Source organism: Thermobia domestica, chromosome 2 (assembly GCF_964235325.1).
Source record: "Thermobia domestica chromosome 2, izTheDome1.hap1.1, whole genome shotgun sequence".
In the NCBI taxonomy this organism is placed as follows: Eukaryota; Metazoa; Arthropoda; class Insecta; order Zygentoma; family Lepismatidae; genus Thermobia; species Thermobia domestica.
In genome coordinates this window covers 145669520-145813698 of record NC_137455.1, presented here as the reverse complement: position 1 = coordinate 145813698, position 144179 = coordinate 145669520, and the positions used below count along the sequence as shown (strand labels likewise).

General features: G+C 35.6%; 1 protein-coding gene and 1 non-coding gene across 2 annotated transcripts; one reads left to right on the top strand and one right to left on the bottom strand.

The window, feature by feature from the left end:
* Positions 1-35876: 35876 nt before the first annotated feature.
* LOC145676008 (F-box only protein 33) lies at positions 35877-118370 on the bottom strand. The gene is made up of 7 exons (XM_081746847.1): positions 117919-118370; positions 105345-105579; positions 101314-101474; positions 100461-100581; positions 93965-94157; positions 88233-88357; positions 35877-57161 (listed from the first exon to the last, which is right to left on the bottom strand). Exons 1-7 carry the CDS (start codon positions 118323-118325, stop codon positions 57036-57038), a joined length of 1368 nt encoding a protein of 455 aa, XP_081602973.1. The 5' UTR covers positions 118326-118370; the 3' UTR covers positions 35877-57035.
* Positions 75425-75496, top strand: TRNAR-CCG (transfer RNA arginine (anticodon CCG)). The gene has a single exon. It is a non-coding gene; the product is annotated as a tRNA-Arg (tRNA).
* Positions 118371-144179: the final 25809 nt, after the last annotated feature.

The window sequence follows — 144179 nt, the reverse complement described above, 5'->3', positions numbered from 1 at the left end:
GCGATGATATTGACTTGTAGGTTTCATGGTAGTACAATGAATTTAAGGTCAGTGACAGCATATTATTCAAGTTCATGTCTTCATTTATGAGTAGCATTGTTTCCCATTTTGACACTGAAAGTGGGCCTTGAAGTGTCCTGTTAAGAAGCTCCAATCTGCTGGTAATACCTCTAGCTATTATGAGCCCAAGAAATAGATCCTTCTTGAAAAAGCCGAAAAGCCCAGTTCCCGATCCTGACAATTCCTTCAGTCTTCATTTGAGTGTGTACTGATTCGCCTAGTGGGACACAAGTATTTAATGTTTATAATGTTTGAGACGGGACCACCAGCATTAGCTTCGATCGGAGCATAAAACCTTAACCTCACTTTAAGTGACTGCGAAAACAGTACTCCTAGTTCATGCACCCACTGCAAATTTCTCGCTATTTCTGATGCAGTATAGGCATCCTTAATCACAAGATTAGAACTGTGAGCTCGACAATGTATGTTCACAAGGCGAGAGATGTTTGCACCACTCATATTTCGAGCGCCATCATAAGCTTGTCCTCTGAGTTGTGCAATAGGAAGCTGAGTCTCACTATCGCATCCACATTAACTGAGGCTATAAAATCACCAGTAATTTTTGATAGTAGTAGACTAGAGCTTAAGAAAACTTTCATGAGGTCAGAGACCTTCATCAACCCACCTGACACAAATACTTATTGTTCTTCAACACTCACATCACGGGAACCATCAGATATGATAGAGAACAGAGAAGGGTTTTTGAGATTTCATTTTGTCACATATATGAAAAACAATTGCTTGGGCCATGATTTCCAGAATTTCGTTCTGGATTTTACCATCGATGAAATTACATCTCTTCATGTTTGCCTCTACCCAGCTCTTCAATTGTGCAAAATCTTCAGAGCGAAGGTTCATCAACTGTAAGAAATTCCCGGACTTTGCGTCATGTTCTCTAAGTGTGAGTCCCCGTCTTACAACATAGCGTAATTTGAAATTATTTTTTCCAGGCATTTCCTGGCTTTCAATTGTTAATTTCAAATTTGTCTGTTTAGTTAGTTTTCTATTGGATTTCTTTCTCTGTCGTAGCGCAGTACATCCAGTTTATGGCATTCTGAAGTATCGTGTATACGGCATTCCTCTTTAGCCTTCTTCCTGTTGCAAAATCCTACAGTAGTTAAAGTGTCTTCCATGTTTTTGGTAAGAACTTTTTCTTTATTGTTATCAAAGAAGTCCATACATTAAAAAAGCAGAAAATGACGTTACTTTTGTTTGGATCGACATGCAGCCAGGGAAATATCTGGAACCATGTTGACACAAATATCAATATTTGACCTTTGTCAATAGAAGCAACAGATGAAAAACTTCACATCAACACTATATTCTCAGTCACATACACGGGCACAGCTGTACGTTACAACGTTACTGTTGGACAAACACGCGTGCGCAGCCCAGTTGCCGAAGTTGAAGAGTACGTTAGAAAAAACACGCAAAGAGATCTACACACCCGCACACGTAGAAAAAGGTCTCTCTACGCAGGTTTTCACTCATATTTCCGAAATTAAACACTGTGTTGTAATGTAAGTCTTCCATCGATTGTCGAGGTTAGCGCAACAATGCTGTATTTTTACCGAAACTGATACAGAAAGAGTCGGTATATTGTAAAAGGTTACATTCCGCATTTTCTCCTTTCTCTTTGTAGTGCTATAGTTGTAGAGGGAAAGGAACATCTTTAGATACTTAGAAAGCGACATCTTATGTCTTGTAGCTACCACTTTCTCCGAATACTAAAGATAGAAGCTCAAGACAGAAATATTTGAAACTGAGCATGAAAATTTTGATAAGCAGGGTCTAGTAAGCGAGATTCGAAATACTTTTGCCTTGAAGCAAATTGTAAGTCTTTCACAAAGCGGTAGCTGTACAAAATGAAAAGACGCATTAAGAACAGCGTAATTTCAATTAGATTCTACTATTTTCATAAAGGCATATTTCAAAACTTTCTTTTTGCTGCAAATGAACATGTGCACGCTTTATGGTAGTTTTCGATGTAGCTAATACAATCTCGCTACATTTTGTACTTCATTTTTATATCCTGGTAATTGCTGCTGATTTTTTTTTCAATGAAATTGTAATTCTTTTCCCATTCCAGGAATCATTAACTAACAATCGACATTCCCATTCCAATACTTTTTTGGCAAGATATTTGAGGGAAGAATCTCTACTATACAATTTACTGAGGGGAATAATCCTCTCCTGGAAAATCTAAGGGGGGGCGTTTTTGAGATATCAAATTGATGTAATTGGTATTATGGCCTTTATGTCTATTCAAAACTGTGTAAATAATTCGATTTGATATTTATATAAACATTTCTTCGAAATAAAGTTCTCTGAAAAAAAGAATTCAAATTTTCAATTTCTATTTGTTCGAAATACGCAATATGATAACCATAGTATTCAACATTATAGTACTTTGGATGTACCATCTGTATCACTTGCATTATTAGTGTTCCAGAACTCTCCCAAAACTTAATTGTTTTCCATTGTTTGTGATACTGCAGCGTTTCTAATTTGCAACATTACATGACACGTGTGGTATTATATATTTTCATTTTACATATATACTTGAAATATGTAATAACTTGACGTAGTGCTATTTTTTAAAAATACATAATACCAACTTTATGTTGAGTTGGCGACACTGTTAGCCTTGTGATATCACAGAGTATGCCAAACAAGGTCTCCTTGCTGATATTAGCATGATCCAGAACTTCAGCGTTAGTTTTTTGTCCATTACTTTAAAATTTACTAAGACGTATCAAGATAAATGGTACACCCTGTATCTCTCTCTCTCTCTCTCTCTCTCTATATATATATATATATATATATATATATATATATATATATATATATATATATATACCGGATGATTCAATAAGAACGTACCAGGCCTATATCGCAGCTAATTCTGCACGTAGAGCCTTCAAACAAAAAATCGCAGTACAAATCGTATGTGTAGAATGCAATAAAAATAGTAGCGAGACCAGTGGTGTCTCATGTATACCTCCAACGGGGGCAACTTCAAAATCTGCAATGGAAAGTGATATAACTGTTGGAATCGTTCGAAAGGACATTAAATGTCATGCAACTTTTAGAGGACAAACTTTGTCATATCCTTTCCCATTTAGCCGCTAGAGTCGTTGTCGCAGACTTGTATCTGACTACCCGTAGCAGGCCTTTATCTCAGCTAATAATCCACATAGAGCCGTCAAACAAACAATTGAACTACCAAATCGTATGTGTAGAATGCAATAAAAATATTAGAGACACCAGTGGCGTATCGTGAATATCTCCAACTGGGGTCATCTGCAAAATTTGACATGGAAACAGGGGTTGGTTGTGCCTCCATTGAAACAAGCGCACAATGGGAGAAACGTCGAGAGGAAACAACCTCGCACCATCTGACTTTCACCTAGTAATGCGATCGTGTTGCTGCCAAATAGGAAGAAATATGACAACGTGTTTCCTCAGTGATGGATGGTTGTGATTCTTCAGACTTTTCCTCAGGATCAGAATATTTACAACATATAACGGTTTTAAGCAATTCCACCGAAATCCAGAATAACGTTACCTTCTGCTGTTTTCAAAACTGTGGCCCTGTAGTGGCCAAACGGTCAGTGATTGGTGGTTGTGCCTGTTGAGACTTTTTCTCAGGATCAGAACATCTGTAACATATCACAGTTTCAGTCATTTTCATCGAAATTCAGAATATCACTATCTTCGGCTTCTTTCAATAAAGTGGCCCTGTAGTGGCCAAGCGATCAGTGATTATTCTCATTAAGACTTCTTATCAGGATCACAATATCTACAATATATAAAAGTTTTAATCATTTTTACAAAAATCCAGAATATTATCTTCGGCTGTTTAAAAAAAATGGCCTCGTAGTGGCCAAACGATCAGTGATTGGTGGTTATCCCCATTAAGACTTTTTCTCATCATGACAATATCTATAACATATCACGAGTTTAGTCATTTTTTACCGAGACCCAGAATATCGTTATCTTCGCCTTTTTTCAAAAAAGTGGTTCTGTAGTTGCCAAACGGTCAGTGATTTGTGGTTGTTCTCATTGAGACTTTTTCTCAAGAACACCATATCTACAACATAACATGGTTTGAAGCAATTCCACCGAAATCTAATTTCCATAAGGATTGGGCGGGGTCCTTTGTTATTTCGAAGGGGGCTATAGCCCCTGCAACCCTTTTCTCGCAAAAACCACAAAACTCGTATTTCCTACTTTGAAGTCATCTTTGCATCGGCAGAGTTTCGTTTCTTTAAATTGGCCCTTTTAATCAAGGGCCATTTGCCCCCCTTAAATTGGCTCTTTTTGAAAATGGGGCCTTTGCCCCTTTTAACCTATTTTCCGAAAGAAACAAAAAATAGGTGTCGATTCATTTTCGGTCTACTATATATGTGCCAAGTTTGAATAAAATCGGACGACGAGAAACCCTTGTGACGCTACCTACTTTACATTTTCATTTTTTGGACAACCTGTTTTTGCCCCAAAGTCTTCAATTTATATTTTTTCCTTTATTCGATAGCATTTTCAGTATAATTTTTAAGCTAAAATTCCGTAACTACTTACTCTAGTACAAGAAGTGAAAGTTAAACACATAAAAGTATGCCTCTCTTTTAATTTTGATAGTTCTGCAAAACTTTTGGAGAGGCTGCCTAAGTCTTTCAAGAGATTTAGTTTTTGTTTATCTTTTCTCAATTTAGCGTAGATGTAATTTTTCTTGCTAAATGCTAAATTCGTATTTCTTTTAGGATAATGTTTCTGACTCAGGTGACGCAACATTCATACATGGGAGGGTGTGTCGTAATTGGCGCAATATTTGGGACCTGTTAAACACAACAAATCAGAGTTCGGAGTAAGAGACGCCAGCCATCTCTTCTTACACTACCTTTTCACATTCTTTATACATCCCTTGTGGGGCTTCATTTGTGTTAACTATGTATAGAATGAGGTGGAAAATTTTAGTAGTAACTGGGAAAAGATAGGTAATAATTGACTCTGATCAAATGAGTAGGAAACCTGACTTCATATATAGCCTGAGATTGGTGTCCAAGATTTTCGTTCGTAAAATTTGGCAACCCTACCTGAGAGCAAAACAAACAAAAAAGTTCCAGTAAACATAGGGCGAAAAACGCATCGATTACGTGTTACAGGCTGCCAAAAGCGTGGGAAAGCAAACTTTAAAGTTAAATATTGCACAAACTACTGATCGTAGGCATGATGCGGCATGATGTCGTCAAAGGATCCTAACCTGCTCTATCCAAATTTGTAGTTTTCAGATTTGTGCAATGGCGGCGCAAGGGATTCCCCAAAGGACGTTAGGGATTCCTGACCTTTTTATGACTTAAATTAAGTGGACAAGAGCATGTAAAGGACGTCTCACTGCCTGGAAATAATACTACGTGGCAGGTTAGTACTCATATACGCAGATTAAAAGATGGCGGATAAGGTAATAATCAGTGTGCGTGGTTGCATACCTCCTCAAAAAGTACTAGTAAAGACGTTCTAGGTACAAGAATTAATTGGAAACGTCACGTCGCTACAATGTAAAAATACGTACACACAAGCTGATAGGTAATAGAAAATAAAGAAATTCCGATTGCTGATCTGATCATGTTAATGACACCGCAGCGCTTTTGAGAACGCCTTTACTTTTACTACTACAGGAATTGAACAAGAACTACTATTAAAAGACAAATGATGAACGCATAATAATAATAATAATAATAATAATAATAATAATAATAATAATGCACATAACTGTCGGAGCACATTCATTTCGATCAGTACATCACACAAATGCGACTATGGTTTGTTCTTTACCTCAATCAATCTTCTAAATTGACGGACCTGAAAAAAAATTCGTTCCATTTCCGACATCTGTACGTGCTGCAACAGGGGCCGACATTTCTGATCCCAAATCGTAATCGTATAACGGGACTGCATATCGAAGAGAGTTGTAGGGAGTAAGGTACAGAAGAGGGTCTTCGTTTAAATGAGATGATAATGGTTGTCAGAATGATTACTACATATACTGTGTTCAAAGTTTTGACCGCGACTTCAATGCAAAGGTTACAGTGGTGGCGAAGGGACATGCGGATGCGTTGAAACACTCCTGGCGTTTCTGGAATGCCCCATGCTGCAGCAACAATTCGGTCAACCAAATCCTCATCTGATTGTACCTGTACCGGTCCTTCTCTGCCGATCCATTTGTTCGGAAAGGATGCGTGAGACAATTTCGGACCTCCGCAGCGAAATGTGGTGGAGCACTGTTGTGCATAAACCACATGTTTCGACGAACCGGCAGTGGCACAGTCTCTAATAGTTCTGGCAGAACATATTCCAAAAATATGCGATACTTCCACCCAGTAAGACATTGTGATAGTAGGTACACTCCGATGAGATAATTATGCACACCGTATGGCAATGAAATGAAGCGAAATGAAAGTCAGAACTGGTAGATGTCCCCTTCGCCGTTGTAGTCACTGTCCAGAATCGAAGATAGCAAGATTGTAACCTAGTGCAACTGTTCGGTCAGAGAAAGATATTTGGTGTACCGATTAGCAAATCTATAAGAACTACATCGTGACGGAGAAGATACCACACCGCAAAACAGAAAAGTGCACACACCACTAGTACGACAGACTTAATACCTTAATATCTTAAGGAACACATTCACAAATATCATATCTCCCTTCTCTAAGGCACACCTAATGTCACAAACAAGATTCCGGTCATTAAAAAAAAAAAATCCAAATTAGAGGTGCAATGCATTCTAACGCACTCAAATAAACGAAAGTAGCTTTTAACAGAAATGGGATATGTAATTTTTGGTTTATGAATTAGTTGATGAGAAACACACGAGCAGAACTAGCCTCAAAGGAGGATTCATTTAACTGTCCACAGTGTTGATCACCGATCTTCCGTACCGATGAACAAATCAGCTCATTTACTCATGTGCAATGACTCCAGTGCGCGCCAGGGGCGGACTGGCCCACCCTGCTACCCTGCCCCCCCCCCACTGGCCCCCTCCACCAATTTTAAAAAGATGTGCTCAATTAAACCTACAAACCTACAAAATAAATAAATAAATAAATCTGACAAGGTGGTGGAGTAACGATCGAGCTCTAAAGAGTATCTTTGATGATTTTTCGACACCTTTGCAAGATCGGAAGAGGTTCATGACGCTGCTTCAATGTCTACTCACTATTGCAAGTATGAGTGATTTTCAAGCAGAAGTCACATTTAAAGCCAAGAGTTTGGTTCAGAACTGGTGTAAATTTGAAAACATTCTTGTGGCTTTTGTTTTCAGCCAACTTTTCACCTATGTACACCTACTTCGCAGTATTTGCACAAATTTGGTTTGGATGATCTAACGGCTACAAAAATGATTTGTACGCTACAATCAGACTTAAAGCAAAAACGGAACGTGTTTTGTTCTATTGAAACTAAAGCTATGGAGTTTGCAAAGGACTTGAAAAGACAATTGAAGGATGCAGGATACGATGTTGCAGTTGAAACTTCTCTCCTTGCAAAGTGAATACCAGTAGCAACTCTTCAAGCAGACGAGCTTTCCCATGATGAGGCAAGAATTTTAGATTCTCCATCAAAAGTGTTTCAGATAAACGTTTTCAATGTTATTATCGATACTGCAATTGAACAATTATATTCTGGGTTTATCTGCAATGACAGTCTCATGAAGGACGGATCCTACCCGTTTCCATGAGATAAGTACTTTAGAAGAACTACCTGATTCAGCTCTCAATACTCTACCACATTATTGCAAAGTGGAAAGAGAACAAATTCAAGAGGAACTGCTCCAATTTGCTTGTCATTATAGGGACTATAATCCACCAATATGTAAAAAGCAGGATATTTTAAGAAATGAGCATGGCAGCGAGCAATATGCTCATATCAGTGAAAAAGAGGAAAATGAAGAAGAGGAAGATAATAAAACTGAGATTGAGGAGGAAGATGAATGGAAATGCAAACCTGTAAGACAATGTAAAGTGTGTCTAGTTTGTGCACTGCACCTGCTTCACGAATTAAATCTTTATGGTCCATTATATCCAAAGTTGTATAAAGCGTATAAGTATGTTCTAACTCTATCGTGTACCCAAGTACCATGTGAAAGAATTTTCTCGATTATGAAAGTGATCAAAAATCGGTTGCGTTCATTGCTTGGACAAGATTTGTTGGAAGACTTTATTCTTTTATACATAGAAAGATCATATACGTTTGATTAGGACAAAGTGATTGACGATCTTGTATCTAGGCCCAAAGAATTAGGTAGATATTTGAAATTGTGAGTGTAACTGGGGCATAATGAAGATATTTATATTAGGATACATTTCTGGCATTCATATTAATATTATATTATATTTGGTTACAGTATGCAATTCAGTAGAAAATTTCAACCAATTTGATATTAGAACTGATTTATGAGGAAAGAAATTACATTATTTCTGTCAGTACTTTAATTATTTAGTGTTTCAAAGTTGACTTGAGATTAGTTTTTACTTATTGCACATGTATATATTTTGGGTTTTCTAAAACATGACATTCATTTGTTTAAATAAATGGTTTAAATTCATTACATAAAAAACAATAGCACTATATAAATAACTGAAAGCACCAATTCCGGTATTGTTGTTGTTTACAATAAAAAGTGATAGTGCCAGTTACACACTATGAGTTACTATTAAAATGTTCCTACTTCAGATTTTTTTGTAATTAATGTTTTGCTTTTGTGAATATATGGGATACTATTTATGGGTTCGAAGATGGACTTTTATATGTAATACATATGAAGAATGCCAAGTACATTCTTTACATTTTTATACAGTGGGCCCTCATTTCAGTTTAGCAGGGTGGGCCCTATGGTTGCCAGTCCGCCCCTGGTGCGCGCACAGTGAACAGATAAATGAAAGGGCATAGCAAAGGAACCAAACAAATATCAAGTTGTCGTTGTTTCCTGCAAAGATACTGGAGAGAATGACAGACGAGTATGTGCATTACAAAACACAAAGACGTATTTACTAGTATTTTTTGAGGAAGTATGCAATCACGCACAGTGATTATTACCTTATCCGCCATCTTTTATCTGCGTGTATGAGTATAGACCTGCCACGTAATATTATTTTCAGGTAGTGAGACGTCCTTTACATGCTCTTGTCCACTTAATTTAGTCATAAAATAGTCGGAAATCCCTAATGTCCTTTGGGGAATCCCTTGCGCCGCCAATGCACAAATCTGAAAACTACAAATTTGGATAGAGCAAGTTAGGATCCTTTGACGACATCATGCCGCATCACGTCTATGATCAATAATTTGTGCAATATTTAATTTAAAAGTTTGCTTTCCCACGCTTTCGGCAGCCTATAACACGTAATCGATGTGTTTTGGCCCTATGTTTATTGGAACTTTTTTTGTTTGTTTTGCTCTCAGGAATCACCCCTCTGCTTTTGTACAACGAATTTAGCGCCATACTATATATATATATATATATATATATATATATATATATATATATATATATATATATATATAATTACAGGGTTTCCAAAGTCCCCTGACATAGGGCAACTCTATTATCAAAGTTACAACAAAATGTAAGAGGGGAAATCGTCTCCAAATATGGTGTTTTCAGTCTAAAGTGGATTTTTTTTTTAAGTGGGACGAGTCGTTTGGGCTGTAAACTCTTTATACGCCCAATGTTAAATGAAAATGCAATGTTGCCATCTACCTGGACCCACAACATAAGTTAATATAATTATTGTTTTACATGGAGGCTGGCCATCGACACGTTAGTGTAAAAGTCAGTAACTTCATTCATTTATGTTGATGGTCCAGGTAAATGGCAACGTTGCATTTTCATTAACATTAGGCGTATAAAGAGTTTACAGCACAAATGGCTCTTCCGATTTAAAATATTCCTTCACTTCAGATTGAAAACATCATATTTGAAGACGGTTTCCCCTCTAATATTTTGTTATAACTGATAATTACAGTTACCCTATGTCTGGGGACTTTTGAGACACCCTGTATATATATATATATATATATATATATATGACTTCTGACCTGATGTTGAAGATAAAAGTTTCATCAATGTGATTTAGTTGTTATAGTGCTCTTGATATTTTGACAAAATTCTCGTTCTTCAACTTCAGAAGAGCTGCATGACTGATGACCTATGTATGTATTAAGCTGGTTGTTTCATTCATTACATAGTGTTCACATTTTCGAAAGTTTTTTTGAGAATAATAATGACAATATAGGAAAATCAGGGAGAGAGGGCCAAAGAATTAAGCATCAGCTAGAAACATACATAGTACACATTTCGGACTTCAAAAATTCCTCCTTGATTTGTTTTCTTCAATAGCTGTAATAGGTTTTCATTAAAAAAAAAAAAACGGAAAACACAAAAACACTTTAAAAGAACACTTTGTTAATGCCAATTGCGTTGTTAATTCTTCCTCTCCGTTCTTATTCGCCTAAACTTATATAGAATCAGATTGACTGATGCAAGTAGAAAATAGTTTCCAGGTTTTCACGAATTTGACTCGGTTACAATTATTACAGTTTCCTTGACACGCCTCACTTGTGATCTGGATCAGTGACAACATACATTGTTCTTACCTAGTACCGTCGCGTCACTGGTTGGAGCAATTTCTAGTACCATCGGAACTGTTAAAACTCATCAATTAGTTCATACTTGTTGCCGCTAAGTGCCGCTAGCGTCTCTAAGGTCTTTTAGTACGCGCGATAACTGTGAAGCAACTCTGCGTAACGGGAACTGATATTTCTACTACAGTACACTAGATGTCTCATCAGTCACTATATAAAACCTTTTTTGACTCTCAGATGTTAATGGACCAGTAGCGTAACTAGATTTTTCCAGGGGGAAGACAGTAAGGGGATCATTCGTAAAAAGAAATATATCTAATGGCTGTGGGTTCAGTGAGTACCACGGTTGTTGGAATTTTCCCAGTTCAAAACTCCCCAGTGTTTCTCTCTCTCTTTTTAACTTTTTTTTGTAAAACCCACAATAAAACAAACAAACAAACAAAAAAAAAATACACCTCCAAAAATATGCTTCAAACCTTGGGTTGAAGTTTAACTTTAATGTAATTATAATTACTTCCTTCAATTGTGTTTCTTAGTAAATGCCTAGTTTCAAAATTGACTTAAAATATATTTATCAAGAGAGCATCACCAGAACATAATACCAGTATATACATATATAGGGTCGGATTTAGGGGGTGCAAAGGTGCACGTGCACCCCCGTTCGTTGCAAATGTACACTACCTAAAGTTAGAAGCTAGCAGTGAAAATTATATATATATATATATATATATATATATATATATATATATATATATATATATATATATATATATATATATATATATATATATATATATATATATATATATATATATATATATATATTTGCCATCAACACAACAGTTAGTGTATTACATAATACATTTACAATAGTTTTCTTAAACATAGAGTTCACATTCCAGATGTCAATTTCTTTGTGTTTGATACATATTTTGTTATAAGTAGAACACATTCTCCAAATTGGTGATTTCAATAATACGTTGGTCCTTGCTTTTTTGCAATAACACAGACCAGAGTTATTAGCACGAGTTTTAAGTGTCGGGACATGAAAATTTAATGTTGATATGAGATCCGTACAATTAAATTCGTTTTGTACTATTTTATGGAGAAAAATCATATCTGTCACATTTCGCCTTTGTTCAAGTGTAGGGATACAGAAGCTGTCAAATAATGTTAGATAATTTTCATAATGTGGATAGATTCCAGTTGTCTTATACGTCAAGTATTTGATAAATTTAGATTGGACGTTTTCCAGTTGGTGTCTGTTTTGCTGTTGTAATGGGTTCCAGATCACAGCAGCATATTCCAGTTTTGATCGGACGTAGGCATAATACATTTTTGTTAGTGTAGTACTATTGTTAAATTCCTTTCAAGTTCTAATTATGAACCCTAACATCTTGAGAGATTCATTAACTATGTTATCTATATGGTTATTAAATGTCAGTTTCGTATCAAATATAACTCCAAGATCTTTGACTGAATTTAATCTATTTAGTAAAATCTGATTCATTGAGTAATCAAACTCTATTTGACTTTTGTTTCTGGTAAAATATAAAATGTTACATTTGTTTATGTTTACATTAAGTTTGTTAAGAGAACACCAATTAGCAATATTTTCCATGTCACGTTGTAAATCGAGACAGTCATGAATGGTGTTTATCCTACCTATATTTTGAGGTCATTAACAAAAAGCAATTTGTTACTTAATAATACATGATCAGGGAGGTCATTAATGAATAAAAGGAACAATAACGGACCTAGATTAGAGCCCTGGGGAATTTTAGAATATGCAATATAATCAGATGATTTATATTCTTTGTAGATAACAGTTTGTTTTCGATTATTTAAATATGATGAAAAGAACTTGATCAAGGGAGAAGAGAAATTATATTCACCTAGCTTATGTAATAGTACTTTGTGATTGACTCTGTCAAATGCCTTTTCAAAATCTATATATATTACATGAACCTGACATCCTACATCTAACGAATTTGCTATAAAGTCTGTGATAAGTGCAAGGTTTGTTGTTGTTGATGTGTGTGGGATAAAGCAATGTTGATATGGTGAGATTACGGCCTGGATGTGGTCAATTATCCGTCGGTATAGGATTTGTTGAAATATCTTTGAAAAAGTAGGTAAAATTGATATGGGCCGGTAGTTATTTATTTCGTGTTTATCATTGGTTTTTGGTATTGGGCAAACTATAGATGATTTCCATTTATCCGGAAAAACGCATGTTTTTGAAGCGAGATTGAATGCAATCTTTAGCGGATATGTAAACGCATCTATACATCCCTTTATGATATATGGAAGTATTTCATCAGGGTCAACAGCAGTTCTGGGTTTTAATTTTTTGATTGCCATTTCTACTTCCGATTGAGTGATTTCCCCAATGGTAAGTGACTCTAGTTTGTCACTTACATAGGTAATAAATTGTTCGTAGGAATGTCAGTGACACCTGTATCTGGCACATATACTGACGAGAAATACTGTGCAAAAGCATTGGCTATTTCATCATTATGATAAAGTTCGCGTCCCTCATAATTTAATTTCCCCCCAAGAAGATGCTTAGTCTTATTTTTTATAAAGTTCCACAATTCATTATTATTGTTATTAATGTTATTTTCAGGATCTTGTATGAACTTTCTGTATGCCAACTTAATTTCTTTCTTTATTTCCCTACGCAATTCGTTGTATTTATTGAGATAGTTTACTTCTTTATTACATTTGTATTTTTTTATGATACCTTGCTTTATTAATTTTTTTTTATAATTTCATTTGTAAACCAGCACGGATAAGCTGTTCTCGAGTTTTTTTAAGTACACGCACTTATCAAATACACTATAAATAATATAATAGAGATTATCAACTAGGTCATTGGTGTTTTCATCTTTCTTAAGGCAGTTCCAGTCAATAGATGAGAATTCAAGATACAACCCTAAGAAATTAGCTTTCCTAAAATTATATCCTGATATATTAGTTTTCTTTTTAATCTTCGCGGTTCCCTGCTGCATCACGTTTATTACTAAGGACGAATGGTGTGTATCCAATATCTATCTATCTATCTATCTATCTATCTATCTATCTATCTATATATATATATATATATATATATATATATATATATATATATATATATATGTGTGTGTGTGTGTGTGTGTGTGTGTGTGTGTGTGTGTGTGTGTGTGTGTGTGTTGGAGAATCGTGCAAAAAGAATTTTATTTTTGCGCTCGATCAAATTCTCGAGTGTTCAACTGTAATCTATTATATATACATAAAAATGATCTTGTTTGTGGCATATCATGGAAAAAGGGCTAAAGTGTTTAAAATGAATATTTGGATGTAGTTATCACATACCTCAAAGTGGGTTTTATCGTTTTATATACTTTGATTGAAATATGTATTATAAGGGGGCAAATAGAGAGTAAAAATCTATATAAAAAATTGCGTATCTCACGACCCTAAGTTAGAAAAAGGAAACTTAGTGTACAATAGGGTGTATTGAAGAAAACTTTTTTCGAAATCTTACGGTGGGTAGTGCGGAAAAGCAGCCATTTGTGACTAAAAATATATATCTGACTTTTTGAGATTTTTTGGAGGTCGTTTACGTGGCGAGCATCGACCTTGAAGTTTTGATCGTGATTTGGTTAAAAAAAAAACACGCACAATAATTTCACAAAAATGTCATAATTTGGTTGTTCTATGTATTTTTCTGCTTTATGGTTGTTTTTGACAAATATATTAAATTCATGCCTCAGTGCTACTTTTCTACGCTATTTACTTATGTTTTGGTCATAAATCGTCAATTTTAGGCTAAAATGCCTTTTTACTATTGATATTTTCCAATTGATTTTGACTGAGTTTTATTGAAAAGTTTTCCGATATAAAATATTAAATTTGGATTTCTAATTGCTAACAGTTCCTGAATTACTGCCCAGCGCTTTGCTTATTTTCATAGATTATTATGCTTTGAAATACTCGGGGCTCACCACGACGAGATAGCTGGACTGCAAGGTCCACCCTCCCACCCCAAATTATGTTAGCAAACATAATTTTATAAAGGTGGCCCTGCGTAGCGTAGTCGCTGACGCTCTAGCCTTCGTTACGAGCGGTCCCGGGTTCGATTCCCGGTAAGGGCACTCGGTCGAGAAAGTGTAAAAGCTTTTTCAGGGTAGCCACCGAGAATGAGGTTTTCCTGGGTTTTGCCGAGGCGGTACCTAACTTAAAAGTCTCAGGCCCCCTCCTTCTTTCCCCAGTCTTTTCTTTCTTCCCTTTCCTTGGATATTGTGAGCGCCGAGGGACATCATCCCTCAAACTTGACGGGCTAAATGGCCTTAGATACCGAAAGCCCAGAAATCAAAATCCTAATCCTAATAATTTTACTAAATGGTAGGTCGGCCAAGATTTTCTCCTAGTTTTCTCCTTGAAATTTATGGTCACATTTTTGTTCAAAATGTCAGCATATGTCCTCTAGATTGCAATTTCGATTTCGTGAAGTAATCACATGTGCTGACACCGAAAACGGCAGAAGGAACCTATATGATGATTTTCACAAGTCGTTCCACTCATTGGGTGCGGCAGGGAAAGTCTTGAATTTCCGCTATTTTTAATATAGCAATTTACTTGTTTATTTATGATACTATTGGTCAACGGAGGTTCGTGGAGCGCCAATCATTCAAGTCATAGCATTGTTCTGCATTAAAATTGATGCTTGGTAAAACCAGGGCAGGTTCTAGACATTTCTTAAGTGTAAGCAAACAATATTTCGGCGCCCCTAACTGGTAATAAAATAATAGAAAGTTTTAATAGACAAAAACTCTTCAAATAATTGTTACAATTGTAAATTTCTTCCGTATTTGTAGTCTCCCTGTGAATATTAACGAATAATGGCGAAATTATAACTAACTGACTCTGGATGAATACTGAACAAAGTTCCAATTTTAATAATTAATAGCAATTTTTATTAAATAAGTACAAGACACAAGTAAGATATATACCTAAGATGTATTTTAACAAGTATAATTGAAACATAAAAGTCGCAACAGAATAAAACTCATAAGTTTCAAGTGTAACATTGACACAGGTTTGATTTTGACAAAGCGGTATGCTTCAGTAAAAGCACAATTACATAGTACTTTCTAATGATATGATTATGGTTACTAGCTTAATTTCTCGTTTTCTTTGTTACTGATACGTTCGTTATAAAGCCACTTTTCTGGCTTTCAATTTAGCAAAATCTTGAAAATGAAAATGAAATGAAATCTTTGTTTTACGTCCCACGGTTATGCCGGTTAGGCTAAAGGAGACGGTGATGATGAGTAATGAATGAAATGGTGGAATGAAGAAAGTGGGAGGAAACGGGAAAACCCCGAGAAAACCCACGCACACGGTGTTTGTCCACCACAAAGTTCACTTGGCGAGGGTTGAGATCGAACCCAGGACCTCAAGCACCAGAGGTGAACGCTCTACCACTAAGCCATCGCGGCCCTTAGCAAAATCTTATAACATCCGTATCCATTTCATTGTCTGTCATTTTCAATGGCGATCAAAGCTAGTACATTTAATCATTCTTGAGATACAGTTGATCTCAAATAATTCTTTATTAATTTTAGCTGAACTTGTTTAATACACAACAAATGACAAAAGTGTGTACCTTAATCGATATTTAATTTGTGTTCGATCCAGTGGCGGACCTTCAAAATAAGACACCTCACCCACAAAAATTCTTAAATTGGTCCCGCAAAAATTCTTTTCAGGACCCCTTAGTCCTTAAAACTATTCAGTTCTTTCATGACTCTTTCCAACAGACATTCGAAATAAGGCAATAAGCAACACAATGTAAACACAAGCAGTGGCACACCCAAGATTTCTCTTTTGGGTCCGAAGATTTTTTTTGGAGTAGTCTACAAAATCCAAATAATTGTGTGTATTTACTCCCTGAAAGTGTGCAATTTTCTTAAAAATTAAAAGTTCTGGGGGAGCCAGACTCTCGGACCCCCTTCATCGGCGCATCCCTGAATATAAGTGACTAATAATCAAAACTCGTCTTTGCTTTAGAACTACTACCAAATGTTTAAAAATATCGCTGCATCTGCATTTAATACGAGAGAATGGATTGATAATGATTGTTACACTGTTATAATTAGGGCCCGGATAATTATTTAATTACATATTTTTGTAGGGGTTATATTTTTATACCAAATCAGGGTAATAATGTCATTTATGACCCATAGTGCCTAAAAACACCCATTTGAAAGTACATATATTTACATATTTTACATTTATGCACATATAATTACATATTTTACTCATGAGCACATAATTTTACATATTTCTTGGTATGTTCATGTTTTATAGGGATTTTTAGTACAAAAACTGTTCAACAATAGACTTTGAAAAGAAGAAAACACTCACCTCTCCTTGAATTTAAAGTGCTTGCTTTATTTTTACTTTTTAATTTTTATTTATTTATTCATTTATTGTTTCACTGGGTTTCATCCCTTTAAAATAGTATTGAAGCGTAGTTTGGCGGATTGGTAGAGAGAGTTGGACACAACATGATTTGATTAGCAATCGTACACTCTCGGTCGCAGTAGTAGCGCTCACATCCTTACGTGAGATTAATAATTCAATCGAATTTACTATCGCGACGCGGCTTTACAATTGCCTATCGTGTTTTTGTCGCAAACTCGCCCCACTAATATTTTCCTTCAGCGAAAAATATTAAATAAGATGGGGAAGTTTGCATTCACGCAATTGATAACACTGAACTCTTGATTTACAAAAGTGAAGCGCCTGCCGCCACAACGCATGACGTAGGGAAAGTGTGAGCTATTTTATTGAATATTTAATCTCCTGTGCTGTCAGCAAATCCTGTTTCCAAGATGCCAAAGGACAAAACCCCGTTTTCAATAAGACTTAAGCATTTCACGGAAGAGTTTGAGCATTTTTCCACAGATGTAAAAGTGCTTTATTGCCAGGTTTGTGAGAAGGGTGTCTCATGCGCTCAACATTCCCAAGTTGTGCAACACATATCCACATCACGCCATCAGACCCGAGCTTCAAAACCTAAACCACAAAAGTAGTTGCTAGTAACTGAATCTCAAGCTCAAAGTAGTCCAGGGCCACGGAAGTTTCAGTATTCAAGTGATCTGTGCCGTGCTAAGATATATACTGATACCCCTATTTTGAAATTAAACAATACAGTACTTCGTGAATTTCTGCAACAATACACACACGAAACAGTTCCAGATGAATCTACAATCAGAAAGCATTACGTGCCTGATTTATATGTGGAAACAATGAACTCGATTCGTGGGGAAAGCGATGATGGTCCTATTTGGGTGTCAATTGACGAAACAACTGATGAAGAGGGGCGACATGTTGGTAATGTTGTAATAGGTTTGTTGAAAGATAATGAAGTCAGCTAGCCTATCCTGTTAACTAGTGGTTTGTTGCTGCGATGCAACCATCATGCCATTGCAAAACTCTTTAGTGATGCTATGGGACTTTTGTGGCCTGATGGTATCAAGCATAACAATGTCTTCCTTCTAGTGACTGATGCAGCACCGTACATGTGCAAATCTGCAGAAGCTTTGCAAGTATTGTATCCGAAGCTGTTACATCTAACTTGTCTTGCCCACGCATTTTATCGTGTTGCAAAATTTGTTCGTTCTATATTTTCACAAGTAGATGTATTAATTTCAAATACAAAGAAGGTATTTTTGAAGGCTCCCAGTAGAGTTGAGAAATTTAAAGAACTGTTCCCTGAACTACCTCTTCCTCCTCAGCCGCTACTAACGAGGTGGGGAAGCTGGATTGATGCTGTGTGTTACTATGTTACGAACTTTGATGCAGTGAAACAAGTGTTACATTTTGATTCTGAAGATGCATCTTCCATAGAAATAGCGAAACTAATGTTTGATGCCGGGAAGTTGAAGCATGATATTTCCTACATTCAGAGCAATTTTTTTATGTCTCAGTAGTACTATTGAATCCTTGGAGAAATCATCATCTAGCCTTTCAGACAATCTTGAAATTGTTCGCTCAACAGTTGCTTCTCTGGTAGCTGTGAAAGGACCGGTTGGGGATGCTGTGAATAAGAAGATGACTTTCGTTTTGAAGAAAAATCCAGGCTATAAGACAATCTATGCTATTAGAGGAGTGTTAAGTGAACCTAAATCTATGTCGTGGCTATTGAATACGCACCTTCTGATTTGTGCAAGTTTAAGTATGCACCAATTAATTTGTGAAATGTTGAATGATCGTTCAGTCAATACAAAGCTCTGTTGCGTGATAACAGGGAGGTTTTGTGTTTGAAAATTTGAAACACATTTTCGTTCTTTACTGTTACGGAGATCGACTGTTGAAATAGTGAAAAGATTAATTGAGAATGTTTTGTTCTTCACGATATTTTTTACTAAAATGTTTTGAGTGTGTAATGTACGGGAAGGTTCTATAACGCTGGACACCCATTAGATGTACGATGGCATAAACAAAGTTTTCGTAAACATTCCTCCCTAAATATTGTTAATTAAGATTAATTAGAGATAGAGAGGTTAGGCTATGTTAGGGTTGGTTAGTATCTGTTGTACAGGTAGGCGGACCAGTGTTCTAGAATTCTCCCGTAATGTACAGTTGAACGACCTTTGGATGATTTCTGAAAGTATAAATATGCAGCAAGACTTTGTGTGAAGTGAAACGACCATTTAGTGCATAGAAACTCTTTTATACGCGATAACAAGATAAGTTTTCTGACTGAAAATTTGACACTTATTCTGTTTCTTAATGTTGCGGAGATCATGCTGGAAAGGTAACAGGTAGTAAACATTGTAATTGAATAAATATTGTATTTACCACATCAAATGTAGAAAACGTAATAGAAAATGCTGGTATTTTCATTTTACATATTTTGGTCTTTTGGAAGGGTTTTATTACATATTATTGAGATTTTATGTACATATATATGTACATATTTTCATTGTTTTTAGTACATAATTATCCGGGCCCTAGTTATAATACAACAAGCATATGTATACGCTGCTCTGATTGACAGTGAGAGTTCTGAAAAAGAAATGTATTACTTATAATCCTAATTACTTTTCAATTACAATTTCGGTTTCGATTCCAGTTACCCTTTCGAGTTAAGTACGCATATACTGCATTACAGCGACGGATCCACGATATGATGAAGGGAGGGGCTAAACTATAGTTTACCGTTTTATCCAGTGTAAAGCAGGCTCGAAGCTCATTTTATCCAGTGTATACCTGAGCGTCAAGGGGGCTATAGCTTGGATCTGCCACTGCTGCATTAAAAAAAAACTGAATTCAAACAAATTCTGAAATACATTAAATTTAACTCAGAGCGCGTAACCGAAGAGGTCGTATCCATCCCATTTCAATTTAACAAATAAATTACTGCAATCAAATAGAATAAACTTACAGTTTCAAAAATTTGTCGACTTGCAGATGCTTCGTTAACAGTGACTGCCATTGACAACTCCCCCACCTCAGCATTTGTATGATTATCATATTTGAAATTTTGTACAAAAGCCGAAAGAAACTTTTTTAGAGACTTCGCTTGCCTCACACCTTCTTTCGTAGCTTTCTTCTCCGATAAAATGCTTGACTTGTTCTTTTTTTTTCAGTCGTCGGCAATTATTATTACATTTAAAACAAACTAAAAGTGGCAACACACAATTATAAATAATAATAATAAAAAAAAAGATTCAGAATAGAAACGAAAATGTTGACGAATGACAAATGAACTAATAGACATTAAGAAAGTGAGCATTAAGCAGTGGGCAGCGATTGTGAGTTACTGATATTAGAAACTTAAGTTAAACTTCCCCAGAAATGATCAAAAATTCCATTTGTACCGCCGGTCTTTTCTTAGGATTCGCCCATCTCTCTGAATCAATGGGCAACAAAAGCCAAGTTGATTGAACTTCCATAATGTATATTTGATTTAGGCTGATCATTCTCAACCCTTAACTGGCCATTGAATAGAAACATTATGCAGGGACATTGTTTATGATAAGGCGGAGCACTGTTGAAGAAGACATTTCTTTCTACTGTGATAATGACACCCAATCCATAAACAACACGTACAATTGACTTCCTTTCGTTTGTTGATCCTTTCTCATTTCAAAGAAATATTTGGCAATGACATTCTCTAGCAAGGTCGCGGAAGGGCTGTAGGGAGAGAAATGAAAAGTCTGTTGTACATGTGTATAAGGTGCATATTGTGGATCGTGGAAAGAGTACTGCCGTAGTGCTTAATATAACATCTAATGGAAAGCTAAATTTCCCTTCATTTTATCTTATATTCGTAAAATGTCCCTTTTTCTCCTCTTTAAAAAAAAATTTCCTAAATCTCCTTAATTCGCGGGAAATTTTCCTTAACTAGCACCATTGTGAGTGTGGCATTGGCACGAGTTAATGTATAGCTCGCGACAAAACATAACCAATTTTTTCCTCGAAGGTCAAGAACTAAGGGTTTACTTGTCCCTACCATAAATCCTTCATTGTAACTAGATTCCGGCGTTGCCGCTCCAACTCAGGTAGAACTGTATAAAGCTCTCAGTATGGCTAACCCCATTACGGTTATCATAGTAGCCCGAGCCCGTGCAGACCTTTAAACACATTACCCCACAGAAACGAGTGCTATAAGTCCAGGCCTTCTAAAGGCTGTTGCGCCAGGAATTTAGTTATCATTATTATTATTGCTAATAATAATATGTAATATTAAAGTCTTGACTGGTAGACCCATAGGAAAACGACCATTAGGAAGACCTAGGCGCAGATGGGAGGATAATATTAAGATGGATCTCGCAGAGATAGGAATACAAAGTAGAAACTGGATCCAATTAGCTAAGGATAGAAGTCAGTGGAGAGCTTTTGTGAACGCGGCACTGAACCTCCGGGTTCCATAGGCCATAGAGTTAGTTAGTTAGTTATAATATGTAATATTAGTAACAGGCTTAATAAAGATTCTGCTTGTTTATCTGCTCTGATTGTAGGTATATTATTTCTAACTTTTAGTTATACAGGTCAATATATAATTGATCAGTTTCTTTCTAATATGATTCGTCACGTGTATAAAAACTGGACAAACTACAAATTAGGATACTATACACAGGAAATTAATAATGATAGCTTTATTACTCAGATATTCAAAATAGCCTAATATTCAATCAGGTCTGATATAGTAGTTTATGTGAGAATGATTCTAAGTTGCATGAAGGGTATAAACAAATAATAATAATAATAATAATAATAATAATAATAATAATAATAATAATAATAATAATAATAATAATAATAATAACATTTATAAAAGACTAACATTAGTGCATCACGCTAACTCCTAATAGTAAATCACGTTGATGCTCATTGCAATAATATAATGCAATAATTTAGATTTGAGAATTTATATTTATGTATCCGCAAGTTCGTTGGTCGACTACCTAAAAAAAGAATGAAAAAAGAAAAAAGTGAATGAAAACAATTAGAGCTCTTAAGTATTGACTTTAACCTATAATTAGTGTTTGAACTTTTCGGGTAAACTGTACCCGCCCGATACCCATTGCGTTGGGTATACTCGATCCTTAGACCTGATAAACCCGTTTGACCCGTGTTTGGCCTGTTTGGACCGTTTGTACCGATAGACTCGTTATGAGTTCGTACATGATAATTAGAACAATTTGTGTTATGATAAAAAGTGAAACAACACATCATTTACAATAATGACAGACTAAGCTTGTTTTCATAAAAACGGGATTATCAGGTCATCCCTATCCATACGGTTCAATCGGGCAAACCCGATTCATACGGGTAAGAATACAATATCGGTCCAACGTGCGGTCCAGTTTCTATTCTATTTTCCGAGCATTACCGCAAATGCAAAGTAGCCCGAAATGGCTCGGACGTAAAAACTATCATATTATTATTATTATTATTATTATTATTATTATTATTATTATTATTATTATTATTATTATTATTATTATTATTATTATTATTATTATATTAATAGGAGAGAAAATTACTTGTTGAATGACCTCTAGGTATTTTATCCCTATTTTAAATGGTTATTCTGGTTTTATGTATCTGCTTATTGGTTTGCAACACTCAGAAAGAATAGTTCGAGACTTCATTGTTTACCCTGGTGACAGGGAGAGCGGCTAAGCTTTTGTAATACCGGCAACATCCAACTGGTTGACAAACCGCACGTGGCTGCTAACAACCATATGACAGTTTTACTGCTGATAAGAAAACTTGGTTTAGCTTTGAAAACCACTATATGAGTCCATTTCAGAGGTCTTATACAGCCAACTACACGTAAAGATTCGACTTTATTGTCCTTTGGATACATTTTATCTGATCTCAGTTTGTATATACGTTGCAGTAAGCTGAAGTTGTTCAAAGGAGTGGAGTGTGCTTACATACAGTCGCAGACTGGACATGCAGTCGTTAGCCACCACGACTGGATTTCTTATAACAGATTTAAGCACAGGCCAACAATATTTTTGGATATCTGTTCAGGTGTCTCGAGTAATATTTGTCTGCGGATTCTAGCGAGGAAAAACCCGAACCACTTGTCCAGTATATATAGTACAATTATCGAATATTACAAACGCCCCTTAATCGTAAAATCTATTTAAGATACCAACAGGCCCGTAGCCAGCCCAAAAATGTAGGGGGGAAGGCCCGGTTGAAGTTAGGGGGGGCCGATCCAACCATATGATAGTTCATCACCATATTTTAGATCTTTTGCAAGCCTACTGTAAAACTTTTAGGGGGCCAGCAAAAATTTAGGAGGGGCCCGACCCCCCTTGGGGCCTGGATACCAAACTGTCAACTAGAAATAAAAAAATCAATTTTCAACATTTCAATTCCCCATCCTCAAGTAAACTTATTTATATTTAAAAAAAACATCCATTTAATAAAGCAGTTTTTTTATCTGTGGTTCCTAAAATTGAGATATTATGTCAGTACTTGCCTAACGTGTTCTGAGGGAAACAAAAGGAATCTTCAGTCAGGACAACTGGCTAAGGAATTTGAATCCTGAGTGTAACAGAGGAGTTTATTTCTATTCTATATTTTATAAAATTTCCCACCTCTTCGTTACTCTACAAAACTGACATTATCTTTTTTTCTAGAAATGGAAATATAAGCGAGTGTTAATGGTGCAAACTGTGATCCACGAAACGAATGAATCTTCACGGATTAACTTATAAGACATTATTTTCTTTTTTGCTATTTTTAATTTAGTTCAACGTCTCATGATTATTCACCAAGGATAAAGAAGATAGTGATTATGAGATAGATAATAATGGTGACATGACGAAAGTTGGAGGAAACGAGAAAACCTCGAAAAAAAGCCATGCACACTGTGTTTGTAAGATGTAAACAACGAATCCCAGTTGGCGGGATCTAGGATCATATTAGTATTAATGTGAGGTGGAAAATTTTCCGCGGAAAATATCCCATTTCAGAAAATTTTCCGCTATACTTTTCCGGAAAAATTTTCCGATCTAAACAAATATCAGTGATCAAGTAAAAATTCCTTATTAACCATAAAATTGATTAAATTCATATTCTCTATTTCAAATATAACGATTATTATACACTTCATTTTCATAAACTTGTTCTTATACCAACATTACCGATTTCCTAATTAAATTCAATTTATTAATAATTGTGTCTTATATACTGCTAATACTCATGCTGTAAAATATAAAACAAGTAAACATTCGATGTAAATAAAAGAAACGTAAGATATTACAGATTACTGGAATTGCGATTTGATTCCATTTTATGCAGTATGTATTTTCTATATGGTTGTTCCACTCACTTTATAAAAATCCAGATTATGAATTACACTATTTTAATGAAAAATTCCATGTGGTTTCGGGTTGGTATTCATCTGTTCTCATGTAAACAGTGTTAACGTTCCTCATTTTAGCGTCTTCGTATATAAATGATGGCCATGGTAAATAAATATGACCAGGGTGCGAAATCATTTGAAAATGGTGGGGGGGAAGAAGCTCAGCGATCCACACGAATGCTTCGTGGAGCCTCCAAAAAATTGAAATATTAAAGGATTATTATTATTATTATTATTATTATTATTATTATTAATAATAATAATAATAATAATAATAATAATAATAATAATAATAAATGTTCAAACTAGTCGTAATTGTTATTTAAAAATACTTTAATGTTATTTATTCATTTAACCAAAATTGGTAACTTATCTACTGCATTTAATATACACTTCGGTGCGTATGGTCCAGGGTTAGACTCTAGTGGGAGCACAGTACCCTTGTGTTTACCATTATATTGAAGATTACATTCGCGAAAATAGCAGTAGAGATATATAAGTCAGAAATAATAGTCCCTGAGAACCGATGTCCTAACCAAGGATTAGAACTACTAACTTGAAGCGCTCCACCTGGCAAGCCATAGATCCTCATGAGCTGTAGAGTCAGAGTATAGTTTTTATTATTATTTATGAAATACTCGTTTCTTTGCTACGTACGTAGTGTTTCAGTTTGGTCGTTCAGAATACGGTCACCTTTGTAAGTCTAAATAATACTATGTATCTATATTGTATTATTAGAAAGAATATATTATTATAAATAATGATTTCAATACAAATACTTGATAGACAACAAAAAGCCGTGTTGCCTCAGTGGTAGAGCGCTCTCCTCAGGTGCGTGGAATCATCGGCTGGATCCTAGCTCGCGCCAAATTCTGCTTGCGGTATACAAACAATTATGTGGGGGTTTTCTCGGGGTCCTCTCGCTTCCTTCCATTATCCTAATCAACCATTATAATTCATCTCATCATGACCGTCTTCCTTAGCCGTGGTGAATATTCATAGGACGTTAAACTTTAGAAAATAAAAGCCCAAACACTATAATACGATTGATTTGCTGATTTAAGTTTAATGACCCTTTTCAGCAGCGAGGCTATGAAATGTGGACTTACAGTTTAAGGTGAAATCCGAACCCTGTAATCGTTCAAATTTTTGTCCTGCGGCATCTGTGACTGTCGCGATACTTTTAAGTGTTGCAGATGTAGATGACTTTCTGAACACCTGGTAAAGTTCGCCTGATCAATTCGATGTGCCATGCAGTGTACGCTAATTAGGCACGGGTTGACATTTCTTCTAATTTGAGCAGCAACACCTTCGTTTCTCCCCGTAAACACTGCATCCCCGTCCGAACTAAATCCAACCAGTTTTTCTTTAAGATTAAAAATATCTATGCCATCTTCGGAAAATGCTTGAATAATTTTCTCTTTAAGGGATTTTTCATCGGCATTTTCTACAGGCACTAATTTATAAAAACGACAACAAGGTTTATTTTCTTCGTCCACATATGTTCATATAACAGCAAGTGCTTATCCGCAAACCTGTTTCTAGGTTCGTCCACTGAAATTGAAGAACAATCTGTTTGTTTGAGAAATTTTACCAATTTTGCATGCAACTGGTACGCTAGAGAATAAAGGTCTTCATCTCGTCAACAACCGAAAAAGTTAAACACCTGATCCTTTTACAAATAAACTACGTTTTTTAAAACAACATGCATTTAAAATTATTGTTTGTCTGAAAATTTTCTTTATAGACCTACTTCAATTTTCCCGGTGTCCCCCCTTACAGATTTTGGTGAGGGGGAAAAGCAAGTGTAAAATTTTTGGTGGGGGGCAAATCCCTCCCGTCCCCCCCGGGATTTCGCACCCTGAATATGACTCAGAAACGTGATAGGTAATCTGTTTTATCAAGCACCAAAACAAAACTTTATATTTAAAAAAAAAAAAAAAAAAAATTCTCTACATTGAAAACAAAGAACCTACCAGTTAGGTTCAAACTGCTGCCCTTTGATTCTTGAATTTCAACAGCATTGCTATCAACCAACACCCTCTTATAATATTATAAGAGGGTGTTGTATCAACCCACTTGACAAAAGGGGCAACTTACAAGAGAATGCGTTCTAATATTGCTAAGAGAAAAGCTCCAAGCACAGGTTCACTCTTTTAATAGACATTTTCTCTCTCATTCAGTTATTTCAACTGAAGATGAAGTTTGATTTTGCATATTGGAACTGTGCATGAAATGTGAATTGTATGCTCATCACAGAAATACGTAGTTTTCTCCTTTAAACTTGACATGTTTGTGAATGTTTCTAATACCTGTGCACTGTCATTTTTTTTTTTTTCTAATATCCTCCGGAATACTCTGCCGTAATGATTTGCTCGACTAAGGTTTCGTAACAATAAAGATTATTTTGCTTATAATTTTCTCATTTTGCTTTATTTTTTTTTCAAATAATTATTCATTACTACACTACTTTGCAGTTTTATTTACACCCCTAAAATTTTCGGTCACCTCCCTAAAATTTTCGGAACTAGCGGGGTGCAATATTAAAAAGATTTCTTCTCGCTCTGACTAAAGTCCTCCAGGATTTTGAAGAAAATATTTTAAATGATCTTACCTGTAGGCACAACGGGAATTCCCGTTCTGCCTAATCTTTGGAGACAGGGAATTCTATGCGAGGAGGAAATTTTAGGGAAATGCTGCACCGAAAAGCTTGACTCCTAGCGTGTTTGTATGCAAATAGGAACTCATGTATAAAATAGCTGTAGTAACGAGCGCGGGAACCAAATTCAAGTGGTCAAAATGCAAGGAAAATTGTGACGAGGACAAAATCCAAAGAAAAAAGTCACAGGAATATATATTGGATGTATCAATAATGCACACCCTATATGATTTTTCTCTTCAATTGTCATATATTCTAAAATGTTATCTGTATATTTTCAACTGAAATAACTTTTTCTTTCTTTTAGAATGCTGAAAACTCGTAAAATGCATAAAAATGTTAAATAAAAGGACAGACTAGTTTTAATTACTTTCACATATCCCAATATGAAAAGTTCTGGGTATTTCTATTTATTATACCTTTAATGTATTTCAAATACGTTTAGCATATTACAGTAAGATCATTCACTTTAATTACAAAAAGTAACTGTGATGCTACTTGATTTTTAAAAGGTCGTCCTTGTGTGGTAGCATATGACAGTCTTTTATGTTCAGTAATGTATAAATATTTATTTTAGCAAAGATCAAAATGTGAAATTACGTCTTTTATTGAGTTTTCAGCATTTTAAAAAATGTTATTTCCGTAAAGTGAAGAATTTCAGATAACATTTTAGATGCATAATAGTAGGAGAAAAAATAATCATTATTTTATTAATATGCGCCTATGATTCTGTCGCTTGAATTTAGTCCGTTTTGTCTGAATTTTCCTTTGGGTTTGTCCTCTTGAATTTTGTCCTGCATTAGTAGTAATCACTTTGGTACTTCTAACAGAGGCTGTAAGAAGAATACAGTGAAACTTATCAACTTAGCCACCTCTCTAAGTTGGCCACCTGCTTATCTTGGCCTAGTTCGTCTTGAACCTGCATTTTCCCATAAGACATTCGTTACTTACTACTCTATAAGTTGGCCACCTGTCTATCTTGGAAGTTGGCCACACTGAAGCAATGTTCACCCTATGATGATAATGATAAATTTACCTGCGTATCTTGGCCACGAAAAATACAGTTTTGTTATTTTTCTTAACTCTTTCGAATTCCCATATGAGAGGCAGATGTTCTGTATTTGTGACTGGACACAAAGAAGCATAGATTCGCACGATTTGTTCTTGGAGGTCAATGGCCAGAACACTACCCTCATAAAAGGGTGGTGAAGGAAGATGTGAATAAGAAAAAGCACGTACAGGAATTCAGGAAATGGTTCTACCTATTTGTTTACCCTGTCTGTTTTGGTAAAACCATTAGCTATATCGGCTCCTTTCATCAGTGGGAAGCTTTAGTAATTCCGGAAAATTGTCAAGGTTAAAGCTCGATTGTCATTAATTGGTACCTGACTGCATGTGAAACGGTAGCGGAGGTTTTGAGATATAAATTCCCTCAAGATTTTCTCAAAACATCTTTTGCTCCGAGGGAAACACTTCTAGCTCATTAACAAGAGGTAGTTAACTACATTAGAATGTGCATATCTGGTAAAAAGAATAAAGCAAATATGTCTAGAATGAACCACCATTCAGTAACAACTGAAACGAAGTCATATAAATTGCACATGAATTTCTCAATTTATAACTTAGCTTTTCTTGTTTTCATGTGCTATAATATCAATTTCAATAAACTGCGTACATACACCTCTATTTCATGGTTGTTTGTGTTATTGTGTTTTCAATCTGAATAATCCAATGTACCAGACTAGTTTTCAGGAAGAGAAAGGTATGCTTATATATTAAACATACTATCAAGAGCGCCGATTCTGGGGGAACCGAGAGGGACCGGGACCCCAAAGCTCATGTGGCCCCTATTTTATTTATGAGTATACAATATTTGGTATAATTTGAGTGCAATTTGTCTTAAAATCTTCATATATATACCTTCTGCATCTGAATCCCCCCCCCCCAAATTTACAGAGAAATCGGCGCTCTTGCATACTATAGTAATATTTTCTAGTACAGTACTGTATATTTTTTATGATTACTCTATATACAGTTTTTATAAGTAGCTGTCGTGCCACTGCTTATTAAAATTTTACAATCAAGTAATACTAGAAATCCTATTCTAAAAATACACAAATCACACTTATTTTCTGTAAGTTGGCCACCTGTCTAAGTTGGCCACTTTTCGATGGAACCGATGGTGGCCAACATAAGACAGGTTTCACTGTATCTCTTCAAGTTTCATCATAAATTTTACATGTTGTTCTTTTTGTTCTTCTCGGAAAAATGACGAGGATATAGTTCTTAATCAGCAGTGTTATTCACATCTACTTTGGTAAAGATGAATGTAATTTTTAAAAAAATACCTGCGGGCAAATGGAAAATTGATTGACTCAGTTGCAAGAAAGCCGTTTGACATTGTAACTGAAACAAACATAAAATAAACTTAATTCGGTATAATATCAAATTATCTCACATCAAGATTTTATTTAATTTTAATAGTACATCTCTAGCATGTTAAGAGTCGCAGTACGTAAAAGGTGCCGCTATTCACATCCTCAAGACATGTTTGGCCGTACATTAAGCAAACAATGCAAGAGGATGCATAAGGCGACTCTTAAGAATGTTAGTGTTCTAAATCACAACTTCTTTTTCGAAGTCACCTTATCAGCTGATTTGTCTTATATACATAATTCTATAGGATACTATATGCAATAGTATCATATATACAGATGGTGATCAGAAAAATGGAAACACCTGAACGAAATTGCAACTTACCAGATTAATATGGTGCTGGACCACCTTTCGCCTTCAGAACAGCCTTGATGGGACGTGGGATGGAGGCATAGAGGTCGTGAATGGTAGCAAGTGAAATTTTACACCATTCCTTGTGCAGGGCATCGGCCAGTTCTGTGAGAGAGGATGGAGGTGGAAATCGTCACCGGAGTCGTGTTTCCAAGACGGACCACAGATGTTCAATTATGTTGAGATCTGGGGATTGGGCGGGCCAGGGGAGGTGTTGAACTTCATCCCGATGTTCCTCAAACCACGCTGCAACAACGCCAGCTGTGTGAATGGGTGCATTATCATCCTGGAAGATGGCGTCATTGTCCGGGAACAACATCCGGACCATAGGATGTAAGTGGTCTCCCAAAATTGCGACATAATCGTTGGCAGTGATTCGTCCGCTAAGTGTGACCACAGGACCCAATGAAAACCATGATATGGCGGCCCACAGCATCACCGAGCCGCCGCCATGTTTCACAGTTAGGCGGAGACACTGCAGATCATAAGCGTCTTTGGGCGTTCTCCACACATAAACACGGCCCGTGGTTGGGAATAGGGTGAAGGATGACTCATCCGATCATATCACACGTTTCCAGTTCTCAACGGTCCAAGTTGCATGGTCGCGGCACCATTTGAGGCGTGCGAAAGCGTTATGGTCCCTGATGAGCGGTTTGGCCCGTGCAACACGACCCCGTAAGTTCATGTCATGTAATTCGCGGCGGACTGTGATTGTCGAAACAGGGTGGGGGAGGTGCTGATTGAGTTCCTCCGTCACTCGCTCCGCAGTGGCACGACGGTTCTGCGTGACAATGCGCTTTAATACCCGGCGTGACCTGTCACTCATGATTTTCTTCCCCCCACTGTTCCGCTTCCCCGATGTGGTTTTCCCGTGTGTTGTGTAGGCCGTCATCACCTTCGACACTGCCTCACGCGACACATCTAACACAGTAACCACTGCCGTCACACTCACTCCACATAACCGCGCACCAACAATTTGCCCTCTTTGAAAATCTGAGGTGTCTCCCATTTTACACTACCTCCGACTGCTGCAGCCACTGGACACTGCTGTTCCACTGCGCCTGACGTAGTATGGAGACCGACCTAACACACCACCACCAGCGGTCCGGCGCTGCGGGCGCCACGACACCACTGCCAACCCATACATCTGACGTGTTGCCAACTACAGGTGTTTCCATTTTTCTGATCACCATCTGTACTTCTAATTTCATATTTATATTGTCAATGTAAAAGCAGCAATAAAAAATATCCATATCAATATCGAAATACTTGTATGTTTCTTGTAGTTTCAATCAAATCAAAAGGTCAGATAATCGGGGATCGGGGCCGACTTACGCATCCTTTTGCATTGTTTGCTTAATACATGGCCAAAAATGTCTTGAGGCACCTGTGAACTGTGGCACCTTTTACGCAAGGGTGCCGATTTCTGTAAATTTGGGGGAGGGTCATTCAGATGCAGAAAGTATATATATATGAGGATTTTAAGACAAATTGCATTCAAATTATGCCAAATATTGTATATTCATAAATACAATAAGGGGCCCCCACATGAGTTTTGGGGAGGCCGGGCACCCTAGGATCGGCGCCCTTACTTTTACGTACTGCGAGCAGCGGCGGTTTTAGCGGGTAGGCCAGGTAGGCACGGGCCTACCCAAAATTTTTGAAAAATATATAAACTCTAAAAGATACAATAACGAGTAAATATATTTCCACTTTTTATATTAATGGTAAATAATTAATAAACAGCATCAACCACTACTGTAAAAATAATTTCCTATTGGCATTAATCAATCAAATATGCATATGTATTCATACGCGAGGGAGCGGGCTTACCCAAAATTAAAATCCTAAAGCCGCCCCTGACTGCGAGACTTAGCATGTTGGAGGTGAACTACTGGAAAACTGAATAAAATTTTGTTGTGAAATGACTTGATACTATAGTGCGTCCAGTAAGAGAACGTCTCTGACAGCTCGCAGTGACATTGCCACTACTCGCGTGTCAAGGTTTTTTTCGGTGCAACTGTAGTGGCAATTTAATTAATGGTATAAGACAGAGTGATCGTGGTTGGTAACACTGGTATCAAAGTAGGGGCTGCAAGTCCCACCGCATGTGGTAAGAAACGTCCGAGACCATCTCTTGTTGGCCGTGCTTTAGACCGAAGTAAGTTTATTTTATCTTCGCTTCAGCTACAATGTCAAACGGCTTTCTTGCAACTGAGTCAATCAATTTTCCATTTCTATGCAGGTAGCTTTTTTTTTTTTTTTTAAATCACATTCATATTTACTGATATAGATGTGAATAACTGTTCATAATAGAACAGTATCTAGTTATTTTTTCGGAGAACACGTACAATAATATCTAAAATTTATGATAAAACTTAAAGAAATAGTTATTCTTCTTACAGAATCTGTTACAATTACTAAAGAAAAATTCTCTTGAAGAAATCCCTCCCTGGACAGAATTCCTCGTCTCGAAAGATTAGGCAGAACGGGAATTCTCGTTCTGCCTAAAAATCATTTAAAATATTATCTACAAAGTGCTGGAGGGCCTTTATGCAGAACAGGAACACACCATTAAAAATCTTGCCATTTTGGTTTTTAAAAGATTTTGAATTCTTGTTTTTATGTGCTAATAGAATAAAACAACTTACTTTCGACAAGATAAAAGTTTCAAGGAAAGCACGCAAGGCAAGACTGAATGGAAGACCTTTACACAGCTGTGATCATCACAACAACGTTTGATCAATCGATTGCTAACGATTTAATCTCGACGTCACACCAAGCATGAGAAAGTCGACGCTAATTCTCTCTGGCTGAGGAAGGAAATCCAATGCAATCGTTCGTTGCATCAATGAATTTTTAAAAAATGCAAGATTGCACTCCCCCCCTGATTTTTTCAACACCCCCTAAGTTCAAAATCCTGGATAAACCACTGCTACTTTGTTAAGAAAAGCACAAAGAAGCAATATTATGTGAAGAAAATCGAGTTATTAATGAAAATGTGGAAGTTATAGAATAAGAGAACTTCTTTGCGGAAGACAGTACCTCGTCTATTTTTCCTTCTTTCAATACTGAAGAACGCCTATTCTTCTCAGTTAACACTCTCGATCTCTCGAAAGCGACTGATGATTCGCGTTATTGTTATTTGGCACAGATGTACCTGGAAATCTAACACGAAACTGCTCTTTAACGCAGTCACATGACTTGCTTCCGAAGTACACCTCGATAATAAACACTAGCTATGCTATTGAAAACGACGTTGTTCACGAACACTACAACACCACACGTTCCATAAACAAAATGACTAGGCTTCGGATTTCTAGGTTCCAAAAAGTTCAAATTAGGATTTTAAAAAGTGCATTTTAGGATTTTGTAGGTTTTCAAAAATGAAAGATGACCTCCATCGACGATCACACAACCCGGGAAGTGTGGAAGAAAGGAATGGAGAAAGAAGCGACCTGGAACATTTGTTAGTTACCATCCCGCCATTTGTCTAATATGAATGAAGAAAACTCTCACTCAGAATGGCTTCTACACCTTTCCGACAGTCTCTACCAGGAATCGAACCCGGGACCACTCACACCAAAAGTCAAAGCGTTAACAACTACGTTACACGAGGGCAACTACTAACTCAAAAATTGCTAAAAGTCGATTCTCAATGTCAATATGCTCAAGGCAGATGATGTGCGCAATAAAATGATCACCTGTAATTATAGTTGCCATGTAAGGTGGAAGTTTTCTTTTCATTCATCTGTTCAAGCAAATTATTCAAAAGCCCTGCACAAATATGTGAAGTTCCGGAAGGGCTGAGGGGAAAGATTAGACCCAGTTGACTTCCTTGCGTCTATATTTTGACGTAAATTGAAAAATAATGGCACTGTATCTTGTTAACACTATTTTCTTTCACGTGATCTTTCATGTAGCTCTTCTCTTCTTGGATGGCCCATGATTAGTCATCAGATCTAAGAATATAAATTATGGATTAAAATCATTAATAACAAAGAGTTCAGGAACTAAAGGGACAAACTGCAAAACTTATTTGTTAAAAGGAATCGTCATTATGAAGATACAGGAACCATCATCCGTTCATTCTATCGATATCGTACATATTTCGGCAATTTAGTCTTTTGCTTCTATTGTCCGTTTCAAAACATAAGGGCCTTGTCTCACCCTACGACCAAAAGGACAACCCAACCCCTGTTAGGAAGGTGGTTGGTGGATGTTGCCAGATGTCCGATGTCATTAGGTACAAGAAGAAACAAGGAAAAAAAAAAAAAAAACAGTGAGAAATAAGAACATAATGTTATTACTTTTTGTAATAAATTAAATTTTTAAAAAATTCGGAGAAAAGGGAACGTTTGGCAACTTCTTTTCCTCTTTCTAATCGAAGATTGCCTATTATTTTCTTATATTTATGGCCTGTTGACAAAGGACAGAGCAGTGTGGGTGTTCTGTGCAAATTCCAAGAATCAAGGTTCTGTTGTTCTGAAACCGTCTATACAAACACACCTAGGTATATTTTGGGTTTCTTTCTTGCTTGGGAGCCAACCATCACTGGTTTTAGACAGAAACATACAATTAGCAACAATGACTACGGATTACTAATATGGATAAAAATAAATACTAAATATAAAGAAGCAACGAATTTATTTCAGTACACTTATTTTTATTATGAACCATTTGCTTTCTTCTTACATATTGGACTTTTTAAAATTCTTTAACTACTATTTATGAAAACTGTACTATTAAACAATGAAGTCTTTTACAGTGTTTTACAATGTTTCATACAAAAATATTTAAAATGAAATACAATTTGATTCAAACAAGGCCTTTGCGCACTCAAATTGGTGCAGCTACATAGTTTAAACAAGGAACATTTTATATATTATTCTGCACAGTGTAAATTGACAGAAATTGCAAATTTACTAATATTTAGATTCTTACCAAAAAAATAATGAGTTGTTATAACAATATATAAGTGTTATGGATTAATTTTGTCCAATTACGCTTCTCAGACACCCTGAAGAAACCCAAAGAACAATTTTTAACATTTCTTTAGTGGAACTGAAACATTTTTGAAGATCAAATATTAATGCCAATCATAGCAACCAGGTAACAATAAAGTTTTATCTTTTGTTTAGAGGCGAGTAAAACGAGATATTTCCATCAAATACCTTGATTTTATACCAGTTAGATACATACAATTTAAGTTTACTTCTTTTGAGAACAGGGTCAAAATTATACCTGCTACGAAGTTATTTTCTACGATACGTTTCTTCATAAAGGCAGATTTTCATTACCTCCCTCTCCCCAAAAATAGCCTGTTGATAGTACCTGTGTATGATATAGAATATTATAGTGAAATGTGTAAAGGAATGCAACTAGATTGCCTCAAGCTAAACACTTTGGCAATTTATTATAAAAATTGCCACGTTCTTGTTCCAAGAGCTCTGAACCATATTTGTTTGCATACAACTATTATAACCTCACTTTACGCATTACAACTTCCTTTACACCAAACTTTCAAGAAAGTTAATTTCAACTTTCAACATACAACGCACGTCTTAAAAGGCTAAATCCTTTCACGTAATTACTTTACCTCATGGATAAAGAGAGGATTCACCTGATTAACAAACGTTCATTTTGATATTACAACTACTAATCGTGGACTCAAGTTTTATTATTCAATGCCACACAATGTTAGATATTTGACGCAAGATCGCTTGAAAGAGTAAATATCTAAATTTAATAATATTTTAATACATAATGCACAAGTTTTACAAACTGAAAATTTCATGTTCAGATGTAAATAAATTGCACAGTCAAGATCAAAAATTCGAATGAAAAATGCGCCAACAAACAACAATTTTGATTGAGATTCCATTAAAGTCTATTGTTTCTCATTAAGTTTAATTTTGGGTGGTCCAGAAACCTCAGTGTGAATCATCTTAAAAATACATACACTGCAATCCTTCGTTCAAGAAAATCAAGTTTTACGTGAGTTGATACAAACTTCAGGTACTCTAAAATTTCTTCGACAGTGACTAAATAACAAGGTTTTACAAACAATTGGAAATATAATGTAAGATGAATTTTCAATGCTGATTGCTGATCAATGTAACAATGTCACTTTCTGGCATTAACAAACAAATACATGTTTACTTACTGTTATTTTTGAAATTGAAATAGTAGTCATTGCATTTATGAAACTTTACATAAGATTTCAAATACCTCCTTGGAACACAGAATGTTCCACATTTCATTAGCTGTAATTCTATAATAAACATATTTTTAGAACTGTTTTAATTTATGTTGTTTCTTCAATAAGATCAAATTTCACTCCTTTATGTGTAACAGCAACTATATGAAATTTCACCGCCATTCTGTAATAGAATGAGGAAGATGATTGCCTACATTTCTCCATGAGGCAGAAGTGAAAAAGTTACTTCTGCACTCGAGATAATATATCATTAATTTGCTTCTCGAACACTTGCCCATCCTTCTGTGAAATAACTTGGTCCCTCCACTTACAATTTAAGTTGGTTTCATTTTAAACTTTCATGACAGGGATTTACCATGTTGAAATGCTGGTCTTGCGGATACTCATGACTGATGTCCGATTATATCATCAGTTAATTCACAGAACTGCCTATGCAATGATTTACATAATGTGTTATTCGTGCAGCACACAGATTTTCACATTTTACAAAATAGTTGGTACAAAATGTCTCACAACATTTGTAAAAACGAGAATGGTCCCCATCTATTCGTCGTACATAAATATTTTATCTTTAGATCTTTTGTGCATGACACGAACACAATTACTTTACAAAGGACTTAGCTCTGGTTTCTGGCAAAAGAGACTCGTAAACAACCAACACCTAAACAACATGAGTTACTTAAACTATGCATCTCCGTATTGAGTATTTCAACAAGCATATTCTAAAGATACCAACATACTTTAGTACAAGGCTTGGTATCGATTACTATAACGTTCAATCCTACGAACTTCAACAATACATGTCATTAACAGTTACATCTGCTGAAACACGAGTTACACGTTGAAATTTTAGGATTTAACGGACTTGTGCTATTAGTACGTAGGAACTCTGTGCAGCACTCGTACAAAAGTTGATACCTCATCTTAATGCCCTTGGCACACGTCCTTCCTGAACAACTACTTACTAGTTGCTATTGAAAAGTATAATACAGTTTGTAAGGAGGGAAAGAAGTAACAATTTTTGACTGCATTATTCTGTTGGTACTATGTACAGTTATTTAGTCATCTTTCAAGCAACAAAAAACAGTACTGTCATGTCGGATTGGTGTGAATCGCACCTCGTACCGTTTCATTTCTTTCTATCGTAGCTAAATGACTTGTCAGTATGTATTCACGAAATGACTAAAAAAATTTTTTTACTATCCTATCTGAAGTATGTAATTCCTATAAACCTAATCATTTGTGAACTATTAAAAACGTTATTATTAAAAATATACTTCTCATAGTAAAATATTCTCATCTCCGCCTTTTTCTCTGGAAGGTTACCGACGTCCCTTCGGGGTCAAGTTACTAACATGCCTGTTTTCTACATGCATGTCCAGAATTAATTCCCAGTGACAAATACGTTTGTCTTGGATACCAATGCGAGTAATGGGTTCGGAGCCCACGTCAAGCAATAGGTCCTATTTCATACATAGGCTAGTGCTGAAAAGGGACGCTACACACTAATCAATAAATGGAAGGTTATATCAGATTACGCAACATTTTAACATAATGCAAATAGTAAACTTTAACATGTGGATTAGAACGGTTCTTTTATTAATGACTTTCGAAATCGAAAATCTTTGCCTTCTTTTGCACCTCATAGCATTAGCTGCTGCCTTTTCGAAACAGAAACTTCGAGTTAGTTTCACATAGAATATATCGATAAGAAGCTTCTCTCACATGTCGTTAAGCTATTCCACCACTCCCAAGGAGCTGTATTCCGTTTGAGATTCACAACAGAAGTGATATAGGAGCAATAAGAGAGTTGTTCGTTAGGAGAATGTAAGTTATACTCTGATGTAACATTACTTTGGTGTATTCGTCACCAACGTACTCTTTTTCTCAACTGTACAACTAAGGAAAAGGAAAAAAGTTTAAATGGAAAGGTTTATCAAAAAATCCTACAAAATTCGGTCAAGTTTCGTACTTTTTCCAGATTTTCTACGCTAGTAGACATTCTATATTTTATTGTTCCTCTAAGAACAATCCTTTTATTATTGTTTTTAAGGCAAATAAGTTGTTCTCGTCATTACTCGTATTCATCTTTTTTTTGTACAGCTCGGGGGGTAAGCAAGTCAATGAACGAAAAAAGAAAAACTTACTCATTCGAGACTTAGTGTTTGCTTACATGTCTGACTTCCGCTTGTCGATACATGGGGGTGTAATAACAGTCCAATATGATTAAGTCTGCTCTACTACTCTTGTGATTATTTTCTTTCAGACACAAAAATTTGTGTTCTATTACAACTGAATACAAGCGGTAACTATGAATGTATATTTATTGAACACATTTTCAATCAGAATACCTAAACTTCTAATTAAACCCTGACTCCTTTAAAGATGGCACTGACTTGGAACACGCTTCACTTTTTGTTGATCTTTCAGAAAGCAAAGAACGACTACCACAAATTTTATATTAGGGGTTCAGCGTTCAACCTGAGTGTAGGACACCATGAGGCTGTCGACAAACTACGAAGGGACTGATAAAGAACATGCATACACTACCACAGGTCCACGATTCTGTCTACCTGTCTAACATTCTTCAACATTAAGATAGAAGGAAATGGACACTTCGCTTTTAAGTACAAATAAATGTAGTTTATTCTGACAAGTTCAATATTATTTTGAAACAAATGTGTATTAATCTTGTGTATCTTACATTAACAAATGAGTATCTTCAGGTTACTTTTTTATTTCTTCAGCTTACCGATACTTGACCAGTTCTCGTAGTGGAATGCTCAATGGATAAAAATTAGGAGAACTGACTATCCTCGGGTCGGGAAAGCAATACAAAAGTTTTGACGCTTATATGCTTGGAACAGTTAAAGTATATAAGATTTTATATATAACACACAAAAAACAACTTATTCTTTCCCACAACTATTCTAAAAACAACACCATTATTTTTTTAAATGCTCATTGTGTTCCTCGTAATATTGAAGAATGACAGTCTTTGATATTCTTTACTCATAATGAATTTTACGAAATTAAATGATTCTTTTCATAAACATTATCTATAAAAATATCACTGCCCTTCAGACAACTCTCTACCACCTTAGCAACCTTAAAGTTCGTTTCACGAGAAGTGAAAAATGCTCCAGTGTTTCTATGTTCCTCATTCTATGAAATTCCTCTTTCTTTCAAGAAGCTACATCATCCTCGAACATTGAAAATCTTTTCGTACTTTTCCCTAGATCTACGTTTAACAAGAAATAAATCTAAATTTTCCTTCATACTACATAACTTGCAATTATATTTTTTCATCATCTCAAATTCAGTATAGATGAGTTGCCTTGTAGCTTACAGAGTATGCATGAATGGTCCTCGTCTGTTTGTATATTACTTTATGTGGACTAGAATAAAAATTACTGTACTTGTGTCTGTCACACAGGCATGCCACTTAGAACAGATGGCTAATCTATGACTTGAGCATGTTTCCGAATTTCGGTAATTGGAGAATTTGGCACGATCAAACTTCCCATTTGCATAACCAAGCCTCGATTATGTAATGTAAAAAGCTGTCATCATATAAGATTAACAAAAATCTCATCTAGATGATACCGCTTTAGGAAAAAATTAAACACGCTAAAATATACTAAAAACCATACATAGTGTGTCATATCCAGCAATCAGTTTTTATTTGTGATGATTTAATTGGACCTATTTGACTAGTTTCTGCTACATATTTACCAATCTTCTTCTGACTATCAAGACGTATTACGTGTTTATTTCGACAATCATCATCTGAGGCAATAACAATACTTGCATAACATTAGAGACTGTAACTTTCCTTGTTCGACCTATGCGCTTTATCACAGAATCTGTACCCTCTACATCCTTGCCTGTTAGGTGACCCGGCCATTCCTGGAACAAACCTGTTTCAGATCGTTAAAAGGTTAACTCGCTCAACAGAAATAATTTCTCGGGTAAAATCTAGCAGCATTTTGTCAAGTGCATCAAGTTCAAATGTAGTTTTCTCAGGTTCTAGTACCCAGCCAAAGTCCACGTGTGGGAAGCATTTATGTCATTTCTTTAGGGAAAACTAATTCTGGTAAACTTGACTGACTACCACTGTGTACAATCATTACAATTTCCGCTTCTTTCTTATCTTTTTGAATGAGATATCACTTTTCGTTTACCACACTTGGACGCAATATTTTCTTCATTGTTTTTTCTTTCTTTCTTTTAAATGAGGCGAATGGTTGGGAGTGGTAAATGGTCATTCAACTAATGACTAATAAACATAGCATTCACCCTCTTATAAAACACTTAGTTTTAACTACTACCAAATACCCCTCTGACTATGATGCTATTCGCAAGTAACAATACTGGAGCAGAAATAGTGTTCACGTATTCGATTATTAATACTTAAACTGAAATTGAATTCACAGTTACTTTCTCACTTTTCACGCTTTTAATCGCAGTGTACCAACAGCCGATATTTTCATACTGAAAATTAATTTTTTTTACAAGATACTACATTCATCTACAACATATAGAAGCTGCATTTAAATGTTTAAAACTCAAGGGAACTATTTTGCAGTAGATATTATGATAATAATAATAATGTTATTAAGTCTATCCCTTGGAATATGCGTAACTTCTCATTCGCTGGCTCATATAGTTACACTCATAGTTAATGTTTATTTTTCCACTCACCATTTCTGAATGGGTAGTACGAAATCTCGAATTACCTCACTTTTCATCCGACGCTTCACTTACATATAGTCTTGACAGCTACATTGAGAACTAAAATTTTCCTGTAGCGTTTATTTTTCAATTTCTGGATAACTTGACAAATTTCAGTTCCGCGTACTATCTACCTTGAACATTTCAAAAACAGACTGAAATCAACCCATTCATTCGATGGTTACTGAATAGTCTGACAGAAGTAATCTACTTCTAAACCCCTCCCCTGTGTTCGACGTACGATTATGCCCATGTATTTTATGCACAAAAATACGGTATCAAGCAATACCTAGGCCTAAAAACTAATTATTGTCTATTTACTTTACTGTAGTCGGCCTTAAGGCCAGAACAAAATATATCTAACTGTATACAAGTTTCATATATTACCTACCCGTCATCTTGAAAGGACAGGCGAGTTGAGTTACATTTAATAGGTCTATGCACAAATATCGGACTGTGATTATTTACAAGGGAGCTCTGAGATTTCCCGTTTCAAATGACAAGATTATGATTTATATTATCTATACATATTCAAGTTTAATTTCCATCAAATTTTAACGTAGATCCGCATCTAATTAGACCAGCTTGTTGAAAGAACAATGCACTATAAAGGCTACGTGCTAATCAGAACATAAAATGTTTCATGTACATTGACAATAAATTCCTCTAATGTGTAAGTTGAGATTAATTGAGTAAATTGATTTATTTCTTTAACAGTGAGAAAAGTTTTTATTTTTAATTTTATTGTGCAAATAAAATCGATACTTATATAACAGAGTATCTCAAATTAATGTAAACTCTTCTTAAAACAGAATACCTTACTAATTAAAGGAGATGGGTATACGATTCTTGTGATATTGTATACCTTAAGGATTTTTTTTTCTACCTTTTAATAGGATGGGACGCCATTCCACTTTCATCTTGATGTGAGAGGTTTTCTCGATCGCACATTACCCTGGATGTTAAGAACGAAGAGAAAGTGCTTCGGAGTACCCACCTCGATCTGACTTCTTTCTTTTGGGAAACTGAAGAACACCGTGTACGCTGATAAACCACAGCACTAAAAGATCTGGGAGAGATTATTGAGCCCCTGCAATGCTACATCATTAGAAACAATACAATTTGTATGTCACTGTTCTGTGTCGTTGTCGACTATGTACTGTGGCGGAAGGTGGCCGCTTTGGACATTTCCGTCCTTATGGCACAAAACACCACAAAAATCGTATACTTATCCGCTTCAATTAGTATGAAACTCGGTTTCAAAAAGTGTACAGATTCATTTCAGACATTCTGTTGTATATAGTTTGCTTTAAAATAATTTTATGAATATCATACTATCAAAGTAGCGTGATTCATTTAAATTTTTAAAAAGATTAAAAATGCACAAGTCTATGACGATTGAGAAACTTACTATCAAACAATTACAATCTATCGATATAACAGGCAATTATTTTCTTTCATTATTGATGATAAAATGCAATGACTACTATTCCGTAACTTTATCAGCAGATATAGTTGAAAATTTTCCTTTCAACTACAAATTTCACCAGCACTTGCATGTATAGCTTCCATGCAAATGTATGTTAATAATGAAAGTACTTCTCGATTCCCACGTAACATTCACGCCTTGTAGTTCTGTATTATTATTAAGTGTATTTTTATTTTTGATTTATAGCCAACAATTAACTAGTAATAATTAGAAGATCAGTGATACATATCAACCAGTATTTCAGTCTCCATGTAACTTAAGGCTAATACACTAAAATTTACATATTATACTGCCAAGAACAGTCCATAATACAGGTTCTATTGGCATATTTGTTCGTTCCTGGAGGAGCTATTTGGGTAAGGTAATCGAAAAGTACTTTCACGAATACATTGTTCCTGTTAACACAGCTAAACTATTAAGTGTATATCGTTTCTAATATATCTCTTTAAACAAAAGTATAGTACAATGCACTACTTAAGACAATAATACACAATATACAGGATCTAGTACATGTAATGTATCCACAATTTCAACACGTACTCTTGTCAGCGTATAGCAAATATATATATTTTTTTCTCTCAAATTCAATAGTTGCATAGCAATCTCGTTGTATCTCCTTATTCGTAATGGTCAGATCTTTAACTATAATGAATACTTAACACTAAGTTTCAATATAATCAATAAGTTATTGAACTAGCAATAAGCATGAACTGTACAAAGGTTAATTTCCAAAATACACACTTATTTTTCAATATTGCATTTTAGACATTAAAAAAATATATTCAAATAATCAGATACAAAGAATATGAAATTTAGTTGTAGCCATATAAACAAATATCTATATGAAAATACAAGACAGTTATTGGGTTCATAAAAATATATTTTAGCAGTGACTTTTATTTTCCTGTTTAATTTGTTAATCCTATTAAATTTTCCAGGCCGGAATAATTAACCACATCATTTTTTTCTCATGAATAAACGGGACAAAAATCATAATACTGGCATTTTAAGAATCACACTTTCCACGTCTGAGAATTTACCCCAATATCTGATGAGAAATCTATACTTTTACAATTTTGCATCGGAAATTTCTAGACATGAAGAGGACAGCAAATGGTTCAACTTACTTTTATGGTTACATATGAACACACACTGTCTGTTTTTCGTTATGAAACACATTACTATCAGATTTGAATTAAACATGCGACAGTTTAAGTGCCACAAACACAGATACAGGAACATACGGTTACGATCAGTCTTTTCAAGAATCTGAATGAAAATAACGTTTGTTTTTCAATTATATGTTAAAATAAAACCAATAATGAGATTTACTTTCACTGTTTACATATATGATTAGAAAAAAAAAAATACTTTGTCAGATTTCCCCATTCAAAATTAGCTTCACCGAATTTTGTCCTTGCGGACATTGAGTTTTATCTTAATATCAATCTATGTATTGCACGATTACACTAGACCCCAACAAAAACAATTACATTCGGGTTTCTGTACTTTTGGAACTAAATACTTCGAAGAACTGGGTTACAATGATACAAAAAAATATTTACTATAAAGCATTCAATGACAGTTATTTATAATCCATTAACACAATCTTACTTAGGCAATAGTTTTCTTAATTAAATAAGGGAATTTGTTTAAAGTACAGCGTAAAGTTTAAAGTAAAATAAAAATAAAGAAAAGGTAACGGAAGATTTTTAGTCAATATCGATACTTTCTCCTGATAAATATTTTGATTTCACTTTGCAAGAATGAAAGTTGGAGTTTTATTTTTGTTATAATTATTTACATTAACAGAATATTGGCAAGGCGGAAAAAGTTACGAAAACAACGGACTTCATTCATTTCTCTGTGCCTTTTCACATTACGTAAAATACCACAAAAATTAAATAAGATTACTAACATTTAAATTATTTTATTTGCACTTGACATTACTAGGGATAGAAGTGTTGGATTAATAGAAAAATCTAAAACTGAAACTGTTGAGAGTAATCTCCTATTTCTCGTATATTAAAGATTAATCGTAAAGTTACTGACTCAAAGAGCATAGACCAGGCAAACGAAGGTTGGAAATCGAGTTCCTGTTACATTCTTTTCTCTCATGTCATCAAAATTACTATTTTACAACCTGCCGACTAGATACTACTATTTCGCATTGCTCGCCTTTGTTTTAAACGGCGATTAGTCGTCTAACTGTATGGCGTCAAGACTAACTTGTAAATACAACTCTCAATAATAAACAATATTGATAATAATAATAATAATAATAATAATAATAATAATAATAATAATAATAATAATAATAATAATAATAATAATAATAATAATAATAATATTAAAACAAGACACCTGAATCTGTAAGTCACGCTGATTACTAATAGTTCAGTCAGGCTAATAGTTGTTGCTAGCGTGTAGGCAATTTACAGACGAGCCGAGGGCTTGAGAGGAACAAACAATAATAATAAACTGATTTAATGAAAAATTTGGGAAGTCTGTTAGACAAGTATGTTGAATACAATTTCAATTTCCACAATGTGAAAAAGTAGACACCAGGATATGGCTTTATTGTGGTATCTGGAGATTCAAAGTCTTTTGGGCTCGTTAACATCACATTGTTCAAATTAACCTTAGAGAAACAGCATTTAGTTATATAATTTATTCTACTATTATGCATACAAAATGAGAGTTAATCAGCCTGGTCCGGAATCCTATTGTAATAACGGATCTCGTGCATTTATAAATATCAATTGTTTTTAAACTGAAAAAAAAAAAAAAAATCCCCTAACAAGACGTTATTTTGTCAACTTACACCTATTACACACAAACACATTGCTCAAAATTTACAATTTAACAGTTCAACTGAACAACTGAATAAATCATAATACTAACACCCATAAACCGAATCAAGTCAACATACAATTGGTCATGTCAGTTCTTGTGATTTAGATCTTTAAATTTTACCTTCAATATGGAAACTAATTACATGTGTTTTCTAATTTAATATGAAATTAGATCTGGTCAGACTATTCTAATTTAAGCAGTGAAATAAAATATGATGGTCACGAAAATGAAAAATCAATGCAAGTGAATGATAACAAGAATGGATGGAATTAAAACCACGAGAAAAGCAACGAACACGATGTCTATAAGCTCTCACATGGTCTGGAATCAAATGAGGAACATCCTATACCAACCACAGAGTCCGAATGTTCTCTCTAGAGAATAATCATAACACGAGTACACAACAGCCAGTTGTGCATCTACTGTTTTTTTTTTTTTTTTCTTTCTTCATAATTATTGCCGAGTAGAAATGCAGTAATACTGGTGAGACAGCCGTAACACCTACTACTCTCTCTTCTAACAAATTTTGTAATATAGATATATAACTACTTATTATCTTATTATTTCATACCTATTCCAAAGGAAACGACTGTAAAGAAAATCACATTAATTCTTTCTTCTGTATCTGTGTTTAGTTGCACTTTGTTTTCACATTCATACTTACAGAAAAGCCTTAATCTAATCCAACTGTAGTTTATTTAATAGCTATTTAATGTTCTTTTTTTAATAACTTCACTCACAACCAAGAGGCTTGAAAGTTAACATATCTTTAAAGTAAGAATTTGTGCTTTCTCTTCATAACAATAACGCCTTTAGTAAATTTTGTTAAAGGAATAACTTGAAGATTTCAGCAAACATTTATCACACAGTAGATAGGATATAATCTAATTTCAATACTCGAATAATTTTTATTATGCATTTTATAGCAGTCAGTGATGATTTTAGGTTTATCCAAGGGAGATATTCTTTTCAAATATTCTAGAGCGTCTTATTTGTGTTATATGGTGCATTTCATACTTTTCCGTCCTGATGCTATGTTATTTACCCCTTCTAAATGGCCTGGAATCATCACTGATAATACCCTATCCTACATCATTACATTACATTAAAATATGCATGCTGCTCACATATATGAATAGATAAATCGATACACACGCAATACACATAAAAGAAACAGAGAATGCCAAACCAAAGTTTGAGCAGACTCACTGTTTAAACACACACATAGACAGTTATATTGCTCAATTTTATATAAAGTATCTTCATATTATATAGCAGGTGTTTACCACCACTGTGATTCACTTACACTACGTACAACTGTGAGACAAAGTGATATATAAAAAATACACAACCAGGGGTACAATTTATACATACTGGATGAAATACGCAAACTCTGATAAGTCTCTTATCAAAGAGATTTCAATAGATCAGAGTATTGCAGCATTGAGCGTTATCAAATAATTATTCTCTTAGTTTTAATTCCAAAAGAGTTGAAACGAAAGAAACAAATGATGAAGAAGAAAAAGTTTAAGCAATGAAGCTGATCTTCACATAATAAAAGATACTTATTCAACGAAAGCTCAAGTAACCAAACCTATACTTCAATTTAAAAATAGGGAAAAATCTTAGGATCGACGAACAGAGGCTACAAACTACAAGGAATCCATTTAATGTGTCAGCCATCACAATTTTAATCTAATCGGCCTCAAATTATGAGTTAACATTACAAACACTGTTTTTCTTTTATAACTATGTAAAAGCACTATTCGCTCTTTCTATGTTTAAAAAGGAAAAATTATCATATAAAGCCTATATACTGCACGTAACTGAAATATCATAATTTTATAAACACTAAATATATACATATACAAGCGTACAGAAATCTAGAAATTTCCTTTAATACACACGTAAATAATATGCATTATGTTGTTCAAAAGTTACTCAACGAAACAGAGAATTGTAGTATTTTATGCTGGAAAATACACTCAACAGAACCCATTTATAAATAGTATTATTATTTACATCCACACCGAAGCAGAAACTGGATCACAAATTATAGCATTTTGATCCATCATGAAATATTACACATACCAAAATTATATTTTCACTCAAACTTGACAAGAAAAGTTTGATTTTAAATGAAAGAGTCGAGTTCTTTACTTAAATACAGAACTTGTTGTTCTTTACTATAAAACCAGCAACCAAAATAAGTGCTTTAAATCATTATCATCACATTAAGAAACTACAATGAGCTTTAATTTATTTTTGGAGACAACGTTTCACCAGAAAACGTTACCAAAAGATATTCTGTAGAAGATAGCTCAATTTATCAGTATAAATATAATCGATAATTTTGTCTCTTGTCTTTCCTTACTTTAAAATATTACCATATTCATGCGATTACAGGAACAGTATTACGAAGATCTCTTTGTTAGTAACAATATCACATATACAAAAGCTTTCAAGTACAATTTTGATCAAGAATACCAATCACCTACGCTTCTATGTACATTAATGAAATTGATACATATAAATCTTATATTGAATGATACTTCACACTACATTTACACCAAGGAACACATTGTAATAAAAACTGCGACTGTATGTCGTAGTTTTTGACATTTTTACTCTCGATTTTTCCTACTATAAATAGGACAGATTCTACTAACACTAATTACGCCACAGATTACATGTCAAAAGTAATAAACCTGTATACATAATATTAAAATGCCACTAGCATTGCTGCAATTATGCCTTTTCAAATACGGAACTAATTTGGGCCTCGTTAACAGAATGCAAAATAATTTTATTTCTAGAAAATTTCTTTAGAATTTTTGAAGATTTCAGGTACAAACAGTCAAGTCAAAGCAACTGATTTATGAGTACATTTATATGATCATTTACTATATGTAAAACAGCCTTCCTTAAGACATTTTAATGGTAATTTGACTTTTTAAATCCTCACTACGTAACTGGAAATGTTTGGATCCGACTATTAGCCTTTCCTTTTTTATAATCCACATGCGGGTAAGGTCAAACTTTTTTTTTTTTTTTTTTTTTTTTTTTTTGTAAATATGAATTATTGGAAATCGAGTATTCTTAATTTATGTACTATTGAATCAGGTTATAATACTGAAAAAACCTTACATAATTCTGCATATTACGCTGTCTTCCATTTGTACAAATGAAAAATATACTTGAACGACTATTCAAATTAAATCCATGTGACTAATTATTACATGGAATTAGTAGATAAGAGCATTAATGCAATTTATGAACGCGCTCTCCCTTTTCTCTGTGTGTATTTGTGTGCGTGTGATTATGAAAGATATAGAGAGAGACTGAAGAAATAGAAATGTTCCGTAAATTATTGTCATGTTAACAGATATGCGAAGCCACCAACAGTTTGCGATACCAGTTGATGACTGTGATACCAGCATAATATTCTGACAATTAATTCAATTTACTGCTGGTATTATATATATATATATATATATATATATATATATATAATATAGTCACACTCAACTATAGTTCATTTAGTTTGAAAGTATTTTAAGCAACGCACATTTCAGCCAGGCCAATGATCTTTTTCCTCTACTTTGGCATGACAATGCTGCTATCCAAGTTTGGCAATACATAACCAATCATCACAAACACGAACAACTTGGATCCACAAATAACATCCAACAGACATAAATCAATGATACTTTGTATTTTATAGTGTATGATCTAATGAACGGTGTCTGCACGTAGTCCGAATTGCGTCCTTTTTTCTATAAAATTTACTTAGAACGCAATATGGACATTTCGACTTGGTCTGTTGTATTTGAAGCCACATGTAGATCAACTACAGTAAAAGAATAAAGTGCAAGTTTTTACCGTAGTAGATGAGTGTTCGATTCAAATTATTCTCATAAGTGTGAAATGCTACCCACTACGAGCATTTTTTTCTCTCTCTTTTTAACTATACTTCGATAATATACAAAATAAACAACGAACTGATTTCTCATTAAAAGGAAAAATATTAGAATTCCAACAGAACTTTCGCCCTTTGAAATACAGCTTCTGCTTATAAACAACGATATAAATCTTACAATGTTAGTAAATACGAATAAAACATGAATTGAAAAGGAAATCTACTTTGTGTATCTACCGCTAAAATACTACTTTTCTTTTCCTGCTTTGCACGTAACATTCATTTTTTATTTTACCATTAGTTCTAATTACATCCGCATGTATGAACTTATTTATATGTTTAGTACATATTAAGAATATAGAAATTAGTTTCAAGTTCAATTTATTATGAAAATTAATTCACTGTTTCAAGTGAAACATTGGGTAAAAGGAATAAAGTTGGCATCTGCAGCAACGTTTCTCATGGCTTTAACATGCGATTGTGGTTATAAAAGATACTTAAAAAAATGTTTAACAGTCATTAGGTCACAGACCCATGATATCTCATTTTGACTATACTATTTTACAGACACCAGAAATAGGCAAGAATAAAATGAAAAATTGAAATACTGAACAGTCATTATGATAAATTTCTTTTTCAGGTTTCTGCGCACAATACACTTTTATTAACTACTAAGTCCTATAACACAGTTATTTTTTTATTTTATTTTATTTATTTATTTTTTTTTTACTTCGTATTGAAAGGATTTATTTCGTAAACGTAACAGCAAATTCCCTTTCCACACCTAAAATACGTAAATTTCATGATCTTAAAACTACCGATATTTATGTCCAAAGTATCTACCTTATCATTCCGCGGTTTATTCTCGAGGAAAAGTGTTCATTACTTTGCCTATACCAATATTAACAATCAACTATAACCCTAATGAAATTTAGGATAGTTATCGTCTTCATTTTCCGTACTTATACATATTTCAGTCCATAGTAATCGACTTTATTTCCTGTATGAACTCTTCACCGGATCCTCTAATACACAACATAAATTCTTAGTTCGGAATTTAAAGACTTTTCTTCTAATTTAATAACTACCAAACAGCAGTACGTATTAAAATGAGCAATACTCTTAAATACGCTCATTAAACAAAATAAAGTATTAACAGTCAAATTTACAAACTTCATCCTCATACTCTATTCAACTGTTCTTATATTGTGATAATTCTTTCGTACCTAAAAAAAAATATATCTGAAATTAATTCAAAATTACCCAACTCGACAAAAAAGTCCTATTTACTAACTGTCATGAAGGAAAATAATTTTATATGACACTAAATATTTGTCATGTTAATGCTAACTTCTTCAAGCTGTAAGTACGTACTTTCTTTTTCTTTCTTAAAATTTTAGATATTAGCACCTCTGTTACAATAATTAAAATATATAATAGATATTCTAAAATGTGCAAAATTTCATCTTGTGGCGACGTGTTAAGTAAGGCAGGCTGGGATCACTGGATTTATTGTTCCGTAATGTATTCTGAGATATTGATAACGAAATTAAGGCAATAACATTAATACGTGATCATCTGAAACAACCTAAGAGGAACAATTGTGCGCATAATTCCATTTTGAACACTGCAAATAACGTAAAGTATGGGTTTATATGTGTACAGCACTTCTTGATACCGTACAGACATATGGATTCAATTCCGTTCAGTGAAAGTAATAGTCATAATACTCCTAAACGAGTTTTCAATGACTATATAGACCGTTTGTTCTTTCAAGTCTTTATCTGCGAAGTACTACGCAGAAGTTGTAAACGGTTCTATAAAAAGCTTTGGACATACTTTACTTGGTTCCGGGTAGCTTTATGGATATCTACATATATGGGCATTTTTAAAAGAAAACATATATACACAAAATTCTTGACTAGTGTGCAAAAACATTAGAAAAAATCTTCAACTCAAACATGCACTATCGATTACTTACAAAAAATATCATAATGACTGCTCAAAAATAAAATTTTACACGCTTAGGTTATCCAGATTTAAATAAAATGAATGAAATGAACACACACCAAAAGTCCTATAGTACTTCTGAAAGTCTCTACCACTAAAACTACTAAATATAAATTTAACAGATCACATACCTAGGTTACGCAATAAAAACACCTTGTTCTAAACAATTTCTCATTTTCTTCCTAAAATATACATTTTAATATACAGTTTGCCAGAAATTAGTTAACAATATTATGACAAAAAGACAATATTATGACAAATAGAAGAAAACCACGTTGAAAGCGCTTTGGCCGACGCGTCATTAGAGAGAAAAGATATATTACAGAAAAGAGCAGTAACTCTTGAATGCAAAGTCCAACGCCATATTGGTGTTTAATTACTGCTTTTTTTAGTAATTACTTTCCTTTTCAAATAACGCGTCAAGTAATGGTATAATATAGTTTCCTTTCATTTGCGTTTTGTGGTAGTGCTTTAACTAATTTCTGGTACCTTTCTTTTTTATCATGCTCGCTTCGGGTTTCCTTTGTTCCAAATAAATTTTAATATAACACACACAGATACACACTACCACTACTGCTAAACTTTAACATAGTTACTTTCGTAAATATCTAGGTATACTTTTATATACATGCAAGAAATTTATTTATAGTTCCCAGAAACGGGAGGGGTCTCCTGATATGACCTTGAGTAAAACCATTGTTCCATTGTTGATCAGGTAATTGTAGCTGTTCAAAATTTGTGAATTCTTGAGATCGCGTTGTTCAGTTCTTTCTTTTCCCTCTTATTTATACATTGCCAATAGTAACACTAACATCGAAAAAAATTCTGAACAGATACAATAAGGAACACGGGTCCTATACTTTGAAACTTTCGTTTTACTTTTATCTTTATTTATTTCTGCGAATCTAATGACTTGATTTAAAGCCTACACTTTTTTTTTCCATTTATAAAGAAAACGGAAAGGAATGTATGTTCTTACTTGACATACGTTTTTAAATATCTCTCAATCACTTGCATGAAATTATAATTTAGGGGGAAAGAATTTTAAATACATACTTACATTATGGCGAACAAAGTTTTCCTTTGATTTCCAAAATGAATCCTAATACTCTCTTACACGTTTTCTTTAAGCGTATCCACATTTAAGGGATGAAAGGATGAACTGTTTTCTTAGAAAACGATGAGAGTACGGAAAATTTAAAAGTATGGTTTTGATATCACAGTTCTAGCTGTGTTTATATTAAAAGACATACTGCTCTTACTTCTTTAATTCTTTTTCTGTAAACAATATCTGCAATACAGTACGTAAAAGATTTTGAAAGAAAAAAACATCTATCCCCAAACCTGAGTTACTCAAAACACTGGATTCTACTGTTTGCAATTGTACAAAGATAATACTAATACTGTGCTGACAATGGGCAATTGGTAGTTTTTATTTCAATTGCATGAAAAAAAAAAAAAAAAAATCAATCACTACGTTTCCATATATATTCATAAAAGGAAGACGATTTAGTACTTTTTTATATATACAAATTGAGAAAGAAATTTCAAATTTACCTAATACAAAATAACAGGAATGTATTTCAGTTCAAATCTCACCATACCTAACCCTATTAATAAAAATACATTTTAATATATATTACGCAATTCTGTATTAAGAAGTATATAAGTATTTCAACAGGATAAATTTTTCTTTACTTATTTGCAGAATTTTAAATTATATACAAATATTTTTATACACTTCTTTCCAAACTTTGGAGAAAAAGAACTTTGACACTTATTTAGTTGCTTAAAAATAATAATTATTTATTTATCAGTTAGGCATTCTTAGGTAAAGTGATATCATTATGATGCTTCTCTTGACAACACACAGCAATAATATGCAACTTTCCATTTTATTTTGTAAATAAAACTTTGGAGCACAAACACACAAAACTCTACAATGATAGTGATTTTACTTGAGATCACATTTCACGCACATTTTTTTCTTTCTTTGTAAAAAAAAAAAATCTACAATGTGCTTCACTTTTAAATATGTATATATATATATTCTTTTACAGAATTCCCTACTAAACCCGGATGGAACCTTCGTCAATTCATCCCGGGCACTAAAGCTGCTGACTTGTCTCTCACGTGGTGGAGATTTTTAAAAAAAAACAACAACGGATGTTACAATATTAATCCACTTGCACAGCAAGCACACCAATGTCAACCAGGTGTCTTCAGCTGACTCCTGATGTTCGAAGGTAGCACATTTCTTATATTTTCTACTGCCCCATGGAAACAAAACATTGGAAGCCCAAGTCAAACATGTAATTATGATGTGCCCAAACTAACATCCCTCTTCAACAGGCACTTAATAATTTTCTTCCTCTTATAACTATGCTTGATAATTTGAAATGATACATTTCAAGATAATACAGATATGCTATTCAAAGTACACAAAATAAAAACGTTATCTCACATTTTGACTAATTTTACATCTGATTTGAAGGTTCTTATTCTTTGGGTATAGTTCGCACAAAATGGATTTCACGATCTATATACATACTTATATTTAAAAAAGCATAACCTATGTTTGAAATCCATAAAATATACCCGAGAGGAAAAATAGCACCATTGTTGTGTCGTAACGACTAGATATTCTGAGGTTATGGAAATACTGCAAAAGGCCATTTCATTTAACGAAACGCCTTCACTTTCGTGAACACGAAAAATGTTTTCTAAAATCTCGAAATAAAGGCTAACTATAAATTTTGAGATGTGAATTTCCAACACCAATACATCGTACTAAGGATGTAATGAAAATTTCGAATTAAGTCAACACTTTCATATCATACATATAATATACTTCGTTCCGTTTTTCAGCAAGTATCTCAAGTTTACGTTGTTATAAAATTCACATCTAGTAAGCCTTAATTTCTATTATTTATATTGCAGTATTTTCCTTTTTCTGAGGATACTGAGCTGCAAATTTCCCACAGAAAAATACTTGCCTACGTCACAGATCAAAACTTTCTGTAATGGATGTTAATAACAGTCTGGTCTTGGGTTTCCAAGAAGGGCAGTCTACAAGATATATGATCGTTTTATAAACTCCTGATGGTACCTCAAGAGCTAATATTTTAACTTCTTTAATATACTACATTATGTACACAACCGTAGGTGCCAGAACCCCATCCATATTCAAATGTTAATTTCTGGGGTTTAACTAGATTCATTGTGCTACATGGGAGCCTGAAGTAGTAGGTTCTCTCAATGCAGTGATCATCAGATTTTTTCTTTACTAAAAAAAAGAAGTAAAGAACTGTTTATTTCATTAAAAAAGCAGAAGGACATAATTTTGGTCTTGACTTTAAATATGAAATATATTTTAGAAATTGGAATGTCAAATCTGCCACTGACAAGAACCCACGCCTTCTTGCATTTGTTACTTTTATCTTAAAATGGTGAAGAATACTTTGATTCAAGTATACGCCTGAGGCAGCAGTCTTTTGTTAGCCACATCACAATTTATGGCACGAACTTATTTAATTTGAGGCATGATTTTTTTCCCCATTCACGCCATGCCTTTGATTGTAAAAATATCATATAAAAATGCCTCATTTTAACACAATTAACTAACATTCCGATCTCGTGCTACTCTCGCTCTCTCTCGTTCATATTGCTTTGATAGAAACGATCACCGCATCACACTCATACTTCCGTAGGGACATAAGCACCTTGGACACAATTATTGTGCTCCAAATTGCAAATGATCTTTTAGTGTTTTTAAAAATACATTTTGTTCTCATTTACGCTTCGTGTTGGTTATAACTTTTTCTATCCTTTTCTTATATATATATATATACCCGTAGCTTTGGACTGGAATGGTGGGGATTTATTCCTACGATATTTAACAATATTCTGCATATACATATATATATATATATTATCTATATATAACAACATCCAAACAAGTGTTACTTCGTTATTCCTTGGTTTCATTTCTTATGCTTGTTTATGTATTTCTTGAGCAAATACAGCCCATTAGAATTGCAGGATTACGTTATACATCCTAGATTTCTTCTTTGGCAGCTCTTTGAAATTATGAGAACAAATAAGTTTTTTCTTCTTTTTTAATTTCCATTTTGCTAATAGTAATCATTTTCATTTAAAAAAAAGAACGAAAAAAAGTAACTCGTAATATTGAGATTTGTCATGGAATATTAATAATGTGGAGTCATTCCTTTATCAGTCAAACTACGAAAAATTTTGTTCGCTTTTATGAGGAAAACTACGACACTTAGTTTGAAGTTTTATCATGATTACCTAAGGAAATCGTTCTATATATATATACACACAATATCTAAAATTTCAGGTTATTTTATTTTGTTTAAAGATATAACCAAAGAGAAATTTACCTGCTACTCTATATAATACACTACAAAAAATAACGTACCGCTTGTATCTAATCCGTAAACTCCCCCCAATTCACGACTAGCTTATTCTTAAAATCATAGTTGACATTTTAACGGATGATAAAATTAGTTACAAAGAAAAAAATACCACGCTGGGAATGATCGATTCTAATTGAAAGTTGGTAACAAAAATAAAAACTATCTGTGCTGATATTATATAAACATAGCCATGCAGTTGGCATTACCACAGTAGGAACGTAATACTGGTGATGCTTCTTAAAATATTGTGTGTACACAGATTCATTGCGATAACTTTAAACCTGACTCAAACAGCCCGAACAGGCCCGAAACTAACTTCTCTAACATATTGTAACAAGCCCATTTTTCCTACATAAAGAAAAAAAAATTACATCACAGTGCAACGTTAGTTACAAAATGTATTTTATCTTGAAAAATAATGCGAATTGTAGTTGCTGAATCGTTACCTTTTTGATCACCGTATTGTTCAGCAAACCTTTTGCTTTTCAAGTTATCACAGCTAATATTTATTAATATCTCATTTTTTCATTTAATTAAAGAAAATCTTATTTTTTTAAATTCTGATGTTCAATGACATCACTATATATGAAGGCTTCCGACACAAATCAGTGCATACAATAAAACAGTCTTTGACTACTACAAATGGTTGTGTAATGTGGTTCTGAAGTATTCTAATTAGATTGACGCTGAAATTTTTCTTACAGAGGTTTTGCAATGTTAGCTAGACATGGCTCACTTCATTACGAAGAAACTAACTAAAAATATTATCCCTGATAAACAAAGCGCAAGCACATTAACAACAATGTAAGGATTTTAGAAGCAAATATATTTATTAAAAAAAAAAAAAAAAAAAAAAAGGAAGCCTAATTATATGGTAAATGTCATTAATAATACGTTACAAACTCAATGATCTACATAAAACACACCTTTGACTCGTCATTCAGATTTTTATATAAAATTCTTTTCGGTAACTGAGACATACACACAAAAATGAAAATACTGCAAAAAAAAACTCTTTCACAGAGATTATACAAATATAGTGTTTTGTAAGCCTGACATAAAAGTGACTCGGACAAGACACTGACTTACAAACAAAACCTGCTCACAATATATCAGCATCCAATATCTGGGATATATGGTGTATAGGTATATATATTTATGTATTAAATTTATGCCATAGTATACAAATAGATTATGGAAGTCATTGTGTTCCTCCATTTATGTTACTATTTTTAGCCCACTTTTTTGTATTCCACTATTTACAATTATGATGACTATTATGCGATGTCAATATTAGTGGACTAAATACCTGTGCTTACTGGAAACAGTCTTAATCCTGCAAAACAACTGGAAGGATATACTCATCTGAATCGCCAGTGGCTGGATTGTGAATGACATCATGAAGATTGTCATCAGGCAACGGTGTCCAATGCCTATGCAGAGCCTGACTCACTTCCTGCAAAAATATTACAAGTGTTAACTCTAAATCACAACCGAGAGTAAATATATTTTCTTATCAACTGTTCACAATATAAGATAAACCTCTCTCAGATGTTTAAGGCAAAATTCAGGGGGATGTCTTCAATTTTATAATATATACGACTGTTGAAAAAGTCGTAGCAGAAACCAGGATTGCCGGTAGAATGATGAAATTGTACAGTTTTAAAGAACATATTTCTGTATGTACAAATTTTCATATTAATAACAAAATTCTTTTTGTGTTTTTGAGGCCCCTAAAGAGACTATATGTGCCTATCCAGCGAATTTCACGAATTTCGAGATCAGAGCTGTCATCAAATTTTTGTTTCATCAAGGAAAGTCACCGCAGCAAATTCATGAGCTAATTAGTGAAACACTACGGGACTATCTTTCGTCATAATCAGTGGTGACGACGTGGATGACAGTTTGAAGGAGGCGATTCCTCAACAGATAATGCTCCACCTGCAGGAAGACCAAAAACAGTGAGCGTCCCGAAATCGTGTACGAAATTCATGACATTATTCTTGAAAACTGCAGAATCTCAGCAAAACGTGTAGCAGAGATTGTGGGCATTTCTCGGGAATGCGTTGGTAGCATAATTCACAATGATTTGTCCAAGGTCTCGATAAAATGAGTTCCCAAAAATCTGTCAGAAGATCAAAAGCGTGAAAGAGTGAGGGCATCAAGGAAAGTAATCTCTCATTTTGAGTGAAATGTCGACCAATTTGTTACGAATAGTAACTACGGACGAAATACGGTTGTATCACTATGATCTTGAAACGAAACAACAGTCAATGGAGTGGCCGTACTCAGATTCCCTCACCACAAGAAATTTCAAGGGACAGAAGTCAGCTCGGAAAGTGTTTGTAACAGTCTTCAGGGATATGGATGGAGTCGTACTTATAGACTACCTGCCCAAGGATCATACTCTATATTACTCCAAAACTGAAAAAACAAAGTGCAACGCAGCGGAAAATTGAAAAAAGGAATTTTGTTCCTTCAGGACAATACCCCTGTCCATCGAGCAATGTCAACAATAGATGTTGCATGCTCTAGGGTTTCAAGGTTTATATTATCCTCTTTATACAACGTATCCTAGATCTAGCTTCACCAGACTATTACTTATTCCCCAACACTTAAAAGGAAACTATTTTAGTTTCCATATGGAGGTGATTAGTGCTACGAAACAGTGATGCGAGGAACAGCCTTCAGTATTTTTTAAAACTAATTCTATGGCCTTGGAACCCAGAGGTTCAATGCAGCGTTCATAAAGCTCTCCACTGATTTTTATCCTTAGCCAAATGGATCCAGTTTCTACTTTGTATTCCACTTCTACGAGATCTAGCTAAATATTATCCTCCTGACTGGGACTGGGTCTTCCTAATGATCGTTTTCCGATTTGATGTTTAGTTAAAACTTTGAAAGCATTCCTACTTTTTTTCATTTTGGCTACATGACCTGCCCACCTGAGCCTCCTAGACTTGACCCAAACAATGTTTGGTACACGGTATAAATTATGCAATTCCTCGTTATGAAGTTTCCGCCATTCCCGTTCCTCGGGGACCCGAATATTCGTCTCAGGATTTTGTTTACATATACTTTCAGTCTCCGTTCTTCCCTCAGAGTAAACGACTATATTTCCCAACCATACAGCACAACAGACATGGCTATTGTTTTGTATCTTTTAATTTAAATAATAAATTCCTCGACAGAATTCGCGACGACAAAAGATTTTGAACTAAATAATAACATGAATTTCCTGCTTTCAGTCAACATTTAATTTCTTCGTGGATATAGTTTTGGTCTGTTAACACTGATCCTAGATATTGGAAAGTATTTACTTAGTCGAAAGTATTATTTGATACTTTGACGCATCCATAATTTGCAGTATTATGATCACGGCTAACTTCCATGTATTTAGTTCTCTCTGCATTTACTTCTAAGCCCCTACCCCTACAAACATTTAATAAGACTTTTGCATTTCTTTCTATTATTTTCCCATCATCCCCTATTACATTTACATTTGTATACGCCAAAACTTGGTGAATACCATTCAGCTCTACGCCCTGGTTGCTGTCTTTGTTTTTCCTTATAGTGTACCCAAGAACAAAGTTGAATAATAATGACGATAACGCATCTCCTTGTTTCAGACTATTCTCGATGTGAAAGCTCATGGACAAGAACTTTGCTACTAACTCTACTTTGGGATTCATTTAAACACATCTTAATTTTTAACTAGCATTTTTGGTATTTCAAATTCTGTAAGAATATTTACAAAGTTTCCCTTCTAACAGATTCGTAGAATCAATAAATAATTGATGTACCAGGGTATTGTATTCCCATGTCTTTTCGAGTATTTGTCAAATTGTAAATATCTGGTTGATAGTTAATCGATTTCGCCTAAATCAGCACTGATAATCTTCAATAATTCTACCTGCGTATGAAGCCAATCTTGCTAATAGAATGTTTAAAGGATGTTGGCAGAAGATAAATACCTGAATAATTATTACGATCAGTTTTGTCGCCTTTCTTGTGAATTGGAACAATGATTGATTGTTTTCATTCTTCTGGCAATTCCTCCTTGTTCCAGATAAGGAGAATGAGTTCGTGTATCCTCTTCCACGATTCCTCCCCCCCCCCTCATTCAAATTAACTCAGTTGAATTTCGTTTACACCCGGAGATTTATATTTCTTTCATTTCTTTATCGGGATTTCTACTTTTGTTTGATTAGGCTATGGAATATACGGTTCTGCAGTGTGCATTTCACTTTCTCCATGAACATTAGTTTTTGACTGCATGTTAAATAAATCGTCCAAGAAATCTTTCCATCTATAAAAACGATATGTGTATGAGTAAGATTTGATCCGTCAGCTTTCTTTAATATACAGGGTGGGCCATTTTAATCAATCCACGGAAATATCTGAAAAATGATAAAACATAGAAGAAATGTTTGAAGTACACGTTATATATTGCTAAGGGGGAAAACCAATTCCGCCAAAAGTACCCCTCCTCGCCCCCCGTAAATGGGGGTAACGGGGGGTAACTTTGAAATGTCAAATGGGAACATGGGTCGAGTAATACCTCATTCGAAAGGTCTCGGAAAACTAAGTAACGCTGTACCAAAAGATGTTTCATATTTGGCACCAGTTTCAAAATGGCCGCCATGATATAGTTCGGAAACTCCAGCACCCGTAGTATGAAAACCATGGAAGGCAAATGAATGGAACAAAATTGAAATACGTAAATATCATGGGGCATATCGAATGATGTGATCCCTGTGATCCCAGAGGCTTCCCTGATGGGGACTTGGGTGCTAACTTCAAAATTTCAATGTCCGACCGGACACCGGTTCGGGCGTACGCTTGACCTACACAATGCTGTTTGGAAGGCAGACTTCATGGATAGAGAGTTGGTGCACTGAGTTAATGCGGATGGCCACAGTTACATTTTGTTTAACTATTAGCACTCATGTCATATCGTGAGCTTGAGGGACGAAACAGTGTGTACGTATATCCCTGAAATGTTTTACGAATAACCAGCACGCATTGCATAAAAGTTTCTGTGGCGACGGAGATTAGCAAATTCACACGTTTGTAAGTTCCAGCAACTGAATTATTCGACAACTTCTTTCGTATAACGTTCCTTCTGTTTTCTCATCAAATCATACTCAGCCATACAGATATGCGTTACCATTCAAATAAAATTTCACCTTTTTTAGTCACTACAGCGTCATCCTTACAAACAAATGTTTCAACCACACCATACCTATTTTTTAGCGTAGCCTTAATTTGCGAATTAAAGTAGAATTTTCATTTGAACTTTCACAGTTACTTTCCACCCCACTCACATACAGAGCGTAGGAAGAGATTATTTTGCAGGACTTGGATTTCTCTATATACATTATGGTAATTTTACTCTAACATTTTTATCTCTGTTGTATCATTCTCGTGCCTTGGAACGCCTCCGTGGTTTTCCTATTTAATTTTTGTTATTTTCATTTATCTCTAACTGCATTCATACTCTGGGCACTAGACGTTTTCTTAGACACATTCACCATGTCTTGGCGATCATTTTGAAAACGGTGTCTCATGTCGAAAATATTCTTACAGAAGCTGTTTGATATTCATTTGTCTATGTAACGTGATGTTACTCGCTTCAAGTTGCTATTTGAAATTTTCAAGTTGGCCCCGGATACCTTTCAGTGGAGTCACCCCGGCAAAACCTCTCGATGTACCTTACGTCAGTTACCTACTCCAGTTTTTCTTCTGTTGATTTATCTCCAATCGCTTTCATACTACGGGTACTAAACCTTTCTTCTGACACGGATACTATGTTTCGGCGGCCTTTTGAGAACACTGCCATTTCACCTCAATCGTTTTCTCCTGCAAGATGTTTGATTTTGCAAGATTTATCGAACGAGGTTCCACTCGACTCATGCTGCTATTTGAAATCTTGAAGTTAGCCCCCAAGATCCCATCAGGGAAGCCGCTGGGATCACAGGGATCACATCATTCGATATGCCCCATGATATTTACGTATTTCAATTTTGTTCCATTCATTTACCTTCCATGGTTTTCATACTACGGGTAGTAGAATTTCCGAACAATATCATGGCGGCCATTTTGAAACTGGTGCTAAATATGAAACATCTTTTGGTACAGCGTTACTTAGTTTTCCGAGACCTTTCGAACGAGGTATTACTCGACCCATGTTCCCATTTGACATTTCAAAGTTACCCCCCGTTACCCCCATTTACGGGGGGCGGAGAGGAGTAATTTTGGCGGAATTGGTTTTCCCTCTTAGCAATATATAACGTGTACTTCAAACATTTCTTCTATGTTTTATCATTTTTCAGATATTTCCGTGGATTGATTAAAATGGCCCACCCTGTATAAGTGCGAGGTTGACATCCTTTCTTAAATTCGCTGATACCCTTGTACTACCATGAGCAAAATAAATGACGCGTCTCTTTATTTTGAAGTTTTTTGAAAATATCTCCGTTTTCTTTATATGTTCGAAATTTTGGAAGGTTTCCCCAGCAGGACAGGTTAATAACAAACCCGTTTTTAATATTTGTGTTAGATATTAGCTTAAAATAAAGAAATTAGAAGCAAAAAACATTAAATCGACAGAAATCTCGAGAATTACCAACTCTGCTAAAGTGGGAAATTTTCAAGAACGCGAGGGAATTCTGCAGTTCAACACGAAGCAGCGACATCTATGTCATTGAGAGAAGCGTGGATTAGATCTACAAACGAAAATTTTAACGAAATATTTCTAGTATGTCTTATTATATGCATTATCAGCGAACTCCAAATATATGAATCTATGCTAAGTATTAACGTATAGATAGTGCAAATAGTGGAAATTACCTATGGAAAAAGACGAATTGTTAGCCCAATCGTAATGAAAAATCGTCTTTACTGTAGAACAGGTTCAGCTTACGTAAGAGAGCAAATAGCTCAGTTAGGTAAAGCAGCGAGTTTGTATACCAAAGGTAGACGGTTCGAATCCCGTGGAAGTACTGTTGTCATTTTTATCACTCAGGTTATTTTATTTATTTTTTATTTGGGAAAGAATCAAATTGTAACATATGTGTAAAACTCATGACGATACCAAAAAAAAAAAAAAAAAAAAAAAAAAGAGAAAATATCGTCGCATTTGCATTAGTGTCTCTAATTTTTGTTTGCAAACAGATTCGTAATTATTTCCCCTGTGCTCACTGATGCATAACGAATGTTTTCCAGTAAATGTTAATTCTAATTTGGAGAATTTTATAGTTTCACAATGTTTCTCACTACATAGTCTTCTATCTACGTGTTTGGATATTTTGATAACAGATTTCCCTATTAAATGTTTAATTTTCTCTATAAATATTTGTCTTAAATTGAAATTGTTTTGAATTTACTACATAAGCAAAGTTGCCCGTAGGAGGGGAGCTCAAGTAATAGATATTCTACGTAAAAGCAACGTATTGTAGAATGATGATGCTTCTTACCTTCAGCACATAATCTTAACGTTAGAGAGTCAGAGAGAGAAAAATCCTGGTTTTTCCTCCTCTATGACCACCCATCTTAAACCTCTACATATCATTGTTCGTCTCACATAATTTCGGCTCTCCAAAGACATTCATATTTATTATTATTATTATTATTATTATTATTATTATTATTATTATTATTATTATTATTATTAATGAATATGCCACCCTTACATAATGTTGTAACTTTACCCATCTTAGTTTAAAGTGCTTTCTTTAGTAATAATTTGAGCAACCACGTCACAAAATTTAAAATGTATGAGGGGGCACGACGTTTTATTTCCCCTCCTCTCTTTTCAGCACCCTCCACCAGAAGGTATATAATTTCTGAGAAGCAGGGCAGACAAAATGAATAAGAAATATATTTAGAGCATCCTTTCCTCCTTCGTGAATGTAATATCACGTAGCATTTTTATTCTACTGAAGACGACCCTAGGCCGTTATGGTTAGGTAACAAAAGAAATACCTAATATATTTATAGCGCCCCTTATCTGTAATATTACCTCTTCTTTATTTGTTCGAGGCTTCCCTACACAACCAAGGGTGACAAAAAGAATAGGAAAAGTCTCTAAAGATTACAAAAGACTTTATATTTTGTCAGAAACAAGGCAGTATATACACAACATTGCTTTCGTTAACAAGCGTTTCACCCTTGAGTCGCTTATAAAATTATGCAGAATAACTTTTGCCGATCATTGTTCTAGAGGGATTTGTCCAGGATGGTTTGGTGTCGAGCTAATAACGATAAGTATATTTATTTACATCACTGTTAAAGAAATAGCAAACTTTCTGAAAGGAACTTACTTAGGAAACAGATCTTCTTTCTACTTAGCCAGAGCCCACTCTGAAAAATTTTCATCTGGCATTCTGAGTGAAAGTCCTATGGGACTATTAGAAAAATATATTCCCGTTTTCCGGGTGATGGTAGAATTTCTTAAACAGTTATTGAATTACGTTCGAAGGGTAGGCGTAAATAGCGCCCCCGCAACAATGTGGCGTGGGGACCGCACAAGCTGCAAGGCCAAAAAATATACAGAAAGTACGCAGGGGCGGAGCAGGCCAAATTTTCACACGGGCAAAGTGACTTTTTGGCGTCCTTCCCCTAGTAGTAGCCTATATTTTACATTTTATCATAGTGTTTTTAATAGTTTAAACCAGGAGCGTCATTTCAGATTTTGCTTTGGGGGGGGGGGGGGCAAGACCTCTTGATATAAGTAAAATTTCGCGTTTTTCACTGATTTACTACTATTCTAATGATAAAATCTATATACATCTCAAACTCACGGGGGGCAAATGCCCCTCCCTGCCCTCCCTAAATGACGCCCCTGTTTTAAACCCATTTTCAAAAAGAAATCCATTACCTAGGAAAAGTTCACAAAGAATATGGCCCGCTATAAACAATACCAACTCCACCCCCCCTGGTCTAGTGGCTAGCACGCCTGCCTTCTGTGGTACCGGGTCCAATTTCCGGTGGATTACTGTTGAACGACAAAAGTGGTTCGGATTCCACTATAATTAGTATCCGCATCTCCCTTGCCCATTAAGGCATAACCGTGGAACGCTAAACTCAAGCAAACAAACAATACTTAATTCCCGGCACTCTTTATTCTACATGCCATCTCTCAATTTTTCGATACAGCCCCCTTAGTACTATGAAACTCTCTTCTTCCATAGTGAAATGGAAAAAGATCATATAATTGCCACTACTTTACAAGAATATAAACCAAAAACGTCAGTAGAAAGCACATTATAAAATTTACTTTTTGAGGCTCGTTTTGGTGCCCCTCTTTCTCTGGCGCCCCGGGCAGTCGCCCGGCCCTTAGTCCGCCCTTGAAAGTACGGACGCATAACTAAGGACTGCGGAGGAGAGGTTAACCTTCATGTTATGCCACTGGTTTGACGTGTTTGAAATGTTCAGTAAGTGATCAGTTGGTGAAATAATTTCGACGGTTACTGATGTTTAAAGTTTAGCTAGAGCTCCTCCGTGGCTAAGCGGTTAGCGTACGCGCCTTTGGCGTGGGAGGCCCGGGTTCGATTCCCGGCGGGAGCTCATGTGGTTCGGATTCCACGTTAATCAGTAGGTCCACGTCTCATATAGCCTCGCTGCTGAACGGGACGTTAAACTCAAAATCAATCAATCAATCAAAGTTTAGCTAAGACAAAGCTACCTAATCAAATACATTTGATATCGCGATGTCACAATTTGATTTTTCCTCACATAAAAAAGATAAAAACAATAGTAATAAAAACCCTTACTCGTACTGGGCTCCTAACTAACAACCTAATTCTTACAGACTAGTTGCTCTGACCAACTGAGTTTCGATTTCTTACGCGAAAGAAGTCTGTTATATTAAGAGGCATGCTTTTCATTATCAAAACTGTTAGAAGTAATACGAACATGGCTTAAGAACAGAGACGGAACTGAATTACCACTCGATTGACCTTGAGGGCAAATCACCAAAGCGTAGCTATAAACGTAAGTTCAGCATGCATTTCTCTGGAGTTGTGTTCAGTATTCCTATCTGCCAGTCATGCTTGTTGGTAGGAGTAATATGTTACAAACCTAACCTTTCGATAGAGCACAATGACAGAGAATCAAAATTAATGAATTCTTGCCCTTGTGAACTTGGGATACCACCATGTGCAATAAAACTGTCGCGTCTTCTGAAGTGATATTTTATCGAAAATAACTCGTTTTCCTTTATATATCCGAAGTTTGAGGGTTTCAAAATGAGGAAACGTTACTGACAAACAAGGACGCATTTAGGGGTGGGTCCAGGTGGTCCGGACTCCCCTCTGAAATCCCAACTTCTCTGTAAATTTAGCCTAAATTTAAGGATTATCTTTTAAATTTTATTATAATTTATCCTAATATTGAAGTCGGACTTCTCCCGAAATAAATTACTGCATACGTGCCTGCTGACAATTTTCAATATATTCCTTAAATAAGTAAAATAACTAAATTAGGAGCAAAAAGCTTCAACACGGGCTAACTTTTGTCCACTGCCAATATTGTTAGAAGGGATATTAATAGCAAAAACTGCTAGGCAATGCTGAACCTTGGAACTTCACTCCGAACAGCAAGCTTATTATTGAGAACTACATATGAAACATTTTATCAAAACTTATCTAGCTTTTACCTGGCATGAAATTATTATATACACCAAAATTCACTCTCCTAAAATGTGTATCTAAGCATTGCTCTACGTATCTACGAAGCAATGAAAATTGTTTATCGAAATATGTGAGCAGGGAATTCTAACAGCCAGCCATTTTATTTAAATCGTAGTAAACCCTGTAACCGGGCGTTAACGTGAAGACAAAGCTTGGTCCATTGGTAAAGTGTTGGAGGAATATAAACTCAATGTTCGTAGGTTCGAATCTATCCACTCACCATAACATTTTGTTCTTATGTGTAACGATGAAATAAGAAAAAATGTATAACCGTTAAGACAAAACTTCAACCAAGTCTGAAGAGAACAATACTAAAATAGTAATACAATGACGTCAACCAAAAATTATTTCATGTAGCGTTTGGACGAAATTACAGCTGTTAACAATTGCAGAAATAAAAACAGGCTGTAATGCAGTCTAGACTTCTGAATGCATTTACTTCCTGAAAACTTCCGTCTCGTCATTGGTATGCCGTTAATCATTGTAAAACCTTTCAATTGGAAGTGAAATGACACAAACTAAAACAGTTTTAAATCAATAAATGTCTGTGTAAAAGTAGGTGTCTTTTATCTGTAGTTCTGAGTTCCTTTTACTTTGAAGTGACAAATGAGAGAAGAAAGTATGGTGTTCGAAAAAAAATCAAATTTGAGATTTCAACGAATTTACACGTATTATAGCCCCTAACACCGAAAAAGTTATTTTTCGATACATGTCCATCAGTTCGTCCGTCCGTTCGCTACACTTTTCTGTGCACTCGCCTAGAAGCCATACCTCGCCTAGAAGCCATACTTGAACATACCATAAATTAGTTGAAAAATTTACGGTATGTTCAACTTATCTGCACCAAATTTTAGTTTAAGATTTTCATAGTATTTCCTATAGTTTTTTTTATTTCCCTCCTACTCCCAAAACAAGGGTAGTTTCCTGTACGATGAAAATAAAAAAAAGATATTTTCTCATAACTGGCTCTAATGATCTTGTTTTCTTTCTTTTTTTATAAATCAATATTTAATTAGCAACCCTATTTTGTGGTATAAGGCGTTTATCTGAGAAAAATCTACAAGGGGTAGTTTATACTAAGGGGGTGAGTTTTTTCTCAGTGATTTTCTCAAAATGGACTCAAATGTTTTCGTTCATATTTCATAAATAAAGATTTCATTAATAACTTATCAATATGGCATAACTCGTTTGTCCTAAAAAAATGCGAGGGGTAGTTTATTCTTGGTGGAGTGTTGTCTGGGCGATTTTCTCAAAAACGACTCAAAAGAGTTTATTCATATTTCAAAAATAAATATTTCGTTAATAACCGAACAATATGGCAAAACTCGTTTGTCCTGAAAAAGTATTCGAGGGGTAGTTTACTCTTGGGGGTGTTTTTCCTCCACGGTTTTCTCAAAAATGAGTCAAGCAATTTTGTTCGTACTCAGAAATTAATATTTCATTAAAAACCTAGTAATATGGAATAACTCGCTTACCCTGAAAGAATCCTCAAGAGATAGTTTATTCGGGGAGTTATTTTTCCCTCACGATTTTCTCAAAAATTACTCGGACAATTTTATTGATAATTCATAAATAAGTATTTCATTAATAACCCTATATTTTAGTATAAGTCATTTCTATGAAAAACAATTACAACGGATAGTTTATTTTTGGGGTCAAGGTTTTTTCCCCGACAATTTTCTCGAACGACAGGCGATTTTGTTCAAATTTCGCAAATAAATATTTCATTAATAACCAAAAGTATATCTTAACTCATTGTTCGAAACAATTCACAAGAGGTAGGTTACTCCTGACGTGTTCTTTTTGAACGACTTTCCCAAAGTGACTCATTTGATTTTTTTCATATTTCATAAACAATGATTGCATTAATTGGTCTATTATATGTCTAATGAAAATGTGCTCAAAGTGTGAGTTAGTTTTGTAGTATGGATTTTCTTCAATCGAAGTTTTTTATTCGATAATCTGACATTCGATGTATTTGAATAATACGATAATTTTATTCGTATTATCCAAATACACACTTCAGTAACAACTGCGGCCTAACACAGTTAAGAAATTGAATTGAAAAAGTTTAGTGCGGTGGCCCTGTAATTGAATATTTTTTGAGAAACTCCCTAGCTTTTTGTGGTAAACTCAGGCTTTTCTTTTTCGAGCGACAAAAGAGAGAAGAAAATATAGTGATTGTGAAAATAATATCAAATTCAGATTTCAACGGATTTACATGTTTCATGGCGTCTACATACCGAAAATGTGACTTTTCGACACCCGTCCTTCCGGTCCGTCCGTTCGGCACACTTTTGTATGCACTCGCCTAGAGGCCATACCGTTCAACTTATCTACACCAAATTTTAAACTTAGGGTTTACTTAGTATTCTTACAGGAGCTTTTCCATTTTTTCCTACCACCTAAAATAAGTGTGGTTTACAAACAGCCGAAAATCGAAAAACGCTATTTTCTCAAAAATGGTTTTAACAGTTTTGTTTATTTTTCATTAATCAATATTTAATTAACAACCCTATATTGCAGTATCAGATATTTCTCTTAGAAAAATTTACGAGGGGTAGTTTATTCTTGGAGGTGACTTTTTCTCGACGATTTTCTCAGAAAACACCCTGGCGAATTTTGTACACACTTCATAAATAAATATTTGACCTTACAACATGGTATAAGTCAATTGACCTGAAAAATATATGAGTAGTAGTTTATTCTTGGACTTGAATTTATTCCCAGTGAGTTTCTCAAACACGACCAGTTGGCAACCCTGTATCTCGACAACGAAGCTGAATTCGAAAACTGCAAGAGGACCATTTGTCTCCTTTTGATGTCACGAATCACCTCCCGAAGTTTGTGGACATCTTTCAGGTTCACCCTTAATGAAGCTTCTTTTCGAAAAGTTAACTATTAACTTTAGGCATTGTTTATCTTTTTTTAAATCACAAATGTCGTTATTAATTTTAAGGCAGAGAACTACTTCTGAGAGAATAGATCTTGAAAAATAATTTTAAAACTTAGACTTTTGTTTTCGAGACATTCTAGACAAGACGAGACATTTTACAAGCTATCTCGTGTCCAAAACACTTGCCTCGTATTATCTTGGATGTCACAAAGCGCGTCTTGTCTCTTTCTCGAGACATGTCTTATCTCGTGCGCATTCGTTAACACTTGGGAAGGATTATCTTTCTACTCAAAGCATTGTTTTTATAATGGTTGCATATTTATGATAATTGCTGTCCACATAAATTACAGTCCTTTCAGTTGAATTAATTTTTATTATTATTATTTTTGAAATTGCAATATCTAGTTTAACGTTGGACGATTATGCACCTACGCTAAGGGAGAATGATGATGAATGAAATGGTGAAATGAAGAAAGTTGGAGGAAAATGGAAAATCTCAAGAAAACACATACCCATGCACACGGTATTTGTCCACCTCAAATTTCACTTGGCACGAAGTGGAATCGAGCCACGGACCCCCTGCACCAAAGGTCCCTGCAATGCTTTATTATTAATATTAATAATAATAATAATTGAAGCGAGCTTAACGAGTTTCAACCGTACGACTCAACCAACGTTTGGGTGCCTGTTCGTTCGTCTGCTCCTCTCATAAAAGACATTTCATTTTAATGAAACTAGTAAGTGCCTTCTTTTAGATCTGCGAAGTAACTATTGCTTGGAATATGAATCTGCAAAACATAAGAGGTAAAATTAACCAAATGGTGCAAGTTTCCACTTATATATACAAAACAATTTTGCAATATCAACTACGTGAATCTTACACCTACACCGAAGAGCCATCCGAGATTTGATCATTGTCCACACGGACTGAAATTGTCATTTGAAGCCAAGACTTTAATATGAAGCCAATAATTTCTTTAAAATAGACGGAAAATTCGGAAGTTATAAGCATTTTCATATTTTTGCCTTTTTCCATAAGGGAGCCGTAGCCCCCTATACTGAAGACCCCCCCGGAGATTTGATCATTGTCCACTCGGACTGAGTTTGTCATTTGGAACCAATACTTTAATACGAAGCAAAATATTTCTTTAAAATAGACGAAAAATTCGAAAGTTATAAACATGTTAATAATTTTGCCTTTTCTCATAAGGGGGCCGTATTAGCCTACACTGAAGAGCCCCACGAGATTTGATCATTGACCACTTGGACTGAAATTCCCATTTGAAACCAAAACTTTAATATGAATCCAAAAATTAAACTTTTACATCAATTTAAACTGACTGGGTTCCGGTTCCCCCCACTATTGTTTAGTTTAGTTAAGTGGTAATTTGAGACAGCTTCACATCATCAAAAGAATGTTTCACTTCCCCTCCCCTCCCCCAGGAGTTCGTGCTGGATCCACCACTGGAATCAATAGACACTCTTCCTATTCTTTTTGTCACCCTTGATTGTGTAGGGGGTCCCTCGTACAAATAAAGAAGCGGTAATATTACAATCAAGGGGCGCTATATATTAGGTATTTTTTTTAGTTACCTACCCCTAACCGCACAGGGCCATCTTTCGTAGAATAAAAAATATTACGTGATATTCCAATCATGAAAGGGGAGAGGATGCTGTAAATATATTTCTTATTCATTTTGTCTGTCCTGCTTATCAAAAATTACTTTCTGTTGGAAGGCTACTGAAATGAGAGGGGCAAAATAAAAAGTCGTACCCCCTCCTACATGGTTGCTCAAATAAGTACTAAAGAAAGCATTTTAAACTAAGATATTTAAGATTTAAACTAGGAAACTAAGATATCCTACATTATGTAAGGATGGCATATTCAGGATTATTATTATTATTATTAATATTATTATTATTATTATTATTATTATTATTATTATTATTAATATTATTATTATTATTATTAATATTATTATTATTATTATTATTATTATTATTATTATTATTATTATTATTATTATTATTATTATTATTTGAATGTTTTTGGAACACCGAAATTTTGTGAGACGAACAATGATATGTAGAGGTTTAAGATGGGTGGTCATAGAGGAGGAAAAACCAGGATTTTTCTCTGTCTGACTCTCTAACGTAAAGATTATGTGCTGAAGGTAAGAAGCATCATCATTCTACAATACGTTGCTTTTACGTAGAATATCAATTACTTGAGTTCTCCTCCTTCGGTCTACTTACCTTATGTAGTAAATTCAAAATAATTTCAATTCAATACAAATACATTGTAAAACTTTTCCGTAATTAAACATCTAGGGAAAATTAAACATTTAATAGGGATATCTGTTATCAAAATATCCAAACACGTAGATAGACGACTATCTAGTGAGAAATATTGTGAAACTTTATAAAATTCTCCAAATTAGAATTAACATTTACTGGGAAACATTCGTTATGCGCCAGCGAGCATATGGTGAGCAGTGAGCACAGGGGAAATAATTATGAAACTGTTTGCAAACAAAATTAGGGACGCTAATGCAAGTGCGACAACAGCATTTTTTCTTTTTTTGGTATCGTCATGAGTTTTACACATACGTTACAATTTGATTCTTTCCCAAATAAAAAAGTAAAAAAAATAACCGTAGTGTAGTGATAAAAATGATAACGGCACTTCCACGGGATCGAACCCGCTACCTTCAGCATACAGACTCGCTGCTTTAACTAACTGAGCTATTTGTTTTTTTACGTGAACTGAGCCTGTTCCGGTAAAGACGATATTTCATTACGATCGTCCTACCAATTCGTCCTTTTCCATAGATAATTTCCACTATTTGCTCTATCTTTATGTTAATACTTAGCATATATTCATATATTTGGAGTCTGCAGATAATGCATATAATAAGACATACTAGAAATATTCGTTAAAAGTTTAGTTTGTAGATTTAATCCACATTTCTCTCAATGACATAGATGTCGCTGCTTCGTGTTGAAATGCAGAATTCCCTCGTGTTCTTGAAAATTTCCCACTTTAGCAGAGTTGGTAATTCTCGAGATTTCTGTCGATTTAATGTTTTTTGCTTCTAATTTCTTTATTTTAAGCTAATATCTAACACAAATATTAAAAACGGGTTTGTTATTAACCTGACCTGCTGGGGAAACCTTCCGAAATTTCGAACATATAAAGAAAACGGAGATATTTTCAAAAAACTTCAAAATAAAGAGACGCGTCATTTATTTTGCTCATGGCAGTACATGTACATGCTTTTGTCTTTACTATTATCTTCAAGTTCATTAACTTTCGCTTTCAAAAAAAATCGCGTTTCTTTGTTCTTAAAGTTTTGGAAGTTTCCTGCCTGAAGTCAACGAAATTTTGTGTAGTTATATCGTTCGGATTTTGTAGACATCCCAGTTTTGCCTGTTTTTCTCTTTCCTGCTAGTTTTTGCATTCCTGGTAGACCCATAGTTTGTTCCTATGTATTTCTGCGTGCCCCAATTTTTCTTATGCTGAAATTTTAATGCTATCCCTCATTTCAAGTAAGTATACTGAACACTACTGCTCTTCGAAGTCCACCTGGCTCCTCTTTATATTAAACCTCTCCATTTTAAAATGCTGAATATTCCCTTTATTCAACGATAATCTTTCTTATTATCGCTGCTACCAGGTAGCGATCAGTGTCATAGCCGAACATAATTATGCTACACTGCCTTCTTTCTACTAAAACCTGATCAATTTGATTATGTGTTTTTTTCACTTGGTGAGGTCCAAGTACACTTATGAACGTCGTGATGTGCGAATTTTGTACTCTTCACGATAATGTTTTTGGATGTTGTAAAGTTCACAAGTCTGACGCCGTTGTCATTACTTATGCAGGCTTTCATTCCATATAATCGGTTTGAAAATACCCTCTTGTCCTACCTTCGCACTGAAATCCCCTAATATAATTTTCATATCATATCGCAGAAGTTGTCAAATTCCAGTTCTACTTCTTCGTGAAAACTCTTTTATATCATCCTTATCTTCTGTTGAGGCATGTACATATAGAACAATAATATCACACTACATACTCTTAAGAGTAATAAACGAAAGTCTATCATTAACAAATTCAACCTGTTTAATTGCTGATATTATTAGTTTGGGAACGAAAAGCCCTGCTATAGTTGGGGATTTTTATTTCGTAGCAGAAGTAAAATTTCTGGACTTTACTGCTCCTTTTCCTTCCTGAACTCCTACTAGGTCTATCCTATATTTCTCTAACTCATTCGTTACGGATTTTAACGCGCCTCCCTATAAAGACTTCTTATATTCCATGTTCCAAAGTTCAGATCCATTTTATTTAACTGAGGTCGTATGAAGTTATTAGTCGTGGTCCGATGCTTCTATGAATGTTTCTGAACAAGTGTCTGTTTTTTTACAGGATGAGGTTGTTACACCAAACCCTCAAGCTGAACTACCTCTTGTTGTCTGTCCGCGACAGCTTATTCATAACATTTGCAGCTAACCTTTATATCTACAAGTCGTCTTCATCCGCAACCTTAGGACGTGCCATGCCTTGTTTACAGGAATTCACATTACATTTTTTTAACTGGCATGCAAAAAATTAAGAGCATCGTGCAAGAAAGGGTATTCAACTTCGAAAGGAGTGTGTAGAATAACTATAAAATTTCATTATTCCACGTGCATTTCTTCTGGGTTGGGCTACGGACATACTAGAGCGCCCCCCCCCCCCCCGTACAGTTAATTCTGAAAATTACCCCCTAAATAATCACTGCAATAAAACACAAGTAACATCATATTATTTAGGTTCTTCCATACTGATTGAGACTAAATCCCGTTTGAGAACATTTGAGTCCTGAGAACGAAATGAAAACTGGTCCTGGCAGAGGTGACCTTGGACAGCATACCCACTGTATTTCACATTGCTACTTACAGATGGCCGCAAGTGACACGCATATATGTGAGGCAATGTTGATGTGCTTGCAGAAAAGTGAGATAATTTAAGTGCAATGTGAAAAAACAGCATGGAAAACAACAATGACGATCAGAAGTGGACAAGGTGATTCCTGTGAAAGAATGATGTATCTACAGGGTTAGTCACCAACGCCTAGAGTATAGTGTGGTGCAGTATCTCCAAGTCATGCGACTGCGTTCCGCTGGGTAGCTGGTTTGGGGAAAGCAACAATCCATCGCATTGTGACAGGATCTAAAAATGAAAAAGTGCATACGCATTGGGTGCCGCATGAACTAAGCGTCGAACAGAAACCTGTCAGTGTGTAATGTTGCAAAGATCTACTGGCCTTACATGATGCAAATTCAAAACAGTTTTTGCTCGTTTGATGACGCAAGTTTTCTTTTTCAGTTAAAAGATACTACCAAAAAAAATAAATAAATAAATAAAATAAAATAAAGAAAAAAATCAAAAAAAAAAAAAAACATGCAATTTAAGCATACAGGAAGCTTACGGCCCACGAAAGCACGACTGTCATTCGCTTCTGTGTTTTGGGATGCGGACAGAATTCTACTCATTTGACTGGCCTCCACTCCGTGGCAAAGAAAACAGTGACACACACTGAATTCCTTAGCCGATTTCGAAGAGTAATTCAGCCACGAAGACCAGGAAATGGGCTAAACAAGTCCTTTTGTTGCACAATAACGCAAGACCACACATCTACACGGAAAACTAGAACCCTTCAGGAATTGGGATTCACAGTTGAAATATTCATCATATTCCCCTGATTTACCCCTTCAAATTACGCACTCTGGCAAAATGAATCAGCTTCCGGCGGAGACTGCTTTCTCAAGAGTGTGCAGCATCACTCCGAAAACGTCGTTGGACCAGAAAAAAACAACTTGCACAACGATGGCGACTGTGCATCAAGATAGATAGATAGTACGTGCACGAGGCCTGAGCATTTCAAAATTCTGTTTTTTGTTTTCTTCACGGCCGCAGTGAGGTTAGTTACAATCAATATGGAACGCACTAAGTGTGTGTGTGTATATATATATATATATATATATATATATATATATATATATATATATATATATATATATATATATATATATATATATATATATATATATATATATATATATATATATATATATATATGGGGGGCGCGGTGGCTCAGTGGTAGAGCGTTCACCTCCGGTGCTTGGGGTCCCTGGTTCGATCCCAGGTCGCGCCGTGTGTACTTTGTGGTAAACAAACACCGTGCTCGTGGGTTTTCTCGGGGTTCTCCCGTTTCCTCCCACTTTCTTCATTCTATCATTTAATTCATTTCTCATAATTACGGTCTCCTTTAGCCTAACCGGCATAACCGTGGGACGTACAACTCAAAGATTCATTCATTTTCATTTTAATTTCATATATATATATATGAACTCCATTACGATGTAATGTACTATAACAAATTCTTCATCATATTCATTTTTCACATCTTGTTCCATGACTGCAGTATTTAAAACCGGATTTTTCTTGTTTTATGTCAATATTCAGCAGCCAAATGGGTCTTAAGTTCAATGACTTGCGATTCACTCGCCTTAATGCACTCCCATGAGGATCGAAGTGCGAAATAAATGCTCAGCCACTCGGGAACTCCTTTTTTTATGCAACCAGCTTTGAAAACCATAAGTTATTAAGTCTACTACAGCATAATAATAATAACCTTTCACTTTTACATGTTATTAAGTATGGAATGAAAGCGTTATTTAAGTGGTCAATACAACTATAAATTTCAAAAGGAATGACAAACAAGCACATTAATAAAGTAATTAAAAGGAAGTATCTTATGTTTATTTAAAAAAAAAAAAAAACGTCAGTGCGTCACGCTAATATCTAATAATACAGTCACGCTAATAGATGTCACTAGTTGAGCTGCCTGACTGACGCAAATACATATCGCTAGTGTGGAAGCCATTTTCAAATTTAAAACTCTTGCAACAATTTAATTGCAACTTTAATTACATCGTTTCAATTTAATTATTTCATGAAAGAAGAAGGGCCTTAAAAAATAATATTTGTGCATTTCTATAGTATATAATGTGACGACTAACTGCAACTCATTGGTATTGCAATCAATTTAGTTGATTTAAGAGGCCTCATCACTGCGAAATTAAAGTACCGCCAATTTTACAGTAATTATACGATATCTTCAAATAGATACAAGATAATCGAAAAGTGGAACAAGACCTCCCTAGACAATATTATTTTGCGTGAGATACCGCTATCACGACTCATTTATCTGCTTTCTATTTCCAGCCATTTAGAAAATAGCATTTATTTTCGCATTTCTAAATAACTGCAGACGGAAAGCTACTACGTGACTCGTGATAACGGTACATCATGCAAAATAATATTGTCTACTCGCTTTTTCACAAACCTTTGCACTCTTCAAAAACAAACCGCGTAACTCAATTTGTATCACTCCGCGCATGAGTATTCAGCGATTGGTGCAGGAGAAAATGTTTCGTCTGTTTCCCGCAATATTTCTGCTTCTGCACGTGCATGTAATCCTTCACTGGTAACCTTCCTGCCTGCATGGCCATCATCAAATATAGCGCGCGCTGTGCGTATTTGTCAGTGGGTGTAGCTGTTTTCCTGTTAAATTTAAATTTTTGTGTAAGATGTCAATCCACATATAGAGATGTGCTTTTAATTGAAGCTAAAATGTTCTTAGTGTGATTTAAAAATACAATAATTGCTACTTAGGTTGAACAAGTGGAATTTCTAGGGGACTATTTTCTTATGGAAGAATAATGGTCATTTGGCTCATTGCAAGTGCTGCTCACTTCTGATTATATTTCGTTTTTTTTTTAATATATATATATATATATATATATATATATATATATATATATATATATATATATATATATATAAGAATCGTAGTCAGACTGTTTAGTCAGTTTCAGAGAACTGGGATGCAAATGTTCATTATGTTACCCAAAAGAAAAACTGAGCCCTTGTACTAAATTTCTATTTAATATATTAAATGCATTATACTTCAGATAATTGGAGAGCCTTTCATTGGATATAAAAAGTTGTAGGCCTATTATTTTAAAGATAAGTAAGAAATAAAGATAAAAGCAATTTCACCGATTCGAAGTAGCGTAACGTCTGATGTTAATTCTGTATGTTATAATCAGGGGTAAAAGTGGATCTGAAAAGGTAGGAGTACGGTAGCAAGCGGCATGACGTCACGCCGCCCCCCGCCTATCCTTGCCCATTTTAATTTCTTAGGAACTGGGGGACGTCGTAATATTTTTCCGAGGTCGGGGATGGCGTTCTCCCGCGTTCCCTCACTTTTATCCCTGGTTATAATTCGCATATCGATTAAAAGAAACGATCGGGTTTGACTCTTAACATACCAAGCGGGGTCCTCTAGGAACCCCAGAGGGCGATATTTGGTGATACTGCTGCAACTATAAGAATCAATTTATTCTGGATTTTTATGTGTGTCCTGCATCCGTTTGGGATATACTATCTATTACATAATTAGATCAACGATGCGTTCGTTAAAAAAAAAATACAAAAAATAAAAACACACTGGAAAATGTAAAAGCTCCATTGTTAAACTTGTATTTCAGATTTACGAACACAAAAGTATAAAATTGTACGAAAAACTGAATATTGCTCAGTATGCTTTTAGACATTCAAAAACTAATAATTTGAGTTGCAATACTATGTTGAGAAATTAAAATAATACTTGGGGTCCCCAGAAGACCCCAGCTTGGTAAACAACGTTGACGAGTTAGGCTTGGTACGTTAAGGGTTAAATGAATATTTAAGAGTCGTAAGAATGATTGTCCGTTCTCAGGAGTAACAAAATATCTGAAAAAATCTTCAAGGGATACTAAAATTGTAATCCATTCAATAAATAAACTCTTTCGCTTTTTTTTTTTTTTTTTTTTTTTTTTTTTTTTTTTTTTTTTTATGAACAATTACCCACATGTTCTCTTGCCTCTACTTGAGAGTCACGTAGTGATCCGAAACAAAGTTTTGAAATGGATGGGGGTAAAAGAGCATATGTTTTGGTACATCTGCTAGTCAAGCTAATAAATATAGTAAGACAACAAAGACTAGAGAACATAGTAAGATCCAATAGCTCTGATTCTAATTTTCCATGTTATCCCTTGACGCTATGGGCAGGCTAAATAAAATTTAGTAGTGATAGATTGAATATTTTGAACCATTAATGCAAACCACCTGATATACAGAGGACGAAGATTTATGGTCAACCACGATTAGCCATGATTTGCAGTTACAGGGAAAATTTAAGAGATTGTTCAGCCCGGCTTCCAGGCATGGACGTCCGCAGGACTTTTTCAAGGAGGTAAAATACTGATTCCACGGGGGGAGGGGGGGACAAAAGACCGACACACAAACTCAGTCGCGAATACACAATATTTTGATACACGAGGGCACATAATACATCAAGTAAAACAACAGTTATTTACGCGCATATGCTTATTAACTACAGTAAATAATCTATAATACCAGATACTATATTAATTAATATGAATATATTAAGTGTTATAACATTTAAGTAAGCAAATTAGTATGTCTTGACATGCACTTCCAAAAACCTTTCAAAACCCTGGGAGGCAACATCCCTTTTGCCCCTTCCCCGCTGCGGGCAGCCATGCTTCCTAGTGCTCTGTGTCTATATTTATATGCTGTTTCAAAGATTCAGGAGAGAGAAAATGCATCTTGGTAATCTATCAGAAGTCCATGCCATTTCATTTTCAATCTCCCGCTCTTCGGTTTGTTTCTTAATTTGTTAGCTCGAGGTTTTCTATCAACTTTTTAGTCTGTTAGTTGGCAACATTTACACACTGTCGTCTGCGTTGTTTACAAGAGCTGCAAAGCTTCGTGAAAAAGCGAGTAGGGAGGTCTTGATCCAATTTTTGATTATCTTTTATCTATTTGATGATATCACATAATTACTGTAAAATTAGCGGTATTTTAATTTCGCAGTGATAGGGACTCTTAAAACGGATAGTAATGATACTAAACATGAACGTGCTTTGATGTTTATTATTAAAACAAGGCTTTCGTTTCGTTTCGCATTTGTAAAAATTCAGCAGACTTCTGAATTACACGAATTCAATACTGAAACCGAAAGTAGATGATCTATAATTTCTGGATGCGATAGAGGAATAACGTGAGAAATGAAACCTATTCATCTGATGTGAATCCATTTCAACAACATTTTTTTGCTATCTCGCAATTATTACTATGTATAAGTCAATACTGCAACAGAAAGTTATATTTCTTACTACTTCTGGTATTACCAGATGAATAAACTCTGGTAAAGACAGTCTTTACCAGATAAATGTAAGGATTATGCGAAGCTTACATTTAAAAATGAATCTATGCTGGTAGTTGAAGCGGTCAATATTATACAACCTCTCATACACCAAGTGCGTGAGATTTTAACCTCACTTTTTTAAGTGTAACCAAATTTGAGGTTAAATTGATGACAAACAATACTCTAAACTTTATATATCGTCTCATACCCCAAATATACTATGACGTTTTAACCTCACCAATATTTTTTGAAGTTAAAAAAAAAAATCGTTAATCTAAATAATATAAAATAATACCTTTTAACCTAAAAGAATTCTAAGCTCAGAACATAATTCCACGTAATGGATATGGATACCCACCGTTTCAAGATAATCATTCTAACTATCTCTTGAAGAAAGAAAGAAAGAAAGAAAGAAAGAAAAAAAAAAGAATTCGTTCTCGTTCAAGAGTTATGTGCAGTAATTGGACGAACGTAATAACATTGTAATCTTATAAGGCCCACTTAGTGTGATCCTAATCAAGATGAGGCTATAGTTTTTTTCGACTCCTATTACCGTTTTCGTTTTATAAAAATCGATACTAGTACCGGAAGTAATAACAGATTTCCATGATTTCCAGTTGCAACAGAGGAATCACGATGAAGATGGAACCTATTCTTGGAGTTGAACTCGTATTAGAACTTGTTTCTCGGTATCTATTACTGCTTTTTACTATGCTGATCAACACAGAAAACGGAAACCCTAGATTTCCACATTTCTTACCTGAACAGGGACATGAAAGGTTGATTAAAATTATTCTTGGGAGGATGAGTCCATATCAGAAAGTTATTATTCGCTAGATTTAAGTTTGCTCTTTGCTCTATGGTAATCAATATTGAAACCGTAAGTAATACATTTCTAGTATTTTTGGTTGCAATTGAGGAATGAAGCCTGAGATGGAAATCTCTTCTTAACTTCATACTAGAAAACCGCTCCTTTAATGTCTATTACCTTTTTGCACTATTGGGATAATTTTAAAACCGAGAATCGTTGATTTCCGCCACTTCCTATTTACATACAGAGATAAAATCGGAAAGAAAGTTTACCTTGGGATGCACAATTGTTTCGAAGGACAACTTATCAATCTCGCTTACCGCTTGTACTCTATGGAGATCAATATTTACGCCAGAAGAAGTAGGAAATGTCTACCTTTTCCGGTCCTAGTAGTGAGAGACAGATGATGGAATCTTTATGTAAAACGCTGAATCAATTTATTGCTATCTATTATAGCTTTTCTTCGATGGTGATCAACGATGAAACTGAAAACAGTTGATTTCTACCATTTCCTGTTTGAATAGAATGTTAACGGAGGACACAGAATCTATCCTTGGGACGCTGAATCTATTCCAAAAAGAGATTTAACATATTTTACAGTTTTTACTCCATGGAGATCAATATTGAAACTGTAAGTGCTAGTAACTTTAACGACTGCTGGTTTTAGTAGAGTGATATGGATTGAGAACTATCTTTTCTTGAGATGCTTGTACTGTCCCTATTTCCTCGATTCCAGCTGATTCCAGCTTATTTATCCTTGGTAGAAGTTGATAATTAAGGTACTACTTCTACTCTCATCATGACGACGGCAGGGTTATAATACCATTCCGGCCGGTCATCGAGTATATCCTGCTTCCATCACAGTATCTGAGAGTAACTTCTTCCTAGGATTAGAGCAAACTATCATCTCGTCCGAAACGATTTTCAACGAGACACAACGATACTGAATACGCATATGGGTTGCCACCGGAACGCACTTTAGCATACTATATCTAACATGACGGTTATAACGCAGTCAAGATTCTTGACGAAGATGCAGACACTATGAGGTAGGAAAACACGGAGTACGCAGATATACAAAACCTATACATGATATTCCAGTAGTATAAACACAGACAACACAGTTCACCGTAAAATATATTCTACATTAACCTTTATGATTAAAGATAATTAACATAATTTAAAACATTACAATGCAGACTATAATTTGTTGAGATACATAGTAATTCATATTTTCTTTCTTTATAGGTGCTGGATACGACCACACGGTAGCGTTCTCTTCAGTTCCGGGTGTTCCAGGTAAATAAGATACGAAGATGTGGTATCTCTTTCTACCTCCATAGAGTCCAGGTAAGTATTTATTACATATGATTGCCCTATTATCTTTCGATAAAAATTTCTCAGGAAATCACGAAATTCATTTACGAACTTATTCCTTGTACAACGATCTCGATTTTGTCTTGAATCAATACAGGTATTCGTTCTTTTGTCGCAGGTGACTATGTACCAATGACCTATTAATGGAAAGTTTAAATTACAAATACTCTCTCCTCCGTCAGCTGATGTGAAACTGGTGTCGTGCTTGCTGTTATTATGTTTAGAATTCGAAGATTTACTTTCTGATACCTCGAGTCTGGAGACAGAACCGCTCAAGTAATCATTATGAGTGTGTCGCAAAACCTCTCTCGACATCTGAACATTTTTGACTGTCTAAATGAGATTCTTTCTAAGGGAACATTGGTTGGAATAAGATGTTTTAATACCTTCGGATTTGAGACAAAGCAACGTATGTTTCACATGACATTTCTTTGTCATCACTGGCGGCTCCAGAGGGGTTCGATGGTATGGCCGTACCCCTAGTTGTTCCATGGATGCTGGCGCGATATAAAAGCAGAACATAGTCTGTTTTTATTATTTATATTGTATTTATCATCATTAAATAAAATACTATTTTTTATTATTAAGAAAACAATAGCTTAAAATGCATCTACTAGAAAAGGCACCCAGAGCAAATATCATTACATATCAATGGATCATGGGAAAAGTGAAGATTTTAAAATTGAAATACAATGTGAAGAAAAACAGTTTTCACGGTTACGCGTTTTTTTTTTTTTTTTTTTTTTTTTTTTTTTTTTTTTTCAGTAAAGTGTACATTAATCACGTCCTTTGCTAACAGTATTGTAATATACTATAAAAGACTGTGTGAAATTGTATAATCGATTTTTATTCCATATGAATATACGAGGAAGCTGTTTTGCTTATCGCACAACTTGTATACGAATCCTGAAGCTGCCAGTGCTTGTCTCCAATGTCAATAAAAACTTTCGGCAACGTCTTGCCTTGTGGGATGAGTAAATAGTCATAACAAACAGTGATCGGTATCTGTCGTCGAAAGAAAGTTTTACCATCTTTGCTTCACGTTCTAGTTATAGGAGGGATCGATATAAAGTTATTAGGGAGACGAGACCCAATAAATGATAAAGAAAGACACTGTTAGTTAAGATAATACCCAGTTATCATACATCCAATCACTTCTCTTTCCACATCCACACTTCAGGAGTAATTACGCTCTCTATTGATATCAATTATTATTTTTTCTGTAAATTTATAAATTATCTCCCTTATATACATTAATATTAGACGTGAACCTTATTAACCTATACACTATTAAACTCTTTAAAAAAAGAAAAAAAGTGAAATATTCTAATATATTATCCATATAAGTAACACCACCTATACAGGGTGTTTCAAAACAACACCGACAACGTTTGGGAGGTGATTCCTGACACCAATATAAAACGAAAAATATAGATCAACCTGGGTGCACAAATGCTTCCTTTCGGAGTTATAGGCTGCCGAAAATATGAAAAAATGACATTTAAAGGTCCATAGCTCCAATACTGTGGGACCTATCGTAGTCGGGTCAAGACTTCACTTAACAATTAATATGTACACTATCCAAAAATACATTTTTCAAAACCATGCGGTACTTCTGCAACAATTTAGTTAGTTGGTTGGTGAGTAGTGCGTTGGTGAGTACTTCAAATTATATGCCTGTAGTCAAACTCCCTCTATAAAAATTGTTGCAGAAGTACCGCATGGTTTTGAAAAATGTATTTTTGGATATTGTACATATTAATTGTTAAGTGAAGTCTTGACCCAACTACGATAGGTCCCACAGTATTGGAGCTATGGACCTTTAAATGTGATTTTTCACGTTTTCGACAGCCTATAACTCCGAAACTTGGTCTATACTTTTCGTCTAATCTTGGTGTCAGGAATCATCTCCGAAACGTTGTCGTTTTGTTTTGAAACATCCTGTATATTATTTATATTTCTTACGATTTATTAAGCACCCTCTTAACTTATATTAAGTAGCATCCTGGTACTTCTTAGTTTATACCACATTTTATCTCGATCGGCTGAGTTTTTTTTTTTTTTTTTTTTTCTTCAGCGAAGCTACAGTCGTCATTTCCTGTGAAAAGCCTCATTGCAGTTGATCAATCACGCTGTGGTGAAATTATTAAAATATTTACTTGTTAAATACGAACAAAATTATAAGGGCTTTTGAGAAAATTTTGCCCTATGAAATCCAACTACCCTTGTGGACTTTTTTTTTTTTTGTGTGTGTGTGTGTGTGTAAGAAATGACTTATATTAGGATTATTAATGAAAACTTTATTAATGAAATATGAATAAAATCGTGTAAAGTTAGTCTTGAAAAATCGTTCGAAACAATTAACCTCCAAAGACAGGATCCTTGTAATTTTGTCTGGCCAAATGAGTTGTGCCATATTGTCAGATTATTAATAAGGTATTTATGAAATATGAACAAAATCGGATGGGCAGTTTTTGAGAAAGTCGTTCGGAAAGAACTCACCCTCAAGAATAAACTACATATTTTCTCCCGTATATAGGTTTTCCCAGTGTACAGGCGTGAACCATACTAGCCTATACATCGTTCAACTCTGTAAAAATAAATCACACATGTAGGTGGCGCTCCCTATGTATATGAGTTATAGTTTTATTTATTTACTCACTACTTCTTTAACTTCTATTCAGCAGTGTCCTTTCACACTTTGCACTTTTTAGTCTCAATCTAATCTGTATACTAAATTTCAGTTCGATCTGTTTTGAGTACTTTCTGCTGCAACAAAGCACAACTGTTACATTCGTCATTCCCTGGGAATATTCTCCTTGCAGCAGAATCAAGAATCGAATTGTCAAGGTATAAAAGAACGCAAATTAAAGCTTAAAATTGTATTAAGCTCGTATGATGACAAGAAAACAAATCTTCAGAAATTAAATGAAAAGTGTGCTAATTCAGCTATTTTTGTAGTTTTGTTTGGCGACTGACATTTCTTCTTAGCAGTAAAGTTGTATGTACCGTAAATCTACAGTTAATACGGTACATAAGACTGGATAACACGGTACATGCTCGGATCTTCTATGTATAATTGATCCCTGGGAATCGATTGATCATGGGAATGATCCGGAAATTCGTACTGTCACCAAGAAAGGTGGACACCAAATTTGGCAATAAATTCGAGATCTTCTCTATATAACCTCAACCCAAGGCGACACTTGTACGAGTGATGGATCACTTCTCGGATACACTGATTGTAGAAGACTGTATTTTGGGGCTAAAAGAGAAGTTCAACCTCAGAAGTCGTATGTCCGTAGTTTTCGACTCGTCTCATATATTTACGACGCATAAAGCTCGCAAGTGGCGGTGTGGTAGAGTGAGGAGCTTCCGAGACTCAAGTGCAAAGGGCCCTGTGTTCGATTCCAGATTAACTCAATCTTTTTTGTTTTTTGCTTCAACCAACAAAGTAGACATTTGTAACTACAAGTAAAATATTATTGATTCACCATATGATTATAATGAATAAAACAATAGAAATGTTAAAATCAGTTAGAATCTTTCCGTGTTCCATGTTAATTAGCAAAGAAATGTAATCTATTCCGTAAATATATTGATATCACGAGTTATATTATGGTTACCACAGTTGTTGTGTAAAAAATGTTCTTGACGCTTCGTGTCTATATCTGTGAACAGTGTGCGAATTACAATGGGGATGAGAGGGAAATCCCCGTTGGTAACACTGGATGTTGTTATAGCCAAAGTAGGTTTCCCCCTCACTTCCCTTGTAATTCGCACACTTTCCACAGATGTAGATACGAAGCGTCACGAACATTTTTTACACAACAACTGTGGTAACCAAAATATAACTCGTGATATCAATATACTTATGGAATAGATTACATTTCGTTGCTAGTTAACATAGAATATTGCAAGGTTTTACAACTGATTTGAACATTTCTATTGTTTCATTCATAATAAATATATGGTGAATTAATACTTTACTTGTAGTTACAAATGGCTACTTCATTGGATGAAGCAAAAAACAAAACAAGTTACTCGAGCGGGAATCGAAACCGGAACCTTTTGTGCGTCAGCGGCAGATGCTCCTCTCTGCCACGCTGTCAATTCATAACTTTACGCGTCGTACGATATATGCGGCGAGTCGCAAATTTTAAGACGCTTTTTCTTCGCTATGTTTTGCTATTGCGCTCTTCCACTTTGTAATATTAACACTTTAAATGTACACTACCACGTCGCAAAAAATGGCCCCGAAGTTCATTTACCAAAGTCTGCTTTCTCCTTGTATCACCTTCACACTTTCTTGTACTTTTGCTCTCTTTCGGGATGGAAAAGGTGTAAGCTTTCACTGCTTATTAATTGCCTTCATTTCTGAGTCGAAGTAATACCTTCAGTATTCACTCGAAGTGATCAACAGTGCAAAGAAATTATCCGTATTGGCCTGGCACAGCATCAACTTTTCCTTAGAACTGTCACACCTCTGTGCTATTTTGTCAGGCCGTTATTGATGTTGACCTTCACTATGATCTCGTAGTTCGTGATTTTACTCACTCTGCCAGCATTAGGGTCTCCACCTGAGTGATGCAATATACTAGGTGTTCTTCCACTCAAGTGTAGAACATGTATCACCGAGCTCTTCTTTCTGCATGAGTGGAGTCATCTGAGAAATGCCCCTCATGCGGCGTCCAACAATATCACATCAGGTGACTTTCAACAACATGATGGCAATATCAGAAACATTTCAAGTGTTAGCGAAATTCTGTGCTTTCGAGGGACTATACTAACTTTATGACCACCCCTTGCATTTAGAAACACAGGGTTGAACTTAAACACTATGGGCCTTATGCAGAGTCGTTTTGAAGCGCGATTAGTGCTATACTAAAGGTTTCGACTAACATAAGTCTCTTGCAGTAGTCAGAATTTTAGTATGTCGCTAATCATACGTCAAAACGACTCTGCATAAGGCGGTATAAGTAAACCAGCCAAGACGATTTTGCTGGTAGCCTTGTGCGTCACAAGCAGAACAAGAGCAAGGAATTCAAGGCATAAGTGTATTTCTTCACCAATTAATTATTTACCTATTTTCGAACTATCAAGTAAATAATTCTACATATTAAAAACTGAGGGCAGTGATAAAGTAGTTCCGAAAACATACCGAGCTACACGTTCGCTCAACACAAGTGGCAACTATATGAAAAAATCATAACAGAATAAACCTAAAAAGAAATGACATCACAAACTGTAAACTCCATTGATTTCTGGAGAAAGAAATGAATAGAAAAAAATATAAGGAGACTGCCTGCAGTAACTGAAAACGTAGACGATGAAGTAAGTGTCAAACGATTATTTTCGTTGATACTCCAGGAGCTTTTGGTAACTATGCGGTGGCTCGAGCTGTATGAAAATCTAGAAAATATAGCAATAGGCACTTAAATACGCCAAATAGGTATGGATTATGTCAGAACATAATTTTGCAGCCCTGGAAATAACGTTAGAAAAACAAACGTAAGATCTGTGGATGGTGTAGCAATTGTTAAGTTCCTGGGTTCGTAATATATACGGATGGTATGAGAATCGTTAACACAGGCAATTCTAGACAGAAACTATAATAATAATAATAATAATAATAATAATAATAATAATAATAATAATAATAATAATAATAATAATAATAATAATAATAATAATAATAATAATAATAATAAAAAGTGGACAATGCATGATAACAGACTCAAATTTGGTACAACAAAAACAAATTAAAATTAACAATCACCATAAGCAAAGGTATATTATTAGAAGGACAGCAATAAATTAAAAAAAAAAAAACTCCAGTAAGCACAACACTGAACAACAGTTTCAGAAAAAAAAAAGATTTAAAAAATTACAGCACGCATATTGCAAAGCAGATATAAATTAATGATAACCTACATAAAATATTACATATAATATGTTAAGTTTACAACCTCCCAACGAAATACTTTTTTACTATTTATAAGGTAACAGTCATTGCTCCAGTGTCCGGGGACACAGTATTTTACAAAACTTTACTCATATGAAGGAAAATTAGGCAAATTACAAAGAGCAAATCTGTACAGAATAATGGAAGCAGTGAGAAGAACGCATGTGGTGATATTTCAAATATTATTATCAATGGAGACACTACACTTTATAATTTTAAGAATAGCTTATCACTTAATAGCAAAAGGATTTACCTTGGCCTCTTTCCTTGTTTCAAATTTCAATGTTGAAACACTGCTTCAAAAAAACCGAAAGCAACATTAAGTACGCATATACGAGGCCTATACTGTTTTGGAAAACTGAAACATTTCTTTCGTTACGTTGAGCAAACGGGCTTGATGATTTATATATTTATAACAGTTATAGAGTCTAAAATTACAGATAAATAGATATACTTACATATTCCAAGCTGTCCTTATACTCTTGACCTTCGATTAGATCTTGTTCTGCCACATCCAGTCGTTTTAACTTTGAACCTCTTAACCTTGCAATTGCGATCAGATCTTCTTCGTAGTATTTGTAACCTAGAATTTTTTGGAAGAAAACCACGTAAATTCCAAAAGACTGTACATGATATCCCCTAACTTAAAAGCAAAAAGTTATTAATAAAATAGGGTCTAGGATATTTTTGTTAAGATTAACCTTTATTTATGCCATCTAAGAATCTCAATCGCATGAATACTCTTTTATTAGGATTTCCAGGAGACATAAATCAAGGTTAGTGGTTGTATTTCGTGATCCATACTTTCGCAAAGGAAAAATGGAAAAGGTTAAACGGAAACTAGGAAAGAATAAAAAGAAAGAAACCTTACCAAATACACAATTAAAAGTAAATTGAAGACATTGTTGATTCCCGTTTCCCCAAAATACTTAAGGCAATGTTGCCGTATCAAAAAACACAGTATTTAACTAATGCAATTAACTATTTTACTAACAGTGATTTTTTGTAAACTTCTATACTATTATGTCAAATTTAAAACGATTCCATTCTTACTTTACTTTCCTTTTCAATTTATATACAATATTGATTGTGTTAATTTTGTTTACTGTTAAATGTTCCAGTAAACCTGAAATTGCATTTTCACTATATTTAGAATCTCAACTTATACTCTTTAATTCGCATTTTTACGTTTCTTATTCTTCTTATGTATTTAATGTGCCATTGTATAAATGTCGCACGAATGATTAAAATTTGAGAAGGATGGCGCATGCTCGGCACCTATGGTAATTTCGGCCCCTCATGTACGAGGGATGACGTCCCTCAGCGATCACACTACCCGGGGAAGTGAGAAAGGAAAAAAAGTGGCTTGGAACCTTTTATTTTATGTACAGCCACAGCATTTGCCTGGTGTGAATGAGGAAAACCCAAGAAAGACCCCAATCAGGATGACTGGCCTGAAATGACTTTCCACTTTTCGAGTGTGTGTTCCCACCGTCGAATTTATAATGCAAAATTACAAATCTATGTTTTGCTTTAACACAGGTGGCAAAAACATGTTGGTAGGTTGAAATGAAACGTCAGTATTTTTCATTTCCTTGCCTCCATGAAAGGGCATCTTAAACCTTATTGTTTATGATCAATTTAATTATTTCTTTAAATCGAGACATCTCTTGCTGAAATACTAAGGGTGGTTATCTGCTATCTTATTCACTAACGCGATGCCGTAGCCCGAAACAGCTGTACTGCACTTAAAGCATTTAATTATCTTTCGATCTTACTCCGACATAATTATTTTATTAGCTCTCCTAAATAAACAATCCAAATTTTGGATTTGGTAAGGTAAGAATATGTGAAATAATTAAGAGCTTGCCTTTCACTCCTAAAACCGTGGAGACGAATCTTGTTTATACAGAAAATCGAAATAATGTACGCATTCATTGATTTCTATGTGAATTATTAAACTGTAAATTTGACTCTGTACTCAACAGTACTGAGATCCTTATTTATTTATTTCTTAGCTGAAATACAAGTTTTTCTCATGGGGAGAATAAGGTTTATGCAATATGTCGTAACTTGAAAGAGAATGAAGGGTGAAACAAATCAATAAGAAAGAGCAATCCCTTCGGCGTTGACCCTATATATATGAGTTAAATAAATAAATAATAAAGAGCAACCCTCTTTAGCATTATTTTTGTCAATTCCCGGGTCGGCTGACATGTCCCTTTTTGCCTAAACTTGAGCTTAAATGCCATCAGGATTGTCACAAATCAACTTGGCGATTACGAAAACTATGGACACGGTCATTTTGGATATGTTACTTTTCACTCCCCCTCCCATTAACGATAGGGGATAAAGTCGGACTTGAAATGCGTCGGGAGTGTCACTATTGATCTCAGCGACCCCGAAAACTATGGATTTGACAGTAATATCCGTAGTCTCTGATATTTCTCCTCTAATTTTATGCATACATTTTGAATCTCCTCCGTCAATCTCCCAAGTCGAAAATGGAAAAATCGGATAAAGAAATGAGTGAAATAAATAGCGAATGGTAACGACTTCGGCATTGTCCTTGTCAATATGCCTGAAATAATTAACGCATAGCAACGTCTCCCGCGTTTGCCCCTGTTAATTCCAAGGCCAGGTGACATGTCCCTTCTTGCTTAAACTTGGGCTTAAATATCATCGCGGGACTGTCACAAAACAGCTTAGCGATTACTTTGAATTCGACACGAATATGGTCATTTTGGACGTTACATTTCACTCCCCCTCCCAATGACGATGAGGATTAAAGTTGGACTTGAACGACGTCGGCAGTGTGTGGTATACCCTTCTCTTCCTCATGCAGACGAAGGCTGAAGGGAGTAACTGATTTTGTTAATTTAATCCTGATATACTTTTTGAGTAACAAAATCTCTTTACATTCAGGACTACATCAAGAATGCTGGGCTCGGATCTAAGACGGTGTGGCCCTCGGAAGAAAGTGGATGATCGGATGTAATCTGTAAACCAGAATTTAATATGCACATAGTTAAGTTGTAGATAGCAATATTTCAAGTAAGTAAACACGTGACAGACTGTTACAGCTATGTAGCACTAACGGACCATCCAACGACCATAAGATCAATGTGAGCATTACAAACATATTTCCATATCATCTCAGTTGCAATTCATATAACCTTAATACTTTCCACTTGATCTCACATATATATGCTAATACAATTGCTTCTGCTAATCGTTGCAGTACTATAGCAATATGCCACTAAATTAATCATACGTAGACTTAACATATTCAATCTTCTTTTAAGAAACATTTACAGATGGTGATCAGAAAAATGGAAACACCTGTAGTTGGCAACACGTCAGATGTATGGGTTGGCAGTGGTGTCGTGGCGCCCGCAGCGCCGGACCGCTGGTGTTGGTGTGTTAGGTCGGTCTCCATACTACGTCAGGCGCAGTGGAACAGCAGTGTCCAGTGGCTGCAGCAGATGGAGGTAGTGTAAAATGGGAGACACCTCAGATTTTCAAAGAGGGCGAATTGTTGGTGCGCGGTTATGTGGAGTGAGTGTGACGGCAGTGGCTACTGTGTTAGGTGTGTCGCGTGGGACAGTGTCGAAGGTGATGACGGCCTACACAACACACGGGAAAATCACATCGGGGAAGCGGAACAGTGGGCGCAAGAAAATCATTAGTGACAGGTCACGCCGGGTATTAAAGCGCATTGTCACGCAGAACCGTCGTGCCACTGCGGAGCAAGTGACGGAGGAACTCAGTCAGCACCTCCCCCACCCTGTTTCGAGAATCACAGTCCGCCGCGAATTACACGACATGAACTTACGGGGTCGTGTTGCACGGGCCAAACCGCTCATCAGGAACCATAACGCTTTCGCACGCCGCAAATGGTGCCGCGACCATGCAACTTGGACCGTTGAGGATTGGAAACGTGTGATATGGTCGGATGAGTCATCCTTCACCCTATTCCCAACCACGGGCCGTGTTTATGTGTGGAGAACGCCCAAAGAAGCTTATGATCTGCAGTGTCTCCGCACAACTGTGAAACATGGCGGCGGCTCGGTGATGCTGTGGGCCGCCATATCATGGTTTTCATTGGGTCCTGTGGTCACACTTAGCGGACGAATCACTGCCAACGATTATGTCGCAATTTTAGGAGACCACTTGCATCCTATGGTCCGGATGTTGTTCCCGGACAATGACGCCATCTTCCAGGATGATAATGCACCCATTCACACAGCTGGCGTTGTTGCAGCGTGGTTTGAGGAACATCGGGTTGAAGTTCAACACCTCCCTTGGCCCGCCCAATCCCCAGATCTCAACATAATTGAACAACTGTGGTCCGTCTTGGAAACACGACTCCGGCGACGATTTCCACTTCCATCCTCTCTCACAGAACTGGCCGATGCCCTGCACGAGGAATGGTGTAAAATTCCACTTGCTACCATTCACGACCTCTATGCCTCCATCCCACGTCGCATCAAGGCTGTTCTGAAGGCGAAAGGTGGCCCGACACCATATTAATCTGGTAAGTTGCAATTTCGTTCAGGTGTTTCCATTTTTCTGATCACCATCTGTATATTAGCCAAAGGAGAATATGCATATAGATACATCCGTAATAGTCAACAGTAAATACCATTTCCTAATCTGAACTGCAACATAAATGAATAACCAGTAACTTGCGAGTACTTAAATACTTCATATCATAGTAAATGTGGTAAGTACATTGTTAAGATTTAAAGTATTGGTGATAAAACATCAGAAGGTCAAGCTAACATGTCTTCAGAAATCATTTCGTGAACTAAATATGCTGAATTTAAGAACTTACTTGTATAGATAATGATAAATTAGAAGTACATCCGATATATTTCGGTACAGTAAATGTTACCTTTAGGATTCCGGGAAACGTTAATTTATAGCTACATCATTTTCACAGACTTTTTATGCCAAATGAAACACAATTAATTTCAAAGTAATTTATCGTTACCCTTTTTAACGACGACGACACGATGTATGTCACGCTACCATTTTTCCATTTTAGTTACAAAACTTTCAAAGATTACTTAAATCTCCTAGAAAGTCAATTTACACCATTCTAGGTGCAGATCAAGAATATTGGAGCGTATCACTAGAGACATTATCATCAAAAATTAAGTATAAATTTAACTATACATAAACACTAGATAATGAACAAACAATAAATAAACACAAACAAGCACAGATTGACAATGTCGGCGTGTAACAAATAACTAAAGTGAAAATTGAAACTAAAGTGAAAATTAACAAAATAGTTCATTATGCATTACTCTGTAAGCGGATCGGTAGAAACAATCCGTTACAAGTGTTACTATTAATCATCGACCCCGAAAACTATCGACTGGACACTAATATCGATCATTTTGAAACATTTATTTTTCACCCCTAAGGTGTCGATGGAGGCTACAGTTGGAAGTGAACAACGTCGAGAATGTTGTTATTTATCTCAGCGATCCCGAAAGCTATATGGTTAGCGTTCGCACCTTTGGCTTGAGAGACTCGGGATCGATTCCCGGCAGTGGTTCGAATCATCTGTTCAGGTGTAGATCGTCTCATATAGTTGTAAGGGATGCGAAATATCCTCTTTTATGCAAAATGTTCACTCCCCTCCCTGCTGAAAATAATAATAAAAAAAAAAAAAGGCTTCGTGCGTGAATAGATCTATCTGCATACAAAATTTGATGGCTCTAGGTTGTTCTTTCTATGTGAAAATGTGGTAACAGATTACAAAAATAATCAATCAACAATGTACAAATCTTGTCTTAAAAACGTTAGTTTTTATTTTTGAAAATCTAAATGTTAAAGTCGTTAATGTCTATGTTAACGAGTAGAAGGGAACGAATATACGACATAAATATATATTAAATTACTTGTTACTGTCCTGTAAGAGATCACACAAACGAAACAACAAATAAGGCACTTACCAAATTGGGGACTTAAAAGCAAACGCAAAATTTCACAAAATTAGTTTTACAGAACTTTAAAATTAACGAAATCAAAACTTTTTAATATACACTATCTTAAAGCAGTGGACAAAGAAATAAGTATACAGCACTATCTCATAACGAAGACTGCAATTCTTTATTACGACAGCAAGCAGAAATGGAATGAAACTTAGAAGCAAATGCGAACGTCAATTCCTTACCTATGAATACTATTTCTTCTAAGTGAGTACATCTCCATGCAGCCATGACAATAGGGTCTGGCTGGTTCTCGTTATAATCGTTTCCCACTACGAACTGATTGTTACCTGGACATCCGAAAGAATCTACCCACCATAAAGACTTCAGTGTTTTTGAATACCAGGTTGACAAGCGATGCAAAGCATGAATATTCACCTGTGCATACAGAAAAAAATCTATTGTCACAAATTACACTTTAAAGCTTTCCCAACACCCACTTGCTACAAGTTATCACATTTTATAACTACATGTCGAATAAAATAAAACCCCTAATTGAACTCGGTCAAAAATACTATATAGTGAAACTCAGTTATGTTGACTATGAACACCAATAGTTCGATTAAAAGTTGTCAATTTGAACATAAAAATTAGAGATGCAAGGGCTCGGAAAAAAAAAACGGCTTTTTTGGAAAAAAAAACTCGGTTTTTTCTGCTTCGCTTTTTTGCTTGGGAAATTTTGGGCTTTTTTGAAAATTCTGCTTTAAATTGATAAACCAGATTTTGTTTCTCTTCTCTACAACACAAAAAGTCATTTAATTAGTGGTTGATGCCGATAATAATATAAAACCTCGAAAATAAACCATGAATTTTGAAAAGATATTTCAAACAGATTTACTTCTCAACATATTTACATTATGAATTCCAAAGGATTAACCAATGTATATAATACGATTTTTTTTAACCTCCTACATACAAAAGTAAGCAGGGTTGGCAAGAGCCATGGTTGTTTTTGAAAATGCCAAAAACCCGTTTTTTGGGGGGAGTTTAAACTAGGCTTTTTTGGTTTAAACCAGGTTTTTTTGGGTTTAGATATTTTGCTTTATGTATTTATATTACACATTGACAGAAATAAGTTTGTTTCAACTTGGTGTTATTATGCAACGACGGGGTTATGCTGGAAGAGGTCACATAAGCTTAAAGAAGTCCGGTTAGTAAATTTCTTAAATTGAGAAACTCCCGCCCTAGCCATCGGGAAAATCCCGTCATTACTCTAAATGTAAAACAATAACGAAAAAATCCTGTTATTGCTTTGCATGTAAAATTTAAAGGTCAACGTATCATAATCAGTACGCTAAAACTGAGGTATTAAATTACAAATTTAGTTCGTACATATCATTGAAAGTACAATCCAAGCTAATGTTGGAAGCTACGTAGGCAATCGATAAATTTTGCCAATTTCTATCAGTATATTTAAGCAACCTTGGCTTCTTTATAAAACAACAGGCATTCAGGCATGCGAAAATATACAATTTAGTTTCGTTTCGTATGTTCAGGCTTAACATCCTTACGTAATACCGAGATTATCAAGGAGAAGACTTTCGCTTAAAGTTACATCCGAACCGCTACTTTGTTTACGCATGAAAGAAGGGTTGTGGTTCGACCGAGAATTGAACATAGGACACCTTGATTAAAAGGTGAAAAGGAAATAAAACTAATGCAGATGGTTTGATGTGTGGAAACGTCACCATGAAGTTCACACGATTCGCATTTTTCGTACCTTTTATTTATTTTTTTTTTTTCGGTTTAAACCAGTTGTTTATTTTTTTAAAAAAAGAAGAAAAACATCTGGTGTAAACCAGCCAACCCTAAAAGTAAATACTTCTTTTAAAAAAATACTCAAATAAGTAGCAAAATTCTATGTAGTATTTTTACTTCAAAATATTCCATACCCTCTTTTTGGAACAAAATAAAATTAAAATAAAACATAAGAAAAATACTTAGATTTATATGATACACTTAAAGGCTGCACACCTAGAGATTTTGGTTTTGTATATTCTTGAAATTCTACAGTTTTATATAAGCACCATCATGGATTATTCAGTCCTCAAGTTTTCTGTATTTTTAACAAGAGGGACTGAACATGAGGGGTGTGAGATAAGAACATGGTAACCCATAATTTTACTATTTTAAGAAATTAGAAATTTTCTGCTGCACAATCCATTTTGAAAGTCGGAAAGCTGATTTTTCACATAAGTCTATACATGAGGGATCTAACGAAGCGGTATGCGTTGCTGCCTATCTGATGCTGCGTAACTCAGCAATTGAAAATTTGTTAGTTACCATGCTCTTGGCTCACACCCTTCATATCATTATGGAACTCTCTCCACCCCACCAACACACACACAAAAAAAGGACTACGGAATATATTTAAGTTAAGATAAATACAACTGCACAACAAACATGATTGACTGGAGCATTTGCGCTTCTATCGAGAAGTCCGGAATTCAACTCAGCATTCGACCATTCTGACAAAACTTTTCTTCATTCCATCTATGAAGCAGAAATAGTGCGTGTACTGTGAGTTGGCTGACTTCATTTCTTATTGTTTTTAAATCGTTATTATTACTAATTACCAGCAGTGACGGTTTTGCGAGGGTTAGGGGGGGGGGGCGGTCTTTCGGACTGAAGCCTGTTCCCCAAAATTACGGAATGTCTAAAACAAACGAAATATCTATTAGTTATGCCTTTACTCATAAACTTTAAGCTACCGTCAAATAAAAATTACGAATGTTTAGAAAAACTAAACATTAGTAAGAAAAAAACCCTCCCAAAATACTTTTCTAAATCCACCACTGATTCTCAGTATAAAATGATCTTCAAGGTTGTATCCGGAAGATTATAGCTAAATATATAAACGAAACGAAATACAGTATTAGTTATGCCTGTACTCATAAACTTTAAGCTCCTCCCAAATAAAATTAGGAGATTTTAGAAAATGAAACAATCAGAGAAACCCGTCCCAAAGTACGTTTCTAAATCCGCTACTGATTATTTGTATAAATTAGTATTCAAGGTTGTATCCGGAAAATTATTGCTAAATCGTTGCACAGCTACAGTATAACAGAAATGTGGAAGTACGGTCTGACGGATATATTGAAAAACGTGCGCTTTGACGGATATATAGAAAAACGTAAGTTTAACTTCTGCGTTAGAAGCTAGAGTACTAAGCTCTTAGAAGTGAAACAGACGACAAACTGAAATGATATCGAGAAGAAAAAATATCGATAACTCAAAAGTTAAATAGCCTCTAAAATTGCCCTCAAATACTACATTCTTCATGTTAGCTTTAATTCGTAAAACATGTGCTCCATCCATCTTGATGGTGAATTTTAGAGCGAAATATGGCATTTAGGTCATGGAATTCTTATCTAAGTATAGAATATACTATAAGAAAGCTATTTAAATAGAAAAATCATGAAAATGAAAAAAGCCAAAATTTCCAAAATTCTCGTTTTTTTCCCAAAAAAGCCGGCTTTTTATGTGAAAAAAACCATCGATTCAAAAAAGCCGGCTTTTTTGCATCTCTAATAAAAATGTATTACGCGATTCAGGTCAGGCGACACAACCGTTGCTGACAAACTTTGGGCCAAGAGACCAATTGCCATGAGTAGGAACTTCCTGGAGAAAAATGTAACAACCAATTAACGGACAAGCACACGTCACTTAGCTCCACAGGTAGGACAATCTCAGAGCACTGTGTGCCATCTTTTGTCACCCTATGTTTGTTTAGAGATGTTCTCAGTTTGTACAACATGAGTTGGCACCACACAGGATAAAAGATGATTTACTTTGTTTCATTAATTGCAAAAGAATCTATGTGACAACAAGTTTTGGTACCGGACTGTCACAAACAGGGTTGTCAAAAACCCAGTAAGAAAAATAAAGGCCCAGTGGATTATATTGGGTAAAACTGAGGTTTACTAAATTGTGTACTACATTTAAACCCGTATTACAACTTAAAATACCACTTAAGCGTCCATGTTCTATTGCACACATTTGGAGTGGAAGTATGGAATTCTCTTTTCGCACAAAGGAAATTCGAGAAGATTCATCCGCGTTTCGTTAGAAATATTTTGTACTTGACAGTCCTTATATCTAGAAAGGAGGAAGTAGAGGTGAACAATTCTATAGAACATAGAATAGGATTAAAATTCCGTATTATACTCAGGATTCAAGGGCTAGCTGTCTTGGCTGAAGATTTCTTTAACTTTTCTCACAACATGCCAAGCAAATATTAGGATACTATCTCACGTCAGAAGTCAGACATGAAAGAAAACGACTTCACTAACATCTTTGTCACAAAAGCTGTGTCGCATATATATATATATATATATATATATATATAATCAATTATCATCCCCTAGAACCTATATGCTTGTTTCAAAGGTTTATGTCTTATGTCCAGAGCGTGTAACATTATAGCAAAATGCATTTCCCGCTCTTTGCTTTCGGCAATATAGGGTAATTATGTTCCTTGAAGTTTGTGCCGCAAAAGGAAACGGAAAAGTAGGTTTATAAGCACTTTAGGTCGGTATTTCATGTGCTTATATTAAGAAATCAGCATTATTGGATTTCCCCCCTCCCATTCCCTTTCTTAAATCCAGATAATTATATATGATTCAGTTCTGAGCCAAACAAAGGAAGTGAGTGTTGTTTTAGCTGCTATTTATGAAATTTGCTGAATTTTCATTAGCAAATAGTGGTAATTAAGTGGTGTAATTTTAGTGTAATGTGTGGTATATTAGAAGGATAAGAGTGCTGTTACCAGTTTAGATTCTCTGATAGTGTCTCATTTGTATTGTAGAACAGAATGAGGAATCTTTTTCCCCTCGCAATTATTCTAGATACTGCAACGGAACTTGGCATATTCATTACATAGGTCATAGTATTTTTTAAAGATAGATATTTTCGGGCATTTGTAACCATACCGCTTCAGGGGGCGTCAAATTAAAAAACTAAAATAAATAAATAAAGGACTGAAATGTTTGCTTTTTTTTTGGGGGGGGGGGTAAATTTCATTCTCAGTTGTCAATTTGCTTCCTTACAACATATATAAGATCAAAAGACCTTTGTAACATACGACAATCGTTCTATACGTCACATATTCTACCAGATACTCAAGAGGAATTCAGAGTTTCCCGATCTCCTTTTTAATGCAACTATTTTTCGTTTTGTGTGTGTAATTATCCAGATATAGTGTTGTGAAAACAGACTCAGATCTTCAGTAATTTCATTTTCCAAGTGAAGCGTTTGTCGAGTTTTTGACAATATTATTAAAAAAAAAAAAAAAAAAGCATTTGTAATTATTATAAGAGAAAATTTTGTTTCCTTTTTAATGCAACGACTTTTCGCTTGTGTGTGTGTGTAATTATCCAAATATCGTGTAAGAAATAGTTCTTTAAATGAATGATTTGCAATTTGTAATTAAATGACACACTGAGAAAGACACTTTATTACTTGTTTGTACTTGTACATGACTATGTACTACAAAAACAAAGGGAATGTTATAATTGCTTTCTGCCCCAGATTACTATTGAACACCGTTACAGCGAATCTAATCGAGTGAGAACAAAATTTGTTACGAACGACTTCCGAACGTACTTTTTCTTCAATGATATTCTTTCCTAGAGATATTTTTGATAAATACATATTCTAAGCCAATTCTCAACCTAGACGTGTTCTGGAAAACACGATTAAGAAATTAATTATGATTTAACTAAGATTCTCATTTCAATCCAAGTTTTTAAATATAATTTTGAAGGTAAGATTTTTTGAGGGGTGGGCTGGGAAAAATTCCAACAACCCTAGCTACAAATGAAAAATAGATCTTTCTGTGATATTCTGTCGGTGCAGTGGTTACGACAAGCAAGAGGCACTGATAGTTGTTTAAAGTGGCATGTTTGAAACAATGATCATACGCATATGGTGGGATATCGATAGTCTACGATGGTCTGCAAACTCGTTCCAGGCAGCCATGCTGTGAATGGAAGCTTTTCACACTGGAAAATTCAGCTCATTCACGATATTATACGACAGAAATATCTGATCTTCATCAACAGGTAAAAGGAAAAAATGAAATCTGAGTTTTACGTCCCACGGTTATGCCGGTTAGGCTAAAGGAGACGGTGATGATGAGTGATGAATGAAATGGTGGAATGAAGAAAGTGGGAGGAAACGGGAGAACCCCGAGAAAACCCACGCACACGGTGTTTGTCCACCACAAAGTCCACTTGGCGGGGGCTGGGATCGAACCCGGGACCCAACAGATAAAAGGCTATGCTTCAGGTTAATGACGCCTCGTGGCAGCGGTCCAAATTAATACAACAGGTCAGACCATTCAAATTATAATGTGCTTCGCTCCCTTGAGCAATTTCTAGAAGGACGACGGTTCGAAACAGTTGACGATGTGGAAAACAGGCTGCATTAATTTTATACGTCCAAATTAGGTATACGCCATCTCCGTGGGATTGTGGCTCTTGTGCAACGTTGAAACAGAAACATCCAACACATTAGATTTTACTTTGCACAATAAGTAAGACTTCTTCACCCTATTACCATAGAACTAATGTTTCATACTAAAATCGAATGAACTTATGATACACTTTAGTAAATACCTACTTAAATACTTAAGATAAAATAATGCTCAAATAAAAACAAAACAAGAACTGATATGCATACCTGTTCACAGAAAAAAGCCTTCAAGTGAGTAAGTGGCATTGCGGGTTTGAGTATATTTGTATGCAGAATCTCCACTGCATCATATGAATGGATTAATGTTAAGTGAAGTTCACACTGTGGACTGAAACAAGAAAGACAACGAGATAATTCAAATTGCAGATTTACAGAAAGTATATATTAAACAATTGTTTAAGTGGCTGATATTTAGTTATGATAATATTCAATTTAACGTTGAAAATAAAGTGCTAACTGTAATGCAATGCTAATGTGGTTAATTTTTACTAAACGTCTGTAAAACTGTGAATATCAAAGTTATTTATATATTCAAATTTTAAACAGAGAAACGCACGTGACTATATATAGCTGCAATAACTAACTTTAAAAATTAATAATACAAAACTTAATTTAAATCAATCAATTCTGTTTTCAATTTCTCTCCCGAAGATATAATGTATGAGAAATGAAGAAAACCTTCGAATTTCCTAACTACCATTACGACTCTGGAACACTCTGACCGCAGTAAAATACTTATTTATTAAATCTAAAGTAATGTGTAACAGTTTCAACAACTTAACGATGTCTTCATCAGACGTTAAGTGATTGAAATTGTTACTAATTATATTTAATAAATAAATAAATATGTTACTCTGATCAGTAAGTTCCTATTCACCATATTGTCTGTACATCATATTTTCTATAAGTGAGAACTCAATGGAATCATGTACGAAGCTAAATGGGTAAGACGTAACCTAAAGAGTGAGCATTTGTTCAGAAGTTTGCAGCAGTTCCAGCGAATGAAATACAGAAGAGAAAATAGACGTTATCTCCCGCTGTGATTATTGTATTGACTTACTTGTGTTTGCAAAACTTGGACCATGACGCACTTGTTGTTCCAGGATGATTATCCTCAATGCCATGCACATGGATTACTAAGCGTGACAGTCCCACACTCGATGCCTTACTTATGGTTTCTAAAAGGCTATCACTCACACAGTCATAGTCGAGACTGAGAACCTGAAAAATGAAATAACTCTAGTTTAACTGCAACTCTTACTACAAAGATCGTTTACTAAGTATTGCATAGATGGATATAATATTTTTATTAGTTGCAATATGATGAAGAAATTTTAGGTGAATATACTCTGATCCTTGAGCTACAAGATCATGTCATCAATGTAGCCTCCTGCATCTCCTGTGACGCATCTTGTACAACGTTCTTTCTATTCTTTGAATGTTCTTTGGTAGAATTCAGATGGTTGACTTTTACACCATTGTTTCACACAAGAAATAATGGCCTTGTCAATATCGAATGTTTTTCCTCGTAGGTGGGCTTTCAGACAACCAAACAGGAAGAAATTCGAAGGAGCAAAGTCCGGACTATATGGAGGCTGAGGGACGCCTTCCCACCCCAATTTCATGATTTTCTGCTCTGCTATCATGGCTGTGGGAGGCTTGGTGCTGTCACGATGGAGCTTGATGACTTTACTTTGCAGTTCCGCACTCTTGGTCTGGAGAACATGTCGTACCTTATTCAATGACAAACAACAACGCTCCTTGTTAATTGTGGAGCCATATTCCAATTAGTCTATGAAAATGACACCGCACTGATGCCAGGAAAAGGAGACCATAATTTTCTGATCTGATCTCGAAGTCTTCATAAAACCGCTGCAACCAATGTTGGATACTGGCGCGGTTCAATGTGTAATGCTAAAAAACCGGAAATAACTTCCTATGAATCGATGCGGCTGATTCATCACCAGTTTTGAACAGGAACACCATTACCGACGGTTATCGGCTCCTGACGTCTACTTCAGTGTCCATTGTGGTTTATCTGTACACAATAGGAACAACAATTATTAACATTTTGAAGCCAAAGGATCAAAGTATGTTCACCTAAAATTTCATCATCATACTGCAACTATTGAAAGTATTATACCCATCTGTGCAAACTTTATTGCTCTCCCTCATCTTAAAAAATGTTAAATTGCCTAATATTTATATTCTTAAATATGCACTGTCCAGCCAAATTATTATGACAATCCGCTAGTCTTTTAACAAAGTCGTTGGGTTGATGTAAAAGTCACGGGCCAAAGCAGAACCGTTCCCATGGATCTCACTCGATCAGTCGGCGTGGTACTTATGCACAGAATGTGGAAGGCCGGTGATATATTAGTTTCACAAGGGCCAGATTGTGGTGGCCAGACGGCTGGGAACTAGCATCTCGAAAACAGTGCGACTTGTCGGGTGTTCGTGAGCTCCCGTGGTTAGTTTTTTCCAAGTGGTAAAAGATCGGTAAAACCTATACCAAACGACAAGACATGACAAAGTCATTAAAGATATCAGACGCAGTAGACTGTCGAGGTGGGTACAACAAGATAGAACGCGAACTGTGACACAAACAGAAGACTAATAGACTTCAACAATGGATAAACCACGAGTTTGTCTGGGCACACAGTTTACAGTACGAACACATGTACCAATGTTAATACTAGGCATAATCGATAACGACTGGAATCAGAACGTGTCCATCCTCATTGGACCGCAGAGCAATAGCTCAATGCTGAATGGTCCGATGAATCATGATAATGCCTTCATCAAAATCCGTCTTCCAGCAGAATATCTGCTAGAGACATGTACAGTAGGCTGATAACATGCCGGGAGTGGATTCACAATGATTCGGGGAACTTTCATATGGTCATCCATGGGACCAATACCATGATGGTGCCTAGTTATCGGCAGGTAATTGCTGATCACGTACACCCATTCATGATCACGTACGCCTTATTTCCAGCTGATAAGAGCCTCTTTCAGCAAGACAACGCTCCTCGTCATAAGGCCAACGTTGTGGTACAGTTGTTAGAGAAGCCCAATGGTGAATTTCAATTGCTAGAATGGTCCCCAAACTCACCCGTTAACTCAACTGAACACTTCTGGGATGTTACTGAACGTCGCATACAAGCTCATCGCTCCACTTCATGGAATTTATAGGAACTAAGTGACATGTGTGTAGATGTGGTGACTCCAACCACCTACCAGGGTCCCATTACTTCCATGCCAAACCACACTGCTGCTCTCCTGCGAGTCAAAGCGGACATATCAAGTAGGTGGTCATAATGCTATTGCTGGTCAATCTATGTTTGAAACTTTCTATTCTCCGTCGTATAGCTTTTCCTAAATACTCTATAATGTGGAAGGAAACTTCTTTACCCAGAGAACCTCAGAAATCTTGCCTAGTAATAACCTAAGATCTACATGTACGCAATATCAATTTCCAGCCACGTCCGCAGGTTCTCAAGTTCCATCAGAGCGTATGTGGATGACTATCACCTTTCCAGCAGTGTGCCCCCAAATATTTTATTGGTTCCCATTAGAATTTAAATCAGAAACCAATTCAGATAGATGATGTTGCTTATCATAATTCATAGCACTGAATTTTAGCCTTGTTACCTTCACAGCATAAATGTACTGTTCAGATGTGTTTCTATCTCTTTTCAAAGGAACTAATGCGATTGTTTATATATATATATATTACACACGAACGAGGACCGCGGTGGCTGAGTGGTAGAGCGTTCACTTCTAGTGCATGATGGATCCCTGGTTCGATTCCAGCTCGCACCAAGTTAACTTTGTGGTGGACAAACATCGTGTGCGCGGGTTTCCTCGGGGTTCTCCCGTTACCTCCCACTTTCTTCACTCCACCATTTTATTCATTTCTCATGATCATCGCCTCCTTTAGCCTAACTGGCATAACCGTGAGACCATTTCATTTTTCATTTCACGAACGATACCTTCAGAATTGCCAGTTTAAAACTTTCTCCTGTTTGTATACTTCAGTTTTGAGCTCCCTAGCGGATACATGGTTGGCACACGCGCTTTAGGAAGGTTCGATTCCTGCTGGGAGTTCACATTGTTTGGATTCCACGTTAAGCTGTGAGTCCACCATTCTATACACTCCTGTGATGAAAAAGACACGCTAAACTCCCAAAACAGCAATATATGCTTCGTTTACTGGATAGGAATATTGATGATTCTCTTATACGTTTTTTCAATTAGTAAAGCATTACCTTGTGCCTCCTCGTGACCAAATGGATAATGAACGTGTTTTCCGCGTGCGTCATTTCAGGTTCTATTCTTGGTGAAGTGTAGCTTCAGATTAAACACCGAATAGTGGTTCAAATCTCACTTTAAACGGGTCTCGTTTATATAGTTTCAATGGAGAAAAAGAAACTCACAGAAATAAGCAAACCATAATATTTAACAATTATGTATTGAATATAAATTTAAAATGTCTTAACCTAATATATGAGAAAGTAAATAAAGAAAAACTTAGTTAATGTTTAGAAAACCTCACGCACTACTACCTCTACATCCGAATGTATAAGTAGAACTCCTTATCATTACTTGAACCTCCTAACATGCAATATTATATTTCTGAGAAGGCCACTAGTGCTAAATATTTACTTACAAAATCTCGCTTCACGTTAAATTGTCACCTGAAACAATTACACATTATACGTATAACATATTGTACATCGCACTGGGCATCCCAATTCACAGAACCCTAAATCTGCCTTCTATTTGCATCTGTATTTCTAAAGGTCAAGCATGTAATATATTTTCCATTTCCATATTTTGCTCTCTGATTCGAATCCCTGACATGTTAATTTAGTAAATACAGATCATATGTTGCCCATAACTAAGAAGTACTATAGTTACCGCATATAAATATATCTCTTCTATCCAAAAATGGAATGAAGAAAGTCCAACCCATAACCAACACAAAAGGGTACTTAACTAACCACAGACTTGTTAAATATGATACAAATTATCATTTCAAGCCCACAAACTCTAAAGAGCATAATTTATATCAGAAACTAGGATTACCTGAAGCATGTAAAACGGCTTGAAGAGAGCTGGATCAAGATCCAGGAGGAGGTAGTTTTCAGGGTCATCCTTCACAGATGCAAGGTTGAGCTGTCGCAGGGAATGAGCCTGGTAACGTCCAAGCAACTCGAGGAAAACACCTGCATGCATAGTTAGTTCTTCTGAACAGCCCAAAGAAAATACTTCCAAACTGCGGCTCTGCTGAATCATGGTCTCCAGTGGCCTAAGTAGGTGTCTGTAGAAATTAAAAACAAATTTGAAACAGGGGATCTAAAAGAAGAAAAAGGAACTAATTAAGCACCATCTTCCTAACACGAATATCAATGTTTTGAACAATTTGTATGATGTATATAAACTGTTTTGATATATAATTTACATTGGAAAATACTAGTATGCACTACATAACAACGAAAATTGGTTTTATTACTAATATGAACATAAAAATTACTAGACTGTCGCTTTGCACTTATAAACGGATATAGTCCTTGTACTTACTAGAAAAATAATCCTTAAACAAACCTCCGCGTTGATGTCCTCGGAGTGCTTCGATTTGTACAGATCCTTTTTTTTTTCTATCCCACACAACTGTGGAACACTTGGGGATTGTTATGTAAGGTACAAACGGAAGCTGTTTCTCTTGAAAGAATCACACATCTTAGACACAGTGGGCCGATAAAAGATCAAGCAAAAGAGCATGTTATACGTTACACGTTATTGATAAAAGGAAGAAGGTTTCCCACATAACATCTTAACGGCGATAGTCCGTTCTCAAACAGACATCCTTAACGCTGTTTATGTGGAAAACCTGCGATTCCTGTGGGTTATGAGACTTAAGTTTCGTAATCTATAACCAGGTTTTTTCCACGAAATTTCATTCACATGTATCTGAAAGCAGCTTTTGAACAATGATCCTGGTTTTTGCTGGGAATAAGATTTGTTGTTTTATTAAATGCGCTAGAAGTGCCAAAGTTTTTCGGGACGAAACTCTCGAGTTACAATAGTCTGTGCAATCCTTAGTAATTCGGGTATTCATTTATAAGATACGATGCTGATTATTATTATAAAATACTGAACTCTTAATTAGTGGATTTATGAATTTCCGAGCTTAATCAGAGGTTCTGAAAGATTATACAGAATATTGTGGATGGTGCGTAGATGATTCATAAAGCTCTGTCTATGGACTGAGTTAACGGAATTAATCTTTATGATTGGATACATAATTGCTGTGTGTTAGTACAAGGTTTCAACAGAGTGAATAAGCATTAGTACAAGACTAAGAATCTATTTATACTTTCTACTGTATTTCAATGCATATTTATAAATTGAAATGTTATTATGACTGACTTGCTACGTAAGACTGAACAGTGCTAATAGACTCCAATTATTATTATTCCAATTTCATTTGAAATATTATTTATTTATTGAAGTTTAGCGTCCCATTTCAGCGTGAGGTGTGGATCCACAGTTTAAAGTGGAATTCTAACCACTGCAATGCATTCAAATTTTAACACCTCCCCAATCGGAAATCGAACCCGGGACAAGCACCAAAGGCGGTACGTAAAATTGAAAGATTCCTTTAGGATCAAGGAACCAAGCTAATATTCTGATCTCAGTACAAGCTTATTTTCTTACTGTAAATACTTATTGTGAGAAACTTCCTGTATTTGGAATACAATAAAACAGTAGTACCAAACAAAAAGTACACTCACAATCAATTAAAAATATAACAGTTGTACCTATCTCTCCGGTTTATAACCAACAAGCCGGACATATATTTTTTTTTTTCTTTTGCAGCATCTGAATTTTTAAAATTTAATATGCTGTTGTTCTTTTAAAGCCTAAAGTTTCAACATCCTTTTGTCTTCCTCAAGCTTATTTATTTCTAAAAGTAGTTGTCTTTGTTTTCAGTCTCTTTCCTTTCTTCTTTTCGAATTTGCTTTTTATTTCTGTGCTGTTCACATCTTCTATAGATGTTTCAGGTTTATAGTACCGAATTTGGCATCCTTGACTTCTTAAGAAATATCGCGACGCCATCAGCGGTTGTGCTCGATGTACAAACTCTTGTTTGTTAGCTATCGCACTGTATTTCCGCTTCCACCGCGCTTTCCGCTTCCGCTTCTTGACGCATAATTTCATCAAGTCTGTTTTCATTCCTCTTCGACAAACTCTCCAAAGACGTCGAATGTGCGTGGTTGTCGATGACCCAACGCTCGTTTTAACAACGATAACCTACAAAAGCCCTGTAGGAATGTCTGTAAAAGGCAATGCAAGAATTCCCGTTTTACATGGCCATCCACTCGATGTACGTCACCGTAGACTTTGACGTTGGAAACCTTGCCCTGGTTAATGACAACGCAAGATGCTCCAAAATGTTCGTCTAATAATAAGCTTTTTTTGTCGACCTTGTGTATAGTTCGCCACTATAGCAGTAAACACCAACCGTAAAGCCGCGTGGAAAACTTTATGCACATTCACGCAACCAGTTAGAACAATTGCTGGAATCACGGGGACCATCTCTTTTTTATCATATTCTAACAAATACACCCATAATTCGCCCACAATCATTACAAACTTCCACCTGTCCCCTGCAAGATGGCGTTCGTACAGTTTTTGGCTATTCGTCTTTCTCTAGATGATACGTAATGGACGAAGTCTTACTCTTTCTTACCAGATATAGCTCTTGACAATTATGTAATTTAAGATTCCAGCGGAATGCTGTGCTGCTCCTGCTAGGGTGGGTTCTCACGTCGCACCGAGGAAAGCATATCTTGTACCACATATGGTATGCCAGAGACTCCGAAATCTACGAAGTCTGATATTGAAGGAACCAGCAATATAACGTGTGTCGATTTTGTTGCGATTCAACACAGCGTTTAAATTCTTTTTGACACACAAACTTTTTACCACTCACTGTTGAAGTTATTTGGCTATAACTATAGCCAATCGTACTCCATACAAGTCAACACATAACACTTTCAAATTATTAGCAATAACTTCTCAGATTTGTTTCGACGAATACTTTCGTGAAATTTGATTGCATTCTCCACTGTTCTCTCAGCAACAAGAATATATTAATGTAAATTCATCATACAAGAACGTTCTTGTTCATAAGAATATATACAATTTCGCAGCGCTCCTATGTAAAACAAAATCAAGCTTAATTGAGTAAACTGCAACAATTCCGAACCAGGTTTATTTCCTAGCATTATAGAATTTATCTGTACTAAACCTGTGAACATGAAATTATGACTACGAAAGATAATAGTATTAAATGTACAAACCCACTTACCATTATATATTCAGTTTTTATTATACATACTAACTAATACAGAAACAGTAATAAAAAATAAAAAATAAAAAAACTTTTATGATTTTTCTGTAAAATGTTGATTTTCGTGACTCATTTTAATTCTCTTGTTTTTTAGAGTGAGTGTGAATCCAGAAATAACAAACTTAGATGTATATAAAGACACAAAGAACTTGTAGAAAATAAAACAGCTGTTAGTATATAACAGTGAAGTTACCAATCCAAAGATCACTGCTAATTACTATGGTTATTTTGTTCATTACATAACCATGTGATAGATACAATTTAGACCATTTGAAGAAGAATGTATATATATTACAGTATTTTAAAAATATGTTCCTGAGTTAGGAATAAGAAAGAGGTGCAACAGCAGCAATGATCAAATTCCTACCTGCCAGCAAAACCACTAGTTTAACTTAGTAAGTATTGAATCATTACAAAACGAGATGTTTCTTGAGACCTTCATAACTGCTATTAAAGTGTTCAAACAAGAAAGGCCACACATCAGGGTGAGTTCAACAAGTTAAATATTAAAACATACAGACATATAATATACATTGCATTTAACTGATGTAAAATTATATGTAGACTAGAACTTCAACTAGTTACAAATTAAACGTTTCTTGCGAATTACAGTACATGGAAAAATATCTTAAATAAAATCATTATTATTATTTAATAAACAAGAGCGCCTGTTACGTTAAGAATACTGAGGGAAATCCGAATAAATAGTTACTTTGGCCAATTTCAATCACTCTTAAAGTATGGTTGGTCTGGGGCTCATATTTAACTATGTTGCAGCTATGAAACTCGTAAGTCTGTTGTTAATATCAAACAAAGAGCATCCATCCTATCAGGAGTCGTATAGATTGTTTAAAAATATGAATATACATGTATTATCTGTTCCAAGTCTTCTGTTTACCATTTGTTAATCTTTATTGAAACTAGTGTAGAATTACCCTTGCACTTACTACTCGTGTCTCCTTCAAACAATAACGTTTCGAATCTACATGAGGCTCATCTTCAGATATTTGTACGAATAAAGGAAGAAAAAACATGAAAAGTTAAACAGAAAGCCTGTACGAATTTTTCCCCGTGTCGGTAATTTCAAGAAATAAACTGCTATATACTTACAGACTGTTTTTTCTATGGAATTATCATATAATGTGGTTTCAGAAAGGCCAGATTCTGAGTTCAAACAGAAGAAACATAGGGAAAGGTAAGGGCAAATGTTGAAATATGTTTTCGGAATGCACGAGGAATGTCAAACTCTGAAGCCGCGTAACATGGTAAAACAATCTAAACAAAAAGCTTAGGTCCTAGATCTCTGTGAGAATTTAGTTTTGTAACATTACTTATACGTGGGACAGATTCACTCAGTTACAGATTGCATATCTATTAACATTACATAGAAAGTTTTATTCCTTAAATCATTCAAGATAAGATCTGCGAACGGTTTCTGAGACACTCTTCCCCAAAGCATCTAAACAAATCATGTAGCTACATAAAGGATATACTATATGAAATTCTCTGCTTTTCAATCCTGTAGAATAAAAAGAATGAGGAAAAAGATAATGCTCATGCTACTGTAAGTGCGTTTACACACGGCAACGATAATATCGGTGGAAGCCCCGATAATATCGGTGTCGGCGTACTTTGCACACGTCGCCGACAATATCGGTGGAAGCCCCGACAATATCGTTGCTGGTGATGAGTGAAGTAAGCGACACACAAAAAAATCTTCTCCATATATGAAAACAAATAAAAAAATAATAATTGGGATAATTATTTTTTGAAACAAGGACTACAAAAACTGTTCTGAAGAGGTGTGGAGGACGGTACAAAACATAAAAAATAGCGCTATGCCTAAACATGTTTAGATTTACAGTGCCGTTTTAAATAGATGCTGTAAACATATTATTTTCGTTTCGATGAGAATTGATGCTGCTGTACATTGCAAACTATATTAGTTTTAATTTTTGTTGGAACACTGTTACACATTGTGTATATATATATATATATTATTTTGTTTTCCATGCAATTAACATTAATGTCATAGTAGATTAAATGATAAGATTCGAATTAGTAATTCTGTTTTACATTGCTCCATACATACACTGGCGCAAATCCCGGGGGGATGAAGGGGACATGTCCCCTCCAATCTTGGAACTGGGGAGATTGCCCCTCCCCCCCAATAATCCGATTTGAAATGGTTTCTTGGGAGAGAAATTTGATTGTGTCCGATCGCCAGAAGGGAAATAAATGAAATTAATGTCCACTCAGAATAAGCCTAAAATCTGCCTGCCTCCCAATGCTGAAGACAACTCTGCTCCCCTGATCCTCCACAGCATTGTTTCTCGACTACAGAAATAGTTTGAACATCGCTATATATATATAATATGGGAACGATCTTAGGTGTCCCCCCCAATGTTGAAGGCAGATTTGCGCTGTTGCATACATACCTGTCGTTTCTCGTTTCTTTTTGTCCATGAACTCAAAATCCTGGGCAAGGCTTGCATAAACTTTTCGCCATGCTTTTTGCTTTTCAATTCTGTCCTTGAAAGAGTCTGTTATCTTATCCCATATGCAAGGTCTACATTCCACAAGTTCAATAAGGGTTAAAATATCGAATGGAAAAATTCCTAGTATCTCTAAAAATCTAAGCAAAACTAGAAAGATACGAATGCAATAATACACAACCTTTTCATTCAGTCACTGTAGCTAAACTGCAGAACTCTATCAGGGGGTCGATCCCGGTAAAAAGGGGAGAGGGAAAACTTGGATACATAGCTTTGGTCTTTGTTTTCAATTACCATTCCACAAATTATTTTTAAAAATGGGGGATTTGGGATGGTTTTGAAAATGAGGGAAAAAATCTGCAACAAGTGAAGCATGAAATTACATCCCTATTGTTGAGATCACAATCAAGAAAATGCCAAATGAGTAACTTGTCCTTGGAGCTTTGGAAAGAGTGTTTTATTGTGCTGCTTTCGTTTCAAAATAATAATAATTCTACTTTGACTTGTCAACAAATATTCTATTCAATTATCGCTTATTGAGTGGAACCGGGAAAAGTGGTCTGCACATAATTCTGATGAAAATAAAAGAAAGTAATAATAATCAGGATTTTTCCATATGCTTATGTTCACATTGTATCAAACTTTGAAAATTACGCTTAAATTAATTTCCAGAATGTATTAAAATTTAAATGTATTAGTAGATTAAAAAAGATCCCGTCAAAGATTGTGTGTGTGTGAGAGAGAGAGAGACAAAAATTTAAAAAGGAGTGGAAAATAATCAAGAAATTGGTTATCTAAATTTCCTATATTCTATTTGGTAATAGCCATTTAGAGGGAAACCAGTACTCTTCAGACTTCCCACATTTTATATTTATTTAATAAAGGGAATTAGCTACTCCAAAACAGAGACTGTAAAATAATAATAATAATAACAATAAGCTGTTCCGAAGTTGTTTATAGGACAAGATAATAATAATATACAATTGTAATAGAAAAAATGGAAACAACAAAATTCCAAAGACAAGAAACGAAACAAAAATACACAGCGTCTTGTCACTCACTCTCTTCATCTAACCCGCTGGCCGGCCGACATTATCGGTGGCGTGTGCATCCAATCATAAGTAAACATTGCCCCCGACAAAATCGGTGTCGGCGATACCGCCGACAGTATCGGGGGCTTGGCCGACAGCATCTGCGTGTCGGAGGATCGACCGATAATATCGGTGGCGTGTGCAAGCTACGATTCGAATACATTGAAGTCAATTTCACCGCCGACATTATCGGTGGTTCCACCGATATTATCGTTGCCGTGTACAAACGCACTAAAAAGTGCCCACGCTTGAATAAATTTCTGATTGGACTTTGAGGATGCTGAATCCAACAGACCCATAAGTATGAGCGTTAGTTCTTTGTAGTGTGATAGGAAGATTTCTCTCTCTTCCTAATTGGAGTAGAGAAAAAAATCTCAGTGTGTATTTCTGCGTAAGATCATAAACACTCAACTGACGATCTAGAACTAACTTCAATTAACGATGTTGAACTGATATTGATGTAATATACGTCGATAAATTCTTTTAGCTCGAAATATTTAAAAACACTTGCTGTGCAATAAGATCTGTGACTAGAAACTAAGAATTACGATGGATAATTAGAGAACTATAAAGCAACAAGCTTTTCTTTAGATGTGCCGAGTCAGAGGTAAGGAGTTTCTTAAAACAGTTTGCCGATTATTTATTGTAAACAGAGGTTTTTCCTTCTACTCCCATTTCTTCCGTTATTCTTCCAAGAATTACGTGTATGTTTGAAATGTTCTGTTCTTTGCAGAAAAACACGAGTGGTAAATGCACGGATAATTATATTAGCAAGTAAGAGGCTGAACAATAATAATAACAAAAACATATTGCCATGCTTATTAACTCAGACAGTGTGTGTGAATTTACATTTTGATCATGTCAGACCGGCAACCACATAAAAGTTAACCAAAACCTGTCTACAAGCGTTCTTTAACTGCTAATGATTGTTTTATGTACATAATTAGAGGAGTAAGTAAAGTTCACAATCCGATATCACATGTACTGTATCTCAAATATTCGTATTGAAATGAAGCTGATATATATTCCGGCACGCTTATATTTATGAAATATTTGACTTTAGGCGGGCTGAGTATAAAACACGAACCACATTGTGCTAGCTGCTAAAAAGGAGGGTGGGAAAAAGTCATTATTTTTTTAAAAATCATTTTTGTTGATTTTTTTTATTTAAATCGATTTTTTTTTATTTAAATCAAATTTTTCTCCTGGTATAATACAAATCGCGAACTGAAGAAAAAATATTAGGAATTAGCACTAAATGTTAATCTTGCCATTTAAGTGAAAGTATTGGGGTTTCATTTTGAATTAATCTCCAATGATTAACCTATTTCAATTTCAAACAATGTTTCTTAAGCATTGAGGAAAAAACATGCAGCAACGTTTATCAACATGACATTTTTCTTTTCATGAAAGTTACTGATATTTGGCAGAGGCATATTTTAAACAAATCGGAACTAGCTAGCAGGATGAAATACATATAAAGTTCATAAATTTCGCCTATAATTAACTAACTCTATGACCTATGGAACCCGGAGGTTCAATGCCACGTTGACAGAAGCTCTCCATTGACTTCTATCCTTAGCCAACTGAATCCAGTTTCTACTTTGTATTCCTATTTCTGCAGGGTCCATCATAATATTGTCCTCCCACCTGCGCCTAGGTTTTCCTAATGGTCGTTTTTCGATTGGTTTTCCAGTGAAGACTTTGAAAGTGGTCATGCTTTCTTCCATTCTAGCTACATGACCCGCCCACCTAAGCCTCCTAGACTTGATGACCCTATCAATGTTTGGTAAACCGTACAAATTATGTAGTTCCTCGTTATGAAGTTTTCGACATTCCACATTCCCTTTCTTCTTGGGTTCGAATATTGGTCTCAGGATCTTGTTCTCAAATACTTTCAGTCTATGCTCTTCCCTCATAGTAAGCGACCATGTTTCGCAACCATACAGAACAGGCATGATTATCGTTTTATATATTTTAAGCTTAAAATTCCTCGACAGAAATCGCGAGGACTAGAGATTTTGAACTGAATGATAACACGAATTCCCTGCTTTCAGCTGAGATTTAATTTCTTCGTCCATATCGTTTTCGCCTGTTAATATGGATCCTAGATATTTGGAAGTATCCACTTTATCAAAAGGGCTGATATTTAGTATCTCCACCAATCTTGCACATATAAGATTTACAGTGTGTTACTTACTTTACAAAATATAGCTGAGCTAGGGACAGCTAGCGAAAGGAGTTAGAAACCCCCAGGGCCCTTGTACTTCAATCTTTATCACAATTTAGACAAAAATAAGGTACTCGGTTCTGGAACTATGAAACAAGCTGGGGGAGATACTAAATGCCATCCTATCAAAAGTATTATACGATATTTTAACGCATCCAAAATTTGCCGTATTACGATCCCGACTATCTTCTATGTATTTAGTACATAAATTTCGCCCAAATTTTTAATTTTATTATTATTGTTTCGAAGAAGGGATCGGACCCCTCTAAATACGCCCCTATTATCTGGAAACAAACAAATAGACGTGGACACGCAAGAATTTTCATCTTAAATGTCGATGGTGATTTCCCCGTTGGAATAGTTAATGCACATGGAAATCGTGCCACGAAGAGATGAAAGCACGATTTCCCCGTTACCCTTTCAAACCGGGATTTTCCCTAATCATCCGCTGCATGGTACTCGATTCCATACTGAACTTACATACATTTGAGTCTCGTTGTATTATGATTAGTATCTTCCATAATCGAAATAACAGAATAGAAACAGGATTCTACTTATTTTCGCTTTAAATTAATTTATATCGGAATTTGATTTAAATCAACGATTTTTATTTTAAAAATCAAAGTGATTTAAATCTTGACTAAAATCGTAATTTAAATTACACTGATTTAAACCAATCCACCCTGCTAAAAAGGATATATATCTGGTCCAAGCGGGAACGCAGCAGGGGAATATGAGATAGCGTCTGTAGGAAGTAGGCTCATCACGGACTGTGGGTATACACATAAATGAGGATAGTGGAAAAACACTTCATATGCATCTCTATGATCACTTTGTACATTCCCTTTACATGATAACTTCACTTCATCATGTCTTCCTTATGGAATACCGGTACTACGTGGTAGAGATCATACTTTTCACTTCATATTTCTACTATATTATGTATGTGAAAAGTACGATTCCGATATATTTTGATTACTGAACGAATCTTCTTGTAGTATTAAATTTATGTCCCCCTAAAATACAGGTTTTCTACATTGTGCAGAAATACTCCGCTGGTGGAAATTATATTACACAATTATCTTTAAAATGCACTTACTCATTTTAAGTTAGATGGTTGCCCCGAAATACAAAATTTACGAAGAAATTAACAGAATCAGACGAAATGTTAGCATGAGATTAATAATAATACTAATACTACTACTACTACTACTACTAATAATAATAATAATAATAATAATAATAATAGGTAATAAAGCCCATCAGTGTAGAATTAATTAGAGAGAAAAACGAAGTCGAATTCTGGACTATATAAGTTGACGTATTGATGCGATAATAAGTACACGGGTAACAGAACATAATATGGTGGAGTTTTAAACCTTGCAGTAGTAGAGGGATATACAGAAATGTACAGCGGAAATAAGAGAGGAATACCATTACAACCAAATGTAGTGAAATGAGATAAAGTTTCAGGTGGTCCCATTTTATGGGGAGCATAAATTCGTAAAATTCACTGAAGAAATATTATTTGATTTCAGAATAGGATTGCACAAGTAATCAACATATATGAAGATCTTGAATCTTTCATGTGTAATAAGATAGAAATACGGAATGGAAAATGTGTTCTTGACCACGTAGTACTCCATAAGAAAGACATGATGAAGTGAAGTGCTATGTGAAGGCAGTGTACAAGTTAGACAGAATTGTAGCAAAGTTGAGCCGCACATAATTTGTAAGCTTTATGCTATATAGTGTGTTTTACCACTATTTTCGTTTATGTGCATATCCACCGTCGCTGACGCGCCTGGTTCCTATGGGCGCACCTACTCTCACTATCGCTTAGGCCTTAATGTTGCGCTCCTGCTCTGACTCGGTTAGAGAGCATTCGTGCTTTTTAATGTCCACCTAGCACAAATTAGTTTGTGTTTTTAAGTTAATATGTGTTTTATGCATTGCAGTTTTTATGCCATATGTGCACACGCTGTAGTTATACTTAGCCCTTCTAAAGTCAATCCCTACCTATTAATGCAACTCCTCTCTTAAGAAACACTTATTAAGGCAGTAAGAGTGCATTTCCTGCTAAGAAAAGTTCATTTCAAGAACGGAAGTAATCCCTTCAGTGGCAACCTACTACACAAAACAAGTATTTTCCTATACTCTGTAATTTTTGATATCCCAGGAACATGTAGTAGGTTCCGCCTCTAAGTCCTCCTCTAATAGTGTACTAACTTAATACTGTATTAGGATGCTGTTTATAGTGCTGATTGGAAACTGGAGAAGATAAGGATTGTTTTCACTATTTTTGAACAGTGCGTAGTTTACAACACTTAACATTTGAGAAGTACTAAATTTGCGCACTAACACAACATAGAAAAATATTGGCATATAGGCTTAGTGAAGAGTAAAGAAAGCATGACAAGAAAAATTCTGATTAACAATTAAGAATAAACGACGGAAATGAAAGAGGTGTAATTCTAGGTAAGGTATATTAAAACAACAAATAAATAGTTATCCAACGTTGGAAACAGTTTGATGTTCTCCAATCAGGAGCTGCCATCTGCGAAAAGATAGCCATCATTTTAACCTTAGTATAACCCTTTAATGATATTACTTTGCAACATTAAACTTGTAAACATAGGACACTGTGGTTTCCTACATTGCGCAGAAATGCTCCGACAGTGGAAATTAACATAGTACACAACCCTTTTTCATATGCACTCTTATTTTAACCTTAAAATTACTATGTTTATGATAGACTATTCTGCAAGAGTACCGCTAAAGCTTACTTTACTACGAGACAAAAGTAAAAGAAACACGGAAAGATAGTTTGTAGTAGTGGTAACGCAATTAATGTTACCAGATATTTAGTCAGAATATACGGGAGTGTAAAGTACCCTGTTGATTACCTGGATATATCCAGTAAAGCTAGTTAAAAATGAATGTACCAGCATCTAAAACAGCTGCATGCACACAAATATTTTGGATTGAGTATAGCCCGCACCCCCCAGTGATTTTTAACGAATCATAGTGATTCTAACGATTCATACTAGTTCATAATGAATCGGTATCGCATGTTATAAAGATTTAAGATGTAAATCTTGTGGTAAGGAAGTTTTAGTATAAGTAGTAGTAGTAGTAGTAGCGGTAGTAGTAGTAGCAGTAGCAGTAGTAGTAGTAGTAGTAGCAATAGTAGTAGTAGTAGTAGTAGTAGTGGCAGTTAGTAGCAATAGTAGTAGTAGTAGTAGGAACGGGTTAGAAGCCCCGCAGGGGTTGGTTGGGTTCTGTTCTCGATATAAGTAGTAGTAGTGACTTTTCCAGTTCCGGTGACAAAGAACTGGGGGGAGCGGGCTATACACAAGCCAATATTTTCTTGGTTAAAGTTGAAATTAAAAAAAAAAAAAAATCAAGAATGGAATACTAAACGTACCTTTCTAGGAACCTTTGCTTTTCTTCACTCTCTCTTCCTGGACATTCAAAACGACAGTGGGAAGGCTTCAAAATAAACCGGCGAAGATGTATGTTTTCACTAAGCTTCTGTAAAACTCGGGCTGCTTCTTGCATACACAGTGGATCCATCGTATCCAAACTGACAGTAGCATTGCGCAATTTCTTTGCAAAACAGCTGGCAAGAAACCTAGTTCGTAGTATGCTATTTTGATCACTCATCTTCACCTTAAAATGAATACTTTGCCAGAAGTTAGAATGGAAAAGTGCATACCTCCAATGCTTACATGTTGATGAAGCTCTTATTTTGTCTTGATGAGGTAAATAAGAAAAAACTTCTAACAATATAACACTTGGTAAAGAACTCCAACAACCTTCTGCCATGGCCATGGATTACACTACTTTCCTAATGCACAAGCAACTCCTTACGTCATTGCAGCAGAAGATAAACAAAAGTCAAATTAAATACCATACAGCTCTTTAATTTTTCTATTCCAAAACAAAAAGTACATATTTTGCACTAGAAAACAAGCTATACTTTATTTGCATTCTCTAAATATATCAAGTTAATGTATTACAGAGGTTTCATTTTTAACTGAAGATATGATGCACTTGATGAGTTTTTAACTTGATCATTCTGGAAGTTTTACGTAGAAAAAATGTAACATTTGTAGTGTCGAGGTTTCAAGGTTATCAAGTTCTAAAAAGTACATTCACAGCAATATTAATTTTAATTGTTTTTCCTTTCTTATATAATGTGAAGATGAGACTTTAAGCATTTTGCGTTAAAATACTCCTATAAAATTTTAAAGGTGCAGATTAAGAACAGTCCGTCAAATTAAAGAAGAAAAGCCATTTTCTTTCACTATTCTTGCTTTTAAATGATTCCTTACGGGTCGGTCGTATTCATAGATGCATCTTAATGATTTTTTTTTTTTTTTTTTTAAGGAGAGGAATTGCTGTTTCATAATCCCACTCGGACAAGATTTTGAATGATTATAGGTTTTTCCAGTAAAAAGATCTTGATGAAGATGACATTTTGACCTTCATTCAAGACCAGAATAGTAGTCATGTCCAGGATAAGTTTTCGCTAAGTAAATTCCCAAAACATGTTTATGAATAAGAGTTGTCTCGAAGTTGAAATTTTGTCAAATCAGATGTTTCACTCAAGACATGTTTTATTCAATGTACGAATAGGTATCATCTATGAAGAGGGCCCTCTGGCGAATGTCCAAATAATTGCCTACAGATTGATAATATGCGTACAAACTGACGCGCCCTAGAAATTATTACCTTCTATCCTATTATGGAATTATCACAAAATTTACTCGCAATGTCTTACAAATCTTCTTGCGGTGGGCTAGGAGTTTCCCCTCAATGTAGCGGACCGTCATCGTGTAGGGGGAGGAGCTGAGAGAGCGGCTTCATTCTTCATGCATTTATCATCCCTTCATTCACATGTTCTCGCATGCCCTCTCAGCCGTGAACACCTCTACCAGATTTGCGGGTGGGCTGGTGGAAGGCTTCGGAAGTGGATGGTCCGTGGACGTCTTCCTCCATATAGGGTGGACGTGCACCCATCCCGTACTCTATTGTCCATCCAGTGTTTGTGCTGTCTGGTGTCCGAGTCTTCGAAAACATCAAAAAATGCAACAAAATATTATCAAACGTTGAAAACTAAATAATAATAATAATAATAGCTCAAAACTTACAAAAAATCCACATCTTTTGTTCAATTGTGGGCTGGTAGCTGTGGTGGGGTGGTTCTTTTTCGTTCAACAGGTCCTTTCCTTCTTTAGTTCCAATTTTTTCCGGGTCCGTGTGTTTCTCTCGACGGAAATGGTTTCCTTGCATTTTCATTCTCCTTGACCGCGCTGGCTCCAAGCTGATCCTACGATGAGGGCGTGATTATGGAATAAGGGGAGTAACGTAAGTTCTCGCAAGCACTCCGTGGCGTTCACAAATTTTTCTGTTTACCAATGTATATTTAATACCAATATTTTATGGGTAATAAAACTTTAAATCGGGTTCGGGCTCACCCTCTCAAAAAAAAAAAAAAAAAAAAGCGAGAGCCAGACAAACTGTTAAGTTGTAGATAGCGTGGAAAAATCAAGTCTCGCGACACTGTAAAGATAAAGATGCTGATAGTGCCAATGCTGAAGTTAGCTGTCCGAGTGCTATTAAGAAGTTAGTCCTTTTCTCATTAGTAAATTTATTACTTATAACGCCGGACAGGTTAAAGATATCAAGAAATTACGGAATAACACTTTATTAGTGGAAACAGTTGACGAGAAGCAAACAGCGAAGCTACTCAAATTGACTACTATTGGACCAGTGAATGTGTCAGCAGAATCCCATCGTTTACTGAACGTCTCTCGCCGTGTGATATGTTGGGTCCTCCTAAATGCCACCGAGGAGGAGATTAAAACGGAACTGACTGATATGTTGTAGAGGTAGCTCGCCTCAAAAGTAAGAAGTCAGGTGAAGTTGTTGCTACTCGCCAATTCTTACTTTCAGTTTGCCTGCACTTCCGGACTACGTGAAAGTTGTTATTGTTATCGGCATTTAGGAGGTCCCTATATTCCCAGTCTCCTGCGCTATTTCAATTGTCATCACTAAGGCTCGAAAGTTGAAGAAGCTCTTTCTTTCGGCTCGGAAGGTGAAGTTCTTTCTTTGCCTGCAGGTGTTCTCTTAAAAACAGACTTACTGGCGTCTTCGATAATACAAAGAAATCATTGCTTCTGAACCAAACGCTTATCTCATTAGAAAAGTACTTAGGAACAAGAAACTGTTTTTCTTTTTCTTGAGTGAAGTTACGAACTCATGGTTTTGGCTACTAAGACTATTTTGTATATACTCTTCATATAATTAATTATCAACGCCTAGAAATCTTTTTAAGCACGAAATTGTTACATTGCAAGCAAGTGCACATCGACCGTTGCAGTCTCACGCACTGACGCTTTGTTATCTCAACTATTGTGGAAACAGTACTCGCAGTCTGTGTAAAGTGCAGAAAGAATGGTTAACCTACACAATTGCCAATGTGCATTCTTTTCTACTAAATTGTTTTGTATCGAACTATGAGGTGAAAAATCCATCAGTCATGGACTGAATTCTTAAAGTTGGTCTGCAACACTCATTTAATTGCAACCTCTAGTTTTTGTTCAAACGAAATTAAAACACGTGTTGCCAGAACTATTAAATATACCACAACTATATTTATATCAAGTATGGATATACAAACTTCTGCATTTCTCTTATTAAATTTTAAAAGACATTGCCAACCAGAGACGTGGCAATCGGATTTTCCCGGATATTGGCAGAAGCAGTGTTGCCACACTTGGTACAATTGTACCAAATTCAGCCCTTTTTATCATTCATCGGCCCGTTGGTACTACGCTGGCATTTTCAGCCCCTTTTATGAAAGATTTGGTACAATTCTACCCAATTCAGCACCATTTAACAAATACTTGTTACATTTTCTAAAGTGTCAGTGAGATTTTGCTACATCTCACGTTACTTATACTGTGTGTTGGACTCTTAAAAAATGCTGTTGAACTTGCATTCTGTGGCGTTGCACCGCTTAGCTTAACACTAGGAACTTTGTTTGGGAAATTCGTAATCGAACTATACTGGGATAGAAATGACGCTAGATGGGCGCATCCGCACCGCGCATGAAGGAGACCAGAAGGAAACAGTGTGGTGGAAATATTATACGCACACAAACACGTTGAATCAAGTATTCTGAAGAAGACCAGCGTGTGCTCAAGTAAGTCTATAATTTGTCATTGCAAAGATTCTACACCAAAAAATAATAGCACGAAAAATACATTAACATATATGCTGGCTTAGCGGGCTAAGTTGTTTACTAGTGACGCCATATTGACGAATATAAAGATACCCGAACATTTCTGCATTTTATAGATCTATATCGACACGTTGATTTGTACTCTTGGAAGAGGCGGGGGGGGGGGGTTCTAGAACATTATTTCTTTCAGTTTCATGTTATAGAGCCGTGTATTACCCTGGTATAAAATTCAGCCCTTTTTGTTTCAATTTGGTACTATTTTTCAGCCCACTTCGGAGCTAGGACTGTGGCAACACTGGGCAGAAGCGAGGAGTTGGCGCTTGTTGTTAAGAGGAGGATGTACGAAAAGTCTACGTCGGACAAACTTATGTGCTAGTATGTAAAAGGCCAGGAATAAGTTTTAAGTTTTTGAATGGGAACATAGTTACAGCATCAACTGGAAAAGTGGACGAAATGTTGCTTACGTAATTTTCTAAAGTGCATCATTTTTGGGGTTGCAGAGCCTCGTTGGAAGCTAGTGTTAAGTCCAATCCCCATACTCATTGCCCCTATTTCGCAGTGAAAGCCCAACTTGAACGTGAATAGTGATTTAGTGAATGTGAGCATAGAAATTACCAAAGGGTGCTTTCGTCTGACACACACACACACACACATATATATATATATATATATATATATATATATATATATATATATATATATATATATATATATATATATATATATATAGTGATATTAAGTGTTTTATATTTTTTAAGTGTGTGCGCAGTGTTACATAAGGCACGTAAGCCTGATGGCCGGCTTTCGATTCCTGAATTGTGAACTCCCCACTCCTTGTGGGGAACGTGAAGGCATTAGTAAAAACAGAAGAGGATCGGAATGGCCGCGACGGGAAACGAATTATTTACTCATGTTGACCTAGTTAACGAGCCTCCAGCTAACTGATGTACAGGAAGGGATTCAGTGCTAAGGGATTGTTACTAATTAAATAAAACAACGACATTCTTGTGTAACGAAATGGTTACAAACAAGAAAGAGTTAAAAAATAAAGTAAAATAAAAAATATAGAAAATTATGTAAAATGTATTATATCAAAGATTCCCTTGGCGAAGCATTCCTGTAGCTAGTAGCTTGGCTCTCCACTAGTGGTGCTGATGTAGCTTGTTCGAAGCGTTCCCCCTACTCCCTCACACCACTCAGTGGTTTTCCCCTCCTTTCCCTCTCTGTTCTACGTTGAGTCCGTCCTTCCCCTTTCCGCCACTGCTTTCTTGGCCTTGAACAGGTATTATATAAGGAGTCGAAAAGGGTCTTGATTTCCGGTCATCACTTTTTCCTCAACCTTCAAGACGAATAAACGTGCTCGAAGTAGTCTCCGACACTAGTCAGGTACAGTATTGAATTCAGACATTTTCACCCGGGGGGGAATGTCAACTCCTCGGGGGGAGGGTTGATTTTATGTATTTTTGCAAGAAAGCAGTATATTTAACAATTCCATCCACATGCACATCTTACCTAATATTGACAAGGTACATTCGCGAAGTGTCCCCTCGGGATTCGTCTAAAATTGATTTAAATGCAAAGTTTTCCACGACCCAAAGTATATTGTACTAATTTTAGCGGCCCATACGGGTAATTTGCATATTTATGGGCCTTCATATATCCGGAATTCATACACTACTATAACGCTTGGTCACAAAATTGCTTTTAGTTTCTTTAGATGTAACTGAATATAAATGTGGGCATATGCGAAACAAATTGGATCAAGTACTGCTTCTCTGACAGGTTTTTTCCACACCGACCGTCATATTGGATTCAACTTTCGGTTTTTCAAATGGGAATAGGTGCATGTGATACATCAAATTCATACAAAATTTTCTCGGAAATTCATTGGTGTAGTGAGATTTACGGTAGCTTGTACTCCCATGCGCAAAAAAAATTGCGCGTATACTGTAACTCACGATTTTTCGCAATTATTTCATTTTCCTTATGTTTATGGGTAAAATTCAGTTATTAGTATGTGGAGATAATAGAAAGCAATCCATCTAAGAAGGTATTTCCAAAAAATATAATAAAATAATAAAAATATAAGCAAAAAACAAAATTATGTTCGGTTTTGTGTATACTGGCAATAATGTTTTCAAGGGAATTTTTGGAGTAGCACGGCACGATTGTAGAGGGAATTACAGAATTGGTAACACAACAGGGGACAGTTGAATCAAGGAACAGGAAAGTGGAGTAAAATATTGCATTTATTGGCTTAAATCTAGGGTGTAAATTGTCTGCCAAATATAAATTAGCTTCTGTAACCAAGATGTTGTACGGAAATATATAAACAAAGAGAAAAACTGTTGTCTTAAGTTTGGAAGTGGCATGCTCTATAGCCATGAGCATTTATTTCTTAAGAAAAAGATAAGCAACAAAAGAAAGTCTGTGTGGTCAATTGGGTAGAGTGACGGACTAGTAATTTTTATACTGTTTTGACCCCAGATCGAATCTCATCCGATCCTGTTCAATTTTTTTTAACGAAACATTATAGAAGTGTATAATTTGTATGTTAATAAAAACTGAAACAATACAACAAAGAAATAACTTTTTGTTTCCTCTGATGACGTATTTATTTAGAATTAGTGTACTATTAGTAATAGCCATTGCTTTCAGTTTATGCTGTTATATAGCTTCTTTTATCATCCTCTTTTCTTGAAAAAAAAAACAAATTTGTCTCCAATAAAGTATGAAAAATATATATAGACAGAAACAGACATCTTAGTATCAAACGTGATTTATCGTGATGAAATAAACAAGTTTCCCGTTATTAAAAAAGAAAACTATAGAAAATCATTGAATTTGGTCTTTAGGTTTTAGCATGCTATATATATTCTTTATAAGACTATACTTATAAGGCAAGATGTGCGATCATACCCACAAATTTAGCTAGTGGGTGAAAGATGTTTTCGGCACAAATATTTTACAGGTCTAGGTGCATGAAACACCAATACGCCATGGTCTTGACCTTCGTTTATTGCACATTATTATCCGACATATCATAGCAGGTAAAAAGCAGCATCAATCGGCAAGAAGAACTGCAAGTTGTGGTCTTAGTCTGTTTTTGGTGCTCCGGACTCGATCGCCTAGCACGCCCGTCTATACCTTGACTCATACGTCTATCATTCAGTGCAGGCATATATCCAGCTTTACTTTTCGGAGGGGGCCCGACACGAAAGCTCGTAAGCACGTAATTCTAATGTTTCAAAAATATCAATAATAATATCAATAATAATAATAATAATAATAATAATAATGCAACAGTTCTGCATCTCTCTTAAACATTTCTTACTTTTCATTTATGAACCGGTCAAACTGCATTCTAACACAAACGAAATAAAAAAAAAATATTTTCTAGAGACATGTAAGGAAAACTGTCTGCTACGTATATCACATAACAAAAATAGCAAATGGCAATGAGTGTATCGTTCTAATACAGTAATGTTATAAACAGAACGGAAACGAAATTGTAATCCCATTTAAAAGTGTTCTTTAATTCCACCTGGTATCAATAGCATTACGGTATATTCTTACAAGTAACACTTCCCAAGTGTAACACTCCGATTTTGATAAAATTTGACTGGCAGATACTACACATAAAATAAACGAATACATGTTTTTTTTTTAAATTTTCTGCGGAAAAATGGTTTTAGGGGGCAAAAGCCCTCACCCAAAATTTTGAAAGTTAACGCCCGAAAGACAAAAAAAAAAAAAGTGGACCAAAGTGAACGAAATTGTGCACAGATATGACAGACGTAAAATGAAGGAATACGTGTTTTGTATTTTCCTGGAAAAACGGTTAGGTGGGGCACAGACCCCTCTAAACCTTTGATCATGAAATATCAAAAGTGCTACTAACAATATGTCTGATGTGTGTAAAGAACGAAGAATTCCAACGACACTTTGTGTATGGACAATACGCAAAAAGTAAACGAATACCTGTTTTTTTTATTTTCTGCGGAAAAATGGTTTTAGGGGACAAAAGCCCCCATCCAAAATTTTGAAAGGCAAGAAGAAGTGAATCGAAATGAATGAAATTGTGCACAGATATTGCAGACGAAAAATGAGGGAATACGGGTTCCGTATTTTCCTGAAAAAAAAAGAAAAGAAAAGAAAAACGTTTGGGTGGGACACAGACCCCTCCAAAACTTTGATTGTGAAATATCAAAAGTGCTAATAATAGTATGTCAGAAGTGCTTAAAGGACATGAAGAATTTGAACGACACATTGGGTAGGGACAATACGAAAAAAACTAACGAATACGGCTTTATTTTCTGCGAAAAAATGGTTTTAGGGGGCAGAATTCCCCACCCAAAATTTTGAAATCGTGCATAGATATTCTAGACGTAAATTGAGGTAATTGTGTTTCGTATTTTCCTGGAAAAAAAAGCGGTTGAGTGGGGAACGGACCTTCTAAGCTGTTGATTACGAAATATAAAAAATGCAAATAAGTTTACGTCAGAAATTCATAAAGAGTATGGAGAATTGCAACGAAACTTCGTATAGGGACAATTTGCAAAACAATAAATGAAATGCGTTTTAATTTGTACTACAAAACAGTGTTGGGGCCTAGAGCCCCTCCAAAAAAAAAAAAAAAAAAAAAAAGTAAATATTACCGTAAATGTGCAGGAAGGAATGGACCGAAGCAAATAAAATTGTGTGTAGATATTGTATAGACTGTATGTAAAATAAGGACTTTCGTGTTTTTAAGATGTCCCTATCAATTTTGGCACATCAACAACAAACAGGAAATTAATCGGCACGTGTTTTTGTTTATGCGGAAAAACATTATAAGGGTTAAAGTTGCCTCGTGATATACTACAAAATATGCTAACTGTTTGTGCTTGTTGTTGATCTACCAAATTTGAAGAAATCTGATGGAGACGCTTGTGAAACACGAGAGGCTTTATTTTTCATATCCAATAATCTACAGACAATTTCATTCGCTTCGGTCCTCTCCTTCCGACACTCAACGCCACGGCCCACTCAACATTTTTTTTTTTTTTTTTTTTTTAAGGAAAATACGAAGCACGTATTCCCTCATCTTACCTCTACTGCATTTGTGAACAATTTCATTCAGTTCGGTCCATTTCTTCTTGCCTTTCTTGCGTCCAATTTCAAAATTCTGGGTGGGACCTTTTACCCCCTAAAACCGTTTTTTCGCAGGAAATAAAAAAACCGTATTTGTTTATTTTTTGCTTATTGTACTAACACAAAGTTTTGTTCCAATTTTTCGTGTAAATTTAGGCACTTCTGGCATACTGTTATTAGCACTTTTGATATTTCATGATCAAAGGTTTGGAGGGGTCTGTGGCCCACCTAACCGTTTTTCCCAGGAAAATACAAAACACGTATTTCCTAATTTTAGGTCCGCAATATCTGTTCACAATTTCGTTCACTTTGGTCCACTTGTTTTTGCCTTTCGGGCGTCAACTTTCAAAATTTTGGGTGAGGGCTTTTGCCCCCTAAATCCGTTTTTCAGCAAAAAATAAAGAAGCACTTATTTATTTATTTTATGTGTAGTATCTACCTGCCAAATTTTATCAAAATCGGAGTGTTACACTTGGGAAGTGTTACTTGTTAGAATTATAACAACAACGCATTGTCCACAGTTTGGACACTGACTCAAAGTAATCTGATATAAAAGAACCTCAAAAGGGAAAAAGTAGGTTTATTAAAAAGTGCTTGAGGTTTGGTAAGGGATAGCTTCCAGGACCTCACGCTGGATACGTCACTGAGTCAATGTATTGTATTTGCTTCTTGCAAAACATGATAAATTAGATGCGTAATATGTAAAATTATATCATAGTTTGACTTTTAATAGGTCTTTCCTTAATACATCCATATTGTCCGGCGTTCTGCCTGCCTGTTTCATGTCGGATAAGCGAAACTCTACTGTATTTTCAAAGATAGCATATACACACGGGCTAGAGGTCTGCACGGGCCGGAATTTTTAGAACGGACCCGGCCCGTCCCCTTTAATTTATAATCTATAGGCATTAGCGGATTAAGGGCGGAGCCAATGGAGCCCAGGCTTGGGGTCCCCAAAAGCCTTAATCCGCCCCTGTCTATAAGCAATATTTCACGAAAAGCTGGTATTTTTTTAACAAATGTGTTCGTCATCAAGTTTTCATAAAGTAGTCCCTTTCTCCTTTAAGTAATTTCAGAGACTATGGTGTTTCAGTGGTAGAGCGTTCACCTCTGGTGCATGAAGTCCTTGGTTCGATCTATGCTCGCGCCAAGTGAACCTTGTGCTGGACAAACACTGTGTGCGTGGGTTTTCTCGAGGTTCTCCCGTTTTATCCCACTTTCTTCACTCGATCATTTCATTCATTTCTTATCATCACTGTCTCCTTTAGCCTATCCGGCATAATCGTGGGACTTAAAACTTAAAGATTTCATTTCAAATCATTTCAATCAAAAAACAGTTGCAGGAAGTATGTAATTTCGAATAAAACAAACTACTATATACAATTCTGAGTATATTATTCTTTTATGAAATTCTCGCGAACCTTATTTCTAAATCGAAGGGTAAGAAGACTAAATTCACTCTCTTATTATTATAGATCCATTCAATTGAAGCAGTTGGAATAGTTGGAAAAAAATTAAAAAAAAAAAAAACATACCCTATATTCCAGTGTGCCACAATCGGTATAACGCGGCACACTGGTGTGTCCAGCAAAATGAACTGTGTGACGCAAACTTTCTCCTATTATTTGCAAGAATATTTGTCGAGCTTCTGTTTATTATTATTATTATTATTATTATTATTATTATTATTATTATTATTATTATTATTATTATCAACGATTGTTCCACGGATCAGCTGTCTGTATACGGTTAAGCAACCACAAGTATCACATTGAGGGAATGAGTATAATTATTTACTTTAATAGTAATACAAACTCTATTTGCTTGTATATTCTACCGGGAATAACTGCATCCGTCTAGAAAGCTAGGACTAACAACAAAGGGATACGAAGTTGTGGCCACACACCGCCCTAAATCGTGAGTGCCACAAGTTCCCTTCTACGCCTTAGCACAATAAGGGCTGTTGCGTTCAGGGAGAGAGAGAAACAACTTAATTCCATAGCAGTTATATGATTATTAAATGTTAACTTATATTTATAAATTATGTAAGTGATCGTATCGTTTTCTGTTTATTATTATTATTATTATTATTATTATTATTATTATTATTATTATTATTATTATTATTATTATTATTATTATTATTAATTCTTATTATTATACATTTCTTATTACGTTGATTGCCATGTGTATGGAATTCCATACACACGGCTCTCCTGTGCAGTAGAGCGTGATTATTTTCCATACGCAAACAATGTAGATATTCCAAGTTTGTTGTGTTCGTTCTATAGCTGTGTATGTAATTAGATACATATGGCGTAGAAATCAAAATTTAATGTCCATGCCACGTATATGCAAAACCATACACAAAGACATTTATGAACAAGGACATTGAGTTTGAGTTTAACGTCTCGCTCAGCAACGAAGCTATATGAGACGTCGGCCTACTGATTAACGTGGACTCCGAAGCACGTGAGCTCTCGCCGGGAATCGAAGCCGGGTCTTCCACGCCAAAGGCGCGTACGCTAACCGCTTAGCCACTAAGGAGCTCATGAACAGAGACATTTAAAACAAAGGCGAAAACAAAGATGTGTGATGTGATTTTGAGTTTAACGTCCCTTTCAGCAGCGAGGCTATATGAGACGTGGACCTACTGATTAACGTAGAATCCGATCGACATGAGCTCCCGCCGGACGAAAACAAAGGCCTTTGGAATTGACAATCATCGCTTGGACATTTCAGTCGCACCTACCTAATATTAACAACATTTCTACGATAATTTCGTAACATTGTATTATTTCTTTTGTTGATTAGCTTGGTTAGGCTTATTTAAACACTTTTTTCTTTGCACCGACGTGTCACATCTCTTGGATGAAAATACACCAGCTCTCACTGGAAATGAAATCCAGAACCAATGCACTTGAACCATTTGACCACAAGGCACATTTAAAAATAAGTTTCGATTTTGTTCCGAAAATTGTGATTAGGTGTAACATTAAAAAATATATTTAAGAAAGGATACGGAGCAAACGCACTGTACTTTCTCGCTCGAATTTTTTACACTGACTTATGTTAGGCTGTAACTATTATGGAAACATTTATTTGGGAAATTGCGAATAAAATAATGTTTTGGAAAACTTTGCTAGAAGAAACTTCAGGCCCAAAAGTAAAGTACCCATTGGTCATATTTCCGTTAGAAATAACTTGATCCATATATTAGAATTATTAAGGATATAATTGAATGTGAACTATAAGCAAAAGCGTCTGAGTAATTTCTGAGAAAATCATGAAAAAAGTCACCCCCAAGAATAAATTATGGTGACGTTTTAATTTAATTTATTTGTGTCTCTTTTCAGGACAAATGAGCTATGCTATAATGTTAGTGTTTTTGTAAAACATTTATTTATGAAATACGAACACAATCGCCTGAGTCGTTCTTGAGAAAATAGCAGGGTAAAACTTACTGTCAAAAGTAATATACCATTTCTAGTTTTTCCGGATGAGGGAATTATACCATATAGCTAGGTTATTTATGTCACATGTATTTATAAAATATGAACAACAAACATCTCCTGAGTGTTTTTAGGAAGGTCATCGGGAAAAGCTTACCCCCAAAGGTAAACTCTTCTATCTGTAATTTTGACAGTATATCGAGTAGTTTTTAAGCAAATCGTCGGGAAAAAATTCACTGTCAAAGTATCTCTTTTGGATTTATCTTTTCGGAACAAGCGAGTTATACCATATTGTAAGATTATTACAGAAAATATTTTACTGAAATTAGAACAAATTTGTCTGTTATTACTGAGAAAATTGTCCAAAAAAATTCAACCCTTGAGAAAACCACTTCTGTATGTTATCGGAATAAACGATTTATGTTTATTAATGAAACATTTCTTTACGAAATATGAACAAAATTGCCTGAGGCGTTAATGGGAAAACTATCGGGGTAAAGCTCACCCTAAGATTAAGCTACTCCTTCGAACGAGTTGTTTGTTAGGTTATTAATGATACGTTTATTTATGAAATGTGGTTGAGAAAATTCTGCAAAAAGAACGCATACCATACTGTAAATTACACCATATATATTTTTTCAGAAAAATTATTCATATGCGGTGGAGATTCGTTAATAAAATATATATTTATAAAAAGTAAATAAAATCGTCACAGCTTTTTTTTTACTTGAGAAAATTGAATTGTTTTAAATTTTAATCCTTCAGTAAATTACCCTTACTTTTAGATGTCGAAGGACATAAAATTCGAAAGATAATATGTTATTAAAACGTTAAGTCTAGAATTCGGTCCAGATATGTTGAACAGTATGGCCTCTATTTGAGTGCGTGTAAAAGCGTGACGAACCGAGAGACGAATAGATGGACAGACATCGAAAAATCAATTTTTCGATATGTAGGAGCCATGTAACTTGAATTCATTGAAATCTGGTATTCGGTATTTATAACTATAACCACACTTTCTTCTTTCGTCGCTTGAATGTGAAAACGAATAGGCCTACACCGACACGTAATGTGATAATTTGTAATCCCAAAAATTTAATTTGTTATGTTTAATGTGTTGTCACGCTAGAAATAGAAGCTTATGCATGTTAGATCATTTTCTTATCAGTTTTTCACGCTACTGTATAATTCGTCGGAAGCATTCGTGTTATTCACAAAGAGAGCTGTAAAATTTAGTTTTGTTTAAAGAAAGCATTCTTGATTTTCTTTACACAGACTTGCATTTGTTGCACTTGTTGATATGAAACAAAAGGAGAGGAGAGACAGAGAGAGAGAGTCAATACTCTAAAAAGGAACACACACACAGAAATACTTGAACAGACAACGAGCTATGGCTGTGACTGTGTTCGTCACGCTGTGTGTAAAGCTGCAGGTCGCGCTTGTTTTGTTTTTTACAGACACACTCGCAGTGAGTTGAAGTTTGAAGTTACTTCTGCTGTGTTTAAAAAAACAGAGAGGGAATGATTAAGCGTACCATACCATAAACTAAAAACAATCGCTATTAGTAATAAATAGTAAGCTAATTCTGAATAAATACGTCATCAGAAAAACAAAAAGTTATTTCATTATTATATTGTTTCGGTTCTTATTAACATAAAAATTATACACTTTCTACAATGTTTTGTAAAGAAAAAAATTGAACAGGATCGGATGGGATTCGGTCTGGGGTCAAAATAGTATAAGAATTACTAATCCGTCACTCTACCCAATTGACCACACAGACTTTCTTTTGCTGCTTATCTTTTTCTTAAGAAATAAATGCTCATGGCTATAGAGCATGTCACTTCCAAACTTAAGACAACAGTTTTTCTCTTTGTTTATATATTTCCGTACAACATCTTGGTTACAGAAGCTAATTTATATTTGGCAGACAATTTACACCCTAGATTTAAGCCAATAAATGCAATAATTTACTCCACTTTCCTGTTCCTTGATTCAACTGTCCCCTGTTCTGTTACCAATTCTGTAATTCCCTCTACAATCGTGCTGTGCTACTCCAAAAATTCGGTGTCGTCCCACGTGCGACATTCCTACTTGCGACAGGAACTGTTAACTGTCCTATGAGCGACCGATTCGATCTGTTAACTGCTCTAGGAGTCACCGATTCGTTCATACCAAGATAATAGAAGAAGATAAGGTTCCCTCTTCTTTAATTTCTTTCGCGCTAGTGTGATTTAGAACCAAACAAAATATACTGTGAAAAATTTACGTTCCTAGACTCTCATTTCTTCCAGCCGTTTCACAATTATAATGAGCATTAATTGTAACAATTAACAATTTTAAAAAAAACCTTAATGAGATACCTACAGGAAAAACTTCAGTCCCTTTCCTTACTTTACATACCTTTACAAATAAACAACATGTGGACATAAACAATTTCTTAACAAACACCCTTAACAATTAATCAGATATAAAAATGAAACGAAAAAAAAATGAAATCTTTGAGTTTTACGTCCCACGGTTATGCCGGTTAGGCTAAAGGAGACGGTGATAATGAGAGATGAGTGAAATGGTGGAATGAAGAAAGTGGGAGGAAACGGGAGTACCCCGAGAAAACCCACGAGCACGGTGTTTGTCCACCACAAAGTTCACTTGGCGGGGGCTGGGATCGAATCCGGGACCCCAAGCACCAGAGGTGAACGCTCTACCACTGAGCCACCGCGCCCCCAAAAATGAAACGAATTCTTTAAGATTGAGTCCCACGGTTATGCCGATTAGGCTAAAGGAGACTGTGATCATGAGAAATGAATGAAATGGTGGAATGAAGAAAGTGGAAGCAAACGGGAGAAAGCCGAGCAAAAGCGTCATTTAGGAAGGGACAGGAGGGGGCAATTGCCCTCCCCCAAGATTTTGAGAAATACATGTACTCCGTGAAAGTCTTATGTCGCTGGTGTTCTTGTCCCCCCTAAGCAAAGTCTGAAATGACGCCCCTGAACCCGAGAAAACCCACGAGCATGGTGTTTGTTCACCGCAAAGTGCACACGCCGGGAGCTGGAATCGAACCAGGGACCCCATGCACTATACGTTCTTCCTAATATTATACTTTTAAATTCATTTCTATAAGTACACTGACTATATCAAGGGAAAAACTAACTAAATAATTAGGGTAGCTCCACCTCTGTCTATGATTCTAATGTAATTAAAAATTGCATGTTAAAATGATACGGAACATACGTTTAGCTTGGATACGTATATTTGTGGCATAAGAAAGAAATCGAAAACAGGGTACTCACCACTTGAAGATATCAAAGAAATGTAAAAACACTTTATCCGAAGAAATTATTACACAAGTTCAAATCTCTCGCAGGACTCAACAGTTCACCCAGCTATAAGGGATTCTATCACATTGCTATACGACAAGCTTTTATGTATAAGTCAAAACAAGGGAGGAAGGCAAATTAAGCAATTAATTTATGTTTTGGTAGCTTACAACAGGGAAGGAAGGTAATTTAAAGAGTTTGTTTACCTTTTGCATTGTTTAGAGTCAACTGCATTGTAATTGGTGGGCTTGGTTGGGAATAGCCAATCAGATAAAATTGACCTCAAAAGCTGTCTTTTATTGTTGAAATGTTTTACTCATTTTATTCGTAGAGTCTTAGGAAGTCTAAAAAGTAGATAATTGGCGAAACTGTTACAGGTTTAAGCTTTCCAAAATAAAATATATTGCTTTGCTTAGTGAGTAATTAGATTTGAATTAAATTAAATACAGAAAGCAGAGCTTTTGAAGAAAGGGGATATTACAATTGGATTTTCAATAATTAATTACATAGGAACATACTTTTCATGGAAATATCCCTGTTGTCTCCTCGTTATTTGATATACTTTATGTCAAATCTAACTCAAAATTAACGTGAGTTTTATTTGAACTCACAGTAAAGGGAAAATATATCTGACAAACAGTGTCACTGGCACGTAGATTTTTCATAGCAAAGTTGTTCGGACGCTAATAACGCCAGAGGCAAACATGTTTTACGAGAGGGAATCATATCATCTTCCACCATCTCAATGTAAATGAATCGGTCGCTCATAGGACAGATAACAGTTCCTGTCGCTAATAGGACTGATAACAGTTCCTGTCGCTAATAGGACTGTCGCTTCTGGGAGTAATTCAAAAATTCCCTCGAAAACATTATTGCCAGTATACACAAAACCGAACATAATTTTGTTTTTTGCTTATATTTTTATTATTTTATTATATTTTTTGGAAATACCTCCTTAGATGAATTGCTTTCTATTATCTCCACATACTAATAACTGAATTTTACCCATAAACATAAGGAAAGTGAAATAATTGCGAAAAATCGTGAGTTACAGTATACGCGCTTTTTTTTTTTTTTTTTTTTTTTTGCGCATGGGAGTACCATTTGCAAGATATTTCATGTTAAATGTGAGGTACTTCACAAATTCAACCATTAAAAAAGTTGTGCAGGGCCTCGTATGAATATGTGATCTTTTACGTGATTCATTGTTGACGAAATGTCTTCTGAACGTACATGCATACAGACACACAGACGTAAATATGATATGTTAGATCTTCACCGAAATCTGGTCGCATCTAGATTTACATTAGGCATAATGTTCGTAATACAATACTTCCTTGTTCGTAGAATAACATGGAAGTAATAACAATTACTCACAGAAATGCTGTAAGATTATGACATCAATGTTGTAGAGAGTTTGTTTATACCTACAGTATTTTCCAGTTAGAAATTGTTTTGATTTGTCAACATCAAAAACGTAAGCGTAACTCACATTACTCTATAATGTCTATTCGCGAAGTGCCTAGAGGGATTTAACATGTAATATCTCGCAAATGGTACAAGCTACCTTAAAACTCACTACGCCAATGAATTTCCGAGAAAATTTTATATGAATTTGATGTATCACATGCACCTATTCCCATTTGAAAAACCGAAAGTTGAACTCAATATTGCGGATCCAAGATGGCGGCCGGTGTGGATAACACGTGCCAGAGAAGCAGTACTTGATCCTATTTGTTTTCCATATGCCCACATTCATGTTCAGTTATATCTAAAGAAACTAAAAGCAATTTTGTGACCGAGCGTTATAGTAGTGTGTGATTGAATTCCGGGTATATGAAGGCTCATAAATATGCAAATTACCCATATGGGCTGCTAAAATTAGTACAATACACATTAGGCCATGGAGAACTTTGCATTTAAATCAGTTTTACATGAATCCCGAGGGGACGTTTCGCGAATGTACCTTGTAAGATTAATTGCTGATAAATATTCTATGTGAGATTACAATTGAAAAAAACAATCCTTTAATTTTATCTAAAACATTAAATAAAGACTGGCAAAAATATTTTAGACTAAACTTTAACTGCTATTTACAGTAGCTATTTTTGTTATTATTTCGTATATTCAGTAGTTACTGTTTGTTACTAATGTAGAAGTTTTTAAAAAGATTTAAATTAACTCAAATATTTTTTGTTCTAAAACAAACATACATAGGAATATCTTAACAAAAAGTTATCATTCTTTCTCACACTTCTGATTCTAAATCAAGCATATTAGCCTTGGTTTCTTCACTGCATACACATCAATAGTTTAGTTTACGAAATCTTCAGTAGGATTAGTGCCGTGTCGTGGAAAATCAGTGCTTGGCGCGAGTGTATACGAAGGCACCCCCGTATATATGAGTGAGGTCGACGGACCAGCCGCGAAAGGTAAGAACATTTTAAAAAGTAAACCCTGCTTTTCCTTGATTTTGAGCACTTTTCATTACTTTTTTCCTTTCATTTTATATATGTGCACATGACCACATCGCACTTACTTCGGCGCCCGGGGCTGTCTCCCCGCTTGCCTCTCCCACATGGCACGGCATTGAGCAGGATCTTCATCACCTTCAATAGCAATCTTTCACTTATATATACTATTATATTGATAAATTCTATATAAATCTCTAACCCAGGAAGGATAACTATTCCTCCCTGATCCCTCTAAATGACGCCCTCTGAATCTCACCCTTTAACTGACTTATTTTTAATTAAAGAAAAGTGTGTTTACTTTAACAATCGTAAAACACATTACGTCTGTTACTTCCGATCAGGGGCGGATTAAAGGAGGGGGCGAGGGGGGCGATCCCAAGAGCCCTCTAAAATATTAAAATTACACACACTGCCGCTCGTAGCTTACCACCACACGAACGAAAGTTTGGGATCATTCTTGCATTATTTCAAAAGAGGGTTAATTCTTTAAATTCTATTTAAAAATAGTCTCCGTTTAGCATGCCGCGTTTACGCTAAGGATAATTCGAGTAATAATATCAGACACATCTCAGCTGTCTTTGATTCTAAGGTACGAACACATGGGTGAAATAAGAGAAGACTGCTTCGGTTTCATTGATCCTCAATCAGCAGAGCTGAAAGGTGAGGTCTTTGGTTCGAGCTCGGAATCCGAAGACGCAGAACCGCCCGAACTCTCACTGACTGAAGGGAAAATTGGAGAAATTGTTCTATCTTTGCTACGAGACTTCTCACTCGACCCGAAAAACTGCGTTGGTATTGGTACAGATGGTTGCGCCGTCACGACCTCTCAAAGTCGCCGGGCAGTGCAGGAGATCCAGAAGGAGGCTTCAAACGCGCTGCACTGTTCATATTGCAGTTACAGCCTCAACTTGTCCATCTCCAGGTCGTCGTCAGTACAGTGCATGAAGAACTGTCTGGGAACATCGAAAGAGATCATTGCGTTTTTCACCGCATCGTCAAAACGTAATACTGTCCTTAAGCTTATGGTTAGTGGCCAGTTGGAGACGTTGTGTGAAACGAGATGGGTTGAACGGAACGACGCGGTGTTACAATTTCACGTAAAATTTCAATAAATAAGTGAGGTTCTACAGTGTGCTCCAAATGATCCGAGTTAGATAAAGCAACCAAAGCATCGGCACTTTCTTCTGCCATGCACGACAGCGAGTTTATCGTAACTATTACGTGTCTTCAGGATGTTCTCACGATAACCTTTCTCTCAATCGACTTTTGCAGAAGACAGATTTAGACATGAACGCAACGTCAGATGCCATTCAGGACACTATCGCAGAATTAAACAAGAAGCGTTCAAACAGCAAAGAATCCAAGGTAACTTTCGAAGCAACATCCAGAATGGTTGCCAGTGTCGACGTGCAGATTCAAACTTATCATCTCACCCAAAGACAACACATCGTACGAACTTCAGGGCAGATGACACGACATCTTACTACTGGAGAACTGTCTACATTCCGTTGATAGAGTCGGTTGTAGAAGACCTCAAAACTCGTCTTGCGCAGGAATATTTAAATGTATACGGACTCAACATTCTATTGCCAACACGCACAACTGACTAAACTCTGAGCAACAACTTCCGCGTTCTAGCAGAAGGATTTTACAAAACTATCGGAACTCAAGAAAAAAATGCTGTTTTCCCTCTTTAGTTCTGAATTTGCAATCTGCACTTCTAAATGGAAGAGAATTAAAGAAAAAGGTGGAACTCTACTACGGACTGCGTTGGAGGCCTTAACCACCAGCGACGAAGATCTTCATGTGACTATTCGAAAACTGCTGTGCATACTTGTAACCCTGTGGTACGGATTCCACGTTAATCAGTAGGTCTCATATAGCCTCGCTGCTGAAAAGGACGTTTAACTCTACATCAACTAAATTTGTAACCCTGCATTCGAGCGTGGCCAGTGCAGAACGATCTTCATCTACATTGCACGGACTGAAAACATGGTTGCGATCTTGTTCTGGCGAAAAGCGGCTGAATGGACTAGCACTTTTAAATTTCATAGGGACATTGTCGTAGATCGCGACAATATTATATCGACAAATACGCTTTGTGTGGTATTCGCCGAAAAGCGTGTTTTGCGTTGTAACTTGTAAGTTCTTTTGTCCTTTTGTTTAATTCATTTTACTAAAATACAGAAACATTATGAGCGTTCTAAAATATGTTTAACCTGATATTTTTACTAGCGAAATATTTAATTAAGCATAGCCACAACCAGGCATGTAGACAGAATATCTTTTCGGGGAGAGGGTATTGTGACGAAAATTCCGTAGCAATTATATCTTTCACCCTCTTTTCCTGAATCCGTTTTACCTTTCTTTTTTTTGGGGGGGGGGAATTTCGGGGAAAATATCCCACTCTACAATAAATAGCCCCCCCTAAGACGTTTGGTTTAATCCGCCAATGCTTCCGATGCGAAAAATGGGATTTAGGCGCTCTATTTCAGATAATGCAAGAACTGTACATTTTCAAGAACTGAAGTCTGCTGACATCAGAGATTATATAGAATGATCGAAAGATCTTCTCTATCTTTCCTTTCCTATCTCAATCTGTGCTAGTGCTACCTACTGATGAAATGAAATGAAATCTTTCAGTTTTACGTCCCACGGTTATGCCGGTTAGGCTAAAGGAGACGGTGATGATGAGTGATGAATGAAATGGTGGAATGAAGAAAGTGGGAGGAAACGGGAGAACCCCGAGAAAACCCACGCACACGGTGTTTGTCAACCACAAAGTTCACTTGGCGGGGGCTGGGATCGAACCCGGGACCCCAAGCACCAGAGGTGAACGCTCTACCACTGAGCCACCGCGTCCCTGCTACCTACTGATATATAATATAGGGCGAGAGTATAGTACCTACTAAAATACAAAACTTTCTTCAACAGTTAACAATTTCATGTTCTGCCAAACTCGGTCATAGCGTTAAGAAATACAAGTTTTATTCACTATTTGGTATCCTATCTTAGATGTTACATGTTTAAGGGGATGTTATACCTTTTGCCACTGGTTTCTCAGTCCCCATAAGATAACATGTAAACTTTACTTCATGAATATCTAACGAAATATGGTACGTAACAACTTAAAATATTTCATATGTATACAGAAAAGCAATAGAAATGAAATGATTGTTTCAATTTCACGCTTAATGAGGGAGATCAAGAGTAATGAACTTTTTAAAGTAACATTGTAATGGACTATATATTGAAGATTGTATGTTCCAATGTGATCTTCGCGAACAGATGTCCTGCTGACAGGCAGGTATTTCCCTCCCCCTCTTAAGTCCTTTTCCAATTGGTGTGGTAGAACGCCGCGGGGTGCCACCCTCATCCCATTTCTTTCCTCCGTTTCTGCAGAGCGGATAGATTTTCTGTAAATGTTACAAAGAAAGAATATTTGCTTCCAAGACAATTTGAAATATTTGCTTCTTGCGATTTCATGCTGTATGATGTATACTGCGAAAGCAAAGATCAGGTAGAGAACGCCAATTTCTTCATTACTAGTAACTCTAGTTAGATAATTATTGCTAACCACTAATTTCATATTAGTACGTTCCAACTCTTTGTAATAACACTGCCTCAACAGTAGAAAATAGGGGAGAGTATGTACTTTGAAGAGGAGAATCAACAATTTGATACAGATCATGGTTGAAATTTAGCTTTCCTTTGCAGCACTAAGTTTGTATGAGACGTTTGCATGGATACAAACTACAGAATTCCCTCTAGTAACTGGGATTTTAAATTCGTGATAGGTAGCTACTTCTACTTTCTGGCAACATTAGCTATTCAACACATATTTTTCTGGATGTAATAAAAAAATCAACTTTACTTCAAGCTAAATTCAACAGATTGAAACGATGGATTGAACCCGATGAACCAACTTTCCCGGAATAACCCTTTGGGGATCCTATGGTACAATTTATACCATACGGGGTGTTTCATGGTACATTGCGTTATAACTCTCCTATTTGAGCTTTTTCGTCCGTTTTTTTTTTTTTTTTTTTTGTTTGTTTGTTTGCTTGTTTTTCAAGTCCAGAGGCATTGTAGAAGACCTTACGTATGGTTTCACACCTTCTTGCGTCGAGACATAGGAGGTGATGACGTCATAATTCTAAACTATATATATCTATCTTCTTTTAATATTGCGGGGCTGGTCTATGTTCATTATTTTTTGGCGGGCTTATTTTTGCACGTAGAAGATTGAAATTTTGCACAAACATTCAGTCCACCGAGTAGTATTTATCAGATTTTTCAGATTTCTGCGTTAAAACAGGAGGGATTCAGAGGGGCAAAAAGTTGAAAAAAGGGATATTTTACCAAAAAATCCCTTTCTTCACGATTTTTTCGCCTTAGATACATGATGGAGACAAGTGAATGGTACCGCCTGAAAGGCAGTTCTATTCTAAAGAGAATGATGTGCAAACCATGATCCTAGGGTAATTAGGGATGTCTCAGGGAATGTTTAAAAATTTCCCTCTGTATGCGGGAATATGAGACATTGTCGGTATATATTTTTTTGGCGGGCTTACTTTTGCACCTTGAAAATTGGAATTGTGGATAAACATTCAGCCCACCTAGTAGTATTTATCAGATTTTTTCAGATCTTTGCGTTAAAACAGGGAGGGTCCAGAGGGACTAAAAGTTGAAAAAAGGATATTTAGACCCAAAAAATCCCTTTTTCGGGATTTTCCCGCCTTAGATACATGATGGAGACACGTGAGTCATACCGCCTGAAAGGCAGTTCTAAGCTGAACAGAATGATGGGCGAAACATGACCCTAGGGTAATTAGGGATGTCTCAGGAAATTTTTTACCTGAGATCTTGGCGTTTTACGGTAATTTGGGGCATGGTGGGAATTCTTGATAAAGTTTCTCCCGCCCTTAGTATTCAAGATAGAAACTTGAAATTTGGCGCAACATTCAGTATACCAAGTACCATTTACCAGATTTTTTAGATGGCTACGTTCACACAGGGCCGCTCCAGAGGGGCCCAAAGTGCGAGAAAAAATTTCCCTCCGAATTTTTCCCTTTGACATCATTTTTCCCGCTCCTGGTATATGATATGAGCATGAAAGTGATACCATTTGTCTGCCAGCTCCATTCTGAAGAGAATGAGGTATGAACCATGATCCTAGGATAAATAGTGACGATGCAGTAGCTGCTTGACTGAAAATCTAAAAGATAGCCCAAAAAGCCGGGTACCGGAAAGGGATAAACAAACATAGGTAACATTCTAAAAAATACAATAACCCTTCCCATTTGTCTGTCTAGTGGCTAGCTCGCGCACCTTTGGATCACAGATCTTGGGTTCGATACCCGGCGGAAGAGCCTTGAAATATCAACAGACCACTAAGGACTCGGATTCCACTGAAGGCTCACGTCTCTTATAACATCGATACAGAAAGGGACACTAAACTCTAAACCCACCAAACCAACCAAGCTAATGAAGAACGGACATAGTAATGTCACTATAATTTAGACTACTTGAACGATTTTTTAAACTTTTCATTATGGTAATAAATATAAGTGGAACTAGGGCCTCGAACATTTCTAGATCTTGTTACTCGAAAATAAACAAATATAATATATACACATGGTGTCAGGAAATAACTTCGGGATGTGAATCCTCGGACGAAAACATGAAAAAGCCTATAGACCAACCTTGGTTCACAGTTGCGTTATTTCAGATATATTGTCCACAGAAAATTGGTCGTAACGGTACAAGAAAGCAACAACTCGAGCAATATTTTGGAGTTTTCCGAAAACGCCCTAAAGTTTTGTTGTATTTGACAGCAACATAATATGATTTAACCTAAGAAATTTAAGCGAGAATGTTTTTAGTACGGTGACCCGTAACTTTCATTTTATGTTCTCGTGTAAGGATTAATTTCCTTAAGTAATTTGATGTCGTTTTCGAACACCCTGTGAACATACATAGCGAGACCTCGGGTCACGAACTTCATATCTATTCCACTGTAGGGATGGATACGAGTGAGTTTTCTTTGAAACTCGACTCGACTCGAAGCAGACATTTTTTAGCTCGGCTCGAGTTCTTGGCTCGAAAAAAATCCTCCAACTCGACTCGAATTCAGGTCGAGTTTCGAGTCGAGTCGAGTCGTGTGTAGTTTCAATTACTATTTTTAAGTATCCAACATAGATAATAGGTCAATTATACTACTACTACTACTACTTATATTATTATTATTATTATTATTATTATTATTATTATTATTATTATTATTATTATTATTATTATTATTATTATTATTATTATTATTACAGTAAAACCTGTCTTCAACGGACTCTTTATTAAACGGAAAGCTGTCTTGAACGGAAATATTTCACGGTCCCATGAATTTTGGAGAACAAAACGTGTAAAAAGTCCCTTCATTAAGCGGAAACTGTGTTACGCGGACAACGGAAAGAAAAATAAACATTTAACGGAAAATTCTAAGTTCCGGACTACAGCGTTTAGAAGATGTTTAGACATTTTGTGAGACATATACATTACACTGTCTGCGATAAAATGTTAGTTCTTTTGTTAAATATTTCTGGACAGTGTTTACCTCCCCCAACCACTACACTACTCATATTCACCCCCACAAATTGTCCTTAATCCCCGCAACTTAATCAAAAACCATACGGAATGTCGGAAAGAAGAAAACGAGATAGAGGAAGAAGAGGAATACGATACCAAGTTCGAAGATAGAGTGTAGAATAAATACATATCAAGATGCTCTCAGAAGTTTAAAGGAGCTGAAAGATTTGTCTTACGGAAAAATGATTCTGATTCACTTAGTATAATTTCTCAGGCTAAAGCGTATGCGGAAAGTCAAGCAGCCAAGCAACAATGTACACAGAAAACCTTGCTTGGCTATTAGGAAAGTAAAGAAAACGTGTGCATAGTATATTTTGTATTCATTTAAACTTTTTTGTGTATTTATTCGTAGAAGAAAGAAGTACTGTAATCGAACAATGTACGTACAGCAATATATTTTCAAAGTATGCCCCTGTATAAGCATGTATTTTTTTTAAAGAGGAAAGGTCTACCTCCACTAAGCGGAAACCTGACTTTAACGGAAATTTTTGCAAGTCCCGCTCGATTCCGCTAAAGACAGGTTTCACTGTATTATTATTATTATTATTATTATTATTATTATTATTATTATTATTATTATTATTATAACATCATGTATAACCAAGAAAGTAGGCGGGGTGTACCTGTATACTAAAAACTAGTTGACTTCCGATCTCGGTCGCCGAGAAGTCTTCAGGAGGCAAGGCCATTGTTCACGATGATCTGGGTTTGAGCTCCGGAGAAGCAAGTATTCAGGCTCGAGCCAAAAATTGTTAAAAGTTATAGGGCACCGGTCAAACATGTTCAAAACTGCTCGGCTCGGGTCTAGGGTTGTCAGTGGCTCGAGCAGCTTGGTTCATAGCTCATTCACTATCGAGCCGAACCGAGAAGTGAGCCAAGCCAACAACTCACCCAACCGAGCCAACTCGAGCAATCGGCTCAGTTGAGCCAAGTTGAACCGAGGCGATGAACTCGTTTCAACGGAGCTGGCTCGAGCCGATGGCTCATTTCAGCTGAGTTGGTGACTCATCTGAGCCGAGTCGGTAGCTCATCCCAACCGAGCAAGCTCGGGCCAAAAGCTCAATTGTGCCAGTCGACGGCTCGTCTCAACCGAGATGGCTCAAGCCATTGGCTCAATTGTGCTCTACTGGTAAATCATTTGTAACACTAGTTTACATATGACCTCGAGTTTGACTTATTTTATTGTTTAAAAAATAGAGGCCACGATTATCCACAAGATAAAGAAAATGGTTCAAAAACAAGTAGCAGTACCAAGTGTATAACACTCAAAGGAGTTTGGTGTCTGTGGTACGATATTTTCACAATTAATATTGAAACTGGAAATTGTAGTAGATTTCTACCACTTCCGGTTTTAGAGAGAGATTAGACAAGAGACGAAGTATATTCTTGGAACGCCTAATTAATTGCAGAAAACC

What these genes read in the sequence shown, in the direction of transcription:
- LOC145676008 (XM_081746847.1), bottom strand. Translation starts at nt 118,325, where the DNA reads ATGGCCATGGCAGAAGGTTGTTGGAGTTCTTTACCAAGTGTTATATTG. An exon ending in TCCAAGTTTTGCAAACACAA is followed by an intron (nt 100,582 to 101,313) that starts GTAAGTCAATAC and finishes TTCTTGTTTCAG; the next exon opens with TCCACAGTGTGAACTTCACT. An exon ending in ATAAGGACAGCTTGGAATAT is followed by an intron (nt 57,162 to 88,232) that starts GTAAGTATATCT and finishes ATATTTTTGCAG; the next exon opens with GAAGTGAGTCAGGCTCTGCA.